Source organism: Gossypium raimondii, chromosome 7 (genome assembly GCF_025698545.1).
Source record: "Gossypium raimondii isolate GPD5lz chromosome 7, ASM2569854v1, whole genome shotgun sequence".
In the NCBI taxonomy this organism is placed as follows: Eukaryota; Viridiplantae; Streptophyta; class Magnoliopsida; order Malvales; family Malvaceae; genus Gossypium; species Gossypium raimondii.
The window spans coordinates 42,192,997-42,335,397 of NC_068571.1; the positions used below are offsets into that span (position 1 = coordinate 42,192,997).

At 32.8% G+C, this 142,401-nt stretch overlaps 16 protein-coding genes, 3 long non-coding RNA genes and 2 pseudogenes across 25 annotated transcripts; 11 read left to right on the plus strand and 10 right to left on the minus strand.

The window, feature by feature from the left end:
- The first annotated feature begins 1,330 nt into the window (after positions 1-1,330).
- On the plus strand, positions 1,331-1,996 carry LOC128042349 (uncharacterized). The gene is made up of 2 exons (XR_008197622.1): positions 1,331-1,479; positions 1,915-1,996. It is a non-coding gene; the product is annotated as an uncharacterized LOC128042349 (long non-coding RNA).
- Positions 1,997-6,592: 4,596 nt separating this feature from the next.
- LOC128042557 (uncharacterized) lies at positions 6,593-7,890 on the minus strand. The gene is made up of 4 exons (XM_052633945.1): positions 7,332-7,890; positions 7,112-7,231; positions 6,862-7,019; positions 6,593-6,793 (listed from the first exon to the last, which is right to left on the minus strand). The coding sequence occupies exons 1-4, from the start codon at positions 7,888-7,890 to the stop codon at positions 6,593-6,595; spliced, it is 1,038 nt and encodes a 345-aa protein (XP_052489905.1).
- Positions 7,891-28,066: 20,176 nt separating this feature from the next.
- On the minus strand, positions 28,067-29,399 carry LOC128042463 (uncharacterized). The gene is made up of 2 exons (XR_008197996.1): positions 29,122-29,399; positions 28,067-28,850 (listed from the first exon to the last, which is right to left on the minus strand). It is a non-coding gene; the product is annotated as an uncharacterized LOC128042463 (long non-coding RNA).
- A 3,804-nt stretch (positions 29,400-33,203) lies between these two features.
- Positions 33,204-34,064, plus strand: LOC105761666 (uncharacterized). Its single transcript, XM_012579543.1, has one exon. The coding sequence runs from the start codon at positions 33,204-33,206 to the stop codon at positions 34,062-34,064; it is 861 nt and encodes a 286-aa protein (XP_012434997.1).
- A 5,943-nt stretch (positions 34,065-40,007) lies between these two features.
- LOC128042558 (receptor-like protein EIX2) lies at positions 40,008-40,751 on the plus strand. Its single transcript, XM_052633946.1, has 2 exons — positions 40,008-40,120; positions 40,208-40,751. Exons 1-2 carry the CDS (start codon positions 40,008-40,010, stop codon positions 40,749-40,751), a joined length of 657 nt encoding a protein of 218 aa, XP_052489906.1.
- A 243-nt stretch (positions 40,752-40,994) lies between these two features.
- LOC128042600 (uncharacterized) lies at positions 40,995-42,758 on the plus strand. The gene is made up of 3 exons (XR_008198073.1): positions 40,995-41,275; positions 41,672-41,719; positions 41,812-42,758. It is a non-coding gene; the product is annotated as an uncharacterized LOC128042600 (long non-coding RNA).
- A 1,405-nt stretch (positions 42,759-44,163) lies between these two features.
- Positions 44,164-46,376, minus strand: LOC105790374 (uncharacterized). The gene is made up of 3 exons (XM_012617958.2): positions 46,168-46,376; positions 45,980-46,060; positions 44,164-44,477 (listed from the first exon to the last, which is right to left on the minus strand). The coding sequence occupies exons 1-3, from the start codon at positions 46,279-46,281 to the stop codon at positions 44,466-44,468; spliced, it is 207 nt and encodes a 68-aa protein (XP_012473412.1). The 5' UTR covers positions 46,282-46,376; the 3' UTR covers positions 44,164-44,465.
- Positions 46,377-52,496: 6,120 nt separating this feature from the next.
- On the minus strand, positions 52,497-55,439 carry LOC105790362 (glyoxylate/succinic semialdehyde reductase 1). Its single transcript, XM_012617932.2, has 8 exons — positions 55,170-55,439; positions 54,863-54,973; positions 54,668-54,769; positions 54,382-54,483; positions 53,899-54,014; positions 53,590-53,668; positions 53,349-53,519; positions 52,497-52,748 (listed from the first exon to the last, which is right to left on the minus strand). Exons 1-8 carry the CDS (start codon positions 55,272-55,274, stop codon positions 52,659-52,661), a joined length of 876 nt encoding a protein of 291 aa, XP_012473386.1. The 5' UTR covers positions 55,275-55,439; the 3' UTR covers positions 52,497-52,658.
- Positions 55,440-57,161: 1,722 nt separating this feature from the next.
- LOC105790315 (adenine DNA glycosylase) lies at positions 57,162-59,808 on the plus strand. Its single transcript, XM_012617896.2, has 6 exons — positions 57,162-57,589; positions 57,708-57,767; positions 58,216-58,433; positions 58,534-59,075; positions 59,162-59,268; positions 59,574-59,808. Exons 1-6 carry the CDS (start codon positions 57,245-57,247, stop codon positions 59,655-59,657), a joined length of 1,356 nt encoding a protein of 451 aa, XP_012473350.2. The 5' UTR covers positions 57,162-57,244; the 3' UTR covers positions 59,658-59,808.
- Positions 59,809-59,958: 150 nt separating this feature from the next.
- On the plus strand, positions 59,959-62,485 carry LOC128031874 (transmembrane 9 superfamily member 12-like). The gene is made up of 2 exons (XM_052633499.1): positions 59,959-60,114; positions 60,334-62,485. Exon 2 carries the CDS (start codon positions 60,404-60,406, stop codon positions 62,369-62,371), a length of 1,968 nt encoding a protein of 655 aa, XP_052489459.1. The 5' UTR covers positions 59,959-60,114; positions 60,334-60,403; the 3' UTR covers positions 62,372-62,485.
- Positions 62,486-62,842: 357 nt separating this feature from the next.
- Positions 62,843-66,596, plus strand: LOC128031873 (uncharacterized). 5 transcript variants are annotated; one of them, XM_052633500.1, is made up of 4 exons: positions 62,843-63,176; positions 63,972-65,236; positions 65,384-65,456; positions 65,961-66,108. In XM_052633500.1, exons 1-4 carry the CDS (start codon positions 63,078-63,080, stop codon positions 65,973-65,975), a joined length of 1,452 nt encoding a protein of 483 aa, XP_052489460.1. In that variant the 5' UTR covers positions 62,843-63,077; the 3' UTR covers positions 65,976-66,108. The 5 variants fall into 5 exon arrangements, with proteins under 5 accessions (XP_052489460.1, XP_012473339.1, XP_012473376.1 ...); XM_012617885.2 differs by having other exon boundaries at positions 62,846-63,176; positions 65,991-66,596; XM_012617922.2 differs by having other exon boundaries at positions 62,849-63,176; positions 63,979-65,236; positions 65,991-66,596.
- Positions 66,597-85,032: 18,436 nt separating this feature from the next.
- On the minus strand, positions 85,033-86,359 carry LOC128042559 (ATP-dependent Clp protease proteolytic subunit-like; annotated as a pseudogene).
- A 1,150-nt stretch (positions 86,360-87,509) lies between these two features.
- LOC128042560 (photosystem II CP47 reaction center protein-like) lies at positions 87,510-88,341 on the plus strand (annotated as a pseudogene).
- A 798-nt stretch (positions 88,342-89,139) lies between these two features.
- On the plus strand, positions 89,140-93,331 carry LOC105790308 (zinc finger protein CONSTANS-LIKE 9). Its single transcript, XM_012617841.2, has 5 exons — positions 89,140-89,308; positions 90,274-90,973; positions 91,933-92,157; positions 92,283-92,563; positions 92,645-93,331. Exons 2-5 carry the CDS (start codon positions 90,410-90,412, stop codon positions 92,772-92,774), a joined length of 1,200 nt encoding a protein of 399 aa, XP_012473295.1. The 5' UTR covers positions 89,140-89,308; positions 90,274-90,409; the 3' UTR covers positions 92,775-93,331.
- A 2,190-nt stretch (positions 93,332-95,521) lies between these two features.
- Positions 95,522-97,111, plus strand: LOC105790297 (probable E3 ubiquitin-protein ligase XERICO). Of its 2 annotated transcripts, none has more exons than XM_012617828.2 (3): positions 95,522-95,685; positions 96,146-96,214; positions 96,367-97,111. In XM_012617828.2, the coding sequence occupies exon 3, from the start codon at positions 96,408-96,410 to the stop codon at positions 96,858-96,860; it is 453 nt and encodes a 150-aa protein (XP_012473282.1). In that variant the 5' UTR covers positions 95,522-95,685; positions 96,146-96,214; positions 96,367-96,407; the 3' UTR covers positions 96,861-97,111. The 2 variants fall into 2 exon arrangements, with proteins under 2 accessions (XP_012473282.1, XP_012473273.1); XM_012617819.2 differs by having other exon boundaries at positions 95,533-95,685; positions 96,157-96,214.
- Positions 97,112-99,165: 2,054 nt separating this feature from the next.
- LOC105790279 (uncharacterized) lies at positions 99,166-101,353 on the minus strand. Its single transcript, XM_012617793.2, has 2 exons — positions 101,172-101,353; positions 99,166-101,020 (listed from the first exon to the last, which is right to left on the minus strand). Exon 2 carries the CDS (start codon positions 100,998-101,000, stop codon positions 99,312-99,314), a length of 1,689 nt encoding a protein of 562 aa, XP_012473247.1. The 5' UTR covers positions 101,001-101,020; positions 101,172-101,353; the 3' UTR covers positions 99,166-99,311.
- A 540-nt stretch (positions 101,354-101,893) lies between these two features.
- LOC105790265 (OBERON-like protein) lies at positions 101,894-104,896 on the minus strand. The gene is made up of 3 exons (XM_012617773.2): positions 104,728-104,896; positions 102,904-104,066; positions 101,894-102,748 (listed from the first exon to the last, which is right to left on the minus strand). The coding sequence occupies exons 2-3, from the start codon at positions 104,045-104,047 to the stop codon at positions 102,126-102,128; spliced, it is 1,767 nt and encodes a 588-aa protein (XP_012473227.1). The 5' UTR covers positions 104,048-104,066; positions 104,728-104,896; the 3' UTR covers positions 101,894-102,125.
- Positions 104,897-107,704: 2,808 nt separating this feature from the next.
- LOC105790252 (probable glutamate carboxypeptidase AMP1) lies at positions 107,705-115,572 on the plus strand. Its single transcript, XM_012617753.2, has 11 exons — positions 107,705-107,904; positions 109,498-110,778; positions 111,831-112,073; positions 112,564-112,716; positions 112,805-112,873; positions 113,379-113,466; positions 113,591-113,674; positions 113,800-113,888; positions 114,249-114,362; positions 114,475-114,609; positions 115,191-115,572. The coding sequence occupies exons 2-11, from the start codon at positions 109,828-109,830 to the stop codon at positions 115,371-115,373; spliced, it is 2,109 nt and encodes a 702-aa protein (XP_012473207.1). The 5' UTR covers positions 107,705-107,904; positions 109,498-109,827; the 3' UTR covers positions 115,374-115,572.
- Positions 115,573-121,064: 5,492 nt separating this feature from the next.
- Positions 121,065-124,488, minus strand: LOC105790236 (hypothetical protein). Of its 2 annotated transcripts, none has more exons than XM_012617735.2 (4): positions 124,352-124,488; positions 123,992-124,073; positions 121,736-121,928; positions 121,065-121,395 (listed from the first exon to the last, which is right to left on the minus strand). In XM_012617735.2, exons 2-4 carry the CDS (start codon positions 124,043-124,045, stop codon positions 121,265-121,267), a joined length of 378 nt encoding a protein of 125 aa, XP_012473189.1. In that variant the 5' UTR covers positions 124,046-124,073; positions 124,352-124,488; the 3' UTR covers positions 121,065-121,264. The 2 variants fall into 2 exon arrangements, with proteins under 2 accessions (XP_012473189.1, XP_012473196.1); XM_012617742.2 differs by lacking the exon at positions 124,352-124,488 and adding an exon at positions 124,240-124,261.
- Positions 124,489-128,176: 3,688 nt separating this feature from the next.
- On the minus strand, positions 128,177-131,348 carry LOC105790225 (hypothetical protein). Its single transcript, XM_012617713.2, has 2 exons — positions 131,020-131,348; positions 128,177-130,503 (listed from the first exon to the last, which is right to left on the minus strand). Exon 2 carries the CDS (start codon positions 130,375-130,377, stop codon positions 128,326-128,328), a length of 2,052 nt encoding a protein of 683 aa, XP_012473167.1. The 5' UTR covers positions 130,378-130,503; positions 131,020-131,348; the 3' UTR covers positions 128,177-128,325.
- A 1,893-nt stretch (positions 131,349-133,241) lies between these two features.
- On the minus strand, positions 133,242-133,744 carry LOC105770644 (F-box protein SNE). Its single transcript, XM_012591931.2, is given in 2 exon segments — positions 133,242-133,304; positions 133,307-133,744. Coding segments are annotated over 2 exon segments (501 nt in total).
- Between the last annotated feature and the right edge of the window lie 8,657 nt (positions 133,745-142,401).

Sequence of the window (142,401 nt, forward strand, 5' to 3'; positions counted from 1 at the left end):
TCTCCTCTTGTATTATTTGAATTCAACATAATGAATTTTGATTTTTTTCCGAAAATATTTCTATGTAAAATTTGTATGTATTTATTTTCTTCCTCTTTTTATGATTCATTGTCATTATTGACATTCTATTTTTCACATCTTGGATGTAATGTTTACCAAATTGCGACCAGTATGCTTGTAATCCCAATATACCATAATTTTGAATTACGTACATCTACATGTGGTAGGGGTCGACTGGATACATATTATGCTTATAATCTCCACATGGTTAATTGTTGTATATTGTTGGTGCACTAACAGAAATAACAGACTCGGCAAGTGTCTTGTGCAACAAGGCTCGATGCTTGCTGAGCAAACAAATGAATTCGAGCAAAAGAAAAAAAAAGAAAAAGCTAGAAAAATGGAGAGTATTTGATGAAAAAAACTTGATTCATTCATAGAATTAACAGTGGCAAAATGCCAATACATAAATCAAGCTCTAAGCTTGTCAAAAACAGTAAACATTCACCTAATGGTTACCTAACACCACTAAACATTGAAACTTGAAGTAATTAACTTGTGCATACAAGCAAAGCTGAAGTAACAGCTCATATGATAGCAAATTACATCAATCATCTACCTAACATAGTTCTAAATGAACTAAATTACATTTCATTGACTAGAAATTACAAAATGAGCAAAATAAGCTTGCATCAGTAGCTCCTGCATGGCTTGGTCTTCATGGCCTGCCTGCTGTCGAGTGTTTGCTTCATACTGACCAACTTCATCACTCCTCCTTGGTTAGTATGGTGCAAACACCTAATTTTCCTCTCAAATGCTCGAACCTTATGACATTAAGACCTTTAGTTAGAATGTCAGTGTAACAGCCCAATTTTCAGTAGTGTCAGAACAATGATTTGAGATCACTAAATTCGATGAAAAAGTTAGAAATATTTTTGAATCAGTGAATTTTGTGATTTAAAAGAAATTATTAGGTAAATTGGGTCAAAAACGAGGTATCGAGACCTCGATATCATAAACTGAGCCGTAAATATTTTTATAAATATTTACAGAGTGTCAATAGGATAATATTAAAGTTTCGTTAAGAAATTTTAACGTTTCGATAGTTAATTATGAAAAAGGATTAAATTGCAATAGGGATAAAAGTTTAATTATAGATTAAAGAAAAGTTAAAAGGACCAAATAGGCAATTATGCCTTTTTCCAAAGTTGAGGCGGCATAAGTATAAAAATCTGAGATTTTTATGTGTTAAAAAATATTATTATATTATAGTAATGATTATGTTTTTATATTATATTATATTATATATATACATAAAACAAAAGAAAGAATAGAAAAAGAAAGAAAAGAAACAGAATAGAAAAGACGAAACAGAGAAAGAAACAGAGAGCAAAACGGGCAGAGAAGGAAGGAAAGAAAGAAAGAAAGAAAGAAAAAGAAAAAGGGAAATTTAAGGTTTTAAGGTTCCAAGCTCAATTGGTAAGTCAAATTAAGTCTTTTTCTTATAATTTTTGAGTTTTTGGAATCCTAGAGATAAATACTACTTGATTTATGTTGATATTTTGAAAGTTAGTAGATTGTTAGACATGAGTTATGTTGAATTAATTGATGAACTAGAGGTTAAAATGATTGAATTTTAAGTTAGAAGTTAGTAAAAGATTGATTTGTAAAATAAAATATAAGTTTTGAACTGATAGGGATTAAATTGAAAGATCCCGAAATTAGGGATTTATGGGGAAATTGAAGAATTAAACTGAGTTTATAGTAAGAATTAAGAGAGAATATAGAGTTAGAATGGAAAAATAAAATTAGTATTGATAAGGGATTAAATTAGAATTTGGGTAAAGTTTAGGTATACGGGAAATGTTTTAATGAAATTGTGTATTAATGATTTTTAATTGTTTAATTACGTAGCTAATGTCGTGCACGAGTCATTGTCCGAGAAAGGAAAGGGGAAAGTGGACAAGAAGTGACTCGAGAGAAATTCCGGTTAGTATTACCATAATTCGAATTTAATTATTAATCGTTAAAATTTAAATTAATATACATGATAAGAAAATTGAGGTGAGTATCATGATTGAATCGAATGAAATATATATATATATATATATATATACGTATTGATATTGAATTTATTGATAGTAATTGTTGAATTTTGAATAATATGTTTAGTAAATAAAAATAAGGAGAATATCGATATTTAATTGAATGAATTAAAAATATGAATTGAATAAAAGTGAATTAAATTATGAATAAGTGTGAATACGTGAATTGAGTATTGACTGAAAAGTGGTTTGATTCGAATCGAAGTATGATTTGTGAAATATGTATTGGTACTGAACTGTACATTGATTTGAAAGTGGGAAGTGAATTTGAAATAGAAAAATGTATTGAATCAAATGGTGATTAAATTGGAATGATTTGAATTGAAAGTATGAGAAAGTGATTGAATTGAAATGTGATTCGAAACCCTATTAACTAGTCGAAATTTGAGTCGGATATAGTTGGCATGCCATAGGATTGGAAGTGTTCAGGGATACTTCGACCTTGAGTCGATGAGACACTGGGTGTCATACTGTTACTTCGGATAGATTCGATGAGGTACTGGGTACCAACTTACTTCGGCTTTGCCGATGAGACACTGGGTGTCAACTATTGCTTCGAACTATCCGATGAGGCACTGGGTGCCATTCTGGTGTGTTTGGTTGGATCCGTGTATCCGCCAAGGTCCGAGTCTTGTTAATAGGGGTAAATAATTGAAATGAGAAAATTTGAATAAGTGTGACTGATTGGGATATGGAAAGAAATGAGAAAGTGAAATTGTGAATTGATATGTGAATTGGAAATCGAGATATGAGATTTAAATATATGAACCCAAAGTTCATAATATGATAAAGAGTAAATTTTGTTATATGATATTAGTGAGTAAAAATTGCAATAAAATTGATATTGAATATAAATTAAATGAAATGAATTGTATATGAATTGAAATGAACTATAAGAAAAATCCACGGAATTGAGATAGTGAAATAAGGTATGAATACAATTAAATATAAGATTTGAATTATTGCTTATTGTTATTAATTATCAAGTTGATTTAATGTATGAGATAATTAATGAATAATTGTAGACATAAATAAAATATTTATAATTTATCGATTAATGTTATTAATTTGAATTATGGTAATACCACTGAGTATACACATACTCATGACGGTTGTTTCCGTATGCAGTTAGTAAAAAACTAGTGTTCGATCCAAGATCCAAAGTAATCCCGACCTCAGAGACATTTTAGTGATGTACCTTTCTGTTGATAATGTGGCATGTACCTAGGTAATGTATAAACCTAAGTGATGTATAGGGATTAGTCATTTTGAATGTTGTATCTATGAGATTGCTAAAGAAAGATGTGTGATTATGTGATAATGTTTGGCTTTTAAAATGGTTAAGTATGAAAATCAAGAAAGGGTAAACTTTGCAAAGAAACAGAATTCAGGCAGCAACAGTGGCGTAACTTTGAAAAATCACCTAGGATAGTATAAAATGAATTAGAGGGTGAATGATATATTAAATTAAATCTTGTTAAGTCTATTTTCATATAAAAATAACGGTTTAGCAAAAAGAATTTTATATTTTAAGATATGTGAATTTTAGTGAGACAGGGTCAGAACTGTTTTTGGAGTCCCCTGTTCTAAGTTTAGAAAATCACTAAAAATGGTACAAAAATAATTATGAGTTGTAGTTTATATGTATAGAATCCTTATTGAGTATATTTTCTGTAGAAATAAGTAATAACTTCATATGACAATCCTACAATGAGAAATTTTATTTTTAGTGACAAGAGGTCAGGGCAGTCAATTGGTGAAACAGGGCTTACTTTAACTAATAAACTGTACTAATTGGCTGGACCAAAAATTATGAAATTTTTATGGTAGGAAGATATACGAGTCTAGTTTCAAGGAAAATTTATGGAATTAAATTTTGAGTTCCGTAGCTAAAATTATAAGTAATTTAGTAACTGCTGCGCGATTGGGCAGATTTGTTGTAAACTGTTTGATACTTTCGGTAATGCCTCGTAACCCTATTCCGATGACGGTTCGGGGTTAAGGGGTGTTACAGTCAGTAAGTTGATCCTCTAAATTACAATGAATTAGCTTCATCTCTTGTGCTTGCTCCATTTCTCGAACAACATGCAATTTAATGCTGAAATGCTTTGTTCTTCCATGGAACACTAGATTTTTAGCAATTGCAACAGTAGATTGGTTGTCACAAAAGATCTCTGTTGCTTCTCTTTGATGTACATTCAAATCGGCCAAGATTTTCCTTAGCCAAATGGCTTGGTTGACAGCACTTGCTGCTGCCACATACTCTGCTTCAGCAGTAGATTGAGCCACCAGGCTTTGCTTCTTCGAGCTCCAGCAGAACATGGCTGAACCAAGGTTAAAAGTATACCCTGAGGTGCTTTTCATATCATCTATCGAGCCAGCCTAGTCACTATCAGTATAGCCAACCAGCTTCAGATTTTCTTCCTTGCTATACTTCAAACCATAGCTTAAAGTGCCTTTGATATATCTGAGCACTCTTTTTGCAGCCTGAAAATGCTTCTCATTGCAGCAATGCAAGAATCTTGAGAGCAATCCTACAACATACATTATGTCTGGCCTAGTGGCAGTTAAGTATAGCAAACAACCAACTAGACTTCTGTAGGTAGTTTCACAAACTCTCTCAAATTCACCTTGGCTCGATAGTTTCTCTCTAACAGCAATAGGAGTTTTAGTTGCCTTGCTGTTCTGCATGGAGAACTTGGTCAGAATCTTTGTGGCAAAGCTTTTCTGACTTAGGAATATCCCATTTTGTGTTTGTGACACCTCCATTCCAAGAAAATAGGACATCTCCCCTAGATCAGACATTTCAAACACCTCCTGCATCTTGGTCTTGAAATTGACCAGCATTGTTTGATCTCCTCCTGTCACCAGCAGGTCATCAACATATAGGGACACAATGAGCTGTGTTTGTGCCCCTTCCTTCTTGACATACAGTGTTGGTTCACTCTTGCTTCGAAAAATCCCAAATTAGTCAAGTAGCCATCGATTCTGGAATACCAGGCCCTTGGAGCCTGTTTTAAGCCATATAGGGCCTTCTTCAGTTTATAGACCATGTGCTCTTTGCCAACTATCTCAAACCCTTGTGGTTGATCAACATAAATGTCTTCATCTAAGAAGCCATTCAGAAAAGCTAACTTCACATCTAGTTGATGGATCTTCCATTCGAGCTGTGCTGCTAAGGTAATCAGCAGTCTGATGGTGTCAAGCCTGGCCACTGGTGCAAAGGTCTCCAGATAGTCCAGGCCATATTTTTGACTGAACCCCTTGACAACTAGCCTTGCTTTTAGTTTGTTCAAGGTTCCATCAGCATTTTGCTTGGCTTTGTACACCCATTTCACCCCAATTACCTTCTTTTTGACTGGCCTTTCAACCAATTTCTAGGTCTGGTTCTTCTCAATCATGCTGATCTCCTCAGCCATTACCTGCTTCCACCCTTGCTGAGCTTCAGCCTCTTCAAAGTTGCTTGGTTCAGCTATGGCTACATGAGCCCTTTCATAAATCTCAGTCAATGGTCTTGTTCCCCTGACTGTTTTATCATCAATGTCCATTTCAGGACCATTTTGGTCTGGCTCAGCTTGATCTGCTGCAAGTTCTTCTGAAACTTCCTCAGGTTCATGTCTTTCCCAGTTCCAACATGACCTTTCATCAAATACCACATCCCTGCTGACTGACAATTTGTTTGTTGAAGGATCCAAGATCCTAAAACCCTTCTTGACAGTGCTGTAGCCCATCAGAATACCAGGTCGAGCCCTTTCAGACAATTTGTCCCTTTTAACAGCAGGTACATGTGCATAACAGATGCATCCAAAGACCTTCAAATGAGCCAGTGATGGTTTGAATCCAAACCAGGCCTCGAATGGAGTCTTCTGGTCCAAAGCCTTGGTTGGAAGCCTGTTTTGAATGTATGTTGTAGTGTTAACTGCTTCTGCCCATAGAGCTTTAGGCAGATTCTTCTGAATCACCAGGCACCTAGCCATATCCATCAAACTCCTATTCTTCCTTTCACTCACACCATTTGACTGAGGTGTATAAGTGTTGGTAAGTTGATGTTTGATGCCTGCCTTATCATAAAAGGCTTGGAACTGAGCTGAGGTATACTCAGTCCCATTATCAGACCTTATGGTCTTTAGCTTGCAACCTGTTTCAGTTTCAGCAGCAGTTTTGAACTTCCAAAACACAGAGGCCACCTCTGATTTCTGTTTCAAGAAGTAAAGCCAACAATATCTCGAGAAATCATCAATGAACAATATGAAATACCTGTTTCCACTTAATGAATCAGTCTTCATGGGGCCATACACATCAGTGTGCACCAATTGCAATCTTTCAGAGGCTCTCCAGGCTTGATTTGAGGGAAATGGAAGTTTAGCCTGCTTGCCTAGCTGACATACTTCACACACATCATCATGCTTCACTATGTTGGTGAAGTTTTCAGCTAATCCTTCTCTGACCATTTGAGCCATTGATCTGAAATTGGCATGTCCAAGCCTTTAATGCCAAAGCTTGGATTCAACTGTTGTAGCTGCGTAGGCAGTGTCTGACTCTATTGTCCAGTCAACTACAAAGCTCTTATCAGTCATAGGGACTGCCATCAGCTTGGATCCACTTGGATCACTGATTTGGCATTGGTTATCTTTGAACATCACAGAATAACCTCTCTCTCCAGCAGTTGAGCTATACTGAGCAGGTTTCTGTCAATTTCAGGCACCAGGAGCACATTTGAAATCACTTTGGCACCTGTGAGAGTGCATATCAGCACATCACCCTTGCCTTCAGCTTGAATAAAGTGGCCATTACCTATTTTGATTTTGGTTCTGCAGCTTCTGTCTAAAGATTTGAAGATTGCAGCATCAGGTGTCATGTGATTGGTGCATCCACTGTCTAGAAGCCAACCAGATGAGAGCCTCTCCTGTACAGCTGAGCATGACACAATAAAAACTTACTCCTCTTGGTCACTGTCCTCCTTAGCTACTCGAGCCTCAGCTTTCATCTGTTGAAACTGATTCTGCCTTGATTTGGCCTTGCTTTTGCAGACTCTTTCAGCATGACCCTTCTTTTTGCAATGCTGGCATACAGCATCTGGATTGAACCAACATTTTTCTTCTGGATGACTAGGCCTCTTGCAATGCCTGCAAGGTTGGTCATTGCCCCTTGCAGCATCAGGCTTAGGCCTATTTTTCCAGGTCTTCTTGCCTTTATAGGCAGTATTGGTTTTTGCCTAAAAGGCACCTTCCTGGTGCTCCTCCAGTCTGCTAGCTCTTCTCTGCTCTTGTGCATAAAAAGCATTGATAAGCTCTGTCAAGGGAATGCTGGTCAAGTCCCTTAAGTCTTCGAGAGATGAGATTTTTACCTCATACCTCTCTGGTAATGTTGAAATCACCTTCTCCACTATCCCAGCTTCACTGAACTGCTCACCAAGGAGCCTTATGCTGTTTACCATAGCCATAATCCTGTCAGAATATTGCTTGACACTTTCTTCTTCCTTCATCTTCAAGTTCTCGAATTCTCTCATTAAATTTAACAACTGTTGCTGCCTTGTCCTCTCTGTCCCTTGAAACTCCTCTTTCAACTTATCCCAGGCCTGCTTTGGTGTTTCACAGGCCATAATCCTTGTGAAAATCACATCTGACACTGAGTTCTGTATGCAGGACATAGCCTTGTGCCTCTTGGTCCTCTCATCAGCATGCTGCCTTATCTGAGCCACTGTTGGATTGGCTCTAAGTGGCTCTGGTTCAACATCAAAGTTGACCACCTCCCACAGATCGAAAGCCTGCAGGTAGGTCTTCATTTTGACCACCCATATGTGATAGCCTTCCCCATTGAAAACTTATGGTGTAGCTGGTGAAAAGTTTGATGAAGCCATTCATTGAATACCAGGTCCCTTAAGAAATAGGCTCTAGATACCAATTGTTGGTGCACTAACAGAAATAATAGACTCGGCAAGTGTCTTGTGCAACAAGCCTCGATGCTTGCTGAGCAAACAAATAAATTCGAGCAAAAGAAAAAAAAGAAAAAGCTAGAAAAATGGAGAGTATTTGATGAACAAAACTTGATTCATTCATAGAATTAACAGTGGCAAAATGCCAATACATAAATCAAGCTCTAAGCTTGTCAAAAACAGTAAACATTCACCTAATGGTTACCTAACACCACTAAACATTGAAACTTGAAGTAATTAACTTGTGCATACAAGCAAAGTTGAATTAACAGCTCATATGATAGAAAATTACATCAATCATCTACCTAACATAGTTCTAAATGAACTAAATTACATTTCATTGACTAGAAATTACAAAATGAGCAAAATAAGCTTGCATCAGCAGCTCCTACATAGCTTGGTCTTCATGGCCTGCCTGCTGTCGAGTGTTTGCTTCATACTGACCAACTTCATCATATATAATGAGGTTTGAAATTCTGACTACAGCTACAGCGACATTAAATCATTAGTATTTCAAATGATAATTTATTGGGAATAATAGCAAGCTCAATGGATTTGATAGAGCAGGGTCCATCAGTGAGTTTGAGGAGCAATAAATTTTTTCAAATGATGTACCTTCATCCCTCATAAATGTAAAAACTTGGCAACAAATGTTTTGTGGGTTTTTATTACAGGTTTTTTACTGGAATGACAGTTGGATTTCTTGTTGGATTTTGGGGTGTTTTCGGTTCGTTAATTATTAGCAGGTCTTGGAGACATAAATACTTTCGGCTAGTGAATAAACTAGAAGATTGGATCAGATTGACAATGGCATTGGAGACAGTCAAATTGCAGCAAAGACTTCGACTGAAAGACTAAGGTATAAAATGCTCTCCATTTTCTCTCCCTACACGTTGGGGTCTGCTTCCTAGTCATATGCTAGTTTTAATATATTGTGTGCTTTATCATAGTTGTGTAATCTTGAATATATATTTAATTTCCCGTGAATATATATACGGACTACTTTTTTTGTGTGTGTTATTATTTTGGTATATCAAAACATTTGTAAAATAAGGTTTAATTTCAAGTGATACTCACTGTTGCTGTATCGATATATAATATCTAAAGTCCACAAAAAAATCTAGCCATCAGCCTGCCAGAAAGAATACAGGATGAGATAAGTAGCTTAGAGACATCAATGAATCAAAAAGTGAATTCAAGGAAACAAAATTCCCAAATGAACCAACAAAGTTCATTCTCTATCATAGCGAAACGAAGTAAATTAAGAAACAGATGTTTCTTAATGAAACAAGCAATAAATGAAGGTGTATTAGAGTGTATAAATACACTCTTACTGAAACTTTCCCACATAGACAGATCAAATTCCATTTCCTTGCAACGTTTTCAGGTCAAAATTGTTCACAGTTTTTCATGAGCTACATGTAGATTCTTTCTGTTGAAAAATGGCCAACCATGCTGCTGTTATGTTTTTGTTAAAGTACATAATACTATGATGATTTTGTTGAGTGCATGCAGCTTGTATGCATGCTGCAGCAATTGTGCACGTTATAGCAACAATATCTGTTTTAGTTGCAATGTAATTTAGTTTGGTTGAAAATGAACTTTGATGTTGATGTTTTGATGGGATGATTGAGCTGATAAATCTGCTTATCCATGTGTACAAGCAATGTTTTAATAGTCCTAATGCTGATTAGTGGGGTTAGTTGAATATTTGGTGATGTATTTTGACTATAAATGTATTGTTTTCATATTGAATGAGCAAGCATATCAGTTGTGTAAAGCAGATTGCTTCCTTGCTGCACGTTTGTGAGTACGTAAATTGTTCTTTGTTTCTTCCTCCTTTGTTCTCTGTATTGTTCTCTTATTTTGCTGCTATAAAAAACCCAACACTTTCCCAGAATATGACCATTTCCTGCAACTCTAACTATTAAAAGCCATTCTCGGCCAAAAATTAGTTTCGAACATGCTATTTTCTGACACTCTTTAGTATAAGTACACTCGTCCCACATAAACAGATCGAATTCCATTTCCTGGCAACGTTTTCAGGTCAAAGTTGCTCCCAATTTTTCATGGTTTACATATAGATTCTTTCCCAGAATATGACTACTGGCTGCAACTTCTTACTGAAAGAGTTTCTTCCATCTATAAATCTCCAATTCCAACATTTCAGACGTCATCCCCGATTGGTTTTGGAATTTGCCTTCAAGACTCCTGTTTTTAAACCTATCCTTCAACCAAATCAGTGAGAGAGTTCCAAATCTGCGCTAAAATTTGGTACTTACCCTTCAACGGATTTGAGTTCGAATCTTTTTTATGGCCCCATACCTCAATTCTTGTCTAAATCGACAGTGTTGGATCTGTCCAACAACATGTTCAATAGATCGTTGTCTTTCTTATGCACAGAGAAGAATAGTTATGTCTTATCTTGATCTCTCTAACAATTTGTTATCGGGACAGATTCCAGATTGTTGGACTACATACCAGCAATTATCTACTATCAATTTAGAGAACAATAATTTGTTAGGGGCAGTCCCCAATTCTCTGAGAACAATTGAGCAGTTGGGATCATTGCGTTTAAGGAACACTAGTTTGTATGGTGAAATACCTGAATCCTTAAAAAATTGTTCCAGATTGAAACTCTTGGATTTGGGGGAGAACAAAATAATTGGAATCATTCCACCGTGGATAGGGGCGAGACTAGAGAGTCTGATTGTTCTTTGTTTGCGATCAAATAAGTTTCATGGTGACATACTTTCAACTTTACGTCATCTACAATTTCTTCAAGTATTGGATCTTTCTCTCAACAATATATCAGGAAGCATTCCATCATGCCTCAACAATTTTACCACAATGGCTAACCATGGGAGCTCTAGATACCAATTGTTAGTGGTTTTGTGAAAGAAGAATAGAGAACAAAGAAACACAAACGTGCAGCATAGAAAGTATGAAACTATCAGCTTATCAATTCAACAAGAAAACAATCCACTTAAGTGATAAAAATCTACCAAATACACAACTACTCCCACTAATAACTTGGAAACTAGTAAAACTTAACTTGTACTCAAACTGATTATGTCAATCAGCACCTATCATTTTCAACCAAACGACATAACAAAAGAACTAAATTCGAGCAAATTTTGCATGCCCCAAGGGGCAAGGTTGTAACAGTTGCATGGTTGGTCAAATTGTAACAGTTCTGGATTCTTAAATTCCAATAACCTCAAATATATATTAAACTATGGTGACAACATATGAAGTACTGAACTAATTATTTCGGAATCAAATATCTTAATGATTGGCTCAAGTTATTTTTGAACTTAATCAATTTTTCAAATTTAAAAAATAGTATCACAAATAATTTTAATTTCGAACTCGAAGAATGTAGGAGTTAAACTTATTTTTTATTTGATAAACCAGTTTAATTGAATGAGAGCATGTAACTTAATTCTCTCATTTATTAGTTTTCCACAACCCACGCACAATAATCAAATCAAAGAAAAGAACAAGACAATGACATATTATTGTTGCAACAGACAAAAGGATAACAATTTTAGTCGAATCATTCCACCATGGATAGGAGAAAGACTGGAGAATTTGATTTTTCTTTGTCTATGATCGAAGGAGTTTAATGGAGACATACATTCAACTTTATGTTGCCAACAGTTTCTTCAAGTATTGGATCTTTCTCTCAACAATATCTCAGGAACCATTCCTTCATGCCTCTGCAATTTGACTGCTATGGCTCCCCTTGGAAGTTCGGAAGTAACAATCCAGTTGACGTATTATTATGTTGACATCGATGACACGGGGGACAATAATTCCAAAATTTGAGTATATGGTGGCACTGTTGAAGTTGGCTTCCATGCAGAACAAGGAGTAGCACAAGGAGCAGACCATGCAGCCCGAGCCATGCATGTTGCAGCTAGAGCCTATGCTGCTGATTTTGTTACTTCAAGGAAATATTTTGTTACTTATTTAGATTTGAACTAAGTTGATAAAATATTTGATGTAATTAGGTGCTGATGGATTGATAAATCAGCTTCACTATGTGTGCAAGTTATGTTTATCAATTTACTAGGTTACTTAGTGGTGTTAGGTAAATGTTTAGATGACATTTGCTTATTTTGACCAGCTTATTGACTGGTATATGTAATGGCTTTATGCCTTAATTCATTTTGTAATGAAACTTTCAAAAATTCTTCTTCATTCTCTGGTTTTTACTCAAGTTCTTAAGCTGATTTTGAATGTTTTCCTCAGCAAGACATCGAGCCTTCTAGCTCAAGTTTCTGTCAAATTTTTCATTCTGTTTTCTTAGTCCCAACAAGCACCTTCGATGATCATCTATTAGTTATATGAAAAGCTGTGGAACAAGAATATGTGAAAACCCCTGGACTATTGAAGATCATTGACTTGGCGTGCAACAAAAAGTGGGGGAATCCCTCAATAAATAGCAAGTTTGAAAGGGTTGATTGCACTGAATATATCAAGAAACATGAGGAAAGCATAACCAGGGAGATTGGCCAAATGAAGGTGTTGGAATCACTCAATTTGTCCACAAACAACCTTGCTAGTGAAATCCCGAAGAGCATATCTAGTTTTATCTTTTCTCAGTGTTTTGGACTTATCAAACAACAACTTATCTGGAAAAATGATGAATTCTTTGAACCTTTATGCTTTTTTACTAGGATGGCCGTTGGGTTCCTTGTTGGATTTTTGGATAGTTTTTGGTTCCTTATTAATTTGTATGTCTTGGAGACATAAATACTTTCAGTTGGTGAACAAGTTAGAAGATTGGACCAAATTGACAATAGCATTAAAGATGGCAAAGCTTCAATGCAGATTTCAATTGAAAGACTAAGGTATAAAATGCTCTCCATTTTTCCCACCCTACTTGCACGGGTCTGCCTTCTAGTCCTACTCTGTTATAAATATATGGTATTTCTACTTATAAAATTTACCATAGTTGTGTAATTCTGAATATATATTTAATTCCTAGGAATAAGTCTATATATTGATTCCCTTTCAAATTTTTTGTGTGTTACTCTGTTGATATATCAAAAAAAAATTATAAAAAAGGTTTGATTTTAAGTTATATTCACAGTCGTTTTAAATTATAAAACGGAGTCGACTTGGCTTTTGAAAAATGAAAATAAAAATGGGAGTCGCCACTAATCTTTTTTGATGAGGTGTGATCGGGTCACCTCGAAAAATAGTTGTTTTAATAAACAATTTGGTTCCATCAAAACAACTATTTTGGTCCACGAAAATTAAAAAACGGGTTCGGGAGTCGGTTACGTACAAGGAAGGATTAGCACCCTCGCAACGCCCCAAATTGGTACCTAGTTAATTAATTAGTGCCTTAGTGTCGAAGATTGAAAATTTGAAAAAGATTCAAAACATGATCCTTTGTTGCACTACACCAAAACAGGCTTTTAGCGGCGCTTTTTAGCGCCGCAGATACTTTTAGCGACGCTTTGAAAAGCGTCGCAACAGATGCCGCTAAAGAATGCGCCGCTAACTTTAGCGGTGTTTTTAGAAATAAACGCCGCTAAAGGTGTTGGTCTATAGCGGCGCTACTAGCACAAACGCCGCTGAAGAGTAAGACCTTTAGCGGCGCTTTAGTGGAAGCGCCGCTAAAGACCCTGATCTTTAGCGGCGTTTTTGGGAGAAGCGTCGCTAAAGATCAGGGTCTTTAGCAGCGTTTTTATCTAAAAGGCCGCAATAGACCCTGATCTATAGCGGCGTTTATACCACAAACGCCACTAAAGAACCTATTCTTTAGCGGCGCTTTGACCACAAACGCCACTAAAGACCTATTCTTTAGCGGCGTTTTCCCCTAAAACACCGCAATAGACTCTGATCTGTAGCGGCGCTTTCTCACAAACGCCGCTAAAGACCATGATCTTTAGTGGTGCTTTTTCCACAAACGCTGCTAAAGACCTTTATCTTTAGCGACGCTTTAACCAAAAACGCCACTAAAAAGGCCACCAAATTTAGTGGCATTTTTTTAAAAAAAACGCCACTAAATTTGGCAGATTTGTAAAATAAAATTTTTTATATTTTTGCAGCCCTCCTGTAAAAACAAATCAGAAGAAATCATATCTAAACCAGCCAAAAGTAATAAATCTATGTATTAAAGAAATAATATAATAAATATCAATAAATAAAATAAAATTCGTATTATTCTTACAAAAATGTTAAAAGTTAAAATGATAATTAAAAGTCAAAATCAAAGTATATTTACACGATAGTCTAAGACGGCGGCTGTTGCAACTGCTGAAACATCTTCATCATACTCTGAAGCTGCTGCTAGAGTTCATCAAACTTTTGACGCTGCTCTGCTTCCCTCGCTTTAGCCTCTGCTTCCCTCGTTTTAGCCTCTGCTTCCCTCGCTGCAGCCTGTACTTCTCTCGCTGCTGCCTCTGCTTCTCTTGCTGTCGCATCTGCTTTAAGCTGCTGCTGGAGTTCTTCATACTTTTGTTGAACCTCAGCTTCTCTCGCTACTGCATCTGCTTTCAGTTGTAGCTGGAGTTCTTCATATCTTTTTTGAACCTCAGCTTCTCTCGATGTTGCCTCCGCTTTAAGTTGTGTAATTTGCTCAGTTGTTGTCGCTTGCATCTGAGCCATCTAGTCTCTTAACCTCTGAACTTCAGCTTCGGCTCGACTCTCCGAATGCATATATTACTGCGAGCTAGATCCAAAATATTGGGATGGGTTAACAAAAGATCCTTGAAATCGAACCCGACCATACCTTTCAGGACCCAAAACTTCAGTGATAATCCGGTTATCAATGTCGTCAATATGAACAGAACTATCTTTGGAAGTAATCGCCTTCACTCGCCTTTTTATCCTTCAATTTTTCCTAAAAATAAATCAAATAGTTAGGAGCATAATATATATTAAAAACCCAATGCAACATAACTTAACAATATTTGCATTACAATAAATGAAATAAATCATTAGAAAATAAACACTATAAATAATTAAAACAAGTGAAATTGTATTAATTAAGCAAACGTACCATAATTTACTGACTTTGAGTCATAAGGTTTCCATCTTTCTTCCTATGTGTAATGTCAAAAGTTGAAGGCGTCCAACTTTTTGACCGGACGACAGTTCCTACAATACAATAGTAAAAATATTATTGTAAGTAAGTAATAAATATCTGCCAATATTAAAAAATTGAAAATACCTCTGCATGAGCTACACACGCAAAACTTTTCGACCCAGCTATGTGAGTGAATTTTTGTTGCTGCCTACTTTTTTTTCCAACTTCTTCACGATCCTACATTATGAAATTATTAGTACGTTAATTAGGAAATACTATACGCCAAAATAATTACAAAATTTTATAAGTTACACATACCTCTCCTTTCTTCGAAGTCCAAAATCTAACGACCTCTTCCCACTGGTACCTCAGTATTCCCGGCGGGACATTTTGTAATCTCTCGTCGAGTGTTGTTTTTATCTTAAAATAGTTTTTCTTTAAAGTGCTCTTATGGTCTCTCCATCTTTTTCCCAATGCCTTCTTTACATAAGCATCGGAGACCTCTAGAGCAAATCTCGCCTACAAAAAACACAACTTAAGAAAGTAAATGTAAACTAATCTTAAACCCAAGTATTATAAATGACATACACGTTTTTTTACCTTAATGTTATCGAGAGCTTGGTTCTTGTTACTTTCGGGCACTTTATGCCATGACTCGAAGTTAATTGGCAACATATTTGCATTCCCTGCTAGAATGCCCATGTATCCTGCTAAAAGGCGAGCTTCTGATCCAATAGGCTGACCTCTGGATACTTGGACACGCTCGACTGGATCTAGGTCGTATAAATCGCTCGAGATCTGCACGTCCGCGACCTCTCGCGCCCCCACAGTTTCATCTGAAAAATAAAAGTATTGTAATATACGAAATTTAAAAATAAACAAACAAGAAGTCAACACACATGTAAATTAAATGTTAAATTACTTTGAACTTCTATAGGTTCCTCAGGTGTAACCGGAACATTCAAGATCCAATAGTCATCATTGTTCGGTCTTTGTTTGTTTCACGAGTTTGGAGTACCTTGAACAATGCGGTGCGATTGCACTTTTCTTCTAGGCATTTTATCTGCAATACAAATAAATTAGTTGAAAACTTAGTATACAATTACAACAATAATTTCACATATAAAATAGTTGAAATATCATCATTCGTAGATGTAATTAGATAATCGTAAAAAGTTAATACATTATAATTCGTAAATCTCTTCATCCGTATCCTGGCGGACCCATTGAAATTGTGTACTAGTACTAGGGATGTTTTCGTTTAAGTTCTGTTCTGGAAATGGCAAAGTTTCTGTTCTGTCGTCAATGTCATGTCTACTTCCACTGCCCATGTCAAACAAGTCTCTAGGGATGTTACGGAGTACAACGTACCAGCCCTCATCAGTTGGGTCTTTTGAGTAAAAAACTTGTTTGACTTGAGAAGAAAATACATACGGCTCATCAATCAATTGTTGTCCTATGTGAATCAATCGAGCGAAGTTTACCATTGTGAAACCAAATTGATCATGCTTGATTCCACGTGCAGTATTAACATCGGCCCAATCACCTCAAAATAAGACAACTTTCCATTTGCCGTAGTAATTCAACTCAATTATGTCAGTAAGAAGTCCAAAATATTCCACATTTCCCTCCACAGGATTATTGTCCCTAGCACTAGCATAACTTGTAATTGAGGAATTAACCACTATTCCACAATTTTGCGTTCTCCTCAATCTCTCGCGATATTTTGTATGAAATCTGAATCCATTTATGAGGAACGCACTATATCTTTTAACCACCCGATTTGGACCTTGAGAAAGCCATTTAACTTCGTCGATGACGTTCTTCCCACTCCAAACCTATTGAATGGAAAGTAAACATTTGTATTTAAAAATGTTTTGAGTAAATATTATTATTTGTCGGTGAAAGCTCCAATTACATACCGTTTGGCTTAACCATTCATGAAAAGATTCTGTAAACAACTTATTGATATCTCGATGTTGTGTTCTTCGGGAGAGCGAACGAGATCTCAATATTTGTTTGTACTCACTATGTTAAAAATATGTTCAGTTTGTTAGATTATAAACAATTTTTAAATAATGAATATCCAACAAATTTGTAGAACTTACTTGCATAAAGGTTCCACTGATTCGTGGTGAAACAGAACATATCGATGTGCTTGAACCCACGATAAATCATATAATTCTGCAATTTCAACTTTACCGATTGGTTCTCCAAAACTTTGGAACAAATAATTATCGGCCAAGTTATGATCCGTGAGTCCAGCATTTCTATTTGTTCTGTTCAACCTTGTTTCAACATCTTCCAAATATCTTGAACAGAAGGTCATACATTCCTCTGCCAAGTAGCCTTCAGCAATCGATCCTTCTGGATAACGCTTGTTGCAGCAATAAGACTTTAATTTGGATAGGAACCTAAACACAGTATACAACATTATCAAAAGTTGTAACTAAAGGCATATAGGTGAATGAAGGAAAATTTTAAAAATTTCGATTAACACCTTTCTATGGGATACATCCATCGATAGAAAACGGGTCCGCCAAGAATTGCTTCATGCGGGAGATGGATTATCAAGTGAACCATAATAGTGAAGAAGGAAGGTGGGAAGATTTTCTCCATGTTGCATAAAGTTAAAGCGGCTCGATCCTGTACCTTCTGAAGTTCTTGAACATCCAAAACTTTGCCACAAATGGCTTTCATTATATTGGATAGTTCAATTATACAAGACGCGTCACCTTCTTGAAATACAACATCGTAGAAACAACTGGCGATAAATCTTGCATCAAGATGTGATAGTCATGTGATTTTAGCAAATATAGTCTTCGATCTTTAACACTAACACATCGAGATATATTAGATGCATACGCATCAGAACCTTTATATCCTTCAACACCATGCGAACACTTCTTTCTCTGTCTTCGACATTGAGAAAATAGAAAGCGACAACCGATATTTACCATTCGAAGTGGATTCGGATGAAGATCGGTCAATTCCCATCGAACTAAATCAAGTCGACTCGAAGATTGTCTTTTGATTTTCCGTCTACATTCAAAATTGTACAGACAATGTTCTCGCAGACATTTTTCTCAATATGCATAACATCAAGATTGTGTCGTAAAAGGTGGTACTCCCAATAAGGCAACTCAAAAAAAATACTTCTTTTTTTCCACAAGTCTGCCTCATTAGGATCATCCTCTTCATCGGAGTTATCATCAGCTTCATCATTTGATCTTCTATGTCTTTGCGTGTTTGGCGGTTGATTCATCTTCCCATAACTAAAATTCATATCTTCCAACATTAACAAGATTTCAGATCCACTTGTCTGCGAAGGAGCTTCTCTGAACTCTTCAGTACTGTCAAATACCGAACTCTAAGATCTAAATCTATGATTTTCCGGTAACCACCGGTGATACCCCATGTAAGAGAAATTTTTCCCATTGTATAACCATTGCGAACATGTTTGTGCAGCACAACAAGGGCACGCATAACGACCCTTGGTACTCCAACCGGATAAATTGGCATAAGCGGGGAAGTCATTAATGGTCCACATCAAAGCGCACGTAAATTAAAGTTCTCCTTTCTCAAGACATCGTATGTCTCGACACCACCCATAATTGTTTTAACTCTTCAATAAGTGGCTGTAAATAAATGTCGATATCATTCCGGGCCCTTTCTCTCGTGGATAATCATAGATAAGATAAGGGAAGATTGCTTCATGCAAATCCACGAGGCGATTGTAAGGAACAAGCACCATCGGCCAAAATCTTGTATGCGATTACTCATGATCTTGTAAGGATTAAATCCATCGATGCTAGGCCAAGCCTCACACTCCTGGGATCGCTTGCAAAGCTTGGAAATTTATTGTCAAATGATTTCCAAGCTAAAGAATCTGCCGGATGCCTTAATAATCCATCATCGGTTCGTCCTTCATGGTGCCACGTCATTGACTCCGCTGTCTTTGAGGACATGAAAAGCCTTTGAAGCCTTGGTATCAGCGAAAAATGCCGTAAAATCTTGACCGGCTTCTTTCTTGGCTGTGCATCATTTTCATCGTCGTTCCCATCTTCTATGTTTCTATTTATCCAACGGGATTCGCCGCATACATGACAGTACTGTTGGTTTCTCCGATCGCCCCAATACAACATGCAATCATTCGGGCAACTATGGATTTTGTTGTACCCAAGACCTAATTCTTTTATCATTTTCTTCATATCTTTGCATGACTGAGGGATCTTTGCAAACGGAAACATTTCTCTCAAAAACTCTAACAGCATTGTCAATGAGTTCCCGGTCCACCCTCCCAAACATTTTAACTGGAAAAGACGAATGCATAAAGACATTTTTGAAAATTTCGATCCCTCATATAGTTCTTCATTCATCTCATTAAGTAGCGCGTAGAACTTTGCCGCTTCTCCATTCGGCTCTTCATGATGTACACATCTTCCGGGTTCGGCAATCATCAGATGGCACAAAGTCGGGTGGGAACGATTGTAAACCATGACTGTGAATATTAAATGCTTCCCGCAACATCCCTTCCATATCATCCCCTCTAACAGACTGATGGTAAGCAGTACTATCATAAGATACATCCATCCTTGAAGAGGAAGTACTAGGCGGGCATTCTCCATGAAAAAACCATTGTTTATAACCACGAACAAACCCATCAACAATTAGATGCTCGTATACAACTTCACGATAATGTCAGTTTATGTTGACACACTTCTTACACGGGCAAAGAATCATGTTCTCTTGGCTTGCATATTGAAATGCAAAATCTAGAAAAGTTTGTACTCCATTTCGATAATCGTCGCTTACCCTTGACAAATTCATCCAAGACCGGTCCATTTCTTATTTCTTGAAGCCTAATCTTGACAATAATGTGCACATGTTTAGGATTTAGGAATAAGTATAATTAAGCTACGTAAGTTATGTTTATGTAAGTTATTTATTATGAAAATTATGTAAGTTATGTAATTTACGAATAATTAAAAATATGTAAGTTATGTAAGTTGTAAGTTATGTATAATATTAAATAACTAAGTTATGTAATTTATGTATAATATTAATGTAAGTTATGTATAATATTAAATAACTAAGTTATGTAATTTATGTATAATATTAATGTAAGTTATGTATAATATATTAAATAACTAAGTTATGTAATTTCGTATAATATTAATGTATGTTATGTAATTTATGTATAATATTAATGTAAGTTATGTATAATATTAATTAACTAAGTTATGTAATTTATGTATAATATTAATGTAAGTTATGTATAATATTAAATAACTAAGTTATGTATAATATTAAATAACTAAGTTATGTAATTTCATATAATATTAATGTATGTTATGTAATTTATGTATAATTAACTAATTAAGTTATGTAATTTATGTATAATAACTAATTAAGTTATGTAATTTATGTATATTAACTAATTAAGTTATGTAATTTATGTATATTAACTAATTATGTTATGTAATTTATGTATATTAACTAATTATGTTATGTAATTTATGTATATTAACTAATTAAGTTATGTAATTTATGTATAATATTAATGTAAGTTATGTATAATATTAAATAACTAAGTTATGTAATTTATGTATAATATTAATGTATGTTATGTAATTTATGTATATTAACTAATTAAGTTATGTAATTTATGTATAATATTAATGTAAGTTATGTATAATATTAATTAACTAAGTTATGTAATTTATGTATAATATTAATGTAAGTTATGTATAATATTAAATAACTAAGTTATGTAATTATGTATAATATTAATGTAAGTTATGTATAATATTAATTAACTAAGTTATGTAATTTATGTATATTAACTAATGTAAGTTATGTAATATCTTATATTTATATTTATATTTATATTTTAATTTTTACTATTCGTAAATTTGAGATTTTATATTTATATTTTAATTTTTACATAATTTGGTATCTCAATGTTTATAACGCTATTAGTTAAATGAAATATCTTATTTTAAGTAAAATGCTTATGAGAATTTTACAATTTTATTAATTTCATTAAAATTCTTAGCGAAGAAAGAAATTAATTATGAATTCTGTAATGCGAGACTTGAATGCACTAGGAATGTGATGAACTGAGGTCTATTATTCAAAAATTATAGGAAAAACAGGAGCAGATGTTGAATTATATTCATGGCTGCTAAGAACTCATTGTATGAGTATTTGGTGTTCAAATTAATTATGATTATTTACCTATTTGCAGCTGGCTTTGTTATGAAATTAATTTGCATAAAATAAAGCCTTATTCAAATCTTGATCGATGCTTATTTCATTTGCCTTTGACCTCTAATCTTTCATTCAATTCTGTGGTAATCATGCTTATTTCATTTACCTTTAAAACTTGTTCTTTGCAGTACATGAATGATAATCTTGCTATCCAAGAAAATGAATGTTTTGAAACACAAAAATAGACAAATTCTTCAAATTCATAGAAGCGTAGGCCACACTTCATAGAAGAAATTACAAAATCTCAGGTTCATGATTTTGTCCTGCATAACCATCTGGAAATATCCAAAATTCCACATGTTTGATGCTTCCTTTTATACAACTAAATATAGTGACATGATTCAGAGGCCACAACTGCCTATGTCCAAACTCGTGAAGTGCACATTTCACTGTCTCAAGACACATGTTATATGCAGTTAAATTTTTTAATGAATCATTATTACAATCTAGCATCATACATGGATATAAGCATTCAGGGCAATCATATAAGAAACTAAGAATGTATGATGAGGAAAATAGATCTCTACAATGTAGACATTTGCTTTCAAATGGAAACGTAAGTCAAGAAACTTACAGCAAATCTCAAAAGAAGACAAGATTTTCCAACACCAGAATCTCCAATAAACAGAAGCTTGAACTGGTAGTCACTGCAAAAGATTGCAACCAGATAATATCAGTATCTGTTCCAATGATGCATAAAAATAACATCTACAACTGTAACATAAAATTTTATTTTCACCAAAAGAGGCCTAATCCCCAAACCCAGTCTCTCATAAAACAAATGAAGTTTAACTTGTCAGCGTTAAAATGCCAATTAACCAAATTAAGTGCCCAAAGATTAACCTTAGAATGCCAAGCAATTATCGGTTGACTCCTAATTTTACTGGTGCATCAAGAAAGCGCAATACAAAATGAATTTCGATTTCAAACAAATTACAGCAAGTCACCATCATTCACTCATATATACATACATAATGAGCACATTTTTTAAGACAGATTTGCTTCTTCAATACACATAATCGATTTAGCAACATGTTAACAAAATATAACAAATTATTTGCAAAAGAATAATATACCACAATTTATTATGGCATCTTACAAAATTAGAAGCCTATGTCCCTCCTGAATCCATTAATTGACCACATAACACATTAACAATAAAAAAGACCTAAAAGCTCGCGCTTTTAAAAAAATATATTTTCAATTCCACAAAGAAATCCAAGTAACAAATAAGATAATAATAACAGAAAAAACAGAAGGGAACATCTGAATTTCATCAACAGATCTGAAATCAGAAGGAATTAAAGTAAGGACATTTTGATTAACTAATTAAGTTCAGGAAACTTACCTAAATACGAGCTGATCAATAAGGCAGTAACAAATCGTTAACAAACAATTTTGAGTTCTCCTTTCTTTAACAGTTGGGCAAATGCAGTGTGAGTACCTTAAACAAAAGTTGAACATAAGAACAACTGTTAATGTTAACTCTTCAACCATGAGAAGAACAAACTAGAAAGCAAACCCAGGATCGGCACTTCTTCCTAAACCCTAGACACGCAAAAATTCCCAAATTCCCCGAATTCCCAAACAAACAGGCCAAAGCTTGGTGATTGAATTTATTATTTAAACCCCAATTTCCCAAATTACACTTAACCCAAACCCTAAATCAAGATACATCATTTTAAAAGAAAAAAAGCTTACCTTTTAACCACAAATTCCGCAACTTTGATACTATCCTGTCAAGATTGGCTCAACTGTTGCTTCGTTTCACCTGATTTGTGAGTTCCCCTCTCCCTTTTTTCCTTTGTATTTTCTCTTTCGTTTCAATCGCTTTCGTTTTGTCCTCTGATTCTGTTTCTATTTATTGTGTTCTGCCTATAGAGAAAATGGCAAAGTTAAAACACGATGAACAGAAACGGCGTCGTTTTGCCAAAATTTTAAGACACCATTCCGGCGTTTGTTAGGAAAACGCCACTATTTCTTGTATATTTGCGGCGTTTCCAAAAAACGCCACTAAAAACTTAAGTTATAGTCTGAAACGGCGCCATTTAATAAAGCTTTAATGCATATTTCAAACTATTTTTTAACTTATTAAACTTAATTCTATTTAAAATAATATTTAAATGACAAAAACATTATACCAATTGATATCAATTGGTACTTTAAATTGATTTTTTAAAACATTATTTAAAGAAATTAATCTAAACTAACCTAATACCCTTATCCGACCCCTGAAACCCTAAACCCTAAATTCTAAACCACTAACCCTTAGCCCGTAACTCTTAACCCCTAAACCCCTAACCCTTATATCCCAAACCTTAAATCCATATATACCCCCTAATCCTTAAAATAGCACGGCCATCCAAAATAATCCCTAAATCTTTAATGATCATAAAATAGTTATAATTGATTAAACAATAATTAATAGTAGACAACTTTTATTTTTTTGTATAAAGTTTGAAATTTATAATATTTAATTTTATTGATAAATAAATAAATTTAAACTATATACTCATAATTTCAATATATTAAATTTATTATTATATATTTTAGAAATATATAAGAACATATTTGATATAAAAATTAATAAAACTAATTAATCTAATAACTTAAACTCTAACATAACCGTTGAAACCTTAAACCCCAAATCCATAACCCCCTAACCCATTACCCTTAAATCCCCTAACCCCTAAAGCATAACCCTTAAACCCTAAATCCCCCCAACCCCTAAAATCAAATTTTCAATTACACAAACAAACGGTGACATTTTCACAAAATTGTACACATATTTGCGGCGTTTTCCCGAAAAACGCCAGTAATAGAGTACATCATTCAACTGAAACGACGCCGTTCTGATAGAGTATCAAGAATATTAGCGGCGCTTACCTATAAAACGCCACAATAGAAACTGATTCCCTAACACGTAACGACGTCGTATATTGCAATATTTGTGGCGTTTTTGACTAAAACGCCGGTAAAGGCTACCTTTTGCGGCGTTTTTCTATAGAAACGCCGCTAAATTTCTCTTTTTTTTGTGATCTTACATTTAAATAATTAATTACCTAACAAATACATAATTACCTACTTATTTATTTGTTTATTTATTTATACCAAGATTATTTTGGTCCTATATATACAAATTAAATAATTAATAACTATATATATATATCCATATATATCAAAAATTTCAAATGGCCGTTAAATATTTGGGTTAAATGTTTTAAATATACAACTATTATTAGTTAATTGTATCATTTAACAATCTTCAAATTATAAATTAACATGCATCCATAAAATGATCATCTAACTACCACGCACCTATTATATATATATATATATATATATATATATATATCTATTAATTAATAATTATAATATAAACTATACTAAACTTCGTTAATATATATTAATTAAATTAATCGATCATCCGGATTTATTTTACAAATATATATTTACCGTAAAAATTAATCAATCTAATATTAACCTCTTAAGAAACCCTATCATGACCGTCTAAACCCCGACCAAACCCAAAAATTCCTAAATTAATACTCTTTAATAATCACAAAATATAGTGAAAATCTATTAAACATGCAAGTTAATTAATTATATATATATATATATATATTATATATAGTAGTTAAAAATGTTGTACAAATTAGTTGAAATATATGCTAGCAATATCTTTATGACAAAAATTTTGTATATATGGATCTAAATATAAGTTTTTATCATTTTGAACTTAAGTATCGATATTTTTGCATCGGTATATTGCTACTAATTAACCATATATATATAGCCATATATATATATCAAAAAATCAATTAATGGTTATTAGGGCGGTTAAATGTTTTTAAATATACAAGATAATTATACAAGTCTCAAATTATAAATTATCAATCGACATGCATAAAGTGATCATGATCTACCTATTATAATATTCAATATATATATATTAAATTTATTCTGGAATATCTATTTTACAAATATATAAGAACGTATATATTCACCATAAAAAATAATCAAAAACAAATCTAATTAATTAAACCCTGTACATGACCGTTCAAATTAACCCTAAATCTCAAACCCCTAAACCTCTAACCCCTAAATTAACCTTAAATCCCAATTACCTTAAATCTATACCCCGTACTCATTAAAATACCGTCCATAAAAAAAATTCCCTAAATGTTTAATATATATAATTAATCATAAAATATAGTCAATAATTAATGGTTAAAATATATATATTTAATTTGTATAAATTAGTCGAACAATATATACTACCAAAATTTATTACTCTTGTAAAAAGTTAATTCTATTTTTAATTTATTCTTTACATTAATACAACAATTTAAGTTTTATTATATTTTATTTTATTCATAATTTAATATATTTTCTCTCGTAAAGTAGTTTAAATAATCAATGTTATAAATAGTTAGTTATTATATATATACGACTTCTCTTTAATAAAAACTTTTTATATTAATCAATATTATTTGTTAATTATAATTTAAATGTAAATTGTCCCACTATATAATAAATAGAACAAAATATTAATTATTTCAACTTATAAGATTTTTGTTACTATTAGCGGCGCTTCGGCAAAAACGCCGCTAAAGGTAAATACTTTAGCGGCGCTTAAATACAAATGCCGCTGAAGACAAGCGAATTAGTGGCGCTCAGTTAGAAATGCCGCTAAAGATCCGAGAATTAGCAGCGCTTGTATAAAAACGCCGCTAAAGACCCGAGCATTAGCGGCGCATAGACAAAAACGTCGCTAAAGACCCGAGCATTAGCGGCGCATAGACAAAAACGCTGCTAAAGATCTGAGAATTAGCAACGCATAGACAAAAACACAGCTAAAGATCCGAGCATTAGCGGCGCTTTCACAAAAACGCCGCGAAAGATCGGAGCATTAGCGACGCTTACACAAAAACGCCGCTAAAGGTTTAAAAAATCGCAAAAACGACGCCATTGGTCTTAGGTTTTTTGTGGCGCTTTATATAAAACGCCGCTAATTCCTATTTTTAGCGGCGCTTCCGGATAATCGCCGCTAATGCTCTACCTTTAGCAGCGCTTTGGCTAAATCACCGCTAATGCTCGATTTTTTGTGGCGCATTTGTTCCAAACGCCGCAAAAAGTGCCGCTAAAAGCCTATTCTGGTGTAGTGTTGAAATGCTAAAAATTTCGAGAAAATGGGCATATTTTACGTTAATCGAGAAAGAAAATTATATTCCGTAAGTTAGGATACAATGTCTTCAATTCTCGATACGTGAATAAATGCCTCAAAAAAATAAATTATTTATTTTGAAAGATATTTGGTTATCTCGGGTTTAGAAAAGAAATCATGTCCCATAAGTTAGAACATAATTTTTTAATAATTTCCGAGATTGTTTAAAAAACTTAAGTTTGAAAGGATTCGTATGTTTGAATTTGTCGAGAAAGTCGAAACTCCGTAAGTTAAGGCACGATCTTTTCGAATCTCAGAATACGAAATTTTACTTATTTTAAAGCCATGATTTACATTAAATAAAATTAATTTAACATAAAATGGTATGAATAAACACAATATTAATATGTGTAACAAAAATGATAATGAACGTGATAATACATGCCTAACTAATATGAGCAACAATTAAAAAATAAAATACATAAAAAAACAAATCAAGTATTTATGAAATAACAAGTAAATAAAAAGGAACTAAAGCATTTCCTAAAAATAATGACGAACACATAAATAAATGAATAAAGAAATATCCAATAGAACGACAATAACAATACGAATAATAAAAGATAAAATATTTATGTATGTATATACATTATAAAATATAAACGTATATATGTATGTAAATATTAAATATGTATGTATGTGTGTATATATATAGAAGCAATTATGTAATAATAATAATAATATAACAAGATACATATATTTAAAATTTACATAGTAAGTATAAACATAACTATGATGATAATAACAATAATATTAATACTACTACTACTACTACTACTACTACTACTACTACTACTACTACTACTACTAATAATAATAATAATTTATTAGTTTTAATGATAAAATAATCAAAATAACAAAAAAAGGCTAAATTGGATTTTAAAACAAAATTCGGGGCCAAATCTATAAATAAATAAAAGAAGAGGACTATTATGAACGCGCGAATAACATAGAGGGACTGAAAGGGTAATTTTCCCTTTCCCTCCAAAATGGCATCGTTCAAATGAGGACCAAACCGAAATCACAAGAAAAATAACGAGGTAAACTTGGTGCTAAATGCCCCTGACTGAAACGGTGTCGTTTTATATCTCTATTTAAGCAAATTTTTTTCTCAAAATTCATTTCTGATGCCCTTCACCAAAAAAAATTAAAATCCCTCTCTTTCAACAGCCCCACATCTGGCCATGGAACTCCCTCAACCTCTGACACGCCACCGCCGTGGCTGGCGACGACGCTAAAGAATGGGCTTTTCAGCCCTTGTCGCATGGTGTCCTTGAGGGCCACGCTCTCTCAACCAGTGAAGACCGAAAATGGAGATTCTCAACCCCTTTGGGCTTGATTCCAGTGACGGGGAAAAACCTTCCTACAGTGTGGTCACGGCGTCCAGTGAGCCTCCATTTTCCCTCTTTATTTTATTATGCTCTGTAAAATATAAAAAGAAATAATAATAAAAAAGCAAAAAAGTAAAAAAAATCACCTTCTCAAACTTGTTTTTGTTTTTTTCTTTATTAATGTTCATAAAAGAAGAAGAAGTTCTTCTTTACAGCCTATTCAGCTTTAACCGAAAGAAAAGAAGAAAAATAAAAGAGAAAAAAAACCCTATTTCCTTTACAATATTCGGCTTTATAGCTGAAAGCAAAGAAAAAGAAAAAATCCCATCTTTGCTACTGTTGCTGTTGTCTTTCTTTATTGTTTGCAGGTGATTGACGCGGCAAGTGGGCATGGCGGTGGCTCGTGGCTGCTGGTGATGCGACAGACGTGCGACGGCCAGGAGCTAGGGTTTCAGCTTTTCTGAAACCCTAATTTGACTTTAGTTTCTGGGTTTGGGTCTTGTTGGGCCAAGTGGGTTATTGGGCTGAGGTTTGGGTCATGGGTGTTGGGTTAGTGTTTAGGTGGGTTGGCTCTGCTGGGCTAAGTTTGTAATTGGGCTGAGGTTTGGGTGTATTGTGTACAAGCCCAATTTTAACCCTTCCCAAACCCATTACAAAACAACCCAAACAATACACCCCAAAACCCAATACACCCAATTAGCCTCTAACCCATCAAAGCCCAATTTTACCCAAAGCCCAAACCCGAGGCCCAATACCCTAGCCATTTTTCCCAAAAATCTGCCTAGGGTTTCAGTTCTGAAACCCTAGCACCGCAGCCTTCTGCCCCTAGCCCTAGCGCCGCACATGCTGACTCTTGGCCTTCTGCCACCGCCGCCAACGTCACGCCGTCACTGCCAACATCACGTCGGCCTCCCCCCACTTGCGGCGTCACCTGCAAAAGAAACAAAACGGAGAAAATAAGGCAATAGAAACAGTGGCATTCGGCTATAAAAGCCAAGAAAAATGTATTTTGAAGCTCTTGGCTTCCTTTTTTGTAATCAAAGAAACATATTAGCAAACAAAAAAGAAATAAAAATTAGAATCTTAAGAGGTGATTTTCTTTCATTCTCTGTTCAAATCTTTTTAACTCTATTTTTGGTTTGTTTTTTTTCTTTACGCATATTTTTACATAAAAAAAATAAAAGAATAAGGAAAGGAAGTACCTTCCTTCCAACGTCGCGCCGGAGGAGGGGAGGCCGAACGGTTTTGCTTCCGGTTTTTGCGCTTTTCGTTCGTCTTTCGCAAGATTCGGCCTTAGATACATGGCCTAGAAGCTACCGGCTTTGAAAAGGAGCCGAAAAGGCCCTATTTTGCGCCTATGACCACCGCCCACGAAGGCGCTACATTGGTGACGCGCCGGAGCTTTTGGCCGGAATCCATGGTCGGATGTAGAAAGGGAGGGAGGGAAAAGGAGAGTTTTTGTTTTTTTTTTTTATTTCATTTTGACAGAAATGAAGGTTTTTTGTGAAAAAAATTTGATTTTATAATATAATGCAACGGCGCCGTTTAAGCCATCTTCAACCCGCGCGGTGACCCGACCCGGGGAGGATCCGCGTGTTCTCTTTAAAGGGTATAATTGCGCATATGGTCCCTCGACCCTGCAACGTGCCTCAATTCGGACCCTTTTCACCAATTTCATTTTTTTAAAAATTTAGCCCCGTAGTTTTATTTCTGTTTCATTTTAGTCCCCTGAAACGCCGCGTTTTCAGATTTTGGTTTATTCACTATTTTGGTCCTCCTCTTTTTGCGGGTGTCGCAATTTAATCCTTTTTTGTTTTTTTTATTTTGAATTGGCCCTGTGTCTTTATTTTATTGCGATTCAGTCCATTTTTAGTTTCCTTTATTATTTAGCTAATTATTTTTAACATTATTATTATTATTATTATTATTATTATTATTATTATTATTATTATTATTATTATTATTATTATTATTATTATCTTCACTATTGTTTGGTATATTTATTAATATTATTGTTATTATTGTTATGTTTTTATTTATATTTACTTATGAAAATTTTAGATATACGTGTTTTATTATATTATAATTATTATATTTGTTTATATATACGTATATATATATGTTTTAATTTATTTAATACAAATACTTTTTTTGTTTTTTATATGTATATCTATATTTCATAATCTATGTATATATACATACGTATATTTTATATTTTATAACTCTAACATATATGCATATATATATATATATATATATATATTATAATTTTATTCATTACTATTGTTTCATTTGGTGTTAATTTATTTATTTATTTACATGCTCATTATTATTGTTTGTTTAAGTGCTTTAATTTTTATTTATTTATTTACTTTTATTTGTTGATTTCTTTTTATCATATATTTGCTATCTTATTTATTTATCTTTTCTTATTTTGCTTGTATTACTTTGTTTACATTGCATCATTATTGTTATTTTATACCTACTTCTACTTGAATTTGTCAAAAACGAAAAATTTCAAAATAAAAGTAACAATCGGTATTTGAGATCCTCGAAAGAATCGAGCCCTAACGTATTGGGTTTCGATTTCCTTCGTTGAATCTAGATAATCGAGGTTATTCTTTTTTTATAAAAATGACATAAATAAAACTCGTTATCGAGAATTCAATACATTGTGTCCTAATGCATTGAATATGATACGTTGATTCCTCAAGGCGAGAATTTTTCAAAATAAATTCAATATTCAATGTTTAACCCTATAAAAATTGTACCCTAACGTATTGGGCCACAATTTTTTAACAATCAAACACTCTTTTAAACTTTTTTACGCGAGTTTAGACTTGCTCATTTCTGAAGAGGTAAGATTAGGGGTGAGCAAAACTCGATTCGATTCAAAAAAATCGAAAAAAAAATTCGAATTTCGAGTTAAACGAAGCGAGTTATTCGAGTTAATCGAGTTATTCGAATCAACTCGAATTTTTTTTTCGAATTTCGAGTTCGAATCGAGTTGAGTTTTCGAATTCGAATAACTCGAATAATTCGAATATCAAACTATAATATTTTACAATTTTACCCTAAACTCCCAAACTTTTTTACTTTTCCCTCAAAACTTTTACTCCTTCCCACTTCCCCCCAAAACTTTTCCTCCCCTCCCCTCCCAACCCCCCAATCTACCCAAAATACATTTCCCACCAAAATTTTACTCTCCCATTTATTTTTTCTCAAAATTTTACTCCCCAAAACCCTCAAAACCTTTTATTTTCCCCCAAAATTTTTACTCCCTCCCACTTTTCCCCTAAAACTTTTATTCCCTTCCCATCTCACCTCCCATCTATCCCAAACCCTCCCCCCTCCAATTTTTTTTTAAATATTTTTCCTCCAAAATTTTACTCCCCCCTATTTACTTTCCCTCAAACTTTTATTCCCCAAAACTTTTTATTTTTCCCGTAAACTTTTACGTCTCACCCTTTACTCTAAAATAAAAAATCAAAATTATCCAAAAAAAATCACTAAACATAAATAGTAATAATTTTATTTATATCTACTATTTATATTATTAAATTAATTTTCACATTTTATATTATTTATATTATTGAATTATTTAGTCATATTGAATATTTATATTAAAATTGAATTATTAATTATGCCATAAAATATTCATGTTAAAATTTTATATTGGTATCAATTTCACATTTTATTTTTAAAATAACTTTTATTAAAAAATCATATTTTTACATTTAATATATTTTTAATTCTAAAATACATAGTGACAAGAATCAAGATAACTGAAACAACTAAGCAAGCAAAGAAGCTAACCAATATATAAAAATTAATAAATAAATTATGAAGTGATGAAAGTTAATAAAAAATTTGATTAAGGTGGACAAGTTTTATTACGATGGGTGATAATGGTTACAAGGACCCAAAATTATTTTTTAAAATTTAACTCGAACAAATATATTCGATTCGATTCGATTCGAATTCCATCTCACTCGACTCGATTCGAGAAAACTTCAAATAAAGTTAGGATGATAAAATGAGATTCGAAAACTCGATTAACTCGAAAATTTTTTATTCGATTCGATTCGATCGAATGCTCACCTCTAGGTAAGATATCGCACCCTAACGTATTGAGCGTGATATTTTCTCTTTATGAAATAAAAGGTCTAAACGAGCAGCTCGATTTTTATAAATTTTCTTTCAAAATAAGGATCGTTTTTTAAAAAATTCTCCAAAGTTCTCAATTTTCGACATTAAGACAGTAAGTAATCAACTAGGTACCAATTTTGGGCGTATCGAGTGTGCTAATCCTTCCTCGTGCGTAACTGACTCCCGAACCCGCTTTTTCTGAATTTCGTGGACCAAACTTGTTGTTTTAATAAAATCAAACCGTTTATTAAAAACAACCACTTTTCGAGGTGATCCAATCACACCTCATAAAAAAGGATTGGTGGCGACTCCCGTTCCATTTTTCAAAACCCAAGTTGACCCGTTTTCAATCAAAAAATGGTGTCAACATATTGGGTTGGTAATTTTTGTTTGGTTTTTGTTTGCCTGGGCCCGGGCGAAATTGGGCTTGTACAATATCTATTATGGCAATACGATTAATTTTTTAAGGTACCTTTATAGGTAAATAAACATAGCAGTAAGTGTTTGGTGGATGTTTATTACTTAGTCGTTGTTGAAATCAGCCTCCATGCAGCAGCCAAGGTGGCCATGCAGGGAACGTGCAGCAAGCAGCAAGCTGGAACTGTTCTTGTTTCATTTGGTTACTCCAACGAACTTTTTGTATTTTAATTGGTTTTAAACTTAGTTGGTAGCTGCATTTTGATGTAATTAGGTGTTGATTGACTGATAAATCAGTAAAGCAACACATACAAGCTAGCTTATCAAGTTACTAGGCAAATTAGTGGTGTTAGGTATGTTATTAGGTGAAAACTTGTTTATTTTGTAAAATTTATTTCATATATGTAATGGCATTATGCCTCATCAATTAATTAATGAAAAATTCAGCTTGAATCTCATTCAATCTCTCTCTTTCTTTTCTATTTTTCCATTTTGCAAAGCATTTTCTGTTTTTGTTTCTTCCCCAAGCCATGAGGCTTGCTGCACAAGCAAGGCCAAACCAGCTTGCTACTGCCTTTAACACCAACAATTGGTATCAGAGCCTTTGTCTTAGAGGACCTGTTGTAGCAAAATCCTAGCTCGAATAGCTTCTTCAAGATTTTCACCAGCAGCCCCACTAGTCTTCAATGGAGAAGGTTTCAACATATGGCTGGTCAAGATGAAGACTTACCTGCAGGCCTTTAATCTGTGGGAAGTTGTTAACACAGATACTGAGCCAGCACCACTGAGGGCCAATCCCACAGTAGCTCAAATCAGACAACATGCTGATGAGAGGACCAAGAGGCACAAAGCCATGTCCTGCATTCAGAATTGTGTGTCAGATGTCATCTTCACCAAAATTATGGCCTGTAAAACTCTAAAACAGGCTTGGGACAAGCTCAAGGAGGAGTTTCAAGGCACAGAGAGGACAAAGAAACAGCAGCTGTTGAATTTAAGAAGATATTTCGAGAATTTAAAGATGAGGAAAGAAGAAACTGTGAAGCAGTATGCGGATAGAATCATGGCAGTGGTCAACAGTATAAGGCTCCTTGGTGAGCACTTTGATGAGGCAAGAATAGTGGAGAAAGTTCTCTCTACTTTGCCTGAGAGATATGAAGCAAAGATATCCTCCTCAGAAGGCTCAAGAGATCTAGCTAGTATCTCTTTGACTGAGCTGATTAACACATTCTATGCTCAGGAACAAAGAAGAGCTAGCAGGGCTGAAGACCATCAGGAAAGTGCTTTTCAAGTTAAAGCAAAAGAAGCCTCGAGCACCAATGCTCATAAAGGTAAAAAGTTCTGGAAAAATAGGCCTAAGCCTGATGCTGCAAGAAGCAGTGAACTCTGCAGACATTGCAACAGGCTTGGTCATCCAGAAGAAAGATGCTGGTTCAGACCAGATGCAATATGCCAACACTGCAAGAAGAAAGGCCATGTTGAAAGGGTTTGCAAAAATAAAAGTAGGCCTAAGCAGGTTCATTCTCAGCAGAAAAATGAAGTGGTTCGAGTGGCTGAAGACAACAGTGACCATGAAAAATAGGTCTTTGTTGTGTCCTGCTTAGCTGCTGAGAAGAAGTGTTCAAAAGGTTGGTTATTAAACAGTGGCTATACTAACCACATGTCATCAGATGCATCCTTGTTCAAAACCTTGGATAGAAGCTACAAAACTAAAGTTAAGGTTGGAAACGGTCAATTCATAAAGGCTGAAGGAAAGGGGGATGTGCTAATATGCACTCCTACAGGTGACAAAGTTATCTTGAATGTGCTGTTGGTGCCTGAGATTGACAGAAACCTTCTCAGCATAGCTCAACTGCTCGAGAAAGGCTATTCAGTTATGTTTAAGGGCAATGAGTGCTAGATTACTAATCCAAGTAGATCAAGTCTCATGACAGTCACCATGACTGACAAATGCTTTGAGGTTCACGGGCCAAGTGACTCAAAGTCAGCTTGCACAGCCTCTACTGATGACTCCAAGCTTTGGCATCAAAGGCTTGGACATGCCAACTTCAGATCAATAGCTCAAATGTTCAGTGAAGGTTTGGCTGAAAACTTCACCAACTCAGTGGAGAATGATGAAGTTTGTGAAGTATGCCAGCTAAGAAAATAAGTAAGATTGCCATTTCCTACAAACACAGCATGGAGAGCCACAGAAAAGTTACAGCTGGTGCACACTGATGTGTGTGGTCCGATGAGGACTGAATCACTCAACAAAAATAGGTACTTCATCCTTTTCATTGATGATTATACTAGATATTACTGGATTTACTTCATGAAACACAAGTCTGAGGTAGCTCAAGTGTTTATAAAGTTTAAAGCTGCAATTGAAACAGAGACAGAATGCAAATTAAAGTCTGTTAGATCAGACAATGGAACTGAGTACACCTCAGCTTAGTTTCATGCCATTTGCAATGATGCTGGCATCAAACACCAGCTAACAAATGTGTACACACCTCAGCAGAATGGGGTCAGTGAAAGGAAAAACAAAAGCCTGGTGAACATAGGTGTCTGTTGTTTGAGAAGAAACTGCTCAAAACCATGTGGGCTGAGGCAGTAAATACTGTTGTTTACCTTCAAAAAAAACTTCCAACCAAGGCACTTGCTCACACGACACCTTTTGAAGCTTGGTTTGGATTCAAGCCATCATTGGCTCATCTGAAAGTCTTTGGTTGCTTGTGCGATACACAAATACCAGCAGTAAAAAGAGATAAGTTGTCAAAGAGGGCTCAACCAGGTATCCTAGTAAGCTATAGTTCAGTCAAGAAAGGTTATAAGATCCTAGATCCTTTAACAAACAAGATTCAAGTGAGCAGAGATATGATCTTTGATGAAAATGCATGCTGAAATTGGGAGAAAAATGAACCAGAAGCTATTACAGAAGAATTGGTGTCTGATCAGACTGAACCCGAGCAATTTGGTCCTCAAATAGACATTGATGATGTGTCTATCAAGGGCACAAGGCTCTTAGATGAAATTTATGAGAGGGCACAAGTTGCCACTGTTGAACCTACCAGTTTTGAAGAAGCTGAAGTAGATGAAGGATGGAAGCAAGCTATGGTTGATGAGATCAACATGATTCAAAAGAACCAGACATGGGAGTTGGTTGAAAAGCTTGTAAACAGGAAGACCATTGGTGTAAAATGGGTCTATCGAGTCAAGCACAATACAGATGGGAGTTTAAACAAGCTGAAATCCAGGCTAGTTGTGAAGGGCTTTAGTCAAAGATATGGTTTGGACTACATGGAAACATTTGCTCCAGTAGCCAAACTTGATACAATCAGATTGTTGGTTGCTTTAACTACTCAAAACCAGTGGACAATTTACCAGATGGATGTGAAGTCTGCATTTCTCAATGGCTTTCTGGAAGAGGAGATATACATTGAACAGCCTCAAGGTTTTATAATGTCTGGTAGAGAACACATGGTGTACAGGCTTAAAAAGGCCTTGTATGGCCTGAAGTAAGCTCCTAGAGCCTGGTATGCTTAAATTGACTCCTACTTGCTCAGTCTGGGATTCGAGAGAAGTGCTAGTGAACCAACACTTTATATTAAGAAAAATTGTGCTAAAACACAACTTATTGTCTCTTTATGTCGATGATCTCCTGGTGACAGGAGGAGATAAGATCAGATTAGCTGACATCAAAACAAAAATGAAGAAGATGTTCGAGATGTCTGACCTGGGTCTGATGACATATTTTCTAGGAATAGAGGTGTGCCAAGTAGAAGGAGGAATCTTTTTGGGACAAAAAAACATTTGCTTTGAAGGTTCTATCCAAGTTTTCAATGCAGAACTGTAAGCTAACAAGCACACCTATGGCTGTTGGTATGAAGCTGTCGAGCCAAGAAGATCATGAGCCTATCTGTGAATCTATTTATAGGAGCCTTGTTGGTTGTTTGTTGTATTTAACAGCAACAAGACATGATATTTTGTTTGCTGTAAGCATACTATCAAGGTTTATGCATTGTTGTAACAAGCAGCATTACCAAGCAGGGAAGAAAGTGCTCAAGTACATCAAAGGTACCTTGATGGAATACATTTCAGCAGAGCTGAAGATTTGAAGCTGATAGGTTATACTGACAGTGACTGGGCTGGTTCAAAGGATGATATGAAAAGCACTTCTGGTTATGCTTTTACTCTTGGTTCAACTATGTTTTGTTGAAGTTCAAGAAAGCAATCAATGGTGGCTTAATCAACAGCAGAAGCAGAGTATGTTGCAGCTGCTAATGCAGTTAATCAAGCTATTTAACTGAGAAAAATTCTCACTGATTTGAATCTACAACAAAATGGAGCAACTGAGATTTATTGTGACAACAAGTCAGCTGTTGCTATTGCTAAAAATCCTGTCTTCCAGGGTAGAACAAAACACTTCAATATTAAGCTGCATGTGATAAGAGAAATGGAATAAGCTCGAGAGATTGAGTTGGTTCACTGCAATTCTGAAGAACAGATTGCTGATATCTTCACAAAAGCTCTTGAAGTATCGAGATTCATGAGCTTAAAAAAGCAATTGGGAGTCAGCAGCATGGAAGCTGAGGAGGAGTGTTGAAGTCAGCCTCCATGCAGCAGCCAAGGTGGTCATGCAGGGAACGTGCAGCAAGCAGCAAGCTGAAACTATTCTTGTTTCATTTGGTTACTCCAATGAACTTTTTGTATTTTAGTTGGTTTTAAACTTAGTTGGTAGCTGCATTTTGATGTAATTAGGTGTTGATTGACTGATAATTCAGCAAAGCAACACATACAAGCTAGCTTATTAAGTTACTAGGCAAATTAGTGGTGTTAGGTATGTTATTAGGTGAAAACTTGTTTATTTTGTAAAAGTTATTTCATATATGTAATGGCATTATGCCTCATCAATTAATGAATAAAAAATTTAGCTTGAATCTCATTCAATCTCTCTCTTTCTTTTCTGTTTTTCCATTTTGCAAAGCATTTTCTGCTTTTGTTTCTTCCCCAAGCCACGAGGCTTGCTGCACAAGCAAGGCCAAACCAGCTTGCTACTGCCTTTAACACCAATAGTCGTTTCCAGGAAACAACAAGGAAAGCAGTACAGTGAGTGAAGTAGCCAATTTTCCACTGCAAAATAATATAAGTAAATAAAGGTTGATGGGTGTTTACCGGTGGTCAAAGTGGAAATGATATGGACATTTCCCATTTCTAAAATGTAGACACTAAGGCAAATTACTGGAGGTGACTTTTCCTCTGTTGTTGAATATAAGTCAGAAACTTTGTTGAACTCGAACTCCCTTATAATCAATCACCGAGGCCATCTCTTGAACGCATTAATTTAAATGGAAATAATTTCAAAGGTGGAATACCAAAGTCCTTGGGTCTTAAAATTTTTAATACATCCTTGCCTAGTTTGGTACCATTTCAAAGCTCAGTGTTTTGTATTTGGATGAAAATCAAATCACTGGGCCATTACTTTATCTTTCAAGATTATCATCTTTGAGAGAATTATGTCTTCGAGGAAGCATCAGCCAAAAGGGCTAGCAATTCGAATCAACAAAGTTAGAAGAAAATAAACAATAACTAATGTTAGCAGTGCATGGTAATCAATAGAGGATAGACAGATGTCGGCATGTGGTTAACTAATTTGTCTCCATATCATTTTCCTAGCAATAGTGACAATCACATAAGATGAACAAAAATCTCCGGACACTAAACTACAAACAGTATTGGACAATATGGTCAAAGGATTACTTATTAGTTACACGCTCTCTTTGGAACTACCGTTTCAGAGTGCATTGTTGCCATTAATTTTGTGTCTTCGTTGAAGGAAGACGAGCTCATTTCCATTTTCACCTATGCCTTGCACTGCTGTTTGCACTATTTGCAAAAGCTACAAACTGGCTCTAAGTTATTCAATCTCATCCTTCCCTCTTAGTTTTACACTTTGAAAAATGTGACTTTGCGGAGGTTGATCCATCATCTCTTGTCCATTTTAATTCCTCAAACTCTTTATCTGTTCTTCACCTGATTCGGCTTTCTACTTTTCATCCTTCGGCTTTTCCTCTGTTACTGAATATAAGTCAAAACTTGGTTGAACTCGATCTTTCTTATAGTTATTTTCCAAGTTTGATCCCAGATACTTTTGACAACATGCCATCTCTTGAACGCATTAGTTTCGAGGGAATTAATCTCGAAGGTGGAATACCAAAAACCTTGGGCAATCTCTGCACTTTAAAAGAATTAAACTTACAGGAAAACAGTCTCAGTGGACCTCTCACCTTTGTTGTGAAGAACTTGAGTGGATGTGCCAAGGATTCTCTGGAGGTTTTGAAGTTGGATTTTAACCATTTCAATGGATCCTTGCCCAGCTTCGTACCATTTTCATCTTTGAGAGAATTAGATGTTGGATATAACCAATTGAGCGGCCATTTCGAAGACAACTTTGGAGAATTTTCAAAGCTCAATGTTTTGAATTTAGATGAAAATCGATTCACTGGGCCATTGTCTGATCTTTCAAGATTGTCATCTTTGAGAGAATTATCTCTTAGAGGGAACCGATTCGAAGGGCCTCTTCTGTTGAGCATCGGGAAAATGTCTAAACTTGAGCTTTTGGATGTCTCCAACAACTCTTTGCATGGTGTCATTTCTGAAGCTCATCTTTCAAATCTTACCAAATTGCAATTTCTGTCCATATCTTTTAGTGCTTTGTCATTCCATCCCAGCTCTGATTGGATCCCTACGTTTCAACTTTATTTTATTGGATTGAGTCCTGCGAGCTTAGCCCCCAATTTCCCAGTTGCTTAAGAAGCAAGTTAATTTCTTGCATCTAGATATCTCCAACTCCAACATTTCAGATGTCATCCCCGATTCGTTCTGGAATTTGCCTTCAAAACTCTTGTTTTTGAACCTTTCCTTCAACCAAATTAGTGGGAGAGTTCCAAATCTGCCACTAAAATTTGATACGTTCCCTTTAATGGATTTGAGTTCTAATCTTTTTTGTGGTCACATGCCTCAATTTTTGTCTAATTTATCGATGTTGGATCTATCCAACAATATGTTCAATGGATCATTGTCTTTCTTATGCATAGAGAAGGATAGTTATTTGTCTTATCTTGATCTCTCTAACAATTTGTTATCGGGTCAGATTCCAGATTGTTGGACTACATACCAGCAATTATCTATTATCAATTTAGAGAACAGTAATTTGTCAGGGGTAATCCCTAATTCATTGGGATCAATTAACTAGTTGGGATCATTGCATCTAAGGAACACTAGTTTATATGGTGAAATACCTCAATCCCTAGAATATTGTACCCACTTAAAACTCTTGGATTTGGGGGAAAACAGATTAACTGGAACCATTCCATCGTGGATAGGGGAGAGACTAGAGAGTCTGATTGTTCTTCGTCTACGATCAAATAAGTTTCATGGTGGCATACCTTCAACTTTATGTCATCTACAATTTCTTCAAGTATTGGATCTTTCTCTCAACAACATATCACGAAGCATTCCATCATGCCTCAACAATTTGACCACAATGGCTAACCTTGAGAGCTCGATAGCAACCATCATGTTGGGGTATGTCTATCCTGATATTTATGGTATTAATTCCAATATTGTGAAATATGGTGGCTTTTTCGATGATCATCTGTTAGTTATATGAAAAGGTGTGGAACAAGAATATCAGAGAACTCTTGGATTACTTAAGAGCATTGACTTGTCATCCAACATATTCAGTGGGGAAATCCCTCAAGAAATAGCAAGTCTGCAAGGATTGATTTCTCTGAATCTATCAAGAAACACGTTGAGTGGATGCATAATTAGGGAGATTGGCCAATTGAAGGCAATGGAATCACTCGATTTGTCAACAAACAACTTGTCTGGCGAAATCTCGAAGAGCATGTTCGATTTATACTTTCTCTGTGTTTTGGACTTGTCAAACAACAATTTGTTCAGAAGAATTCCCTTAAGCACTCAACTGCAGAGTTTCGATGCTACTTCATATTCAGGAAATCCAAGACTGTGCAGAACCCCGTTGAAGAAATGTCCTGGAAATGAGCTACCAAAGTCGCCTAAAAATAGCAATATTGAAAATAGGAGTGAAAGTGACAAAGGATTGTTTGAGCCTGTGGTTTTTACTGGGATGGCCACTGGATTCTTTGTTGGATTTTGGGGAGCTTTTGTTTCGTTACTGATTAACAAGTCTTTGAGACATGGATATTTTCAATTGGTGAAGAAGTTAGGAGATTGGATCAGATTGAGTTTGCAACGCAGAGTTTGATTTTGAAAGACAAAAGTGCACAATGCTTTCCATTTGATTTCGAAAGACAGAAGTACACAATGCTTTCCATTTTTCTCAACATGCTTGTTGGGGTTTGCCTTCTAATATGAATATATTGTGTTTCTACTTACAATTTTACCCTAGATGTGTAGCCTTGAGAATATATTTATTATCCAGACTCTTTTTTAGCTTTTTTTGTTATTCTATTGAAATACAAGTCTCAAACATAGAACGAACTTAGGCTGTGTTTGATAGGGGGAAAACCAATTCCGGAATTGGTTTTACACGTTTTCCAGTGTTTGATAGCAGGAAAATATTTTCCTTTTGTAAAACCAGTTCCGCAACACGGGAAAACCTATTACAAATTGGGGGAAAATGTCTTACGCTTTTGAACTCGGTAAGACATTTTCCGGAATGATGCCTTCTTCTCCCCTTTCCCCTTTCCCTTCCCCTCCCATTTTCCCTTCCCCTTGGGCTGCAAATCAGTTTGGTCAAGGACCTCTTCCGGTTCCTCCTTAATCCAGGTAAGGCTCCTTCTTCTTCTTCCGTTCTTCATTCCTTTTTCTCCTTCTATTCTTCATCTTCTCTTCTCAGCATATTCTGTTTTGTTTCCCCTCTTCCTCTCTCGTTCTTTGATTTCTAACATTTTTATTTTAATGAATTATGCTGATTGTCATCAAATTGAGAGAAAGTATAGTAGCCGGTGAAGATTACAGATTATCTATTGGGCTATTCACCTCCTATTTGGGCGACTTTTCTTCTTTGGATGATATTTTGGTTATATTTTGGTTATATCTGAGATGGTTGATTATGTCATTTAAGCATATATTCTTCATAAATCTCCCCTTGAAAAAAAAAAGAAAAAAGAACTTTCTTCAGTTCAATGGTGTTATTCAATGACTACCTTTTTTACTATGCAGGGTGTTGTATACGCCATAGATATGATTATGGAGCCATCATCCTACTAGGTAATCATTTTGGATTTGGTTTTAGCTATTACACAAGCTTCTGAATATAAAATGCTAACATAACACAACTTACTATCAAATGAATATACAAGGGAACATCTTTGTGGCCAATGTCTAATCCCTTGCTCAAATTACCAGTGATGCCATGGACTTGTGATAGTTCACTATTTGTCTGCTAGGTGAGCAGATATGGAAGAGAGCAAAGCTCTTCCCCAAAACGTAGATGGATAGGATAAGAAGTGGACTAGGGTAATCTTTTATATGAAACAGAGTATTCATTGATGGTTTATTGCATTGCCTCTAGTGAGATTCATAGGCATCTTCACTAAATGTATATCATATGATAACCAGTTGGGTTTGGGTTAAGTCTAAAACTGTTTTCTACTTTTTCTTTGTGCATTTTTTGGCTAGGATGAGTTGTACAGGGCAAGTAAAACAAATCCTTAGCTTCTGAGAATTTCCTATTTCTTTTTCTGAAGAATTTAGTCAGCTCTACTTGATTGTATCAAAGCATCAAACTTGTATAAATATGTGAAGCAATGCCCCTAGAAATGTGCAGATGTTACTATTAGCTAGTAGCTGCACTTCCTTAGAGTCTTCTATTAGATGTTTTCGTACCAAAGTTCAGCAGTATAATAGTCTGACGCCATATATTTATTTAACTAAAATATGGCTTGTGATATTTTGCTGCATTTGAGGTAATGTTCTTAATAACATTAAGAAAATGATAGTAATTATCCCCTTTCGTTTTAATGCATATTTAAATGGAAATGGTTTTTTGTGATCAAGATGAAAAGAATAGAGCACATATTTCAAAGTGGCTAAGGTTATCCATTAGAATGTATGGAAGTTTTGAGAAGTCATTGGACGAGCTGAGATCTTTTTTCAGAGAAGTCAAGGTCCGTTTTGAGTTCCTTTATTAATATTTCCTTTCTTTTTAGACTGTTTGGTTTTCTTGTGCATGGACTATGGTCTAATGGTGTTACATAAGGTCTTTTCTCTGGCTTCACTTGTTTGCAGGACTTGGTTTTCAAGAACAAGGTTTGTAATATGAACCTCATATTCTTTTAGGGAAATATAGTCATTTTTCTCATGTTGTACTAACTGAATCTGTATTGTTCTTTTATATATGTCTTTGCTATAGTTTCTAGGGTTGTTAGACATTATCTTAACTCACACGACTTGTACGATGCAAATGTCTATATATACATGACAAACACATTCTAAACATGAAAATATGAGTTGCATTTACTAATATCTCTTCTTGTTGGTGCACGATGTGATGTCCATATATCCAAACATGAAAATGTTGGTTCCAATTTACATATCATGAAGATGGTAGTTATATAATTTTACATTCATGTGTTTTGGTGTGATTGCAGATCAAAGATGGTTTTGCTGAGGGGAAAGACCTTGTTGTATCTGTTATGTCTGCAATGGGGGAAGAGCAGATCTGTGCTCTCAAAGACATTGGTCCTAAGTAGTTTCAAATTCATTTATTGCAAATCTTAGATGGAACCATAAAAGACTTTGGCAGTACTAAATGCGATTTTGATGTTTTGTTTTGAGTTTGGATAGAAAAAAGAGAACAACAATATAACTAGTTTCTTATTGTGCTATGGATTCTTGTTTTGCTTTTCTTTTCAATAATTTTATTATCTCGTCTTTATTTTTGTGTTGGTAACATTTAAATTCTAGCTTTTAATTGCATATTACACTTGCATTAGTTACCCAACATATATTAATGTAGCAATTTAAGTTTGACATATCATTTAGTACGAGTTAATACAATATACTAGTTTTTAAAAAATAAAATTTTCTAATAATTACAGTATTTTTATTTTAATTTAAATCCCATGTTAAATATATGTATCACAAGAATCGATTGGATAAAAGTAGAATCAAATTAATATAAAATTTAAATACAAATAAATGTTTTAATAATGAAGAAGTAAAATCAAATCGATATAATCTACAAATAGATGAACATTTCAATTTAATTAGATAAAACTTTTATTAATAAAAATTTATTTATAAATAAATCATTGCAATATGTGAAAAATAATTTAAAATATAAAATTTATTAATATGTATATAAATTTATTAATATATGTAAAACAACTTTTCCGAAAAATATTTTCAGAAATCATCAAACAATGAGAAAATATTTTACAGATTCAATCAAACACCAGAAAATATTTTCCAGTAAATCATTTTACAGAAAAGTAAAACATTTTCCAGAAATCATTTTACAGAAAAGTAAAACATTTTCCAGAAATCATTTTACGGAAAACATTTCACTGCCAATCAAACAGACCCTTAATCAAATATATTTTTACTCTGTACACAAGCATAATCGAACATGATCAAGAAATTAGACTGTTAATCCGGATAAAACTCAAGCTTTAAAAATGAAAAACCAAAAATGATTAATACCCTGAAAATAACAGGAAGTTGTATGCTATTAAGAAATTTTGATGGTTTGGAGATACTACATCACATTAGTCCAAAAAGGCAACGATCATTCTACAACAACATTCTTCAAAATGTCATAATAAAAGTAACTTAAATCATCTTTTTTCCTTTTTGTTTCGAAATCAAATACATTCGCCAACAACCGGGTGATCCGGTCTGTTGATAGAGTTTTGAACTCTTAGTTCAAAAAACCTCAAATATATAATAAAAAGGAAACAAAAAATTCAAATATATTCAAAGCACAAAAGTTATGTGAACCCCAAATAAACATCTAGCCATCAACCTGCCAGAAAGAAGAATGCAGGATGAGATTAAGTAGCTTAGAGACATCAATGAATCAAAAAGTGAATTCAAGGGAAAAAAATACCCAAATGAACCAAGAAAGCTCAATCTCTATCATGCCGAACTAGTGAAATGATGTAAATTAAATTGAGAAACAGGTAGTTTCTTATTGAAAGAAGCAATGTATGAAGGTGTATCGGAGTGTACTCATCCCACATAGCCAACTCAAATTCCATTTCCTTGCAGTTGTTTGCAACTTTATATGGCTTAGATATAAATTCTTTACCGGTTCATAAAGAAAAAGTTCTTTCCCAGAATATGCCTATTGGCTGCAGGCAACCCTAATTTCTAAAAGCCTTTCATGGCTAAAAACTTGTTTCGTGCCAGCCAGAAGACCAGAAATAAAAGAAGAACAAAAGAGACCAGAGAAAAGAAAAAAGGTAGAGTGAGCATGCATCTCAAATCTAAACACAGATGAGACTCTCAAGCCTTCAAATTCCCATCTTAGAGCAAAATGCAAGATAAATCACACTTGCCATGTCAGTGACGCTAAATCATGAAAAATTTCAACTAAATGAGTAGATACAGCAGAAATACTACTGCTACCAATTCAGAAAATCCATGAAAGCCTTTTCGTTTTTTAGTATATAAGGAAGCTCATTGAATTTTAAGCTACTCCGGTGTTGTCAAGGTGCACGCCTGCACCTTAGTGTTATAAAACAAAAATGCCTCAAACCCTTTCAAATGAGGCATTTTTGAGCATTCAACAACCAACATCGACTATAAGGAAATTATGCATATTGACCAATAAAAAAAATGCATGTTTTGTAGATAAACTGGACCGTACTTTAGAATTTATTATATATCTTACGCTTTATATGTATAGATATGTAGATATACACACATACAAACAGCCTTACAAATACTCACACATAAATATATTGCGCCTTACCTCACTCAGGCTAGCACTTTTTTTGTGCCTGGGGCATTATAAGGGTTCTAGTACCTAGAGTGCCCCTTGTACCCTTAACAACACTGAGCTACACACGGAAGTATATTATTTATATAATTGCCATATACCATAAAAATTTTGAAATGATAGAGTTCAATACAACATGAGGAAGTAAATTAAGCATATAATCACCATATATCATAAAAAATTTGAAGTATCAACACGATGATACTTCAAAGACCAAAGAAATGGAAGTACATTATGTATATAATACCCAAAGACCAAAAAAAAGTATTAACACTGTTAGTTATGCAAGTCATTAGTATTTCAAATCCAAATAAATAAATAAATAAAAGATGAAATTCTACAGCAATTATGCCAAATTTTCTCTTGTTTATATTTCAAATTCATTCCACAGAAATGTAACATTTAAAAACTTATTTTTGCAAATAAACCTGAGCTGGATTGTTAAGCTGAACATCGAATTTAACTAGTTAACCAATTATAAAACAGAATTAAAAGTTCTTAATTAAAAAGAAAAATATAAGTACCTGAGCTGGATTTGGATTCTCCGTAGGGAGGGTTTCCAGATTCGAAACCCTAGCTTCTAAAGCATCGAATTTCTCCTTCATCTGCAAAAATATTCAAAGAAACAAATAAATTATAATCAAATTGTACTAATAAAATTACCAAAAACCTCTCCAAATTCCAGAAACCAAAAAACAACAGATGTTAGTACATCAGATTTAAGGGCGTAACGATCAGTCCAAAGGTCTCTATATATGAATTGAGAGATTGAAGCCGCTGTCACCGAAAACCCTAAGGTGAACCATAGCAACCGACTTCGCATCATTTTTCCTTCTCTTTTTTTTTTCCTTTACCCAAAACAAAAAGACTGAATCGTGAAATCGAGACGAAGAAGATGAAGGTTTTGTTTTCTGAAACTATTTTTAGGCTCGATTTTAGCCCAAAATCCTTCTGTAATTTGGGCCTAAATTCCCATTTACCCAAAAAAACAACCCTCATTATGTGGGCTCTTTTATTACAATGTTGTATTTTTCTTATTTCTCCGTATTTTTTGGATTTTTCAAAATATATGTCTTTAATTTAGATTTCGAGACTCGTAGCCGTACGTGTTAAGGTTACCGTAAAATTTTTGGACTTGGTGTAAAGATTTAAATACGATAATTCTCAATGGATGAGCGCGGAGGTTTTAGGACTCCTTTATCATTATTTTTTAGAAATGTTTTTAAAAAGTGTGCTGGAAAAATAATATTGAGAATTAATTTTAAAAATTTAGTTTAAGATTTAAGTGTTTAATGTTGTTGTCAAAAAGTACTTTTGAGAAATAAAATGTCTATTTTAGATATGGCATTACAAAGTAATAAATATATATATTTAAATAATGTTCAAATTAGTTAACATTATGATATATTAGTAAGAATATAAAATAATTTATTATAATTTATTGTTAATATTTTAATATATAAAATATAAATTTTAAATATTTTTTTAAAATTAATATTAATTATTCATATAATTTAATTGAATATATAAACTATATTTTAAATAATAAAATATAATCGATAAAAATTTAAAAATATTATATTATATATAAAATAAATTTTAATAGGAAAATAATTACATACAAGATATAAATATTATATAAAATATATTATAAGGGTTAAAACTGTCATTTGGTCCAAAAGCATTTTTGTCAATAGCAAAAGCTAAAACAAATTACTTTTGCTTTTAGGTTCAAAAGCACTTCCGACTCCACAAGTTGTTTGTTTAGCATCGCTTCTTGTTTGAAAAGCACTTTTGACCCGAAAAATATTTTTGAAAAGCAATGCTAAAAAAGCCTAAATACGATTCGACACCAACGTGATTCATTTTTATGAGTAGGATACAACTTTCAATTATAACTTTTGACTATAAACTCTATCATGATGTTTCTTTAATGAAAGAAATTCTTAAGAACTTAAAGAAAATTGGTGAGAACTAGAGGTGCTCATGGGCCGGGCGGCCCGGCCCGGTCCGACGGCCCGAAATATGGGCTTGGGCAAAAAAATGAGGCCCAATTTAAAAATGGGCCGGGCCTCAGGCACTACTTTTTTGACCCGGGCCTGGCCCGGCCCGGCCCGAATATAATAAATATTTTATTTTTTATTTTTTTAATTTTAAAATAATTTTTCAAAATTTTTTTAATTTTAAAATACTTTTTCAAAATTTTTTTAATTTTAAAATATTTTTAAAATACTTTTTTTAAATTTTTTTAAATTTTTAAAATAATTTTTTTGTATTTATTTAGAAAACGGGCTGGGCCCGGGCTTATGAATTTTTATCGGGCCGGGCTTGGGCAAAAATTTAGGCCCATATTTCGGGCCTAGGACCCGGACCGAAATTTTTTATGGGCCCAGCCCGGCCCGGCCCATGAGCACCTCTAGTGAGAATTTACCACTATTTATAGTAAAAGAAAAAGTTATGAGCCTAAAATATTATATAGGATTGTTAAAAAATTCCAATTTTTCATCAATCTAAAATACGATAAGTACAAATGTGTTCAAAATTTGATAAACGTGTTTTAAGTATGTTCCATGTCATATTTAAGTTGGCCTTTAATTCTCAAATTAACGTTAGATGATGAAATGACCTATTGAATATGATACTAGAGGTATTAACACACCTTGTACTTGCTCAGTCTAAAATACGGATATAAAATTTTTGTTCAAACCCGCCTATATGCTAAAATGGGCTTATTTCTTTTTACTCAAGCTCATTCTTCGAGCTTAATATTTTTATTTAAACCCTTCAAATTTCTAGTTGACCTTTGAGTTTTGGGCGAGTAGCCCAACCCTTGAACATATCTATATAATACTAATAATCGAAGACTCGATCAGAATATTTTAAAGTTTGAGGACTAATTTATAATCAAAACCATAATTTAAGATGTCTAATAAAATTAACCCTTGTTATTTTAACATAAACAACGTATTCTTTCTCAAAAAGAAAAAGAAAAGGAAAAGGAAAATGAAATAGACCCGTATGTTGACCTGATGGTCAGGGTATTCATTGTCCTAGATGTGGCTTAGGTTCGAGTTGTGCTAGTAACATTATGGTTAGGGCTTTACCCTTCTTGTAATTAATCAAAAAGAAAATTGAAATGAAAAAAAAATAAAAGCATAACGAGGAGTGATATATAAATATAACAGTTTAAGAAACATCAATTAAACACATTATATTTTTCCTAACAAATTTTGAACCCCCAACAAAAAAAAGCTCGAAAATATATTTTTCCCTTACAGATTACATTACCGAAAGGGATTACACACAGAAATGGAACTCTGAATCTGATATGAAATTTAAATATCAACACTTGGAGGAACCATGGTGAGTGTGACCAGAACCAAATTCAATCTTGCAAGAGAAACACCAAAGTTTGCCTTTCCTTGCGAAATAATAAACCACTAGCAGCACCAAAATAGCTATTAATACTCCGGCTGCAATCCAAACAGCGGTCGTGGAAGAGCTGCCGCCACCATAGTCGCTGTTATGAGTGGACCACCCGTTCGGGTAGCCGTTGTCGGGATATTGACTCGACATAAGTAATTCAGAGAGAAGGAGGAGGAAAAAGAAGAGTGTATTTCATAGCAGATTAAGGCAGTCAATGGTTTTTGTTTTTATAAAGGGACTCAACCCGCCAGCCACGAACATGTTAGTTGGATTATTCCAGCAAAAGAATCTTCTAAATATATATTTTTTATAATAAGTGTTTGTATTAAAAGGACTAATTCAGATTTGTTTATAATTTCGGTGGTTGAGAGACGTATTAATATTGGCCTGTTTTCCACATTTTGAGATTTCAAAAATAATTAAACTACCCAATCTTCTTAAATTAATCCTTAAATGTTCAAATAATCTAATCATTCATCGCAGTATGTATAGCTTAGACCTAATGTGTAATAAAATAGGTATAATTTAACTTTTAACCCATCGACTTTTAAATTTTAGTGAAATTGTTCTTTTAATAGGAAAACTAATTGAGCTGTTGAAATTTTAATAACATTAATACAATAGGTTATTTCTTAAATTTTTATAAAGTATCGTGAATTGCTACATAAGTTATCATGCAAAATTTTAATAGTTTAATTAATTTTTTCATCCAAAGAACAGTAATTTAACTAAGCTTTGAAGGTTCAAAGTTAAAGTAATTCAAAAAATACCGATAAAAGTAAATATTAAAATTTCATCATATTAATATTATTAAATTTTTATGAGATTTTTTATTTCTTTTACATTCAAATTATTCATGCAATAAATATATTAAAATTTTAATAATTATAATATTAATATTTTAATATTTCAATACCAATGTTTTAAAAGTTTGAGGCAAAATTTAAAAACAGGGGAGTGAAGCCATAAAAATAATAAATTGATTAATGAATTTGGAAGGAAGAAAGAATCTTTTGGAGTTGAAGGAAAGGGTGCTAATTGCTTACATCATAGTGAAAATGATATTAGAATATTAAGTATTTTTAAATTAATTTAATTTCAGTTTCCGATAAAGTGTTTGATTAATAGTCACGTAAATGAAACCCCTTTTTTTCCCCTTTGATCTACCAGGTTATTTGATAGTTGATTATTAAAAGGGTAAACTACACCATTAGTCATTAAATTATAAGTAATTTTCGTATTGATCACTTAATTTTAAAAAGTTATAATTTGGTCACTAAATTATTTGAAAGTTTGCATTTAAGTCACTGAACTGTTCAAAAGTTTTATTTAAGTCACTAAGCTATTAGTTTTCTTTTTAAGTTCCGTCAGTGAGCTCCAAGTAACAATTCAACAATCGGTACAGTAGATCTATATCCATCGATGAGTAGAAAAACATACCTAAATCCAAGTCGATCTGACAGTTAATATCGGAGATTAGAGAAAAAGGTTATTTGAATTTTGGTTCGTAGATTCGTATTGTCAAAAGTTGTTTCATAAAAAAAACTAAACTACAGAAAAGAAAGGGAAAGAGATCATTTGATTGGTGCAGACAGTGCGAACAGAGAGCCATATAGAGTCAATTTTAATTGTCCAATGACTTAAATGAAAACTTTTGAATAGTTCAATGACTAAATTGTAATTTGTTTTAGTTAAGTGACCATAATGAAAATTTACCCATAATTTAGTAACTAAATGGTGTAGTTTACCCTTATTAAAAACTAGGGACGCAAATATCAAATTTCAACATGTGAAGGATTAAAAAAATATATATATTTTATGATGGCTCAGATTTGTAGATGGATTTCGTAGGAATATGAAAAGAGAGAGTTTGAATGATTTTAGGTAAATTGCAAGATAAAGGTGAGACATGAAGGGTATCAGAATTTATAGTTCTATAAAAATTTTGTAACTGAGAAAAGCAAGAAAAATGAGATTGCATGAAATGAAAAAGAGATACCAAGACAAGGACGAATCCAAAAATTTTTTAAAGATAGGGATTGAATAATAAATTTTTGATCTCTCAAAATATAATTTTATAATGTATTAATTTATGATTTCATCATATTTAAAGGGATTAAATATATTTTCTTCATTTTGAGGATCAAGATGCAATTTTACCATAAATTAAATTGTAATCTAATCATTTAATAGAGACTTATATGGAAATTTTTTCATTTGATGGGGGCTAAGTCCGTTATCTACCCCTCAAATTCGGAACGAGGTTTCCTGCAACCAGGGGCAAGAGGGAGTAATCAGTGACTTTGACCTCCCCTTACGTAAGTGGTATAATATTAACTTTTATCCCTTTCAATTATAAAATATTCAATTTAAACATTTTAAAATAAATATTTACCTTTGATCCCAATTTTTTAAAATTGTAGTTTGATCCTCAACATTGAACTCCTGGCTTCGCCTCTCCCTCCTCCATTGTTGGTTTGTAAAGTGAATTAACATCTTATTGAGTCAAACTATTAAAAGCTATTTTAATGCTTAATAACTGACTTGTTGATTGAGTCTTAATTAGATTAACATGAATACTCTTATCAATGTAAGAAGACGTAGGTTCGAGTGTATTGAAACACATTATTCTCTTACTTATAGGTTTGGGAAGGGTTATGCCTAGTTTTAAACATTTTTGCTTTAAAAAAAACAGATATAATCAAATTATAACGAGACTATTTAAAAAAATTAATTAATTATTTTTTATAAAAAATGTATTTATATTTATTTAATTTAAAACCGGTCCTAACAAAAACATCTATAACTAATGTATTAATTCTTAATATTAAGGTTGGAAATTTGGTAAAATAAAGACAAACAAAAAAATAGGGTTGGTAGTAGTCGTAAAAATTTGAAAACACCGCACCAAGAGAGAGACAAAGTGTAGAAGGTAGGAGAAAAAGACTCTTTGGTCTTGGTTTTCGTATTAAACAATTGCCCATTGATGATTAAACAACTGTGAACTAATTTTGATTTTTCTTTTGCTAGTTATGTTCTAATATTTTATTTTTACATAAATTAATAAATTTGTACTTTTATTGAAATTTGAATAGTTATATTTTTATATTGTATTTATATTATTTTTTAGGTAAGCTCAATGAGCATTTTCTTTAAGCTATTTTACAGGGTTGAAGTCGAAATTTTATCTTGAAGGGGTCAGATATAAATTATAAATGTTTGGTGGATTAATTTATATATTTACAATTTTTAAAGGGACTTTAAAACAATTCTACCGGCCACTACCAAGTTCAACCTCCTCCGGCTTCGTCACTGCTCTCTTGCCTTCTCTTTCTGTGAAAAGAGGAACCTATTATGAGCTTTCCTTCCTCTTGACTTTTGTTTCACTTTTTAATGTTTTGCTTTTTATCTCAATATGGTCTTTCCTCTAAAGCTTTTATCTTTCTATTTTTTAATCTTTGCAGATTCGCTAGCATTTGAAGACTAAAATGATAAATATATAATACGTGGTAAAGAAGGTATAAATGATAAAACGTGAACACTCCGTCATGAAAAAAATCTCAAGACTTCCAAAACTTCAATGATTGATTAGTTATGCATCTCAATAACTTATCATACCATATTAATTTCTCATATAATTATATTTATTTATTGTAGCACTAAAATTCCAGCTCCATACTGAATGGTTGTTCAAAAGTAAGAATCAAAACCCTAAATCAGTATATAGTCCCCTACCTTGTTCGTGTTTTCATGACATTTATAAATCCATGCGATATATTAAGATGAATGTTTAAGAACCTTCAAGGTCTCAAACACTGCTGAAAAATCCATGTCTCCCAATCCCATGCTTCTAGCCTTCTTAAAAGCCTGCAAACCCAAAAAATAAAAAAAGTAATAACAAATCAAGTTTTTTATTTCTGATACTCGTGTTTGAGGCGGTAAAAGTACTGTAAAGGCCCCTATAAGAGAAGTTGAATTGCATTTTGTCTCCTATACTCACAAAATGGGCAAATTGGTCCATATACGTTAGAACAAAAAGGAAACTGATACTTGTATTAAAAAATTCATCAATTTTTACTATTAAAAACTGGTCGTTGTATTCATAATGAGATACATGTGGCATGTCATATGTCATTATTTGATTATTCCGTCAGTCTCATCAGCTTTTATCAGTACAAAGGGATGAAAATTTTAAAATAAATGATCAATTTACTCTTTGGTCTAACATCCAAGAATTAATTTGCCCATTTTTTGAGTAGAGGGGCCAAAATGCAATGTGACTTCTAATATAGGGGCTTCCATAATACTTTTACCTAGTTGAGGCATATTTCAAGTATGGGGTATAGAGATATGATTCTTCAAGACCCTTCAAAGAAACAAAATTAAACATTCCAGTTGTGGACAGGTATCCTTATCCAATAGAGGTCGAGTAAAAACAGCAAGCAAAGATTGAAAGAACAGAAAAACCTCATTGGAAGCAGCAGCTACTGGCATCGGTACTGAATTTTCATCCCCCAGGGCAAGAGCCAACCTCATGTCTTTCTGTTGATGTTTTAAAGGAAATGCAGGGGAATAGTTGTTTTGGAGCATCGCTGGTCCTTTCCCTTTGAACATCGGATTAGCAATGGCACCCAAGTCCTGTAACAAAGTAGGCCGTCATACCGATTTGCCACAACTTGACAGAATATTCGATCAGTTGTGATCTTACCAGCACATCAAGAAGGTCATGTGGGTTCAGTCCACTTCGATCAGCTAGTGTGAGTCCCTCTGAAAATGCATTCATCATACTGCAAAGGGAAAATGAACTATGATCCTTGATTTCGAGTTCATGTAGTTCTTAATTCGTAGTAAGAGAATTGAAAACTGATTATTCCAACTTATTCATTGAACCGAAACTATGTTACTTGATTCAGGTGTAAGTTTTTTCATGCATTTAGAGTCTTTGAAAGGTCATATCCTCATACTCGTGTTCCGAAAAGTAAAAAGGAAATGAAAAAGCGAAATGAGCCACCATTACCTGCCCATAATCATGTTGACAACAAGTTTCATTTTAGCTCCATTTCCGACTTGTCCCAAGAAGAAAGACTTCTTCCCCAAGATATCGAAAGCCGGAATTGCTGCTTCATACAATGCCTACATTTACAAACAGTTAATAACTCAAACATTTAAGCTTAGAATGTGATTTGATAGAAGCTCCAGTACGATATCTTACGGAAAAGGATGAGTTTCATCACACTATGAATATAAACTTATAACATATCAAACACGAGTATTTCAAAGAAAATGATCAAACCATACTATGATCTTTTGGTTATCCTAAAAAAACCCAGAAATCTGCGTAGTTCACATAAGCTTTTGATAAAATGGCACATTTAGTTTGTTCTAATTGGCCTTAACATATAATTCTTCTATCTAGAAATACATGACTAACAAAATAGAGCAAGTTTTCCGAGTCATATCTCGATACTCATGTCCAAACACGTGTCAATCACGAACTTACCTTGTCTCCAGCAGCAAGAATCACCAGTTGACCGGTTTCTGCAGGCTGTTTACTACCGGAAACAGGGGCCTCAAGGAATCGTCCACCTTTCGATGTAATCGCCTACATGAGTAGATTCATTCATTCAACCCACTCTTTTTTAAGTATAAACACAATATGTATGCTCAATCGTGCAACAATATGCATCAAATAGGAGTGTTAAACACGAAAAAAAAATGATCCAACCAACATGCCATTATTTACTTTGAAACATTAAAGAAACACCATCAAACAAGTATCTAATAACCTCATTGATCTTGCAAGAAGTTTCGGGATCGACGGTCGACATGTCGATGTAACCTTTACCGCCGCAAATTTGTTCAAGAACACCGTCTTTGTCGAGAACAACCTAAGCAATCATCAAAACACAAATTTTCCTTGTTATGACAGTTCATTGAGATTCAATTTGTATGCACATACACAAAAAAGAATCAGTGTTTACCGAAAGAGCAGCAGCAGGATCAGATAGCATAGCAATGGTGATCGTACACTTGTTAATCACTTCAGCTGGGGTTTTTCCAATTGATGCACCATGAGCCACTAATTCATTACACTGCAAATTTACACAATAAAACACAATCAAAGTTTTGATTTTTTTTTAAACCCAATACATAAAACTAAAAACAAAAGCAAACCCATCAATCAGATCTCAAAATGGGAACAGTTTGCAACAGATTGACGATAATAATCCAAAGAAAAAGTAAGAAAAAAAAATCACTTTTTTTTAGGTTGAGAGTCATGGAAACTACCTTAGAAAGGGTTCTATTCCAAACAGTGACTTTAAATCCATTCTTCAGCAAATTCATTGACATGGCTTTGCCCATTATTCCCAATCCTAAAAACCCAACCTCCATTATCTTCTTCTTCTTCTTCTCCTTCTTCGTTTGCTCTCTCTCTCTCTCTCTCTCTCTCTCTTTTCTTCTTTATAAGTTCATCTACCAAAAAGGGAAAAATGTGTATATAAAAAATCACTTTTCCATAGTAATTTAATAGCTTACTGAAATCTGGTACTCCATTACTAAGGTGTTATAATGTTTTTAGAAGTAAACTAATCATGTAAATTTGTGATTATCTTGATTGTGGGTTAATGGATGGATGGATGGATGAGTTCCACGTAAGCATCTGAAAGCTAGGGTGATCGTGCTCCACTATTCTCGGAATCCTCAGAGGATATGTTAGTCTGTGGTATATGATGGAGATAAACTGGAGTCTCGAACCAATCAGTATTTGCCACGTAGTTTGTTGAGTCTTCAGTGTCATACAAAGACAGTCAAAATGGGTAAATGCACCATAGTGGCCACTATACTTAGAGGCATATTACATTTTACTCTCTCTACTTAAAAAATAAGTAAATTAGTCTCTATACATTAGATCAAAGAGCAAACTTTTTCCTATGTTAAAAATTTCATCCATTTCTACCATTAAAAATTATTTTTTGTACGTCAATATGAAGTACACATGATATATGACATGTCATTGTCCACACTAGTTTTTAATAGTACAAATAGATAAATTTTTTAATAAAATAACCAATTTACCTTTTGATCTAACGCACAAAGACTAATTTGCTCATTTTTTTAGTAGAGGGGCAAAATGCAATTGGCTCCTAATATAAGGGCCTCCATGATACTTTTAACGTCAAAATAAAATCTTGTTACTATAAGGTTAGTTTCATCATATGTCCTCAAACTATCATTCAATTTTCAAATTGGTCTTAAAGTTTAAAATGTTGTAATTGAGTTTTTGAAGTTTTAAATTGTATCGATTAAATCTTTTTATCAATCTAATAATTGGTTTAAATGTTTAACTTACTCATTGGATTTGATGCAAAGCGTATTTAAAGCACGTGAATCAAATTGACATGTCATATTCAATATATTAATGCGATATGTACATATTTGTTTACAAATTGATATACAATTTTAAATAAGTCTAATGTCATATATGAGTTGACATTTAACACTAACACTAATGAATATGCTTAATGAAATGATAATGATGCTTTGAGGACTCAATGAAAACATTTTAGAATTTGGGACTAATTTAGAATTTGAATCGTAGTTAGAAGAGGTTGGGCAATTAGCCTCATATTACATTTATAACTTGAGTGTAATTATATTGATGTATTAGTAAACTAACCTCTATATTATACCCAAATTGTCAAATTGGTCCTCAAGAGTTCCTAAACTATTAATTTCATCCCTATTTACCTATTAATCAATGAGAATGTGGCACATGGCACATTCTTATTGAATGTGGTACACATTTTGGTAAAATAAGATAAAATTAATAGTTTAGGACAACTTTTAACATGAAAAAAAAACCCATTTAAAAAAAAATCAGCGTCAAACGCCCAAATTAAATTTAGGAACACAATTTAAAAAAATCAAATTAAACCCACGTTGTTCACAAGGTGAGTCCATATAATAAGTATACATATATTTATAATTTAATTTACTTGTTTTAAATATATTCTATGTCATATTTAAGTTAATATTTATTATCTACGTTAATGGCTAGACTGAAAAATTTATAATAATGATATTTTGATATCTCGATTAAAATGTTTTTAAAGTTTAGGATTAATTTAAAATCTAAGTTATAATTTAAGGACGTATAATGCAATATAACTTTCGTTTCGTTGAGTTCGTTGAGTTGGAGCGGTGAGTCGGGTTTGGTTCGGTTCGGTTTGGGATTTGGTATGGTTGCCTTTCCCTTTTACTTGCCCTTCCCCACGCGCGGGATCGAATTTCAAACGGCACTCATCAACAGCAGCTGGTCTTACTTCAAAAAAATCAACCCCAATTTGCTATCTCATCTATCAATGGCGAAGACCAACAAAACGAAGAGACCACAGTTGATCAAGCAAGAAGAACAGATAGGTGACATAGAAGATTTGTTTAGCGAAGAAGATACCCACAAAATAAGGGCATCGTTGTTAGAATGGTACGACAAGAACCAAAGAGACCTCCCATGGAGAACATCAACAAAAAAATCAGAAAATGGCGAAAATGTTCAAGAAGAAGAAGAAGAAGAAAAGAGAGCATATGGAGTATGGGTTTCGGAAGTGATGCTGCAACAAACAAGGGTTCAAACTGTAATTGATTATTATAATCGTTGGATGTTAAAATGGCCTACTCTTCAACACCTTTCCCAAGCTTCTCTTGAGGTCTCTATAATGCTTTTGATCTGATTTGATTTTATCTTTGTTCTATTTGTTTGTTTACGGTGGTTGGGGGTTTAAATTGAAGTTTAATTCTTTTGTTTTTTATGGTATTTTTTTGCAGGAAGTGAATGAGATGTGGGCTGGGTTAGGGTATTACAGAAGAGCTCGTTTTCTTCTAGAGGTAAGCTCTAGTTTTCCTTTTTGGCCATTGATGTTAGCTGCTATGTTACTCGAATTCTAAAAGTATGATGGAGGTCCGGTATTCATATTGTATTTTGCTCATTTATTCAAAAAGTAAGTAAATTGGTCTCTATGCATTAAAGAGCAACATATCATCATCTGGTTATTCTGTCAGTCAAGTCCTTTTTTAATTACAAATGGATGAAACTTTCAAGAGAAATGGCTAATATGCTCTTTGAACTAATATAGAGATTAATTCGTCTATTTATTGAGTAAAAGGAACAAAATACAATCTGACTTGTAATACAGTAGCCTTCATGGTACTTTTACCTTTCCCAGTTTGGTACTTTCATGTATGGCTATGTCCATGATGATTGTATTGCATTTGATTACAATTTGTGGATAAAAACTGGCCAAAATGTTTATTGATGCATAAATATTCATGTTAGGGAGCCAAGATGATTGTTGCTGAGGGAAGTGAGTTCCCGAATACTGTTTTTGCCTTGAGGAAGGTTCCCGGAATAGGAGATTATACGGCCGGAGCAATCGCTTCAATAGCATTCAAACAGGTAGTGCCTGTTGTTGATGGAAATGTAGTTAGGGTGCTTGCAAGACTAAAGGCAATTTCCGCTAATCCAAAAGACAAAACTACTGTCAAGAACTTCTGGTGAGCTTTATTAGTGTCTGCAACACCTCTGGTTTCAATTCTTTTACAATTATTCTCTGTCCGGGATTAGGAATTGTGAAATGATTCTGTCTTCATACAGGAAGCTAGCAGCTCAACTCGTCGATCCTTCACGACCTGGGGATTTTAACCAGTCACTAATGGAACTTGGTGCAACTTTATGCACCCCATTGAACCCAAACTGCACTTCGTGTCCTGTTTCGAGCCAATGTCGTGCGTTACATAATTCCAGAAATGATGAGTCAGTTATGGTGATGGATTATCCTATGAAAGTGGTAAAAACCAAACAAAGAAATGATTTTTCCACCGTCAGTGTTGTGGAGATATCCAGAAGCCAAGATAGATTGCAACAAACCAAATCCAACAGCAGAGTCCTTCTCGTCAAACGGCCGGACGAAGGTTTACTTGCCGGTCTTTGGGAGTTCCCGTGTGTTACATTGGATGAAGAAGCTGACTTATCCATGAGGAGAAAACTAATTGATCAACTATTGAAGAAATCATTTAAACTTAACCCTCCAAAGAACTGTAACGTAATTTCTAGGGAACTTGTCGGGGAATTTGTCCATGTTTTCAGTCACATTCGCCGTAAGATCTATGTCGAGTTGTTGGTGTTACATCTTAAAGGTTCTGAGCTTTCTCTCGAACATGTATATATTCGTACATATTGCTCCTCATTAAGTATCCTTTGTTTTCACTCTGTTGGTATGTAGGTGGAAAGCATGTCTTGTTCGAAGAGGATGACATAAACGCCACGGATTGGAAGCTTTTGGACTGCGAAGCCGTTTCGAGGATGGGATTGACATCGTCTGTAAGGAAGGTATTTCATGATTGATATTCCAAGTAGCTTCTAGATTTCAACATCTTTATAAGCTCCGGTTAGAATGATATAACAGAAGAAAGTTCGAAAAAGCTTTAGAATCTTTAATCCAACATTGATACGTACAGGTTTTTATAGTTTTCTATGTATTTAGAGAGTCCTTCAATCTATTTTGAATATACGTGGAACACGGGATCCGAATAGAGTTATGTCAAGAAAAATGAAGAACCAGAGCAACACAGCTTAAAAACTTTCCGCTTATTGCTATCAATCCTACTTCAATCTTTATCGTTTCCTCAATGCAGGTATACTCCATGGTTCAAAAATTCAAACAAGACGGAACATCCAACAATTCCGTCCCATTGAGGAAAAGGCCAAAGTGTTCATGAACCAAGTCGAACACGTTAGGTGGCAAAACAAGTGGGAAATATATGACATATTTAATCTTTAACGATTGAGGGATCATTTTGTACGTTAGTACAGTTTTGTAAGATTTGAAAGTTGAATGACCAAAATGTAATTTTAAACAAAATTTAGATACCATTGATGTAATTTACCCTAACAATTTTGAATTATGCTAATAATATCACGCATAAACTGGATCCAAACCCGACAATAAGCATCTAACCGGAACAGACATCTCTGTCACTGTGACTCTAGCTCAAATTTCCATTTCTTTTTATTCGGTTTGTTCATATATGTTCTTACATTCCTCACCTACATTATATATATATAACCCCAATCTCTCTGTTCAATGATCTTCAGATTATTTGCAAAATTCCTAATAGCTTAAACTATTAAGAAGCAAAAAGGCAAGGAGACTCTGATCTGCTAGATCTTTCTCAGGTTCTTCCTCCAATCTTCTTTTTTTATTGTTTTTTCAGCATTTTACTAATATGGGTTTTTGTTTTTAGATCTTATTCTTCCAATTCTCAATCTATTGTTATGAATTTGGATCTAATATGCAAATTCTCAATCTGGGTTTTCTTCGTTTTGGATTTTTTTTTAGTTTAATCAATGTTTGAAACTAAATGTTGAAAAACCTGTTGTTTGTGAATTGTGTAGATTCCATTTTCATATTGAATGCTTCAATTTAGGGTATAGCTCTGTAATTTTTCAAGATCTGCAGCTATCAATGGGAAACATGCCTGGAATCTGTTGGGGTTTTCAATTATTGATTCTATTTGTTCATCATTGTTATGGATTTTACTTGCCTGGGAGTTACATGCATACGTATTCGACTAAAGATGCTATATATGCTAAAATTAATTCCTTGACTTCAATCGAAACCGAGCTTCCGTTTAGTTATTACAGTCTTCCTTACTGTAAACCGATGGGTGGGATTAAGAAAAGTGCCGAGAATCTCGGTGAGCTTCTAATGGGAGATCAGATCGATAACTCACCTTATCGGTTTCGAATGAATGTGAATGAGTCTCTTTACCTATGCACTACCAGTCCTTTGAACGAGCGCGAGGTTAAGCTTTTGAAACAAAGGACTCGAGATTTGTATCAAGTGAATATGATTCTCGATAATTTGCCTGTTATGAGGATTACGAAACAAAATGGGGTTAACATTCAATGGACGGGATTCCCGATTGGGTATACTCCGCCAAATAGTAATGATGATTACATTATCAATCACCTTAAGTTTAAAGTTTTGGTTCATGAGTATGAAGGGAGTGGTGTGCAGATAATCGGGACCGGGGAAGAAGGGATGGGTGTGATTTCCGAAGCTGATAAGACGAAAGCTTCGGGTTTTGAGATTGTTGGTTTCGAGGTTATTCCGTGTAGTGTTAAATATGATCCAGAAGTCATGACTAAACTTCACATGTATGACAATATCTCCTCTGTGAACTGCCCATTGGAGCTAGACAAATCGCAGATAATACGGGAACAAGAGAGGATCTCTTTTACTTATGAGGTTGAATTCGTGAAAAGTGATATCAGATGGCCGTCTCGTTGGGATGCTTATTTGAAGATGGAAGGTTCACGCGTCCACTGGTTCTCGATTCTAAATTCTCTAATGGTGATCACTTTCTTAGCCGGTATTGTGTTTGTTATTTTATTGAGAACCGTAAGGAGGGATTTGACAAGGTACGAGGAACTTGACAAAGAAGCTCAAGCACAAATGAATGAGGAGCTTTCCGGATGGAAGCTTGTCGTGGGTGATGTTTTCAGAGAACCTAATCACTCGAAGCTTCTCTGCGTGATGATTGGTGATGGAGTTCAGATTATGGGAATGGCTTTAGTCACTATAGTTTTTGCAGCTTTGGGTTTCATGTCACCGGCTTCACGAGGAATGCTACTCACCGGGATGATCATTCTCTATCTTTTCTTAGGTATAGCTGCCGGATATGTCGCTGTTTGTCTTTGGAGAACTCTCAAAGGAACTGCAGAAGGATGGAGGTCTCTTTCCTGGTCAGTTGCATGCTTCTTCCCAGGAATCGTCTTTGTTATCCTTACAGCATTGAATTTCATTCTATGGGGCAGCAAAAGTACCGGTGCAATCCCGATTTCTCTCTACTTCATACTCTTATCTCTCTGGTTCTGCATTTCGGTTCCGCTCACTCTCTTAGGAGGATACTTCGGTACCCGAGCTGAACCTATCCAATACCCTGTACGAACCAACCAAATCCCACGAGAAATCCCTGCACGCAAATATCCATCATGGCTACTTGTTCTCGGTGCTGGTACCCTTCCATTTGGAACCCTCTTCATCGAACTCTTCTTCATCCTTTCAAGCATTTGGCTCGGCAGGTTTTACTATGTCTTCGGTTTCTTGCTTATCGTCCTTCTACTCCTCATCATCGTTTGTGCTGAAGTATCTGTTGTCCTCACTTACATGCATCTTTGTGTCGAGGATTGGCGATGGTGGTGGAACGCATTCTTCGCATCCGGTTCCGTCTCGCTCTATGTCTTCCTCTACTCCATCAACTACCTTGTCTTCGACTTACAGAGCTTGAGTGGCCCGGTTTCAGCTGTTCTTTACCTCGGTTACTCAATGATCATGGCGGTTGCGATCATGTTGGCTACTGGTACCATTGGTTTCATCACATCATTCTATTTTGTTCATTATCTTTTCTCGTCCGTTAAGATTGATTAATTGATTTAAAAAATTTCCCTTTGTTTGATCTTTTTCAAAGACTTTTGGCAATGTATGGGAGGATGATACATTGATTCATTGTTTTGATTTTTTGTTGAAGTTTTAACTTCGTTATTTTTCTCTCTTTTTCTTATATCAGATAGACAAGGTTATTTTCTTTAATAACCCTTTGATATTTTTATTTTTCTCAATTCACTACTCTTTAATTATGGTTCAAATTTTAAATTTGTCTCTAAATAATTGAATCCTTAATGTTGAGTATATTTAAAACACATTAATCCTTTTATAAACAGGTGTACCTATGGGCATTTTAGATCTTGCATGTAAAAAGATTGAAAATTTGTCAAGTTCCACAATTAGTGTGGACCAGAAAAAGCATGGATTAAGTTGAAAAAATTTGCCAAGTTCAGGGACTAAATGACTAAATATTAAGTTATTGGCCCGAATGAATGTGGCTACTACCGGCTAGGCTTGGTTAAAGCCGAATCCACCAAATCCCAATGCCCGATTTACCCGTAGGCCTACACAGGCTTTCATCTTCCTCCTCAAAACACGAACCACCGTGAGGATTGCAAATCAATAGCCAAGCCCCGTTACCAAAATGCTTCCTACAGCAGCGATTCCTCCGATAACGACTTAAAACATCGGGAGAAAAGAAAATTACCAAATAAAATTCGAAGGAAAATCTCAAAAAAATCTCTAAGAAATGAAAATGGGAAGAAAAGTTGGAGTTGTTAAGTCTGGAGTTAGAAATTCAATACCCTCTTCAAACCCCTCGACTGTCTCCCTTCCTCTCCGTTGTCAGGTACCTTTCTCTTTTCCCCCTTTTTTTTTTCTTGCTCTCTGTTTGTTTCTCGGGAAATCATTCTTTTTTATTTCTTCTACATTTTGTTCTTTCTCGAGAACCCGCAACTTAAAGGTGAAATCATTCGTAGACTTAATAATATAAAACTTTTTTTTATTTTTTATTTCAAAATAAAAATATAAAATAATAAGTTAATGTAACAAAAAATATACCAATACCAAATTTTATATAAAATCATAAAAAAAAAGTACTTTTAAAATTTGCTTTTACAAAAGAAAAAAAAACCCAGTACCCACTCTCGTCTCTCTTCTCAAACACGCCTCGTCTTTCTCTGCTTTGTATTCGATCCCTCTATCTTCTTCCAATGCGTGATACAAGTGCTCTCTTGCCTTCGAGTTCCCGACATACCATGAAATCAAATAAGGTAAAATTTTGAAACCCTAAAAATTAACTTGGATGCTTTCTATTTGAGTCGAGATTTTTTTTGTTAACACACTTACACTGCTCTTTGTGGCATTGATGTGAAATTTGTTAACATTTGCTATTGAGGTCTTTAGTTGTGGCGGATGGTGCTGTCACTGCTATTTCAAACCGTCAAATAATCATAAAATAGTGGAATAGAACTTTCGGTTGTTTATAGAGAAAGTTGAAAATTTATGGAAATTGCTTTGAGACTTTCTTAAGAGATTGAAGCCTTTTATATGTTTTGTCATACTGTAAGAAGTGAAACTAATGTTTTAGTCAAGCTAATATGACTTGTTTTTGATGATTCGTTATAATAAACTTTTGGCATAGCATGAAGGTGATGAGGATCGCCATGTAGATGGTAAGAATCATGGAGCATATGAGGATACTGGTTCTGGTCAAGATAAGGATAATAATAGCAGTGGTGATGCTAATGCTGATGCTGATGGAATGGGTAATTGCAATGTAAATGGTGATGCCCTTGTTAATGTTGATGACAAGGTGAATGATCGTGATGAAGAGAAGGGGGATGATGATGTAGCTAGATGTGTTAGAGGAAAGCATGCAGACTGCATTGTTGTTGATTGGTTAAATGGAGAGTATTGTTTTGAATGCAACAGCGGAAGCGGCCAGGTTTTGGTCTGCAGTGAAAATGGTTGCCCAGTTGCTTTACACGAGGCATGCATGACTTGGAGACCCATATTTGATGATATGGGTAAATTCTATTGCCCTTATTGTTTGTACAAGAAAGAAGTGGCCAGGTTCAAAGACTTGACGACAGAAGCTATGTTGGCAAGGAAGGAATTGTCCAACTTTATATGTTTGAGAAGGGATAGTAGGAACAAAGAGCGGGAAGGGGAAACAGTAAGCATGAAGGGAGCAAGTGTTTCAACAATGGCAAGGGAAGTGGGTTGTGGTGATTGTAGAAATGGGCTGAATGATGATGGTAAAGAGACTAGACATCGTAGTCAGGATGAAACACGGGGTGTTGATGTCATAAGGAAAGAACAATCCAATGAGCAAAACATCTCTAGAGCTCATGGGTTTGAAAATGTTGGGAACGGAGAAATGATGGAGGAAGTTGAAGAAGATTCTTCTGATAGTGGAGGTGATGACATTGGTGAGGGCCGACAGCAAAAGCAACCGTCCAGTTCAAGTGGTGTAGGAACTGTAGAAGAAACACAGGGTGTTGATGTCATAAGGAAAGAACAATCCAATGAGCAAAACATCTCTAGAGGTCATGGGTTTGAAAATGTTGGGAACAGAGAAATGATGGAGGAAGATATAGAAATTTCTTCTGATAGTGGAAATGCTGAAATTGGTGACGACCGACGGGAATTACGACCATCTAGTTCAAAAGTGCCTGTAATTGAAAGCTTTGAATTTGTATCACGCAATTTAGATGCCGAGACACTCGTCACACATCAAAAGCGTGACAAACAAAGAGCAAACAAGGCACAACCTCTGAAAGTTGTTTCACCAGAAAAGTCATCACTTCAACCAAGTACCAGTGCAAAGAATATGAATGTGAACCAAGAGAGAAAAACTGTAGCAGTAAAAATATCTGAGGAACGCGCAAAATCAACTAAGCGGTCGTAAGTTGCTCTGGTTTTATATTTCATTCAAGGAAAGAAACATTCTAAAAGATTCATATTGCACGTGGCTAGTATCATACTTTGGATTTCGGTTTTCGTTAACTTCTTTTGCTCTGAAATTACCTTACTTTTTCATCTAAATTGCAGCTTGCTCCCAGTACTGGGTACTGAGAAACGTAGGAGACTACACTGGACAGCTGAAGAGGAAGATATGTTGAAGGTATGAATTTAGGGACACTTCATTTCTACCTTTCCCAAATTCTGTATTTGCTAACATGTATTAACTTCAATTGGTTAGCATGCATTCATGTTTCCTTTCTATAGATGTGTAAGTTATTTTCTAAAAGTTTTCCTGCATCCTTTGCCAACTTATTAAAAGGATGCCTTTCCTCAGTTCCTGATCTGACAAAGATCCCCTTAAGTTAAGAATATTTAAGTTCTCAGCTTCAGACATACACATGCACACCTGTATATTTTCCTCAGTAGTGGTTTTATGCTAACAAAAAGATTTTTACTTGCTCTCTCCTATTCTTTATTTGAGCAATTGAAACAGACTTGGTGCAATATATCTTGAAGAGGTGAGGCATGCCTTTCTTGTGCCTTTTGCCTTTACCGGCACATGCCCGGGAAAAGGTGCCTTGCCTCCTGAAGTGGCCCGATTCATAGTTACTTATGCTAGATTGCAGGCCTCACACTAGTGTTTAGGCATGCGTGTTTCTTACAGGATTTCAAGAATTGATTTTCTTGACTTCAGGAGTTGGTCCATAAGTTCTCATCGCAAGTAAACAAAAACATCCCCTGGAGGAAAATTTTGGAACATGGTCGTCCTGTTTTCCACTCAACCCGTATTCCAGTTGACCTTAAGGACAAATGGAAGAATATCGTGGCCAAAGAGATCTCGAAAGGGTAATAGGGGTACTAATTACAACGGAACAAGCAAGGTGATGTCTTTTTGTTGTGAATATGTCTGTCTTTGCCGTGATTATCTTTTACAGAGCAGATAGGTGGCTCAATGTCTGATATGTGTAACAAGTAGAAGTTAAAGGTTTTGTGACACATTTAGATGTGCTTAAGTAGTTCTACGAGGTTATGCAGCATCGTTGACATGCAGGTAAATCTCCGGATTCCCCAACAGGAAATTGAAAGTATAAACAGTATTTTGGAATAGGTTAGCAGTTAGGATCTGTTCCATGTTATCAGCTATTGTAATACAGAACCATCTAAAATTATCATGCCCTTTGCCTTGTAAGAGTTTTGTTCATGTTCAGGGTCAGTTTTATGAAGTGTTTCATGTTAGCATCTTGTATATGGATTTGGTAACTTTACAGAAGGAAAATCAAAGTCCGCGATAGTTCAACTACTTTAGGATCCCATAAACAATTATCGAGAAACCGGTTCTCGGTTCCCAGTTTTTATCCGGTTCTTGCCAATTCTTCAGATTTCTAGCTTTATATGGTATATACCATGTTGAACTGTTAGACCAATTGGTTCCTGGTTGAACTGGTTTCAAGCGGTCTGGTTGAACCATTAGACCAATCGGTTCCTGGTTGAACCGGCTAGTCTGGTCTGGTTTCAACAACATGGTTCAGTTTCAACTGGTTTGGTCCGGTTTTATGTACCCCATTGAACCATGAGACCAACCAGTTCCCTGTTGAATCAGCTGGGCCAGTTCGGTTCAGATATCAGTTATTTGAGAATTTTAGCCTTGCAGGGTTTGAAGTATTTGTATGAGGCTGTATTATGCTGATGAGCTAAGCTCACGATGACGTAAACATGTCTAAAATGGTGCAAGTTTTGCCGTTGTCACAACCTTCACACCAAAGCAACCAAAAACAGAAAGTCAGCAAACCTGACTGACTAATTCAAGTCGAGTTTCTAATAAAAGATCGAAGACCAGACGTTAATTACATGAAATGCATGTATAGGTCTTAATTTGGTTTAATTGGCACAAACTTTTAATGTTTATCATATTTTGTAAACCTTTGTGCACCATGTTTTGGTTTAAATGTGTGGTCTTATTTAGAGTTATTTTGGTATAAGTAAGTAGTGTTAGATTGTTAGGTAATGATTAATTTTGTTGGTACCGTTTCAGATATAATATATTCGTCATTGTTCTTGCACCCATAGTTTCATATTAGTAAGTTAGTGGGAAATTTAAAATAAAAATAAAAACCATTTTAGATCATCTTAATTTGAAATTAAGTAAATTAGTCTCTTTTTTTTTATTTTAAGTAATAATAACAAAATTAGTTCTTGATATTTATATATTTTGTTAATTTGATCTTGATTCTAAAAATTTAACAATTTTAACTTCAACATTATTATGTTTATAAAAATATTACATGTTAAATTTGTTAAATCATGATCAAATTAATAGAATGTGTAAATATGATAACTAAATTTGTTATTATACTAATCAAATTTATGTAAAATTGTTGAAAAACAATGACGGTATAATCAATTATCTTTAATTGCTCGCTTTCAAAATTGATAATCCTTTTACCTAAAAGAGAAATTGTACTGTATTCAGAATAGAAGTTACAGGGAAAATTAAAAGAAGGAAAACCGAGTTTTGTATTAATGGATGAAGTTGTTTTACCATTTGAAGTTGACATCAAACACAGAGGGAAAAAGTAAAATGATATTGCTTATCTATAAATGGTATCTTTTTTAAGTTAGAAATGAAAAAGAGGAAATTAAGGGAAAGAGGAGTGGCTGCTGCATATATGCTTTCTGATTACTTATTTTAATGTCTTGGTGCTTTTATCTATCAGTTCCATATGAAGAAATCCCTCCGTTTTCAGCTTTCCAAGGTTCAATTCTTTTCCCTTTCTAATAATTTTGGTTTTTCTTTTTTTTCTCCATCTAAATTTTAAATTTATCTATAAATATTAAGATTGAATTTTGAAAGTCTCACTATCGTATTAAATGTCAATTTAAATATGACAGGGTATATTTAAAATAAATGGATCAAACCGTAAATGTATAAACAAGGGTGAACTAGAAATTCAATTTTGAGGGCTAAAATAAAATTTTAAAAATTTAAAGGTTGAAAGTAAAAGTAAAAATTTTATACACATAAGGTTTAAATTGAATATTTTATAATTGGAAGGGACTAAAGTTGTGTTGTCCATTTAAAAAGGTGGCCAAGGCCCTATCCCTTAGCTACGGCCATGCGCCAATACTTGCTATGTAGATAATATGAATTAAAGGTGTTTATCAATGCTTTTCTTAAATCAGATCGGTCGTCGAATCGATGAGGTCATCGGTTCGTTAGTGGTAGGTTAGCCCATTGAATTGAGTGGAGTCATGGTCTTGGTTCGTCACTATCGTTATTGGATTCTCTCTTTTTAAAGAGAATTCAAATGTTGATGATGTTACCATTGAAATATTAATGTTGCAAATAAATCAAAAAAAAATTAGACTAATTGTAAAGAGATCCTAACTTTAGTTAAAAGTAAAAAAATGTCACGTGTTAACCACACAATAGGCAAATGTGTCATGTCAACAATTTATTAGTGGATTAATAGAATTTTCAATGACAATTACTGATTGGAATAATTTTCATAATTAGAGCAATTGTATTGACAAAAGAAATTAAAATTACTATTTTAGGATAATTTATTTCACGTTTTGGTGCTTTTATCTACCGACTTTTAGCTTTTCAAGGTTGAAATCTTTTTAACTTTCTTTTTAATTTTAGGATTAATTGTATGATTGTATTCAACTTTCTTTGAGATTCTAAATTATTCTCAACTTGAACTGATGAATTCAAATCTTGGCAAGTTCGAGTTTGATTCAAAATTTAGAGCTCGAAATTTAGTTTAAACTGGATTGAATATTTATTTTTAAGCTTGAATTTAGCTTAATATATAATTAATCTTGGGAAACTCAATTAAGTTTTTACGTATTCAAGTTTGAGATTAACTCGATAATTAAGCTTAAGGTTAATAATATATATTAATGACAATAACATAATTTAATAATATAAAATTTTTCAATATTGAAGATGAAAAGCTTAATAAGGTTTGGGAGCAATTCAAACCAAGTATTACTAAGCTCAAATTTGATTCGAGTAGCTCAAACTCAGCTTCATATTTCCCAAGTCTAATTTGAGCTTTTTCAATTTGAACAGTTGAACTCAAGTAACTTGCGAGCATTTATATCTCATTTACACCCCTAATTTGTATTGTATCAATCGAGCTTTTTTTCTTCTTTGTTAAATATAAATATTAATAATCTAGAGATTAAATGTCAATTTGGATTTAACATAAATGTTTAAAACTCAGGATCAATTTATAATCAAATGCATACTTACCACAAGAGCATTTTAAATTCGACATATTAGAAAAAAAAAATACAGTGATATTAAAATTTATGAGGGTCTTTTTATAATATAAACATATTCCAAACTGTCGGTTTAGTAAATACACGTATATTAATAATTTGATCCATATGTTTTAATTATATTTTTTAAAATAATATTAAAATTTAAATAAGAATTTAAAATCCGGACTTTTGTCTGAAAATGTTTGATGTAATTAACTCAAATTCAAATTTGCATATAATACTAATTTGATTTCAAACGCCACTTTACGACAGATAATTTGGTTGCTCAAAGCTCGGTCTGTCGTAGCCTGCAGCAGAAGAAGGATCCGGTACCTGGTACACCGCCACCACAACAAAATACACCAGTGCATATGAGGCTTCGGTCCCCTCCAAAACCAACCTAAACCACCGTAGCCGGCAGAAATATAACTTGAAATTTGAAAAAAAAAAAAAAAAAGATTATGAGGAGCTACTTACTTTATGCATCAAAATAAAAACTCCCCATTACAAGCATTTTTCATTGTTATTTCTTCCCTCTGTTTGTCATTAATTATCAGTTTTATATGTTTAATGGAGTAGTAAGACCAAATATTTACCATCTGTCTTTTTTAATAATTACTTAAGTTTAACTATTATATTTTTAATTACAATAATTAACGTAAAATATTATTTTTATTTTAATTATTTAATATAATTAAAATATATCAATTTGTCAATTTAAATACTATAATAGAAAATTTTCAAATAATAATTAAAATTTAATATATTTAACATACAATATAATTTTACTTTCAGTAATTAATGTGCAATAATATTTAGAAATCGGTTCTCGGTTGTGAATGAAGCTTTGGCACAATCGACAAAAGTTGAGCTTCCAAATTTTTAATATTTGGGTTTGAGTTTATTTTGCGTAAATCATGCGTGGGTTTTGTCTATAGTTATTAAGTAGGTAATGTCTGATTTATGTTTTGAAATGATTTAGTTCGTATACTTAATTTGATTATTTTTATAATTTATTGTCCTTTTCAAATGTTAAAATTTCAGTATTCATTAAGCAATAATTGTAAAATCTATTAAGTTGTGTTATTTCTAAAATTTGATATAGCAAGCACATTATCATATGAGTAATATTGTATCAACTTATTATTTCCATATATTACTCACTAAAAATCAATATCAATTATGCGTTGAGATTGAAATTTTAAATTTGAAAAGTATAAACACTTAAAATGATCCAATTGAATAATATAGACTAAATCTATAATTGTATGTAGGCCTTATAAGCAAGTAAAACCTAAAATCGATCCGAACTAAGGTGTTTGAACGGTTTATGGAATGCAAGTTTAAAAATTGAAGTTACCTGAAACTGAACCAAATTTTATTTTTTATTTAATATATTATTATTTTAAAATTTTTATTATATAGAAATAAAGATTTTATATTTAAAATATTGAAAGTAATTTATAAGTTCTTGAAAAGAATTTTAGAAATATTTTATGAAAAAGTTTTGAAATTTAGTCAAATAATATTTAAAAGCATAAAACAAAGCACATTTGATCAAAATAAGTCTAAATAATATTGAAAAATTGAGAATTGAACCAGCGGAATTGAGAATCATGATGAATAATTCATAAAATCTAAAAACCCAACTAAACCGAATTGATATCTCCCCTAATTGTATGCATAATGCATGCCGTATAACTAGTAATTGAATTTACCCAAATGAATTTAACTATTATCATTTGGGTCAAGATCAAAATTAATCATTTTGAAAAGTATAGGGACTAAGATTGATCAAATTAAAGTATAGTGGTTGAATTCAAGACTTTCACAAAACACAAGAACTAAAAGCAAAATTTAACCTAATCAAAATAGAAGTCCCTGGGAAATAAAGCCTTGCAAGTTGAAGTTCTAGGCTAAGACTTTTCGATATTCATAAAAAAAGAAAGAAAAGCTGAAAATTCGAATGGCTTACTATTTCAAGTTCACATTAAGAGAGGAAAAGTAAATTGTTTTTGTCGCTATAAAATGGTTTTTAGATTTGTTAATGAAAAAAGAAAGCCAAAGAAAAACTGATGAGAAAAAGGAGCAATTGCACCATTTTTGCTTTCTTATTTCTTTATTTATCATTTTGGTGCCTTTATCTCTCAGTGGTAGCTGCAACAATCCCTCTCTTTTCAGCTTTCCAAGGTTTTCTTTTTCGAATTAATTGCATCCATCGCGTCTTTTCATCGGTTTAGCCATTAGTTTGGGTGTTAAATGTTGGTATAAATTTGATATACAGCTATTTAAAATACATGGATCAAAATTGTAAATACGTGTGTACTTACTATACCGGCAATTTGAATAAAAAAAAAGCATAATGACTTATTTGGCCCTCAGACTTTGCAAAAAAGTCATTTTAGCTCTCTATTTATTCACATCTTTTTGCCCTTAAACTTGCATTGTTTATCAAATCACCCTAAAATAGATAGAAAAGTTAACGTCGGTTAATTTTGTTGATGTGGCATACATGTGGATTGCTACATCAGCAATTAATTAATTTTTAAATGTTAAAAAATTCAAAATTTATTAAATTTATTAAATTATTTAAACTTAATTAAAAAAATTAATTTTAAAAAAAAATTAATTGCTAACATGGATACATATGAATGTTACATCAACAAAGTTAACAAACATTAACTTTTCCATCCATTTTGAGGTGATTTGACAAACAATATAAGTTTAAAAGCTAAAATAGGCGAAAAATCGATAAAGTTGGAGAGTTAAATAAGTCATTATGTCATAAAATTTATTATTCTTCTATCACATCAAATATATTTAAATTGCATGGGCATTTTGAATATAACGTGTTAAAAATCATCATTATTTTTTATTTCATCAAATATATTTATGCAATTTGTAAGCGTCTATTTACTATTTGATCTATATGGTTTATATCATATTTAAATTAACATTTAACTCCTAAATTAATAGTTAGGCCAATAGAATGATTTAATTAATATAATATTCTATTTTGAATTTAAATTTTCAATGATAGTTTGGTGTGGTAATTTGATTTAATAAATACTCCACACCCACGGCAGAAAATCCGGTTCATCAAAGTTCGGTCCTTCGGAGTTTGCTGCAGAAGAAAGATCCGCAGCCCATTAAGTCGCCGCTACCAAATAAGCCACCGCAGCAAAGGTATCCATCCCCTCCGAAGCCAAACTAAACCACCGCAGATGAGAGCTACTTTCTGCATCAAAAGAAAATCTGAGTTTACAAGCATTTTTCATTATTATTTCTTCCCTCTGTCTGTCATTAATTATTAATTTATTAATTTGCCATTGGTCTTTTTTGAAAAAATAATAAAATTCTTGAGTGGCATGTAATTTATTTTAGTATTATCATTAAAATATAGGATAATATAATTTTTTCTATCTATACTTTTTTTTTTTTTGCTTACTTTGGTGTTTGAACTTGACAACTAGATTCATTGGTTCCTAAAATTAGATTGTTTCAAAAGTTGATGATGTGAACAGAGTTTTTGAAACATTACTGGATTGGTTGGTTGAACTGATTGGATCGAGAATTAATCGGTATGCTAATCCAAATAAAAGGGTTAAATTGAAGAAATTATTCAAAACCGGTGAAAATCAAAAATTGGTATAAAAAATAGTAGTTGGACCGGTTTAATTTTTTTTAATTATGAGTTTTTAATCATTTATATAATTTTCGTTGCTTTAGCAATAGAATCGATCAAACCAATTGAATTGAGAATCAATAGTCTGATCGGTTCAACCACCGATCCAATTATTAGAACACTATACGTGACACTCTAAGATTGTATCAAGTCATCACCTAAAAATTTATATATATTTTTTTATTTTTCAAATGATGATGTGGGACACGGTCTTCACATCGTCAAACTTTTATATTTTTCATGTTCAGTGATTAAAATGAATCTAGTTGTCAAGTTTAGGTACCAAATTGAATAAAAAATAAAGGTACTAAAGTGAACGTAATTGCTAAGTTTAAGGATAAAAAATTATATTATACCTTAAAATAAATATACAAGTATATTATAATGAGAGGTTAACTTGAACCATAAATGATTTATGTTATTTGGAACTTTTTAATAGTTTTTTTTTATAACATTAATATCATTATAAATTGTTATTATATGATCTGCTCTTTTTGATACAATGCCTAAAACTATACATAACCTCTCCCAACAACCCTTAAATAGGAGGATAATACGTTTCAACGCACTCAAACCCACGTCCTCCTGTATTGACAACAATGCCAATATTAGAGGTGCTCATGGGCCAGGCGGCCCGCCCGAAATATGGAAGGGTTTGGGTAAAAATATAGGCCCGAAATATGGGCTTGGGCAAAAAAATGAGGCCCGATTAAAAAATGGGCCGGGCCTCGGGCACCACTTTTTTGGCACGGGCCCGGCCCGGCCCGAAATAATAAATATTTTTATTTTTTATTTTTTTATTTTAAAATACTTTTAAAATACTTTTTTTAATTTTTTTAAAATACTTTTTTAATTTTTTTAAATTTTAAAATATTTTTAAAATACTTGTTTTAATTTTTAAAATAAATTTTTGGTATTTATTTAAAAAACGGGCCGGGCTTATGAATTTTTTCCTGGGCCGAGCCTAGGTAAAATTCTAGGCCCATATTTCGGGCCGGGCCAAAATTTTTTCCGGCCCAGCCCATGAGCACCTCTAGCCAATATCAATCAAACTAAAACTTAATGGACACCTTTTTAATAGTTTAAATCATGTATTTGTGTTGAAAATAATCTAAGTACAAAAGCATGATTTATACTCACATGTTTTAAAATTAAACCTTTAACAAAAATTATAAACGTGTATTCCTCAAGTAAAGGAAGACCGTCATCCTGATCAAAAGTTTCGAGATTAATTTCGCCATCGAAAATGTCCAGCAGATTCTGATGGATTCAAGGGTGCAGAGGAAGGTGTCTTTGAGAAAGATTCTTAAATAACCCCAATAATTTCTTGGCGGTCTGTTTTAATAACTACTCCCATCGTACTTTGATAATGTTGATTGTATTTCAAGTTCACGTTAGAAACAATGCAAAATAATTATTGAAAGGTAAAATATGATTGCTTTTCTATAAATGGGGTTTGAAGTTTCAAATGGAAAAGAGGAGCATTATTTGCTTTGTTTTTGGTGCCTTTATGTACCAGTCGTAGATGCAACTTGCAAGAATCCTCCAGTTTTCAGCTTTTCAAGGTTCAATTCTTTAACATTTTTTTTCTTTAGCATTAATTGGACTGAGTTTTCTTCAATTACGATCGGGATTTTAAATTACTCTTTCAATTTTATTAAGGGTGTAATTGAGCTAAAAATAATTTAAATATTGGTAAATTTGAGTTTAAGTTTGATTCAAAATTCGGAGCTCGAGACTCAGTTTAAGTTCAATCGAATGTATATTTTTAAGTTTTAGCTCGAGCTCGATTAAGTTCATACCTTTTTAAGTTCGATAGCTAAACTTAGGTTAATAATATATATTAAAAGTAATAACATAATTTAATAATAGAAAATTATTTAAAATATATATTAAAATGAAAAGTTCAATGAAACTCACAAGTTGTTTAAGTCAAGTATATTATCAAGCTCAAATTTGACTCAAGTAAACGACTTCAAATCGATTTGAAAATTTGTATATTATTTCTTGGAACTTTAGTACATTGAAAACATATTTCCCACGAAAAATATCACAATTCAAAATAAATAAATAATAAAATAATAATACATAATAAATACAATATTAAACTGACCCTAAGACTCTAAGAAGCCAAAGAAAAACTCCAAAAGAAGTGGAAATGAGAGACAACTCTTTTGTACCTATTAACACAAGAAATAAAAATGTGTTAGAATGCATAATAGAATAACAAAACTAAAAGTAAAAGAAAATCTAATGTTAGAATCAAAGAAAATAAACTACCTAGTTAAAAAAACCTTGAAAAATAGAAAATAACTTTAATTTTTGTTTAAGGTGTTCCTAATGTGTTAAAATCATGGTAAATAAAATTTTATTTAGAAATTTTCAACACAAAATTTCACCCACAAATTATTTTTCAAATTTTCACTTGCTCAAATTTTATGATACAGGAGGGGTAGAAGAAGATGATCGCATTCAAGTTGTTTGACTCAAGAAAAAAATATTTGGATCTAACCCGAAAAGAAAAAACCAAACAAATTTAGGAAAACAAGAAAAACAAAGAAAATAAAAAATTTAAGAATAAATAATAAATATTCAAAATAATAACTAAATAAAGAAAAGATAAAATAAAGAGTGGAGATGGATCGAATAAACCAATTGATATGATAGATAGATAAATGTCCAATTAAACCTTTTGAGGTATAATCCCAACAAACTCAATTAATGCTAATCAACTCTCCAAGAAATAATCCTTAACAAATAGAAGGATAAAGTATGAATTCTTACGACTCCTTGAAGAAATTCAAGAATAAAATTGCTTCTAAAAATCACAAGAAAATAATTTTGCACAAAAGAAACTAACTCTCGAAGTTGAAAATTTCATTAATGAAAAACAATTGTGTCTCTAAACAGTGAAGATGCCTCTATATAAGCTAACTAGGTACATTCAAATTAAACTTTCAAGTATATTTAAACTCTAATTAATCTAAATAAGAAGTAATTTTAAACTAAAAATATCTAAAATTCGGAATAAATAAATGATAAAAAAACATAATAAATACGATATTTGATCATATATAGTAAAAATTAAGCCTAAAAATTGAACTCAATATGATTTAAACTCGAATTAAAAGCCTGGAACTCGTAATTTTCATAATAATCCAATCCAGAAATTTTGCTTGCGCAATCTTCACTAAAATAGTTATAACTTGAGCTCCCGAACTCGAAATTAAGTGATTCAAAGTGTGTTTTGAAGTTAAAAGATAGATCTTTGAATGCTATGGATACATCTCAATATATAAATACCCGGATACCATCCAAAAAGTCATCGCAAGTCAATTGATTTTTCAAACTTGAAAATTGGCAGTTTCGGTAAATGAAATTGAATAAATTTCACCGCATCTGTGCATGTATCAACTCAAGTTGCTTGAGCTCGGCTCAGTTCGATAGTTACATAATTGACTTCAACTTTTTTTGAGTCAAACTCAATTAATTTGCAAATACCGGTGTCTCATTTACACTCCTAGTGTAATTGAGCCGAGCCTAAATACTGGTAAGCTCAAGCTCGAAACAAATTTTGGAGCTTTATATTCAACTCAAACTCAATTAAACATCTAATTTTAAGCTCATATGTATTCAAGCTTAAACTTAACTTGATAACTAAGCTTAGGGTTAATAATATATATTAAGAGCAATAACATGATTTAATTGTCATCACTGAATTTTGCCCGGTTACGGTTTTGGGCCGGGTTGGTCTCGTATGGGCCCTATGATTGGGCCCATTAGGATTTAATTTTGGACTTGTTTTAGCCTATTTTTAATTTTTGTTTTAAATATTAATAAAATAGTAATAATAAAATTTTGAAAAAAAACAAAAATATAAATTACATTTTAGCCCCTAAACTTTTCAAAAATTACATTTTGACCCCTATTTTTTCTAAATTTACATATTAACCCATAATAATTTGTAAATTACATTTGGGCCCTAAACTTTCTAGAAATTACATTTTGGCCCTATATTTTCCTAAAATTGCACTTTTACCCTAGAAATTTCGCATCTTCTGCAGTTTGGTCCTTCTCGACTTGTCAAATCGCCGCAATCAGCAGCCGAGCGTGCTCCTCCTACCTCCAGCTACTCCAGCAGCCTCCCTAGGCCATGATTGCTCCACTGCCACCTGAAAACAAAGAAGAAGAAGACAAAATTGAAGGATTTAAAAGAAGAAAATGAGAGGCCCAATAACAACAGCCCAACAGCCAAAAAAAGAAATAATAATAAAAGAAAGGCCCAAACAGCCCATAACTTTAGGTTTTGGTAAATTCTTGAACTTTTAATTTTGTCTAAATATTTAAATGTTGTCTCGTTTTTAATAATATTGCATATTTTTAAGTATTTTTTATTTTGTATTTATGTTTTTTAATTTTATTTTATTTTATTCGTTAAATTCGAACAATTTTGATGCATGAGGCCACGAACCGATTTAGCATTAAGTCATTGATTTCATCGCTATGTTGGGTGAATATCGATGGCTCGTATTAAATACGGGACGCCCTTTTAAAAAAAAACGAAGATATTCAAAAATTCTCGTGTTTTAAAAGAATCATGATAAAATATTAAGTTGAATCGATTTAACACTAATTCGATGATTTCATCGCCATGTAGGGGTGAATATCATTGATTCGTGTCAAATACGGTACCTTTAAAAAAAAAACTAATCGTGTTTCAAAAATTTTCATGTTTTCAAAATTTCTCGTGTTTCAAAAATAATAATAAAATTTCCCGTGTTTTATATTCATTTTTTAAAAAAAATATCGTGTTTCGTAATTTATCAAAATTTTTGTGTTTTTAAAACAAAATTTTGTGTTTCAAAAATTTTCGTATTTTCAAAAAAATTTCCCATGTTTTCAAAAATTCCCGTATTTCAAAAATTTTCTTGTTTTCAGAAAAAAAAATCCGTGTTTTCAAAAATTCCGGTATTTCAAAAAATTTCGTGTTTTCAAAAAAATTTCATGTTTCAAAAATCCTCGTTTTTTCAAAAATTCCGGTATTTCAAAAATTTTCATGTTTTCAAAATTTCTGGTGATAAAAAAATTCGTGTTTTCAAAGAAAATTTTGTGTTTCAAAAATCCTCTTGTTTTCAAAAATTCCGGTGTTTTAAAAATTTTCGTGTTTTCAAAAAAATTTTGTATTTAAAAAATTTTCATGTTTTCAAAAAATTCTCGTGTTTTAAAAATTTCCGTGTTTTCAAAAATTTTCATGTTTTTAAGAATTATCGTGTCTCTAAAATTCTCGTGTTTTAAAAATTTTTCGTGTTTTCAAAGAAAATAATTGTTTCAAAAATCTTCGTGGTTTAAAACAAAATTCTCGTATTTTGATCGGATCACGATTAACTATTAAATTGAACTTGTATGTTTGAAAATTAAGACAACGCGCGTTTAACGAGATACCAATTTTGGGCGTCGCGAGGGTGCTAATACCTTCCTCGCGCGTAACCGACTCCCGAACTCTAATTTTCTCTGGATTTTCACGTAGACCTAAAATTACTTTTTTTTTTAGAAAAAAATTTAAAAAATAAAATTTTCTTCTAAAAAGAGAATTTATTAGGTGTCCGATCACACCTAGAAAAAGGATCGGTGACGACTCCTTTTTCAAATAAAATCGAGACACTGTTTTTAAATTTTCAATAATTACTTCGACCAGCGCCCGTGCTAAAATTTTTAGGTCGCTACATTAATAATATAAAAATACGTAAAATATATATTAAAAATAAAAAGCTTGATAAGGCTTGGGAGCCTTTTGAGTCAAGTATTATTAAGCTTGAATTTGATTTGATCAATAGCTCGAGATACTTGAGCCCAGTTCAATAATTACCAAATTGAATTCAATTTTTTTCGAGTCAAATTCAAGTAATTTACGAGCTTCAATTGCTTATTTACACCCCTAATTTGTATGATATAAATTAGGGTTTTTTTGTAACATAACATAAAAAATGTTTAAAACATGTGGATAAAATTACAATCAAATTTGTATTAAATTGGACATGTTAGGAAAAAAAAACCTTGTCAATAAAAATTATGAGAGTTTTTTTTAATATAAGAATATTCAGATTATTCGATTAGTAAATACACATATTAGCATGTTTTTTAGTTTTGCTTATGCATGTAATTTAGTTTTACAAGTGATTTTTGGGATGATTTTGTTATTGTCCTCTTTAGTTTGGTGAATGCTCGATTCTTTTGTCGATTTTTGCTCACTGCTTTGGACCATTCGGGGTTGATTTTCTTATTGTATTAAGTGCTTGCAATCACTCTAGGAATGCCGTGTTTGAGTTGTGATAAAGCCAATTGTCAATGTGTCATAATATTCTATTGATGCTGAGGTTAAAGCTTTTGCTATATTAATGGAGTTTGTCCTTCATCGTCTATGATGGATATTTGTTATTTTTTTCATGAATTGTATGATTCCATTCATTGAATGAATTAATGAATTTATCTTTACAAAAACAAAATACAGTAAAATTTAAATTTTAATATCTGCAACTTTTATTTCACCCTCAAATTATGATTTCCATTATTAAAAGAAATTGGCCCCTAACAATGTGGTCAAGGGTTTGATCTCAATTAATGAGAATAGAATGTATTTTCGTGACTAGCCATTTATCTTTTCGAAAAACTCTTACGACGAAGAGATTAATCACTATTACGAATGGTATAAAAAAGATTCTTGGGTTACTTAATATTTTTACGGGAACACCTTGGTATAATGGATTGAAGTGAAATTCACACCGTACATTAATTTAAAAACTCTCTCATTTAATTCACGTCCCACGTTGAAAAAATTGAAAATTAAGTTTAATCGAAGTATTTAATTCGATTTATACATTATTTATTTAATTTGTTTTGATTTTCGATTTTCGATTTTCGATTTTACAAACTAAAATTGACAATTATATTGACTGTCATAAAATAATTTATATTTGGTTGTTGAAGTGTCTAAATCATTATTGTATGTAAGTTTTAAAACACCAAGGACCACCTCATTCATATTTATTGAGCCCTTGGCATGTGTATTTTCAGGAAACTGAAAATGTTTTGGATTAGAGTATCATTCATGGGGTTATTATTTCTATTTTTTTTATGTTTGTTTATGAAGATTAATTATTTTAATATTTGTGATCGATCATTTTTAATTATCGTCTTCAAAGTTTAAATTTGAGTTATTATTTTAAAATATAACAGTTTTCAATGCTTGTTACAAGAATTCTTTTAAGAGTAGAGATTATTTATATAGTGAAATTTAAACTTAAAATTTATTGATAATTATAAATCAAAGTATATAATTTTAATGGTATGTTTTGAATAATTATTATAACGAGCAAAATAATTTTGTAAAAGTCAAAACTTTTATTTGACAACTAAGGGGAGGAGAAAAATCTTGGTTTTATCGTTGTTGTGCTACCAAGAAACATGTTATTATGACTTTTGATCATTAATACGATTTCGTGTAAATACAAGATTGGATTGGATATCATGAATGTTTCTTTTAAACTACAAACCCGAAACACCTATGATAATTATTTCTATCATTTTGTTGTGTTAAAATAAACAAAATCGATTAAATTAATCCAATCGATTTAGTTAATTTTGGTTTGAACGGTTTTTTAATTATGATTTTAGTTTTGTTGATTATTTCAATTAATGATCAATTTTGAATTTTCAAATTCACTCGATTGAAATAGAAAGAATTAGTTTAATGTTTTAATTTTTAAAAGATGAACTTATATTTTTCAAGCTCAATTAACTAAAGTCTGTTAACCAACCGATTTAGAATTGGTTTAGTTATGTCGATTTTTGAGCTTTAATTCAATTAGGTCAATTTTTATATATTATGGTTAGTTAAGTCGACTTGATTAAAGAAAAAATAAATACTTGAAAAGCCGAATGCTCTCCCCTACTATCACAAACTATATTACCATTTCTAAAAATAAACTAAAATAAAAATTAGAACAGTTAGATGGTGTCCATCATGATTGCCGATGATCCCCAAGGATGGCCCAAGTTTCAACTCAAGAATGTCAAGACATAACTTGTTGTCGGATTCCAAAATAATCCGTTGTCATTGATTATCGTATAATAACTTTAAAGCAAGCCGTAAAGCATAGGCTTCAGTCGCCAATGCCAAAGAGGAAGCGCATTGGTTCCAACAATTACTCGCAATTAATCTTTAGTATGCCTTCGGAAGGAAAGACCCAAACCGAGTCTCGAGAGGATCCAACCGGAGTCAAAGGTTAGATTTACCTAGAAAAATGATGAATAATTTGACTAAAAGGGAAGAAATAAAGGTTTCTTTTGAACTTTTATTTTCATGTTTCAGCTTTTTGGTTGTTGGCTGTTGGTTAGGTGTAAAACCAGCAATTTAATCAACATTTCACTATTTAGTACTTACCCATAAAAAGTGCAAGACTTATTATTAATTAATTATGTGGGAATATTAATAGGTTAAATTGTGGTTTAGTCCTTCTACTATGTTCAAAATTTAAATTTAGTCTTTATCTTTTAATTTTACCCAATTTGATCATCCAATTTTATAATTTCATTATCTAATTGAAATAGTTAACACTGCCGAATTATTCCCGTTAAAATACTAAGATGGATTTTTTCTTTCTTTAAAATACTCCTTCCAACTCATCCTGTCGGGTTTCTTTTTTGGGAAGAAAAAATCATATTGATATTTGGTTTTTACTAGGGGCGGCAGCGGTAGACAGGTTTGGACCCAAAAATGGATAATTCTTACTTTAGCCTCTTTAAAAATTACAAAATTTTAAATTAATCTAATGGTAAAACAACATTTTAGCCTATCCTAAAATTTAAAGTTTAATTCTTGTCCCTTCAAAAATAGAAGTGTATAGTTCAATCCCGCGAGAAATTGTGAAACTTTACATTAATACAATGGGAAAATTATGGCTTTTTATAAAAATGACTCAAAACTTTTGATTATTTATAAAAATGACTCACTTTGAAAATTATGTACATAAATGACCCCTTTAAAAAAATAATTTTTTTGTGCCGCCGTTACCATTGGAGGTACTAGACTGAAGTATAATTATATAAAACGTTTAGAGACCTGATGAAGCAATTATCTTTTTTAGATTAGATGAAAAAGCGACGACACCATTCCACCTAGCCACACCAATTTATGCTAGTAAACTTTTGGTCTATTTACATGTTAGAATTGACCCCTTTTGAAATTAAATTTAAATAGCCCTTAAAAAATATAAGAATAACAAAAATAAACCATTTTCAAAATATTATTATTATTTTAAAAACAATAAACTTAAAAAACTATATAAATTATTATTCAAATTACCCAAATATATCCCAAAAATTTTCCTCAAGTGTTAAATAAGAATTTTTGACTTGAAAAAAAATTCTCGAGGGATATATTTAGGTAATTTAAATAAGAATTATATATATATATATTTAAGTTTATTGTTTTTAAAATAATAATAATAATTGAAAATGGTTTATTTTTATATTTTTAAAGGTTATTTAAATTTAATTTTAGAAGGGACAGACCTAATATGCAAATAGACCAGGAGTATAAAAGCATTTAATTGGTGTGACCAAGGAGATGACGCCACCCCTTTTCATCCGATTTAAAAGGGTAATTGCTTCATTAGGTCCCTGAATATTTTATATAATTATACTTCAGTCTGATGCTGCCAATAGCAATAAGACACCCGAGCAATTATTGTTTTAAAAAAATTGGAGGTGGTGACGCCATTTACTATTCAAAATAGGTTATTTTCATACATAATTATTAAAATGAGTTGTTTTTATAAATAATCAAAATTTTTAGATCATTTTATAAAAAAAAGCCGAAAATTACAATTAAAGTCTCTCCAGAATTTTATAATTCAAATCCAGGAGGAAAAAATGTATGGTTTGTGGCTGTATCACATATATTTACTTAAATTTTAGTTACAGTGAAGGTGGTTCAAAGTTAAAAGAATTTGTTGAATTAAAGGTTTGATTTAAGTATTAAAATTATTTAAATGTTAGGTAAAATATGTACAATCTCATCCACCCCTTGCTATATTTTAAAGCCAAAACCTTTCTCCACCTCAACTCAAAGTAGCATAAGAATAGTATATTAATAATTATTATTATTATTATTAACATATCTTTGCCTTCACCTTTTAGTTTCCTTTATCAAAATTAGATATGGGGTAGTTGCATGAAGTTTTTTTTTTTTGTTTAAGGTTTAGATTTTTATACAAATTAAGCAAATAAAATTAAATAAAATTACAAACATCATTTTCACACCCGCAACACATACAACGAGGGACCAACAAAAAGAATGGACCTATTTTATTTGTTTCCCATTTTGCCCTTCTTGTTTGTATTTATTTATTGTGTATTTTAATTTGCTTTCTTTTTTTTAAAGTTTATAAGGAATTATCTTTCAATACGATTATATTTGTAATTTCTTTTAGTACTTTCCAAATTTATTTTAATGTTTATGTTTGGAGTTTGTGGTTGTCACTTTTAATAATGTCATTTTCAAAGTTAGAATCTCATTTTTTTCAGAGTGTAATTCTTTGTTGAGTAATAGTTTGAGTAAGTCTTGAATGAGCCCCTCGAAAGCTTGATGCAAATGAACTAATTTTTTTCGACGTCTACGAGCTATAGATTCTCGTTTAATTCTGGTCATTGAATAAAAGAAATTTTAATGAATAACTAATTCTTTCTTTTAGTTATTCTTTTCTAGTCTATTAATAACAAAATGAATTCTTCCAATGTATAAAATAAAAATTCCAATGGCTTTTGCTACTCTAACCGTTCCGACCACGATTTTTCTTTTTTCTAGGCATTTCATTTCGCCTTGAAATAAGAACTTGTATTGATACTAGGTATCAAAAAAAGCATATTAACTAAAATAAATGAGTAAATAGAAATGGATAAATAAATAGTGGGTTCCATCATTTCTATGGTTACCTCTTAAATAGTGAGGTCCTTTCTAGACACCGAAGCTCATTCCTTCATTTAATTGGTAACTTGTACAGTTCACACTCTTCGACTCTACTCATAAATTTTCCAGTAATAGATCTTTCACAACAAGATCTATCTTATACAGTAACAGTATGTAAGGATGAGGATTAATTGGGCAGCTAACCCTGTTAGTCCATTCTTTGCAAGAGTCGAAGCATAATCTTTTTGCTTTTTAAATAGGATTTTCCCCGCTTAATGGATAAGCATTTGCTACCAATGGGAAATTTTTTTCTCATCTTAAATTCCAAGATTGGATTTGCGCCAATGGGAACCATAAATTTCATACACAATAGAAGGATATGGTAGATCTATTTTTTTTAGATAGTGAACGGAAGAACCCCATTCTATTCACTGGTACGGATTGTTGATACTGAAAAAGTTGTTTCTTTTTTCTCAACCCATGATCTGAACAAGTCGCACATACACCCTAGTACATGTTCCTCGGTGATAAGAACATCCCTCAAGAGTAGGGGATTTCGTGACATTTCTAATTGGCTGTCTTACATTTCTAATAAGTTGTTTAATAGTTGGCATACTGAATCATATACATAATAGACTGGTTTAGATCGATCCTAACCAGATGATTCTGAATTACTTCTTTTTTTATTTAATAGATTAATAAAATATTAACCCCTTAGGCTTAAGTTAAGAAAGAAAGGAAGAAGATGGATTAAATCAATCTTAATTAAATTGTGGATTGGTGTTAAATCATTGCTATTGCTATTTGTTTTTTAACTTATTTAACCGCTACAAGATCCACAATTCCATGAGCTTGGGCTTCTGTTGCTAACATAAAAACATCTCTTTCCATGTCTTCAGATACAACCCATAAGGGCTTGCCCGTTCTTTGTACATAAACCCTTGTGAGGCTTTTGCGAAGTTTCAATAGTTCTTCCACTTCCAGGATAAGTTCTCTTGTTTGTGCCTCATAAAAAGAACTAGCAGGTTGACGGATCATTACCCTGATGATATAACATAATAAAAGGTTCTTCTAACTCACACAATAAGGCGAGAAGAATAGCTAAAAATAGCTAAAGAATAATAAGAAAAAAAAAGATAGAATTGAACAACTGTACAGACATTTTTTGTGCATTGCATACGGCTTTACAATGGAATTCTCTTTTTTCTTTCATCGAAAAAAGAAAAAGAGAAAATATAGAGAGCGTCTATTAGACCCAGATTACTAAATAATCCAATTACCACCCTTATTTTTTTATTCCTTTTTTTCAAAAAAGTTCAAAAATACTATGATGGCTCTGTTGCTTTATATATTTATTTCGTTTGTAATTCAGCAATCTCAAAGTTTTTTTTTCAAAAAAAAAAAGAAAAGAAAAAAATAGTCTTTTTTTCATACTATTTTATTTTATAACATAAATATCGTTATAAATATTGTTAATAGCCTCAGGTGTGAAAAGAAAAAAGTTTGTGACGCTGAGATGGGCCCACGAAAGCTAATATAAAATTGGAAATGCCCTTTCTCTCATAGTACTACACTTTCGATTTCTCTCATACTACACTTTCGATACATAATCTAATGTTTTAAAAAAAAGAAATAAAAAAAATTCATATCTTCGAAGTGCCATGCTATTATTACTTACTAATTCCTATTTCATATGGCGAAGGCATAGTCTTCTTTTTTCTTTCCATCAAATAAAAAAACTCATTGGCGTCGAGCGTGAGGGAATGCTAGACGTTTGGGAATTTCTCCTCCGGCCAGGAGAAAAGATCCCATTGAAGCAGCCAATCCTATGCATATTGTATGCACATCTGGTTGCGCGATTTGCATAGTATTATAAATAGCTACTCCGGATATTACCCATCTGCCAGGAGAGTTTATAAACAAATACAGATCTTTGGTATCATTCTCTATATTGAGATACCATGAGACCAATAAGTTGATTCGAGATCTCACTATCAACCTCTTAGCCTAAAAAGAGTAATCTTTCTCTATAAAGTCGGTTGATTAGGATAAAATTGTATCCCTTAGTAGTCGTACATGCACCTTTTGATGCATACGGTTCAACAAAAATTGCAAAAAAAATCAATGTGTAGATTCCAGCCATCATTCGTTTTTTTTCTAGTGTGCCTTTTCTAACTTCTAATTTCTAACGAAAAGATTCTTTCTTACATTTTTTAAATAAAATGAAATTCAAAATGAAATTAAAGAAAGATAAGTTTTGTCCCGTTTTCCTATAATCTATAATATAGAAAAAAATCGCTAAACTTGTCGCACAAACTTTTTATTGATCTATATTTTTTTCATTGGGATTCAATCCAAATCACGATGTCATTTTCTTGTTCCTGAATGGGTTTCATCAATTTTTTATTCAATTTTTTTAGGTTTATGCTCTACTCCAAGTAAAGATCCTCCCAATTTTGATTTGCGCATATAGGACAAATGCCCTAATACCACATCTTTTTGCTATGATTTCATTTCCTTTTTTAATTTAATTTAATTCTATTTTCTTTCATGTTTTCCACCAAATATTCAACGTATTTTTCATATTATTCGATTGATTAATAGCTTGAAATCATTCTTATTTCTATTTCAAATTTGTAAATAAAAAATATTTATGATTATGATATAGGTGGCAATCATAAATGTATTACCAATTGAGTTTTTTTCTAAACGGAGCCTGGATGCTTCATTTTTTAGGTCCAACCAAGCCAACCATAAATCATTCTAAGTGAAAATATTAATATGGATACCCCCCCCAAAATGAAATGGATCCCTAATTGCACTTCATTACACTTCATGCTACAAATTTTTGATAATTCAATCAGTCTTTTTTGGGAGAAACAGGGGATATCTCGATCTGACGAGAGAACGAGGGAATTTCATATGACCCAATATATTTGACAAGTCGCACTATACGGCCTCATATTTTATACATAGATAAAATAAGGACATAAAATAAAGAAAGACAAAATGAATGAATGAGAATTCTTACCAATAGGTTCTTTGAATGATGAACAAATAGGGATGTGTTCATTCATAAAAAATAGGACCAACCCCCATTGTGTATTGATACTTATCGAGTTAGAACAGATCTGCTTCTTTTTTTTTTCTTTTGAGACGAATTCTTCCCTTAATTACTATTAGAATAGAACAAATATTAATCATTTATCCGAAAGAATCCACTGAAAAGGGGAGGTATTCCAATGCAATAAAGTTACATAATGTCTTTTTTTTGTTCATAAAGGGGTATTTCCATGGGTTTGCCCTGGTATCGTGTTCATACTGTCGTATTGAATGATCCCAGTCGCTTGCTTTCTGTTCATATAATGCATACGGCTCTGGTTACTGGTTGGGCCGATTCAATGGCTTTATATGAATTAGCCTTTTTTTATCCCTCCGATCCCGTTCTTGATCCAATATGGAGACAAGGTATGTTCGTTATACCCTTCATGACTCGTTTAGGAATAACCAATTCATGGGATGGTTGGAGTATTACAGGAGGCTATAACAAATCCGGGTATTTAGAGTTATGAAGGTGTGGCTGGAGCACATACTGTGTTTTTCGGCTTGTGCTTCTTAGCAGCCATCTGGCATTGGGTATATTGGGATCTAGAATTTTTTTGTGATGAGCGCACAGAAAAACCTTCTTTGGATTTGCCCAAGATTTTTGGAATTCATTTATTTCTCTCAAGAATGGCTTGCTTTGGCTTTGGCGCATTTCATGTAACAAGATTGCATGGTCTTGGAATATGGGTGTCGGACCCTTATGGACTAACTGGCAAGGTCCAACCTGTAAATCCGGCATGGGGCATGAAAGGTTTTGATCCTTTTGTTCCAGGAGGAATAGCCTATCATCATATTGTAACAAGGACATTGGGCATATTAGCGGGCTTATTCCATCTTAGTCTCCGCCTGCCCCAACGTTTATACAAAGGATTACGTAAGGGAAATATTGAAACCGTCATTTCCAGTAGTATAGCTGGTGTCTTTTTTGCAGCTTTTGTTGTTGTCAGAACTATGTGGTATGGTTCAGCAACTACCCCCATCGAATTGTTTGGTCCTACTCGTTATCAATGGGATCAATGATACTTCCAACAAGAAATATATTGAAAGGTTAGTGCTGGGTTAGCTGAAAATCAAAGTTTATCAGAAGCTTGGTCTAAATTTCTTGAAAAATTAGCTTGTGTCTTACCACTACTACACCTAGCTGTTGTTAGATCACATTCTTTATCAAATCTATTGTTTATAGATATTAATTACTTGAGCTTTAATAAAAATGGTTAGGCATTAGACTAAAATTAATTAATAATATATTAATATTGGCAATTTCGTACTATATTGTTTTTACCAAGGGTAAAAAGTTGGATAATTTTTAGTATTAGAGTATAAGACATTTGGACCAAAAAAAAGAAAAGAATAGCTTTCCCTATTAGAGATCTAATTTGGGAATTACAAATTTAGATATTTGTAAATATTTGATTTATTTTTATGGTATATTTTAATTTTAAATTTCATTTATGTTTATTTAAAAAGGAATATTTGAATCTATTGGTTACAAAATGCATATAATTTAGATATATTAAAATTTTAGTGGAATTGAATTTAGATTCTTTTTATGAATTGTGGTATCTAAAAGCAATTAAAATTTTAAAATTAAGCTCGGATATTAGATAAATAATAATATTTAATTTAAATTCGAGTAATAAATACTTAAATAAATGGGGAGTTCAGATATTTAGGTAAATATAGAATATTGGAAGGTAATAGTTAGATATTTAAATATTAGACAAACCTATCCAATAAGCCCAAGTAATACTAATATCATTGCACTTTTTTAATATTTTATTATTTAATTTTCTCTCTCTTTGCACTTTTTTATCAGCTTATGTCATCGCATTTCCTTTGTACACCCACCGATTTCTATCTCTTCACTTGCATAAACTCTGAGGAAAAAGAAGAAAAATAGAGCAAGAGGAAGATTTTTTTTTCAAGAAATTTTCTATTTCAATATTAAAGCTTTCCAACGATCTTGCCGTCTTTTTATTTTATTACGGTAAATTTCTTATTCTTCTGTTATTTTAATTCTTAATTTGATTTCCCTTTCTGGGTTTTTCTTTCTTCTTCTTTGACTTAATTTTATTTTGGGTTTTGGTTTTACTTTCGTTTTAGTATTTCTGGGTTTAGGGTTTGTTTACTGATCCTCTGTTTTTTTATTTGGCTTTCTGATTTTGTTTGATTAAAAAGTTTAATTCTTTGGATTAAAGTTTGATTTATGGTAAAATTTTGTACTTTTTTTGTATTTGATTCATTTATTTTATCTGTTCTTAAATGGAATTGATTTTGCTTATAATTCTATTCATGGAATGCTTAAATCCATGCCTTTTGCTTTCTATTAAAAGAAAAAAGAACGTTTTTTCTTCTTCCAATTTTTTCCTTTATTTTATTTTGACTGTTTTAGTCTTTACCCTAAAGTTATATGAGCTATTTTTTGAGAGTACGCGTGCTTTTGCAGATTTACTTTACATTAATTTCATGTTTTTTGTGTTGCTAAAAACTTTTTACCTTGTGGCTGTTTATATTAAGAAATTGAAACTTTACCCTTTAAAAGTGCTAATCATATGAATTCTTTCATCATTGTTGAATTTGACTCTGTGCTTATCATTGTCGTATGATCAAGTTTGAAGTAAATTAAATTTCCCCATATTGTCAATTTAGTCCAATTTTCTTAATGATTAGCTTGGTAAAAGTACCATACAGGCCCCTAGTTGGATTGGATTTTGCCTCTCTACTAAAAAAAAAGGGTAAATTAGTCCCTGTAGGTTAGATCAAAGAGCAAATAGATGGAGTTTTTAACAGAAAGAATCGGTTTGCTCTTTGATTCAACCTACAATGACTAATTTGTTAATTTTTTGAGTAGAGGGGGCACAATGCAATCTAACTCCTAGTGTAAAAGCTTCCATGGTGCTTTTACCACATCAAAGATGAACTTAATCCCTTTTTGTCCTCTCTGTGTAACAGCTGTCAAAGTAGTGGAGTGGGGGGATCATCGAAGAAGCTACTTGTTTCAGTTTGTATATAGTTTGCTTATAAGATTGTAACCTTGGAGAAAAGCTTTAGCCTTTAGGATTTGGTTAGTAGTAGTGTGATTGAAAACATGGGTTATAATTGTGATTTCTGCGGAGATCAAAGGCCGGTAGTATATTGCCGGTCTGATGCTGCCTGTTTATGTTTATCATGCGATAGAAATGTCCATTCTGCTAATGCACTATCGAAACGCCATTCGAGAACATTGTTATGTGAAAGATGCAATTCGCAACCTGCTTTTGTTAGATGTGTTGAGGAAAGGGTTTCCCTCTGTCAGAACTGTGATTGGATGGGACATGGTACTTCTACCTCGAACTCAAGACATAAGAGGCAAGCGATCAATTGTTACTCCGGTTGTCCATCATCCGCGGAACTTTCTTCCATATGGCCATTTTTTCAACAACCTCCTTCAGCTGGTGAATCTAGCTGTGAGCGGGAATTAGGTCTAATGAGCATCAACGAGAACATTGCGAGTACTTCATGGGGCCCTATGGAGAACAACATTAGCCAAGATAATACTGGTATAGCTATAACTAATGATACTTGCAATTCGGATAAGGAAAGTAGCATGGGCAAGTCTTCTGCACGACTTTTGGATCAGCCATCTGGATCAAAAGACACATCATTGCCCAAGGTAAATGAAGAATTTGGAATATTTATCTCTAAATAATTTGGATAAACTGTTCTTGAGGGGTGAATGTACATAAGAGGTCCCTCTATGATAGGGATCTGATCAAATTAGTCCCCTTACTATTAAAAAGAATCAAATAAGGCCAAACTGGATTAGAATTAACATTTACTGTTTAAAAACTATCATTTACGGTTTAACAAAGTTAATATCTTGAAAGCTTTTAGGGTTTTGTTAATAAAATCTTCTGTTTGGAGTTGAACTGCAATTCAGAAAAATAATTTTCAAGACATTTTTTAATAGTAAATGTTAATTCTAGTACAATTTGGACTTATTTGATTCTTTTTAATAGTATAGGGGCTAAATTGATCCATTTAATAATAGGACTAATTTGATCTGGTGCCTATAATACAGAGACCTCCCAAGTACTTCAACCATTCTTGAGGTACTTTCAGGCCCGTGTTAACCTGAGACAGTGGATATGTATTTGCAAATATACTCTGCAATATTCCCTTAATGCTTGATGCTTCAAAGCATATCAACCTCAAGTGTTCAGTGATACTGCTCTTTCTGGCTGGAAAACCAACTTATAGTTAAAGTAACAACATTCTTTTTGGTTTAGTTCCTTCTGCAGAATAACAACTATATACCAATTTATGCCCCTTATTTTTCTTTATTACATTTTACGATAGTTTTCTGTTCCGAAACATCTTTTTACTTGAACTTTATTTGGTTTTTGCTTAAAAGTAGAAGTTGGTTGAGATTATTGATGAAAGATAGCGATATTTTACTTTAATTATAAGAATAATGATTAAAATAACCTTCTGTTATCAGTAGCTTTAGCTTTGGGTGGTTTTAACTAAGTTCACTTATTGAAATTTCTTCATGTTTCCATAAATTATTAGCGGAGGTAATATGTTCCTTTTTTGTGAACCTTCGCTAATTTTTACTTTATTAATGTGCAGTTATGTTGCCCTCAAACAAAGTATCCTGGACTTTCTGAGGATGATCTCTACGATGACTTCAACATGGATGAAGTTGATTTGAATCTCGAAAAGTATGAAGAACTCTTTGGGATGACACTCAATCATTCGGAAGAACTTCTTGAGAATGGTGGAATTGCTAGCTTATTTGGGACAAAAGACATGCCTGCTGCTGATTCAGACTGTCAAGTAGCAGCAGCTGCTGAGGTTCGGTTTTTCGTTTTTGTTGCACTTCAATAGTGTTCATAACCTTAATTTGCATGTGCCGGGTCTTCATTTTGTATGTTGACTTGCAAATTTTCTTACGGTTGAATCTAAATATTGTCGTACAGGGCTCATCTGTTGGACTGGTCAATGCAATCCAGCCAGCATGCAGCAATGCGGCATCTGCCGATTCCATGATGAGCAATAAAACCGATTCAATCCTATATTTTACTGCCAGGCAGCCCCATCCCGGAGAGAGTAGTGCAGGAGATTACCAAGATTGCGGGGCATCGTCAATGCTTCTCATGGGAGAACCTCCTTGGTGTCCTCCATGTACCGAGACCTCCTTCACGTCAGCAACTAGAACTGATGCTGTCATGCGATACAAGGAAAAGAAGAAGACACGAATGTAAGTATATCCATTAATTCGCAATCTTAGTGTTTCTTGCGATACAAGGAAAATATATGTATTCATACAAGGAATTTGTAGGTTTGAGAAGCGAGTGAGATACGCTTCTCGCAAAGCAAGGGCTGATGTGAGGAAGCGCGTGAAAGGACGGTTTGTCAAAGCCGGTGATGCCTATGATTATGATCCATTGAGTCCAACCAGAAGCTTTTGAGAGTACAAATCTTTTTAAACCTTGGTTATTATTACCTAAAAACCAAGGCCTGGTTTACGATAAAACATTGATGGAGCCCCGACATTAGCTGGCAAGATCTGGCTGAACCACGTTGGCTGCCATGTTACCTTTTGAGCAAGTTCCCCCTGCTTAAATTCTTATTGTACTATGAAAAGGAGAATGCCTATGGATCCTCCAAAAAGCCATATTTATGCTCAATGTTCGTTATGTCTACACTTATATGCTCTTCTATAGAAGCTGCTACTGTCATAACATGCTAGAAAGCTCGACTTATGATGTCGATAAGTCGAGCCGCATGCAAAAGCATGCAGCTCTAATTTTGTTCTTCCTTTTCTGTCCATTGACATACATACACATATATATAGCATAGTTGTCTGTATGTGCAGTTTTAGAGGATTTTAATGGCTACCCTTTAAGTAAACAGTTGGCTAGTTCAGACAAGAAACATGCAGTTGTAATATTCTTATCTTATGGTGTACGTGTATAGCACAGGGTTATATTCATATATATGCATGTGGGATGAAATTTATGTGTAATTTAATACAACTTACACACACAAAAATACACATTATCTGCTATTCTTTTATCCCATGTTTATCTCTTTGAGGTGTTGCAGTTGAAAAGATAAGTTTCACGTGTCAAATTTGTGGTGTTGCAGTTGAAAAGATAAGTTTCACGTGTCGAAATTTGTGGTTTGGGACAATATTACAAAATAAGGACATTGCAAATAAATAATTATGTATTTTAGGGTCCTCTCCTTTCACTTTTTGTATTAATTTTCGGTAAAAGTATTATGGAGGTGTTGTATTAGAATTGTATTTTATCATTTTTACTTAAAAATAGATAAATTATTTTCTGTATGTTAGTTTAAAAACATATTAGTCTTTTGTTAAAGGTTTTATCTATTTGTATTATTAAAAGAGGTTCTTTTAATATGTTTTAAATGTAAAAATAAATGAAATTTTTAATAAAAATATTAATTTATTTTTTGTTTTAACATATAATAATTATTTACCTATCTTTTAATAGGAAAAAGAAAACGCAATTTAATTTAAGTGAAAATTATCTTAGTGAAAATTCATGAAATTAGTAGAAACTGAGACATATTAGGCAGTGTTCTAGAAAAAGACGATGAAAAAACAAAGACAAGTCACTGTTTTGTCTTGAAACGGAGAGGATTTTAATCGGAGAATGAACGCCACTTCTCAATGGTGTGTGCAGGTAAGATATGATGAAGGGCCAAAACTGGAGCTCCATTAAATTAAAAGCTTTCAAATGTCCATGGGTTAAAATTGGTCTCACTAATGGTGTTTTTCTCGAAACAAGACAATTTTGGACAAGTTAGGGTTAAAAGCCTCCAACTTGCCAATTTGTTTAGGGTTTTAAAGATGGGGTAACCATGGAAGAAAAACTGGTACAAATATGACATAAAAATATGGAGCGATGTAATACGAAAAAATAGGTTAAGGGTATAATAAAAAATGGAAAAGAATTGATTGAGTCTTTAAAAAATGTACTTATTAAGTTGTTGATGTCATATTTTTTTGTTAACGAAAATCGTTAATTGATTAATTTGACCGTTAATAGAATTAACGTGGTCAATAACAATCGAGAAGATGACACATGTAAATATGTTGATATGGTTGTCTATATTAGTAAAATTAAAAGAAAATATTTCTTTATAGCATGTCACATGTCATCTCTTGATAATTATTATTAATCACATTATTGCAATTAATGATCAAGACGGTTCATTAAACGCATGTTAATCAAAGGCCTAATTAATTGTTTTGTTTTAGTCATTAAAAGCCGATTTTTGAGCCTTAATATATATAAGTTAATATTTGATACACGACAATGTATTTTTTTATTTTACAAACAATTTTAAAATATTTATCATGTGTTTTTATTTTAATATTTAATATTTTACTATACCCTTATAAGTCACTTATCATCTTATTGATCTTGCTTATAGAGTCTAAAACTTCTACTAATATGTATTAAATATTTTCCCCATATATATATATATATATACATGAGTAAAACACGATTATATGTAGTAAAACATAACAATATAATATCGAAATATTGATGTGAACTTATTGATTTTGCTTTTCTCTTTTAAGCAATGTATTTAATTATATTTATTTTTTCATTTTGGTATTTAAATTTTTTATTTAACTTTTATACTTTAACTATTATTTTAGTTCCAGTTTACCCCAAAATTTTAAAAATCCAATAAAAACATAATTGATGACACATATTTAAATAAAACAAGATAAATTTGCTAGTTTATGTATTAAAATGAAACCCAAAAAGTTAAGTATGAAAATGAAAAAATTATAATTGAAGGACCAGTGACTTAAGATTTTTTTTTTTTTTTTTTGTTATCAATAAACTCTACTGTCATCTACGGTCACTGGGTTGTACAAAGCAATTGGGATTCTGACAATTAATGTGAAATTTAAATCCTTTCACTCCACTTGCCTCATCCTAAACATAAGGTACTAAAAAATATGTATTTGTATCATAAAAAAAAATCAAAATTGGAAACATTTATAGGTCTGCAACTGCAACAGCTGAAAGAAAGAGGATCTAATGTAAAAAAAATTAAAGCTTTTTTATTAAGCTTAAAGACATAAAAAGGACTAAACTGAAGTAAAAGACAAATTTGCTGATATAAAGTAACCCATGATAAAGAGCCGCAAAACCTGGAACACTTAACCACAGTTTGATTTTTAGAGTTAGGGTTGCTATATAAATAGTGAAAGGATCTTGTGGCAACTATTGCCAGACCTTGAAAAAGCTTACAATTTTTTTTATATAATTTCTGTTAGAAAAAAACCCAGTTCCCTTTTCAGTTCTTGGTACCTTGGCTGACCATTTTTGTGTAAGTTTATTAGTTTCTTTCCATAAACAAAGCTCAAATCTTTCTGCTGTTTTGGAGGGTCTTTAAAGGGGGGAAAGATGGTCTTTTTTTTTTCCCTTTTTTCCAATAATGAAAGTTATTAACTTTATGGGGTTTATTTTTTTATGTTATGGATGATGAATATGTTTAGATCTCATTCACCATGTTCTAGATCTTGGTTGTTTAGCATTTTGATTAGACAGTTTTGAATGTTGTTCAATTTCATCCCTATTGGGGTTCTTTTTTGCTTGCTTTTGTAAATGTTTCATCTTTCTAGTCCTTTTGAGCTTTTTTTACTTTATGGAATATAAGTGGTGTATAACTCTTTTTCTTTTTTTAAGAAGCCTATCTTATTTCTTGGCCATAAACTATTAACAAGATGCCATTTAAAAAAGAAAAAAAACCATCTTTATCAATGTTCCACTGATATCACATCCACCAGTTGAATTGCAGGTTACCAGGGTTTAGCCATTGTTTTTCATTTGAAGCTCTCCTCCCCATTGTTTTTAAGGTAATATTATATTATTTGTGTCTTGTTCTATGATTTGTTGTTCTCTGAGGTTATTTTCAAGTATGTTCTGGAATTAAAGATTTGATTATAGCTTTTGCATTGATTTATTTATGTTTGTATGGTGTTCTAATGTATGTTTTATGTTTCTTCAGGTCATATATTTATTATATATTATCAGCACAAAAAGAAAAAAATGGGTCTCTCAAGTCTTCCATCTCCATCAGAAGGAGTGTTATGTATACTCTTGGTAAACACAGCTTTATCTATATCTATAGTTAAAGGCATAATCCGATCGATCCTTCACGTTGTCGGTGTCCATCTCCCACCACCATCATCGGATTACACTGAAAATCTCTCGGAATCATTCGATTTCCACCTTAATACTCCTGAAAGTTACATCGAGGAATTCCGGAGTAGGACCCCAACAATTCATTTCGGTGCTGTTTTATGTAGCTGCAAACGGCCTCAGCACGACTGTCAGGTTTGTCTGACTCAGTTTGAGCCAAAATCCGAGATTAACCACTTGTCGTGTGGCCATCTCTTTCACAAGGTGTGTTTGGAAAAATGGTTGGATTATTGGAATATTACATGCCCTCTTTGCAGGACTCCCTTGTTGCCTGAAGAAGAAGCTTCTTGCTTTTGGTAAGAAGATTATTACCAAGTATATTATTATGCAGAGTTGAGGAATTCCCGTGTACAGCGCGGTATATAAAAATATACTGTTATCTTTATCGAGTGTTGTCGTTACCCGCAAGTTTGTACCTTGCTGTGGTGATTTGTGTTATTTGAATCAATGCACATATTGTTGTCTGGGTTAATGATATGTTATTATATGCAGTCTCACACTTGTTTCCTGATCATCCATATATATATATAGTTCATGGAGATTTTGTTTAATTTTTTGCCTTTTTATGCAATGTGAAAGAGTGAAAATTGAGTTAGTAAGTTGCCGGGACTAAAATATGTTTGACAGGATCTGCCTTGTGATGAACTTAGCTGTTCTATATATTAGGTTTTTTGATGTTTTTAAGGTATATTTGTCTGGCCTTTCATCTTAGAGCATGTTTTAAGTTTGTATTATGTACTCTATGACTGTACAGATATATATATTCTTTTTGTACAAAGAAGTATAGGGGTAAAGGTTTCAGATGATGAGACTTGAATCTCAATGTCATTGTTAAAAGTGATCATATGAACGAACTGTGTTCAACCTTGGTTCGATACTAAAATCAAGGGTTCATATAACTTTTAGTCCTTGAATTTGATAATCAAGTCCATTTTGGTATTTGTACTCTTTATCCATTTTGATGCTTGATCTTGACAATTAGATCCATTTTGGTCTTTATACCTGCTGGAATTTATCAAGATTTGATGATGCGGCACAATCTTGGAGTGTCACGTCATCAAACTTTTACTTTTCTTTTCAAGTTCAGGATTAAAATGAATCTAATTGTCAAGTTTGAGTACCAAAGTAAAAATACAAATACAAGTGTCAATGCCAAGTTCATTGACCAAAATGGATCTAGTTGCCAAATTCGGGTACTAAAGTGAAAAAAAGTACTGATACCAAAATGAATGCAGGGACTAAAATAGATTTAGTTGCCAAGTTCAGGTACCAAAATAAAAAAAAGGGTACAGGTACAAAAATAGAATTAATTGCCAGCTACTGAAAGTAAATATTAACCCTAAAAGTAACCAGATTGAAAAGGTTACCCAAGATAATATATACAACAGTAACAGCCATACAAATACAACATACCAACTCTCTGCTTTTATTACAGAACATGAACCTGTGATTTTGTCCCTATATTCATTCAACAAATGGCTTTATGAAACGTCTGTTTCTAACTTAAATGGGCACCACCTGCAGTTTTGGCATTAACTCATGTTTTAATTTTAATGGAAAAAAACATTTAAGACTGGTTCAAACTTCAAATCATGTTAACATCAAAGTGGTGTCTAGACATTGGACTCATGACAGAAAAGCAAATCTCCATTGGATCTAGCTCTGACCATTGCACCTGAGTTTTTATTGCATGCACCCATAATAAACTAAACCAAGAGGTTGAAGAAGAAGAATACAATATTGATTGGTTAACTTGAAAGACACCATTAAAATGAATGCTTTTCTTTATGTGGTCCCTGTTCTGTGATCATCATTCATGCATTTTCCTTGCGGGATTAAAAATAGTCAATGGAATCTCAACAAGATTTTTTTTTTTATTTTTGTTGAGATAATTGCGGGATTGACTAAGATTCTGATTCATCATCAAGTTTAATTAATGGACAAGTTACATTTATGCATAAATACATTGTATCTTAGTTAGAATTATGAGAAGGTTTAAATCATTTTTAGGCCTATACTTGACAGCTTTTTTCACATTGGGGCTTGAATTTTTTTTTTGTCTAAGTAAATTGTTGAAAACCATCAAGTTCGCCTCAATATGAGAACAATTATCAAGTTCAAGAACTAACTTGGACTAAAAAGAAGTTCAAGCCCCAATTCGAACCTTAATGTGAGAATAATTGTCAAGTTCAGGGTCTAATTTAAATAAAAAAATGTTTAGGCTCTAATATGAGAAACTTTGCTAAGTTTAGACCCCAAATAGTGATTTAACCTTTATGAAAAAGATAAAACTTGTCTCACAAACGTTAACCCTTGTGTTGCATATGTTGGAAACTAGTATGCTGATTACGTAGGACCATAAAATTGGTAAGGCGCGTCATAGGGGAAACTCGGGCTTAAATCTTATAGATAATATTGTTGAGAGGCGCAATCACAAATCTTAAAATAATGAATTTTTATGAACCACAAAACGGACATGAAAAATACCTTAGTTTCACCAAAAAGAAACTTCGGTCTTTGGTTAATTGCATCACAAGGCAAGACAATAATACAAGACAACATATCAAAACAGTTGATAAGTTAGTGTTAGAGCCTCAAAATGATGTTAATCAAACATTGATGGTCATTATTCTAATACCAGTCCAGAGTTGAAAAAATGCCATTCAATGACAAAAACCACCAGGCAAGACTATGGCTAAAAGATAAGCGTAGATGGACATACCTAAATGTCGGACATCGTATATTGGGGGATTAACTGGTTGCAGTATTGCAGGTGTTAACACCTTCTTTACAATCATCAGTTAGATCATTGAAAGTTTCAATCTGTTTCTTCCCTCTAAAGAAAACTTCTGTATCAACAGAGGCCCTCATGTAACCATCGAAATCAACTGGAATTCCGTAATTAAGTTCTTTTGTCAGTGAATACCACTCACTATTTTCGTCCCAAAGATCCTTATAGTCTTCGAGGAAATGAGTGGAATATTTGTCTTTCAAAGGATCAAAGAAAGACATGTTGGGTTCATTTGTTGCAACGTACACGTTTCTCCCGTCTTCGATCTTGCCCTGCAAGGTTGAGATAAGGGTATTTGGTGAGGTATCTTGTGCAAGATTAGGCCATAAGTCCGAGTTCCTTGCCTTATCCCCTCTCACGATGTGAACAGAGTCATAATCCCAGTTCAACCTTGATGCAATCGCTGACACTATATCCATTAACCTTCTTGATTTCCATACCAGATGCCACGACCTTCGAATGACAGATTCTGTTTCTCCTTCGCAAACACGGTACCAGTAATTATCTGGCTCCACGGAACCGAACTTTCTCATAATCAAAGAGTCCTTCACCTCGGAAAGTTGCATTGGTGTCACCCTAGAATCCTCGACAAGATACAGAGTCAAGCCGTCTTGTCTTTGCCATTCGTTCCAATCTTCCCAAAACTGTTGTTGATCCAACACTGATGCTGTCTCCTTTAGATGCTCAAAATCGAAGTAAAACCTAAAGTCCTTGCCTTCCTCGTCCTCATTTGACAAAGTGTAAATCGAAGACAAACAAAGCGTCAAATCCATAACCAAAGTGCGATTCAAATACTGCGCTTCACCCAACGCACACAAGTAACTCCACAAATAATGGTTCATGTTCTTGCACCTATCTCCACCACCCGCATAAATCAAGTACTTCCCACGGCTAAATGCAATTTCAGACTCTACCACCGGAAGTGAATCATTTATTGGTTCCCCAACAACAGGCAACGGCACACCACCTTGCTCAAACCCGGGCTTTTGATTCTTACGCTTCTTCTTCCTTGCATTCACGCCTGAATGATAATCCCCGATGCTCACCACTCTAAGTTCACATTTCTTTGATCTTTTAATAACAAAGCGTCTATAGTCCTTAAAAAAAGCAACTGTCTTCCCTTCCTTAGGCCTAAACCGCCACGCCATATCACAAGTATTCTCCTTAGGGCCAGGAGCCGGTTTCCCAAACTGATAAAAGTGTATATCCTCGAAACGCTCAATTACCACCTTCATCATCAAATGGAACACTTCCGGATCCTTACAATCAATCGGTTCTTTCCAATCACCCTCACATCGTGACAAGCTAATTTCATCTGTACTCCCCTCCTTGGTTTCTACTACATCTTTCGCATTGATAAAAGTGGCAAATGCAGTCTGGTTGGAAACCATAAAATCCTCTCCGGTTCTAACAACAGTGTTATCCGATCGAAAAGTGGCATTCGACGAGGAAGTGAGGAAAGTTTCGATCTTTGTTGAAGGGTGAAAAATAGGGTTCTTTGGCTCATAAGTAGCAGTAATAATAGTGAAAACTAGTACACCTATTACGAATAGAGTGAAACAAAGATGGCCAATCATATGTAAAGCATTTTGCCCTAAATTCTCTGGCCTAAAGCTTCCAGTCCTAGATAACCCAGAACGACCCAACATCCTTCTATGAATTAAAAGCCCTTGCAATGAATCAAATCAACTAAGTAAGATCAAAACAGAAATACCCAGATCGTTAAAGTGCAAGAATTCAGTTAAAAGCTAACGCTTTACAAATCTGGGTTCATAGTTTTCATCAAACTTAAAATGCAGCAATTTGTGAACTTTACTTACCTTAGAGAAAAAACAGTGAAGAAATTGAAAACCAAAAAGAGTATGAGCTGTGGGGTTTGTTGAGATTCTTTATCATCAATTTCAGTGATCATAACGGTGTGTCATAGTATGAAAGTGGTGGGAAATGTCCATGTTGATTTTGATGAGTACACGTGGATTTATAGGGTTACGTGACGAGTAAGATTTGTGGGCAGGTTATGTGGTTTGTTAGTTTGTATTCTTTCTTTGCAATTTTATTTTAAAAATTATTATTTCAAAATTAAACATTGGAATACAAAATGTTTTTAACTAATTATACAAATTGCTTGAGTTTTAAAGAATTAAAAAAGAAAAACTAATTAACTATTGGGTTTCTGTTGATTCATGTAAAACACATTGCCATGCGTATTATGTAATATTTACAAATTTTAATTTTAATTTTACCATTTAAATTTCAAATTTCAAATTTGATAGAGTTTGATATTTTAAATTAAAAATATTCGATAACAATGTAACTAAAAAATTAGTATTGTAATGAACCTATATTTAACAAAATAATTTTTATAGTGTTATTAGATAAACCAAAATTTTAAAATCTAAAAAGTAGTGAAATAAAATTCCTAAAAATAAAAATATAAAGATTAAATTCTAAATTTACAAAGAATGCAGGGACTTATTGCATTTTTTTACCTTTAAGTTTAACATGAAATTGGAGCATTCTCATTGCATACAACAAAGCCACGTAAAAAAGCTCATCCATAAGAAATGAATGTTACCATATACTCAGTTAAATAGCTAAAATAGTAGGGGCGGGGGGGTGTTAAAAATCAGATTTACAACTATTAATTACTTTTACAGGATAATAAGTTAACTGACATTAATTAAAGGTTCATGGCTATAATGAAGTAGCAAATCATACACTAAACCAACAATGCAACAGGTTTTCAATAAATAACTTACCATCCAGAACTCTTTTTAAGGATTTGTTCTAAATTTGTGGCGCTCATTTGGGTGAGAATCTGTCTTAGAGGGGATATTGTATCCATGGAGAAGATCACGGATTTTGGCATATGTCAGAATCTGCGAAGGGTCGCCACCGTTACTGCTCTGTGAAGTGTGTGAACTCTCTTGCAGCTTTATCTTTTCAAACAAATACTTCTTCTCAGCCTCGGCTTCACTCAAGCGGAGTTTGAGATAACTGCTAGTATACTCTTCCTCTGATTTGTCGGATTTGGCGTGAGCAATTCTTTGAAGCCTCTCGGCTTCTTGTTTTGCTTCGTTGGCTTTGAGTTGGAACATATCCGCTTCTGCATGTTTAAGCCTAACTATTTTCTCTAGTTCTTCTATCTGTAGCTTCTTTTTCTGTCTCTCCAGCTTCAGTTCTGCTACTTCTTTGGCCTTGTCTTCGAGCTCTCGTTCACAAGCATCGAGAGCTAAGCGAGCTTTTTTGAACATCCTCATTTTCTCATCGGCCACCATTTCCATCTTCTTTATGGCCTCCTGCACTACATCTGCTATTCTATTGCATGCTTCTTGTGGTGCTATCAACCCACCACCTTCCCCATTTTCCAGGCTTGTTGAAGAATCTGTATCAAGCTCTATAGAGAGGAGTAACGATGATTTAAAACGCGCAAAAAAATGATATCATGCAACATAAAGTTACTGGTTAAGAAAACAAAAAAGGTTTAAAAGATCAAATGTCATAAAACTTTCATAGATAATTTGCAAGATAAATAATTACCACATTCTGTACCTTGGAAAAACATTAATATCGATCTGCCAGCCATGGACTCGGCTAGTCCACCCCTCAATTTTTCTAAAAGATCCTCACACTTCAAAAAGAGTTTCTTCCCTCTGGGATCATCACTTCCACGGAAAATCCTACTAACAAAATCAAGTTCTCTCATGAGAGCCTCTCTATCCCAGGCTGGAACACAATGTTGAAAGACATCTTTAACCCAACCCAACAGCTCAGATGTTCGATTGCAAGCTCGGCAGTGGAAAAGCATTTCAGTAGGACCTGTTCCACTTTTAGCAGAAGGACCCATACAAATTTGACCATCACGAATAGCACAATCCGTATGAGTCCAATGGGAACAGAAATCACAACCAATCCAACGGCAGGAATTTACTTCAAAATCGAACTTGTTGCAGATAACACACATACAAAGATTGCAAAATCCATTCCTATTGGCACATATTTCACAGCTGCAATCATCTGCAGGTAGTTGGCTTTGGCATGCAATATTTCTGCATCTTTTGTACACAAAAACCTCGATGAGAGAAGTTTGTGATAGACTGATGTTAGGATGCAGGAAGGCCTGGATTCCCATATTTATTGCAACGAGTATTTCGAGTTGTGCCCGGTGAGCTCTAATCAAAGTCTTTGCTGTTAAATCAGATCTGCTTTGAACAAGCTTCTGAAGAATTAAAAACTCCTCTCGGTTTTGCGAACCACCATTGCCTTCCAGAATAGTCTTGAGTTGATTCTTTAGCTCATCTAGAAACTCATCAGGTAGGTGATGCATCTTTTCAGATATAACATCAACTCTTTCTCTAGCAATGTCTCGAAGAGTTATCTTATCAGCATTAGAGACACGACGAATGACAGACTGCTCAGTGCAATCATTTTCAGTTTTCCCATTTACCATTTTCTTTGCTGTGATAGCATCAGCAGTAGGCCAAGTCTCTCGTGAGCTAGCACTCTCAGTAGGAGACTCATGAATGTTATCCAAGTTAAATCTGGGCTCTTGGGCATTAGGCAACGTGTGAGGATCTAAGGAGATTAAGGACAACGAAGTTTGTAAGCTCCCTGGTTGTTGTTGTTGTTGTTGGCGTGGGGGTAGCATCTTCGACATATGCTGGTGGTTAATATTAGAACCAGATGAAGTCCCCATAAATAAAATCTCGATCACTCTGAAAATAAAAGCAACTCTGGTGTATCATCACTCATCATCTAGCACAACTTAGAATACATTATGATATAAACTCTGGCTTCTTTCTATTCAAGTTCCTCGTTGATTTTTGTTCGATATAAAGACTTCATTAACAATTATTGTTCCACATAAAACTATGGTCATAAATTTCAACACGAAAAAAGCTATCCTAAAACATTCCGTGCTACAGATAATCGATTCTCTAGTCTCAGTCCTAGTGCAACCACCCCCCCCCACCCAAAAAAAAGGACCAATTTTACGAAGGTTTTATCCATATTGACTTCACGATCAGAATTTAATTAACCAAAAATTTGATCCAAAATTCCAAATCCATATCAACATTTCAAAACCAACCCAAAATTCGTTCCTTCCAAAACAAAAATTCTTCAGATCTCGTACAGTCAAGTTACACGAAATAAATGGTCAAAGCCCTAATCTGACGGAGTCAAAACCCAGCTAGAAATCAACAATTCGAAATTCAATCAACTAAGAAAGCCTTAAATAATCAAAAACCCTAAAATTAAAACCGTGACCCATCTCACTTCGCTAATCAAATGAGGCCAAAAAAACAAAAATTAAATTAAACCCGTGAAACAAAACCCTGAAAAATTAAAAGAGTGCAAATGAAGGAAAGAAAATACCTTTAACACAGACCGGTCGAAAGGTCCGATCGGCAAAGAACGGAGACGAGGTAGACCAGGGTCAAAGTGTCGTTCGAGGAAATGGATTTTTTTTTTTTTTTGAATCAAAGGGTTATATGATTGTTTTCATTATTATGTAACGCTGCTCTCGCGTTGTTTCGCGGAAGCCTTATTTCTAATAACAAAATAAAAGAAAGTCAATTTGAAAATAAAATAAAAATGTAGTACAAGACGTGTACATGGCCGGTAGCTCAATTTAATTTAAATAATAACATTATTTTAAATTTATTTAAAAATATAAAAAAAGTATTTTTAATCATTTATCAATTTTTGCACAAGGAAACGATTTTTTGGGCAAACTAGGCCGGCCATAAATAGCCCTAAGCTTGAATTTGTTTTGAAATCGAGACGTGACTCAGTTTCACTCGTGGACAGCTATAAGACAAGGATTGTGGTTTTGAAAATCGACTAATGCTCAAATAATAGACTATTAGACGGTGTGAAAATGAGAGGATATAGATAAAAATATAAGCTTAAAAAATAAATTTAGATAAAAAATTAAGATCCATATAAAAAAAAGGTTAAAGTTCGGGTAAGTTTTTTCGGCCAGCCTGAATGTGAAAAAAAACAGCAGTTTTTTTTTTTTTTTTTAACTTTTTTTTGCTATTTTCTTGTTATTTATTCACTATTTTACTGTTATTGTTTAGATATTGTATAACTCTTATTTTATTATTAGTATTTTAGAAGTATTTGCTTGTTAAGTTGCACATATTTTAATGTTATTTAATTAATGTTAGTTAAGTATACATATATATTTTTAATTTATTTTTAATTTGTTCGAAAATATTTATTTTAATATTTTAATATTTTTGATGTATTATTATTTTTTAAAATTATATAAAATAATATAAAATTTAATATAGACAAACCGGGCTCGAGTTTTAGAAATTTTATCCGGACCAAATTTGAACAAAATATTAGGATCATTTTTCGAGCCGAATCCAAGCCTAGCAAATAAGTCTAAAATTTTAGTTAGGCCCAGACAAGCCCATAGACACCTCCACAAATAAGTTAGGTCACCAATTTTTTATTTAATCAATCTAACCGATTTAATTGTTGATCTAATTTCAATTAAATAATTTTTTATTTCATAAAAATTAAAAATATTAAAAATATAAAACTTGGTCCAATTGAATTTTTATTCTAGTTGATACCGATTTATAGGTTAATCGATTATCTATCTTATTTTAGACTTGTGTACCAACTAATTACCAATTTGATTTCAACAACTATTATGGAGAATGTAGTCGAAATTATATTATTAAGTAAAATACAATTAATTCAATATTAAATTGATAAAAAGTTTATATTTTAATACATTATTATTATTTAATATATTGTCAATGAAACAAATAAAAAAATTACAAGCTGCAATTAGTTGATGATATGCTCTCCTTAAATTAGAGGATAAATTATATTTGATAGTCACCTAAATATTAGTAATATTTTTATCATTCAACTGTAAAAAGTTATAAAATAGTCATTTAAATTATTTGATTTTTTTCAATCACTGCTATTAAATAGTTAAATGAAAAATGATGCGAAAACTTTTAAATATTAGCATAATAACAAATTTAACTCTTAACATTTACACGTTGTGTCAATTTAGTATTAATTTTAAAAAAAATAGTCCTCAATGTTTACACATTACTTAATTTATCCTATTTTGTCTTCTAATTAACCGTGCTCGATGCCCTTCAATTTTGCCCAGTTACCGTCACGAACTTCCCACTACCCCTGGCACGCAAACCTCCTTTTTATTTGAAACTAGTACGGTCTAGTCACACTTTGACTGGGATTGATTATTAAAAAACTGAAAATTAAAATATATTCTAAGTAAGGTTTTCAAAGCTGGGTTAGTGGTCAAACTGGATAGGTCATTGGTTATCACGGTTCGGTTAAATAAATCATTAGAAAAATATAAAAAAATAAAAAATCAGTTCAACTGGCAAGTACTAGTTCACGAGTCAACCGGTTTGATGTATCTTTCTGGATCGATACATTGATCGGTCTAATTCAAACAACCATGAATCTAAGTCTCTACACTTCATACATTTGGAATTTAGTCATACTTTTACTTTTAAGAATTTAATCCTTTTAATTTTTTTATTTAAAAAATCTTCTTTCAAATTATATATAACCACGTAACATTTTAGTTGAAAAATTAACGATATTAACTATTTGAACTAATTAATAACATTATAAAATATAGAGATCAAATTATGTTATTAGAAGGACCAAAATTGAAAAATAATCATTTTTATAAAATGAAAATTTAAATTTAATCATTTTTATGAAATTAGGAAAAGAAAAAAGAAAAAATGTATTATGCCACATGTCAACATGATGACATTCATTTTATACCTAAGTATATAGATTCAAAAAAAATATAACTACGAGGTATAGTGTGATAATTGCTTATTTTATCTTTTAATTATATGATAAGATATTTGATTCTTGATAGAAAAATCATTATTTTGGTCATTTTCAATTTCACAAAGTATTAAAATAATAATTTTATTTTATAAATTTCACATATTTTTATTTTTTAAAAATAATTTTATTTTTAGAATTAGATTTAAATTGATAAATTTTATAGATATTAACAGCTAAATTAATTAAATTTTAAAATTAAAATCAAATGTATAAATATTAAAAATTAAATTTATTATTACACTAAAATAAACAGCCTAGACTTTCGTTAATAATTTGCAACTTAGTCACCCAAAAAAATCCAACTTAGTCACCAAAATTTCAAATATCAAAATGTTAATCGCCAAATAAAAATTTAATATCAAAATGTTAGTGATAAATAAAAACTTTTATATAGTTGAATGCTAACCCAAACTAATGAATGCGATTTTTTTTTTCACCATATTCGATCTAATGGATATTTGAGAAAAAAAAATATTTTATCTTTACCTAGAATTTATAAAACCCTATACAACTCCTTTCCCCTTGTTTGCTTTTCAAAACCACGGGAATGCCTTTGGAGTTAAATTTTACAAAATTTTCAATCTGATTTTCTGCAAATTTAATCTTCAAGTGGTTGTGGTTGGTGGCTTTTGAAGTGAAATTTTGCAATTTCAGTCTTCTTCTTTGTGTGTTATTCGACTGGTATGTTCTCTTTTTCTTTTTACTTGTTCTGCTTCTCTTTTGTTATTTTCCATAGATTCTTTGTTTCACAAAATGGGTTTAGATTGATTTTGTTTCAATCTCTTTGCTGTTTTTTTCCCATAGACTCTTAGTTTCACAATTATTTTATTGTGAATACAGCGAAAAACAGTGTGTTAGAATTCATTTCAGCTAAGATTTTGCTTTCAGTTTTGCATATTCTTACTCCTTGTTTATATAACCGATTATATTAAAACAAAAACTTAATCTGAGGTTCGAATACTTGAGATTTAGTTTCTATCGACCTTTTTTTTTATCAAACATATAAATGATTCTTTGGAGTTATTTTATACGTAATTTTTGTGTTAAAATACATCCATGATGGCAACTATAAGTAAAGGCTCAAAATTACCAATCTCAGAGAAAGAGGAAAGAACTAATTCGTTACTCGGACTCGGCAGTTTCGACGGATTCCGACACGGGATACGGATCAGATCCGGCAAAAAACGGTGGACACGGTGGTGGGTGATAACTGAAGAGAAAAAGAAAAAGAAAAAGAAAACGAGCTTTGATTCGCAGAGATGAAAGAGAAGAGATAGATATGGTCGAAGAAAGATAGAGAGAAAGAAAGCGTTTGAAACAAATGAATAACAAAATAGGATACAATAAATGCCATACACTATATTCTCTTCTCTTTTGAAGGGAGAATAATATATAAAAATAATGTCAGGCACAATTTTCGGGAAAGGTCAGCAGTGTGGGAGAAAAAAAAAAGAAAAAAAAATGTCTCTAAAATTTTCATATATAAATTGATTCTAGATAATTATAAATACAATTAATTATTTTAATTTATAAATAAATTAAAAATATTTTAAATATCATAAAAAAATTCTAATAAAATATTAAACCAAACTGCCGGGTAACGAAGTGTATGATTACTTCTTTCTTCTTTCTCTTTAAGATAGCTTGGAACTACAAGATTGGTAGTTTTTAGCCTTTACTTATAGATTATAATGCCATCATGGTTGCTAATTTGAACAGATGGTGGATGTATTTTAACACAAAAATTACTTATAAAATAACCTGCACTTTACCAGGATAAAAATGGCTAAAGAGCATTTCTGGTCTCAAGAGAATGTTCAAAAGAGTGATTTTTATCCTTTTCCTTTCATTCTTCTGTTGGTCCTCATTTAATTTCATCACTTTTTTACTTACGACTAGATAAAAGCTGGCTCCTAAGATATGAGAAAGTTCCTTTCATTGAATAAGATTAATCATACATGAGAAGCTAAAGCTCATTATATGTACCTCAAGTTCACCCTTTGATGACCCTAGTCCTACCAGTAATCAAAAGAACATATATAGTTGGGGTCTAGAGAAGAAGAGAAAGAAGTATACCTTTCTAGTAATGGATTAAAGTTAGATGATGCACTTGCACTGGAACAAAGTTATTTTCTGGGATCATTCAGACTTTGGTACTTATATTTGCTTTTATTGTCTACTTAGATTTATATATTGCTTACTTATGTCTTTGAATTTATATGGTTATTGAATTTTTTGCAAAGAAAGCTAACAGAGTTAAGCCGTCATGTGCAGAGGTTTATGTTCCAAATCGAACATGTAAAGATGGGAGTGTTGTGAATGAGAAGACGGCTGAAGTTGTGTTATTCGATTTTTTTTCTATCTTTTTCATTTATAAATTTAATCCGTTAAAATGAAACTAGCTTAACAGTTGAAGCAGGCAAAAAACTGCCCTGCCCTGCTCTGTTGTTATCTCTACTATTTATTATAGTAAATAATTTAATTTAGAACCCATAGTATTTTGGTAAATTTTTATTATATTTATATTATCTAACTGAAAAAAAAACCCACAAAACCCTTGAAAAAAGCTGCCTTCCATTTGATATTAACCAAAAGAAAGAAAAAATGCCTCCAAACCTTACTAAACCCAACAGTGGCTTCACTTCAAAGCCATCGCCTCTCTGTACTTTTGTATCCCTCATAATCCTCCTTATTATAGGTTTCTACACTCTCCATTATCCACCTGGAAATCCCAAAAAAGTCCTTCTTTTCCAGCAAATATTCCTCTCTTCTGCCTCCAACTCCACCATCGCCTCCTACCTGCGTTCCCTCACTTCCCACCCTCATCTCGCTGGCACAAAGCCTTCCCTTGAAACCATACACTATGTCAAAACCCACTTTCAAAACCTTGGCTTGGAAACGCATACGGTGCCGTTTCAGACCCTTTTGTCTTACCCCGTTCATGCTTCAGTTTCAATGCATTTCGGCAACAGCACCGTGTTAAACTTGCCTTTAAACGAAATGGGTATTCCTAGTTATCCATCTTCAGGCTTGATACAACCCTACCATGCATTTTCTCCGTCGGGAACGGTGCATGGTAAGGTTGTTTTTGCGAACCACGGGAGGGAAGATGACTATCGCACGCTTGGGCTGATGGGGGTTAATGTTAATGGCTGCATAGTGATAATTAGAAAAGGTGGTAGTTTGAGTAGAGGGGCCGTAGTGAAAATAGCTGAAAAAAAAGGCGCTTTGGGGGTGCTAATGTATGCTGAAGGGGATGTTTCAAAGGGTAGCTTTGGGTCTGGAGTTGAAAGAGGGACAGTTATGGAGGGAGTTGGTGACCCCTTAACTCCTGGATGGGGTGCGGATGAAGATGGGGAGAGGTTGAAGTTGGAGGACAAGAAGGTTTTGGAGAGGTTTCCTGGAATTCCATCTCTGCCCTTACCTTTTGAGTCTGCTCAACTTATTTTAGATTCTCTTGAGGGACCTTTGGCACCTCAGGAATGGAGGGATTCCGGACGATCTAATTTATCTCATGTTGGATCGGGTCTGGTTATGGTGAATTTTACTTACCAGGTTGGTTTGGCTGGCTGGTAGATTGTTGATGCTAATTTTTTTTGCTTTATTTGTTGTTACTGCATACTTTTGTTTGTTTTATTTCTGTACATAACTTTTGTGCTTGATGTTAGTGTTAAAAGTTGGTCATATTGGATTTGCAAAGATTGACAATTGAATTTGGTTTGATTTCAATGTTAAATCTGTCTGTAAAAAGAGTTTCTTTTGCTGGATACTATTATCTTGACCTGCATTTTTTAGTCAAAAAGCTAGTTTGGTAAATTAGAGTGGTTATTGGCGCTTTTTTTTTAAGAAACCGGAATGATCTAACTTTGACAAGTGAATAGCCCTTTATGATCTAATTTTGGGGGTTCCCGCATCTTTTTCTTTCACTTCCCATGTTGGGTTGTAATGATTGACTGGAAAATAAAGTTTTTATGTGTTATATGCAATGAATTTAGATCAATCAGCTCAAATTTGAACCCTTAATCTACTTCATAATGCTCTTCAGCATTAAGGATTTTCATTCATTTCTAGAACGGAAAATGCTTGGGGTGATATCAACTTTACTTTATCAATGCCTGACCTTGGACTTCACACTATTGGAACTGGTTTGATCTATTTTGGCCTAAGAGAACTCCCCTCTCAACTGCAACTGATACATTTTTGCTATGTTTGAATGGAACCCATGGAGGTGACGTAATTAAAAAAAACTTTTTTGTTTTTACCTAGTAGTTTCCTAGTAAATTTGCATGGTATTTGCTATCTTTGTTATATGCTTTTCCTTAGCTATACATCTGAAGATGTTGGGGTTAAGCTTACTTTTCTTTCTGCTCTGTTTTTTTTAGACAGCGGTGTTAATGCATGACTGGACGGAAATTATATTTCATGATAGGATATCCATGCTGATGAAAGCTAGTTTTTACTTATTTCATTTCTTTCTAGAAACGAAGTCTATTTATTATTATTCTTTGTGGAAAGTGGAAAAGCAGTTACCTTTTATATCCTATTCTCTAAAAAGCTCTTTTACATCTATATCTATCCTGGTTCTACCTTTTAGTTTATTTTTCTAGGGGGAGAAAAAGTTGGCTACAATTTATAATGTAGTCGCTGTCATAAGAGGATTGGAGGAGCCAGATCGTTATGTTTTGATGGGGAATCATAGAGATGCTTGGACATATGGTGCTGTTGACCCCAATAGTGGGACTGCAACACTCCTTGATATTGCTCGAAGATATGCCCTTTTGATGCGAAAGGGTTGGAATCCTCGGAGGACAATCATTTTTTGCAGTTGGGATGCTGAAGAATTTGGAATGGTAGGTAATGTTCCATCCTTTGTTTAAAAATGCCATGCATGTGGAGCAAAACACCGAAATCTAGATCAAATGAAATTCATTCTAATCACCAGCATTGAAGTTTTAAACTCCAAAAGCTGGGTTAGAGGGCTGACAATGACATAGTCCCATTACGGTATATTTATGGAAATTCATGAATAAATATTTGTTAAACGAATATATAGCAACAACCATTTAACCTCACTTGTGGAGTTTAAAATTTTCACTGTGCTTGTATAGAATGATAATCCATCTAACAAATTATCTGTTTTATGCTGACATGAGTTAAGGGAAAATCATTTGGTTAAATGTAGATGTAATGAATATAGTGTTCTGGTTTCAAGAGTAGGCATTTTGCAACAGCGATGAACAAGTTTCGAAAATCATCAAGTTGATAAAGCTTATGTTTTATAATAATTTTGCCCCTTTGATTCACCAAAGTTATTTTTATCTGTTGCTATTGTGTTTTTAGATCGGTTCCACGGAGTGGGTTGAGCAGAACCTTGTAAATCTTGGTGCTAAAGCTGTGGCATATCTTAACGTAGATTGTGCGGTGCAAGGGCCTGGGTTTTTTGCTGGCGCAACTCCTCAGCTAGATAATCTTATTTTTGAGGTCACAAAGAAGGTAGACAGAAGAAATATGCAAAAAGACTTAATTACTTGTAAGGACTTGTTTTATGATATCTTTCAACTGATTTTTATAGTAATTTCAGGTCCAGGATCAGGATTCAGAGGTTGTAGCTACAATATATGAAAAATGGAAAACCATGAACGGAAACAATGTATGGCCACACAATCTTTATTTCTCTATGAGTTCATTTATTTAGCTTGTAGGTGCAACATGATATACATCGAATCTGTACATGTAGGTTGTCCTTTACCATTCACACGAGTTTAATTGTTTGATTATGTATTTTCTTGGGATTTCATGTATACTCTGATAAGGTTGCTTGGGCCTTATCATGTGGCAAGCTTCTGTTATTTCATGTTTTTGTTTAGTTCATTTGGGGACGTCAGATACAAATATTAGGCTTGTTGGACATTTATTTCCAGACAAAGCCTGCTAGCCTGTAGTTACGTCTGGCCTATTTAATGGTCCTTAAAATTGTTCCTATATAAATTTAAAATGACATAAAAGAGACCTACTATAAAGGAAAATGCTGCTATTTGTTCCCTTGAAGACCCATCAGTTTTTCAATATGATTGTACTTCGTTTTTTTGTTCTCTGATATAAAATTAAAGGTGTTCCGATAGAGCTTGATTGAGACTGACTTGGTTGTTTTGCAGATTCAAAGACTCAGTGGCGTAGATTCTGATTTTGCACCATTCTTGCAACATGCCGGGGTTCCTTCTGTCGACATATATTATGGAAGAGGTATGTCGTTATCCCTATATTAATAGTCTTTTGTTGAAAGTTTGAACATGATGCATCTGTAGCAGTTCATAAATCTTTAGTGCTACAATTTATGCTATATGAATCTTCTTTTCCTTTTATCCAGATTTCCCTGTATATCATACTGCATTCGATTCTTTCAACTGGATGATAAACAACGCAGATCCATTCTTTTGGCGTCATGTGGCTGGTTAGCTTTCTTTTCCTCTAATATAACCTTGATGAGTTTCGAACTCTCACCCAATAATGAAAGTCTATTTTAAACATTTTAATCAACTTGTCAAGATAACACTGCTTTGTTGTTTGACATGTTAGTGGCTGGAGTTTGGGGTCTTCTAGGCCTTCACCTTGCTGATGATCCAGTTCTACCTCTTGATTACCTCTCCTATGCTAAACAGTTGCAGGTATGGGGTTATTCTCTCCTTGTGTTTGTGGATATTGTCAAGTGTTCCCAACCATTTCCACTATTACTGTTCTTCTACAAGGTTTTGGTGGGCTGTTGATTGTTAACCCTTGGTTACAATAATGTTGTCAAGGCTATCGGGGGTTCTATTGAGTTGAATGTTAGCTTTTGGTCTAGAATAACTCAAAATTGTTAATCCTTCTGCTTTCACTCGAAAATATTCTCTCTATTTTTTCAAGATTAGGTGACTTAATTTCTTTTCCTAGCCGGCCCTTGAACTTTGTCAATATTAATGTTTCTAAGCAGCTAACTATCAAGGTCAAGTTAGATCATGAAACTATTTTCTGACCATCTCATGTAGGAGTATAAAGACGCCTTCAGCAGAGTTTTGGATGGTAACATATCCCTCACCCCCCTAGCCGCATCGATTCAAGAATTTACATCTGCAGCAAAACAAGCTAGCGAAGAAACAAAGGTAAAATGGCAAGAAAGTTAATTGGAATTCTATGAATTTTAAGGGGGAAAGATATTTCAAGTAGTCATTCCTTATAGACTAATGCAGTGACATCTTCCATTGTGGATTGCAGAAACTAATGGAGCAAGAATTTACCAATGATCTTTTAGCTTTGAAGATCCGAGCATTGAATGATAGGTTGATGCTTGCCGAAAGAGGCTTCCTAGATACAGATGGAATTAAAGGAAGGGAGTGGTTCAAGCATCTTGTAAGTGTTTTCTTTTCGAAAATTGCTGTTAGGACAGAGGTTTTACATACCGGTATGGCGATGTGATTTGCTTCTTTGACATCTGGCATGCTTATTTAACTTCTGTTGCAAGTTGGTACTGTGCGGATTCATGCTTATACCAGTATGGTAATGTGATTTGCTTCTTTGACATATGGTGTACTTGTGTAACTCGGGTTGCATGTTGGTATAGTGCTGATTCATATCACTCAAATGTTTCCAACTCATATTTCACCTCGAAACATTATCATCATCAGGGAGTCGCATATTTCAGTTTGCTATTAGTACGGAGGCTTTAGCATATCGGTATGGTAATATGATTTGCTTCCTTGGTGTATGGCGTACTTACATAACTTGTTTTGCAAGTTGATATGGTGCTGATTCATATCACACGAAGTTTCTAACTCATATTTATGACCTTGGAACATCGTCGTCATCATTATCATCATCATGCATCAGAGTTTACTGGAATGGAGTCGTGTATTTCAGTTTTGCTTGTGAATTAATCTCATATTTCATCTCATTCTTCTTTTTTTTTTTTTTTTTTTTGTATTCGTTTTCAGATTTATGGACCTCGCAGCAACTACGAGAGTGGATTGGAGTTCTTCCCTGGAATATCTGATGCCATGGCTGAATCGAAGAACATGACCCAAAAGGACGGGCATGCAGCAATTAAACACGAAATCTGGAGAGTTGCTAGAGCCATCCAAAGAGCCGCAGCTGCACTCAAAGGAGAACTTGTCTGAAAAAAAACTGATAGCTGCAAGAGTGGAAGTTGAAAACTAGACAGAGAGAGAGAGAGAGAGGCATAAACTTGTACATATATATGTTTTCTGTTACATTTATCTATGTCGGTAGCCATTACCGAGCGTTTGCAAATTGTACTCAGTGGCGTTGATCATGAATGTAGAAACTCTTCATTATAATTGATGGTTGTTGAAATCATATAGGAATGGTTGGTTGGACCGGTTGGATCAAAAATTGATGGTTAGACCAGTTTTGAGCAAGGGGAAGAATTAGGGGTGAGCGTTAAAACCAATTTGACTATTTACCTGACCAATTTTGGTTAAGTCGCGTAAAGGATATTATTAATTATTTTAAATATATATTTATATTCTCATTATTTTTAAATATATTTATTTTAAAATCTATATTATAATTTGAGTTTGAGTCAATTAAATAATAATTCAGTTAGGAAAATCATAAAATATCATTTTGGTATTTAAAATAAATTATATTAAATGAGAGTATTTTAGTCTTTTAAATTGGTTATAGTAGAATTTAAACTCACACCTTGTGTATCGTTCAATTAAAGTTCTATTTTAATCTTTTTATATATTTTAATTTTATTATTTTCATGAATTGTATATATTAATAATGTTGTATGTTAAAAAAGAGAATAAATTATATTAGGATGATCTTAAAATATATAATTTTTAGGCACTAATACATCATCCATTTTAAAAATGTAAAAGTCTTATTATACACATCAATATTTAATATCTTCTCTAACTTAATGTAACTTTAATTAAATTACTTAACAAATTTAAAAAATAAATAAATAAACAAACATATTTTCTTCTTTTATAATCTTTAAAACATTTTATTTTTGTAAATTTAATCATCTTTTATTTCTTTGCTCTCAAATCATTTTTATTCTTATGAGCTCCATCCTTTTATTATTATTAATTTCCAAAGGAATTTTTCTTTTCTTTTTAATTTTCTATTTCTGGAGTTTTAATCAAATTTTAGAAATTGATAAAACCACCAATGGTGGTTATAGTTTTCAGATTTCGATTTTTTACTAGTTTTATCTAGATTTTTAATGGTTGATTTTAGTTTTTTTTATAAATTTGTGCTTATAATTTTATCAAATTTTTAATTTTAATTATTGATTTAAGCATTTTAAAATTTTATTTATTATTATAGCACATAGTTTCAAGTTTCTTCTCCTAAAATTTTAATGTGATTAAGTGTAAAATAATATTTATAGATGTTTAAAATTGATAATGTGGTATTATTTTATTAGTAACCATTTGAGCCCGTCTACTTACCCATAGTGCTTGAATTATATTAATCTGTAGGGAATTTTATATTCGAATTCTCAACATGGTATGGATCAAAAATTAAGAAGATGCATTCACTCCCACTCATTATCTGGAGGTACTGATAATGACAAAAGAGGAATCATTTTCAGATGAATTCCTTATGTATTTCAACTGCTTCCATTTCTATTTGGTAGAGTACACTTTCTCTCAACATCATTTGGTCCTCACGTAAGCATCGGTACAAACTTGGAGCAAAGCAAAACCCTAGTTAATTCACGACTCAGATTAGAAACCAGGTTTTATAAATTTTTATATTCAAATTTATATGAATTTAAAATCAAAATGATTAATTCCACCAGCAAAAACATTGGTTTCAGCTACCAACAAAACATGTTTTATTTTCTATACCACCAAACTACCCATCAAGCAGTCACATTATTGGTTCTAATGTAAAACAAAAACAGTAAACAACATAAAAAGGTCTCCGGCCGTCTATGTTTTCATTCATGTTTTTATATCGAATTTGTTAAACTATCGTTTCATAAAAAAATTATTAAAAATTAAAAAAAAAAGATTTAACTCAATCAATTTATATTGATTCTTGATCTAATCGATACTCTGATCGGTTCTCGATTCTTGATCGATCAACTAATCCGATCCGATTCATATATTTTGTATATTGTGATACATAAGAAGCAAGCTTACAAGCAGAGAGACAAAATCTCAAGTGACACCCACAAAAACAATGTCACTGAACTACAATATATAGCACTCTTGCTTGTCTCAAAAGGAACCCACTATGGGTTCTTGTAGAATGAATTATTGGCTTTCATTTTTATCACCAAAAACTATAACGTTGAAGTGAATTAGTGATTTTGATATAATTCTATTAATTTTAGATTCTTAATTACAACCCCCCCCCAAAAAAAAAAAAAAAAGAGAAAATGGAACTTAATTAGTTGATGTAGGAAATAACATCGAATTTGGGTTCGAAAAATGAAACCCAGTATTGACAACCTCTTTTCTTTACCCTACTAGAGATGAAGTGAAGTATCAACATGATCATAAATCTCAAACGTTTTTGATGGTCTTGAAGTGTCATTAGCCCTAGTTGTTGTTGTTGATGATGATGTTGGGATTGCCATGGTTCGCCTACCGTACAAGCTCAATCCAAGAGAAAGCAATGAGGATTCCTGACGGGTTTGTTGTTGCCTATACAACAACCCGTTAGGTTGGTATCGCGTGCTTGCAGATTCGGATTCGGATAACAGTTTCATAAGCTCTTTCTCCTCTCTTTTTTCTCTATCTTTTTGTAGCTGCTTAAACCTTTGTTGCAAAAGAGCAATTGAGGAACTAACCATAATAGAATCACCACCACCTTGCCTACCCATTCTCAAAGAACCCTTTTTTTTTTAAATGGAAATTTGATTGTTATGTTGTATGTATTTATAGGTGATCATCATTTTGCCTATTGAACACATCAATCATGTATATATATTGAAATGATTTTGGGGGTTGATTTGGAAATTATATTAAAAAGAGAATAAGCTGTTGAGCAGCTAAATACAAGAAGAATGAGCTAATAAAGGGTATAGTTTAAATAATAGCTTCTTCAATGGAAGATAAGTGTGAGGGGTAAAGTCCAAAATGCCATTGGGAAGTAGTATTTGGAAGGAAGCTTGGGGGGGAATAAATGGTTAGGTCATGCATTGTTTGATATTTTTTTAAAAAAATTGGGTAAATTACAACTAAGGAGTTTATGTTTTGATTATTCAATTTTAAAAAAATTATAAAATAGTCTTGAACTATTTGAAAGTTTTCATTTAAGTCATTTGGTTGTTAAAATCGCTGCTATATGACATTCTCCGTTCACGCAAACTCTCATTCCCTTCTCTTCTATCGTTTAGTTTCTGTTTATGAAACAACTTTGAAGGTAATAAATCTACGCACCAAAATACAAACAGTTTTCTTCTCTGATCTCTGACATTGATTGCCAGATCGACTTTCTTTTACTTGTCAATAGATACTGATCCACCGTACCTATCGTCGAATCGTTGCTTGGAGCCCACTAGCTAGACTTTTTTTTTAAAAAAAAAACTTAGAAGCCCAGTGACTTAAATAAAAAATATTCGAATAGTTTAGTAGGTTAAATGAAAACTTTTGAATAATTTTGTGACCATTTAGTAACTTTTTTGAAGTTTGGTGATCAAAATGTAAACTTACTAATTAGTTTAGTGACATTGAGAGTAGTTACCTAAGAAAGTTTAATTATAATTATTGGTTAATTATGCTATTAGTTCCTATCTATATGTAAGTTTTGGATTTAGTCCTATACTTTAATTTAGTCAAATTTAGTGACCTTACTTTTTCATTTTGAAATTTTAGTAACGACTCAAACAATAGAAGTTAAATCCATTTGTGGTTAAATTTTGCTATTAGTTTTGTAGATATAGTCTATGTTTTCCAATTTAAATCTATTAAGTGATTTTGTTTTAAAGAATATGTGAAAATTGCAAGTTGGCATGGTATTACACATGCAATAATATGTTTCATGTATAAGACTTGAAAATAATAGAACTTAATGAATTTAACAACTACTGATTTGATTAATATTGAGATTTCAATGATTGAAAAGTGTGGTGACTAAAATAACCAAATTAAAATTTAAGGACCAAATCCATAACTTAAGCATGATATAGGACTAATAACAAAATTTAACCATAATTATATATCTTCCTAGAAGATGCAATCACCGCCACGTTCACTAGCAAGTATACTTGATGGTTCCCTCTACTATTAATTAGATCAATTTAATTCTTATACTATTAAAAAAATCAAATAAGGCCAAATTTCAACAGCGAATGTTAACTATATTCTAAATTGACCTCATTTGATTCTTTTCAATAGCACATGGATTAAATTGATCCGGTTAATAATAAAGGGACTAATTTGATCCAGTCCGTATACAAGAGGGACTTCCTAAGCACATTCACCGATATGCATGTACGTATACTATTTCTTGACCCTGTTTACATGTGAATAGCTTTGATTATTTTATGGCCTTGGCTTTGGGAGTATTGAAAAGGACAAGAGTATCATAAGGAATAATTTCAGAGTTAAATGATGTTTGTGAAGAAAAAAACCCCTTACATATACCCTACCATGCAATGAATTTTTAATAGCTGTGGGCTATAGATGTGATAGCAAATGAACCTTGGGTTTTTATAGTTCAGGTGATAACGATGTATTTGCTACACATTATAAAGTTGAAGCCACAAATGCAGTCAACAAATGATTCAAACGGGCTCAACCATCGCCATCCAAAATTTACCCAATGGTTAAATATATCATATGTTGTTGTATTCTTTACAAATTTAAAATTTAATATTTGTATTTTTATTTTTAAAAATTAGTCCTTATACTTCTCAACTTTTAAATTTTTTATTCAATTGTTAACATTGTTAAATTTGTCGATTTGAGATTCTGAAATAAAAAATAAAAAAAATCGCTTGATAGTAATGTAACTAAAGAAATGACGTTATAATAAACTTGAATTTAACAAAATAATTTTAATGAATTAATAATTGGACTTGAATTTTAAAATTTAAAAAGTAAAAGAACTAAATTTCTTGTAATAAGGACAATTTCAAATTTACGATGAGAGAAACTTATGAGATATTTTAACTTTACTCAAGAGGTGGTAGTGTTTTTTATGGAGTCTTTAATTAATAGATAAACTACACTCAAAGTCATTAAACTATTAAAAATTTTATATTTTGGCCACTGAATTTAAAAAAGTTTCAAAATGGTCATTGAATTATTTGGAAGTTTTATTTGTGCCATTAAACTATTAGAAAGTTTTTATGTAAGTCACTAGATTGTTAATTTTTTCTTTAAATCTAGCTAATGAACTCCAAATGACGATTCAACAATCGATACGATAGATTGACAAGTAGAACATGCCTTAAATTCAAGTTGTTCTGGATCCTTTTAGAATTACCTTATCATTGCTTAAAAGTTAAAATATACAGTAAATCCCTATCCAAAAATTTAATCCTTTTACTTTCCAAATTTCAAAATTTAAGTCAAATGGTTAATATTATGCAATTTGTTGTGACATTTAAAAAAATACTTTTAGTAACAATGTAACTAAAAAGATACATAATGAACCTAAATTTAACAAAATAATTTTAACAATGTTAAAAATTAAACTTAAATTTTAAAATATAAAAAATAAAATGACTAAATTTTAAATTCTGAAGAAAACAAAAACTTATATCATATTTTAACCTTAAAGGTATGGGACCATCTTTAATTAATTTCACTTCAGTGAAACTATTGCTTTCAAACACACACATACATGTATATATACACGTATACATACTCTGCTTCACAAAACGAGAGTGGTGATACAATTATAAAATCAAACATATAACAAATATATATTTAGGGAAAGCTTTGTATGCTTAACAGAGTTCTTGAAGGAAGAACTATCAACAACTTAAAAAAAACAGTTCGGCATTTTTCCCCTGAATTTTTGCTCCCTGAACAATAGGAAAAAAAAAAAGCTACATTATACATACATAGCATCACGGTTCGAGCTTCAAGGAAACAACGCGCGATTGTCTGTTCCGTTTTGCCACCTTGAGAAAGACTAACGAAAGGCATGAAGGTGCCCACCACGGCCTGCGAACTTTTTGCTCTCCCTTTAGACAAGCCACTGAAGAATACAATTCATAAATATGTATATCAATAAAGGACAATAGCTACGAGGTGTCGAAGAATACAGGCAAGAAAAAATGTTTTCTTGATCGGAAAGCAATTGAATATCGTTAAACCAACTGGACATGATATACAAAATATCTAAACCAATCACTCAGTGTATTCCTATTTTATCAATTCATATGCAAAAGGCAAAGCTGCTATGACATAAGTTGGGTACGGGAAGTGATTTACGAGAGTGGGTAAAATATTCACGCTTTATAGGTACATATGATGCACAATGAAATGACCCGAAGCTAGACAACTACTGCGTGCGGCAAGAAAAGCTATATATATACCTTTTATTCGTCTAAGTTCCTTGCATAGAGTGATGAAGTCTCCCCATTTCATATGGCATCGTCTTATAAACCGAAGAATCTGTTCAGTTGTAAACATAGACATGCCTTCTAGGTATTCCCCATTGACACCGTTTTCTTTGAAAATCAGACGATAGCTACCGAGATTTATCTCTTCCAACCACATCCCGACATCCTGCCAGAAGTGAAAGATCACAACACAAGAGCATGTTATTGAATCAAATGTACTTACCGAATGTTTTTCTGTCAAACATCAAAAGAACATGTTACAAAATGTTCCCCAACGGCTTCAAGAACTTTTTGCTTAGACAACATCGTAATTTGGTTACACACTTGCAGCATAATTACGTATATTGGCTGAATTATACAACGACAAAGTGCATTTGTGGCTTAGTTGATTCATCGAAAACATATAGTTGTAGAATTCCTAATCATTTAACAAGCACATAGAAGTCTTCTAAGGAGAATGAATATACATGTATATACATAGCTAATCCACCTCAAAAACAGTTAATTATGGGTAAAAGTACCATAAAGGCCTCTGTACTAGGCCCCTATTAAAAATTGGCACTTGTACCATAAAGGCCCTCGATTAAAAAAATGGGCAAACTGGTCTTCGTACATTTAATCAAAGAGCAAATTAGTTTTTTATGTTAAAATTTTCATCTATTTTTATTGTTAAAAACTTGCGTCTCTAACAGAATAACTAGACAATGGCACGTGACGTGCCATGTGTACGTCATGTTAACATATAAATACCAGTTTTTAACAGTAGAAATGGTTGGAAATTTTAACCTTGGGACCAGTTTGCTCTTTTATCTAACGTATAAGGACTAATTTTCCCATTTTCCTAATCATTTGATGGGCACATACAAGTCTTCCAAGGAGAATGAATATATATTGACATAGCTAGTCCATCTCTAAAACAGTTAATTATGGCATCTCACGCAAGTCAATAGTATGTCTCATAACTTGAAAATAAACAGCTCATCATCAATGATGAATACCCATCTTCTGCACCTGCTGGTATTTACTGTCATCTTCTTGAAAAAGTCTACCTGAATTGGAATTTAGTAAAGAGGCAAATCCAAGATCCCAACCTTACTCAGAAATCCACAGGTGGGAAAAGAACTTTCCTTTTTCTTTCTCTTTTTCATTTCTTCTCTACACTCATTAAATTGACAACTTGTATGAAACCAGGGGGTACTTTATCAGAAATGTTGAAACAACAGATGCTGAGTTAAGGAGAAATTAAGAAATTTGTCATACAATTTCTGCAGATTGCAGGTATCTAAACCATATAGACAGTATGGACTTGTAGTTATGGTTGGACAGCCACAGATCTACGAAATTTCAACTTATCCACTCAACCGGCCTCATCATTACCTACATGAACAACTTTTTAATAATGATGTTCATTGTTGCAAATGCAAGCTTTGTGACACAGACTAAAAACAATTGTAGAGAAGATTCATTACGAGTTACAATAATGTTACAAAACCACAATCTAGTAATCAAGTAACATACCTGCGGGGCAGGTGGAATAACCATGAAAGAGGCAAAAATGACAACCTTGAACAAGCATTGTTAGAAGAAATACGCCTTAGCAATGAACAACAAAAGCACCTCAGAGACTCTTTCGGGCGAGGCATATTTGATTAGGCTGACACCTAGTTTGCCGAGGAACATGTTTTTTTTATTATAACTACAGGTGGTCTAAGACTACTCATGTTCGGGCAGGTTGGCATTCAAATAAAACCCTCTCAATAGTAATGACTCGAGGATTCGAACTTGGTCCAAATGTTTACCAGCACTTGGTTCTGCTTTTCTTGTGCCTTATAGCTGAAGCAATATAAGGATTCTAGCACCTAATGCATGCCTTATGCCCCAAACTAAACAAGAGTGAAGAATCAAAATCAACTAAATCAAGGCAAAAAAAACTCAATCAAGGCCTATTTTTGATTTGATCATAAGGGTCAATTCAGTTCACTTTAACAGTTCCCTACAATCAAAACATGGAAAAGAACAGTACAATTTGAGCTATGTTCAGTGAAGAAATGTCAGAGTCAAAATTCCCAACTGAAAATTTTACTAAGCATAATTAGCAAAAAATCCGCCATTTTACAAAAATATCACATGAAGAAAAAAAAACACTCGAGATCTGAACTTTACAGCAAAAAAAAAAAAATTCCAAATATAATAAGAAGTAAATATAAATACAAAAAGATAAAATATTACCTCAACAGTCCAAATGAAGAAATCGAGTGGCTCAGGCGCTTGTTCTTTGCTCATCTTTTTCTATTAGCTCGACCCAGTTTACCTGTTATATTTATCACCAATTTCCCATCAAAATTTACCGCCAAATTAAATTGAAAATAAAATTAATCCCAGAAAAACAAAAAAAAAATGTCTATTTGATCCCTGGAAATCGGATAAGAAAAAAAAGAAGAAAACTGGAGAACAACAGGTTTTAGGGTCAGACTGACAGTTGTTGAGATCTCAGTTCTCCTTCTCCTTTCTCTTTCCTTTTATTTTCTTTATTATTTTATTTTCTCGGGAAGCAAACAACATAGAAAAAGAAAGAAAAAAAAAACGTACCTTTGCGAGAAAATGAAAGAGTAAGAGAGAGAGAAAAAGAGAACTTTTAGGGTTTGGATTTCTTTTTGCTACATTTGAGAAATATTGAGATTGAAATTATTTGAGAGAGAAAGATGAGAAGAAATGAAAACTAAAATATATATATTTATAATACAATATTAAATAATTGTTATTTGATATAGAGTCCTTTAATTTTATATGTCAATCAACATTTGTCTTTAATTATTATTAATAATTTTTTAAAATAAAATAATTTTAATTCATCTATAAAAAAGTTAGAATTATATAAAAATCTTAAAATCAATCCTTATTTATTATTTCTTGTCTCATGCATTCAATTTTCAATCTAAAATTAAATTATATTTTGTTATCTTTTCTTAAAAAATGAATAAATTAGTTCATATGTACTAGTTCAAAGAACAAACAAAATCTATCTATTAAAAATTCATCTGTATGCCTCACGGGGAACGCCACGTTTAATTATCTGGATATTTTCTCCACCATGTCATTTTTTTATCAGTGAAAATGGATGAAAAGAATCTATTTATAATATATATAAAAAAATAGTTTATAAATGTATATATATTTTTAAAAAATAGTAACCAAAGTGAATCAAAAATGAATGGGACCATCCTATCCATGTCTAGATTATGAAAGTACAAGGAGGAGATTACCATGTAATAAGTGGGGCCCAGTAGAGACCCATGATCTAAAATAAAAAAGTGGATGGTGATGATGCGATAGATTCCAAGAGCTGCGTATTATTTTGAATTTTTATTAAATTATTTAATATCCAATTAAAATTAAAGTAATTCTTAGGACTACCAATTGATTTGGCTCCTTCTTCCTGAGTAAAATCCCACCCTATAAATTTATGTTAATGCATGGAGTGATATTAAAATCGATAAAAAGTAAAATTAATTTGATTAAAAGTATTCATGAATCAGATTAAATTTGAGATAGAGGAGTAATTGGAGGTTGTTTACTGATAATTGGTACACTCCACTAACAACAAACAAACCAAACACCATTTAACCGTTTTTGCATCGTAGGTCCCTAATATTTTATGCACCAAGAGTTTCATTATAACAGTGGTTTTTTTCATGGATTGATATTGGTGCGATTCCTAAAATTAATAAACAATTAGCTCTATTTAGTCTATAGATTGCCCATCAACCATCAAAGGTAATTTTGGTTTATGGAGTAAATAAGGGTCAAAATAAAATTTTAAAGTTTGGAAAATATTTATTTAAAAATGGTTAAATTGAATACTTTGCAATTAGGGGACTATAATTTTTGGGCTATGGCCCAACCTGTCCCAAACTATGCTCATATTTATCAAATCATCCTAAAATGGATGAAAAATAATTAAAGTTTGCTAACTTTATTGACATGACATACATGTGGATTGCCAAGTAAATGTCATGTAAGCAATTAATTAATTTTTAAAAATTAAAAAATTATTTTTTAGAAAAAAATAAAAATTAAAAAAATTAAGTAATTGCTGATGTGGCACACACGTGGATTGCAAAATTAACAAACGTTAACTTTTTCATCCATTTTTTAGTAATTTGACAAAATGTAAATTCGAGGGTTAAAAGAGACGAAAAATTAGATGAAAAGATAAAATGATTCTTTTGTAAGGTTAACGAGTCAAAAAGTCATTATACCTTTTATTTATGTTGAATTCTTGCATTCAAAAAGTCAATTTTATTTTTATTTCATCAACATGACCACATTTGCATTCAGATGTATATTTAATTATTGATTTTAATTTTACTACTAAAGTAACCGATCACATTATTGTCATCATTTTTTATCTTACCAAAATTAATCTATACTATTTTTTAATCTCTTGGTTAAGTTGATGTCGACCTCAACTGAGTCACCAACTCGGTTAGAAACATTATGAATATGCCCTTTCGTAATTAAGATAAGTTATATTATTTAAGGATATTTTAATTTTTTAATTCAAAAACCAATAAAAACATGCATAAAGTGGGGTTTAAAGCTAAACTGATTGTATTAAGTAAAACTTTAATTTACCACTCAACTAATGTTTATTTTGTTAGTTTTACATTTTAATTTTATTATGCACACTTCATTACTTTCATCATTTGTGTATATGTTAATAATATATTTGATTGAGTTGGTATCACAAGTTAACTCGACACAAGCTTAAGATTGATGACAACACAATGATAAACAATTTAATCTGTTTTTTAATTTTAATATCGTTTACATTTCATGTGTTATTATTAATTAATTTTAAATCATACGTTTTATTATTTATTAGATATTATTTTTAAACCCCAAATTATATTCTATATTTATAATTTTCATAGATAAAATTTTTAAAATTATGTATGGAGTCAAAATTTTAAGAAATGGGCACATGGGATAAAATAGGGAAGCAATTTTCATGGTAGTCAATTTGTTATAATTTGACAATGTTCTTAAAGTTGGTTTGATAAAAATAAGTGGACCCTCATATTTGATTTTATTCAAGATTTCAGCACCCACTTTCTCCATCCCATCAACCACTGCTCATATTTTTTAATTAAAACACCTTCATAAATAAATTAAAATGTTTTATAAATAACTACTTTATTATGCTAATTTTTAAATTTCACCACTAACTTTAAAATGTAAATTTATTTATTTGATATAATAAACAAAAGAAGAGTTAAATTTTGGAATAAAGTAACATTAGTCATTGAATATGATTTTTTTACGTTAGTTTGAGAATTTAGTAGTTTTTGGATTTCATCCTTCAACTTAAATTTCATTAAGGTATGATAATATGATAATTTAAGATATGCTTAAAATTCTTTTACAATTTTTAATAACTTTTGGGTTTTTTAAAAAATTATATAATTTTAAAATTTTCAAGTGATGATTTGACATAATATCATAATTCATTATGATATTTTAATGAAATTCAAATTTAATGATCAAATTAAAAAAATTACCAAATTCTAAAACTAATACAAATAAAAACAATCAATGACCAAACTAAAAAAATTATCAAATTTAAGAATTAATGTTACTATATTCTTTAAAATTAAAATTTAAGCTTTAAAATCATGAAGAGAGCATGTTTGAAATTATCAGACTCAGGCACCATGCAACTATAATTCAACTTTACCAACTCAAACTCCAAAATGACTAAAAGCCAAAAAACAATTTAAGCTCCAATAACCTAAAGAATAATTTTATCCAAACTCCAATGTAAAATTTAGGTAAAAGTTTCATGAAAGTCTTTGTATTAAAAGAAAAATTTTGTTTTGCTCTCTTTATGTAAAAAAAAAAAGAGTGCACATGAAAGTCTTTATGTTTTTCATTGATAATTCTATCAATTTTTACTGTTAAAAATCGACTCATGTATGTCAAAATAAGGTGCACGTGACATATTATGTGTTATTACTTGACTATTTTGTCAACAATCTCGCTTTTTAACCTTAAAAATGGATAAAAGTTTTAATAAAAAATTTTAATTTGTCTTTTAACTTAATGTAGAGGAAACAATTTACTTATTTTTTGAATAAAAAGATTAAAATACAATCTAACTGTTAATGTAAGAAGCTTTCATAATACTTTTACCGTTAAATTCAACATGATTGAGCCCAAAAACAGAGTAACAAACCCAACAAACCCCAAACTCGAAATCACCTGAAATTTTAAAATTCAAATTGACCTTGAATCAATAATGGTTAAAAGCTGGAAATAACAGGGGTCATTTTTATTTTTGGAAATTTAGGGTTGTAAAAGGCGTAAAATATTGTTCCTCACCAATATTACATCCTCAAAAAAAAAAAACATAAGTAGTTAAATGTTTTTTGCATTGGGGACTACCATGACATGTGTGAAAATGTTTGTACAGTCAAATCTAAAATGTTGTGTAAGAATTGTAAATCAAATTCCAAACTAACCATGCTTCTTCTTTTTTTTTGCTTCAATGACTATGTTTCTGTTTAAGCTTTTGCTTCTGTTGCAGCATGAAGAAGTTCGTCTGGAGTTGCAGCCGGGTCTAAATCCCAACAACGATCGGGCAAATCACCATTGGATTGTCCTTCGAGTAACCAAGCCGGAACCTGATGTGAAAACCGAAACATCTCCTTCCTTGGGATCCATCTGATGGCATCTTTGTTTGTGTCCTTTTGATACACTGTTTTGAAGCCGGTTAATTTGATTAGGGGAGTAACCCAAACTCCAAGTTCTTCGTTGTAATCCTCGAGCACCTCCACCATCTCGTATTGGTGTCTCACATCGGAAGGAGTTGATCGGTTCCAGTCAGGTGACCAATTCCGATAAACAGCCCAAACATCTCCACCTTTAGGGAAAATTCGAACGCAGCCTCCTCTTCCAGCTTTTTGTCCTCTCAGAAGATGAGAGAAAATGTTTACTTGATCGATAATGTCGGAACTAAATGCCCTGAAGTGTCCACAAGATTTGGTAAACCCCGACTCGATCCAATTCACTGACCCAAATTCGTTATCAGTTTTGGAGCTCAAGTAAGTGATGTGAATCTTAAACGGTTTTACAGAGATAACCTGGCGAATCAAACAATACAAACGAGGCATACCGTCGTCTTCATCATAAAGGGCCCATATTTGCTTTGGTTTGAAGCATTCTTCTGATCTATCTTTGTCAAAATCATGAAAGTCCGAGTCAGGGACTGTGATTGAGACTGGTACACCTTTATCTGATGCCGATTGATTAATGAAAACACCCAAATTTGTCCTCTTGAGAGCCTTTCCAGCTGGTGCTAGTGATTGACCATTTTCAGTGCCTGATTTAACTACCGAAGCTGCAGCAGCTGCCTTTGAAGCCAACTTAATCTCTTCCAGTTTCTTCCGAATTTCTGTCCTCGCCTTGTCGATTAACATTTTTCTAGTATCAAATGCCGGTGTCAACATGCATCGCCTACTTGCGGGTTCACTAGGGTTGGAAAGCTTTGGATCAGGCTCGTTTCCATTCCCATTTGCTAATCCGGCTTCTGAAGATTTTAATCCCTTGTCTTCAAATCCATTTCTATATTCAGAATCGACAATAACCTTCCTTTTCTTTTCGAGGTTACCGGTCTTAGTTTCATTGTAGCCATTGAACAAATTTGTAGTTGATTGAGGGGCAAAGTTTTTCGAGGGTTTCACCTTCGACCCTGCTACTCTAACATCACCATTGCCCTGATAAACGGCATCAGTGGAAATGGTTGATACTCCATTATGACTCACAACCCCAGTAGAAGTTCCAGAGAATGAGCTCCATTGAAACGACATGTTAGAAACATACTCGTACCCTTGCCCAGGATGATAACCTGAGACCCCATTTCCAGGGAAAAAAGTAGGATTTGTCGGGACATACGTGATCCCATTTCCATGACTTCCATATCCATTACTTGGCACGTATGACCAAGGACAATAAGGGAAAGAACCATTCACAGGGGCTGATCCAGTTTCAACAGCAATGAACGTACCACGGCAGTTCTTACATGAAAGTCTCTTGTTTACATATTTCCGAAGATATTCGTACTGAACTTTACAAGAAGTGCAAACAGTCCAAAAAGTGTCAAGTCGTCCTTGCGAGGTTGCATTCGAACGGACCCCAGCAACAGCATATGTTGAAGTTTGAACCATTCCGGAATGCATCTGCTTGTTTCTCTTGAATCTATCAGACAACAAAGTCCACGCCTCGGATACAAGTTTGAATGCCCCATCGGCTCCCACACATTTATTCTTATCAGGATGGAGTGACACAGCCAACTTTTTGTATTGTTTCTTCACTGCCTCTTTATCAGCCGAAGGCTTTAACCCGAGAATCGAATAATAATCAGTCTCACCATTACATTTAGCCTCGGAGGCAACATAAACTTCGAACGTGGACACCATTTGCGATATACCTTCCAATTCGGGGTACAACGATTTAGCCTTCAATGCATAGCTCTTAGCACCTGTAAAGTCTCTTTCACAAAACCGTTTCTCAGCGATCTCTTTCGCTTTAAGAGCTTCCTCTTTGTTCGTTTCCATTTCCGATAAAAAAATTTAAGACGAAATTAAAAACCGAACTCAAAAAACATAAGTTGTCATATGCTTCCCAACATGCTTAACCATTAAAAAAGCCGAATTGTCATATTCAACCATCTAGTCTTTTTTCTGCATATGGTCAACAAAGACAACAGTTACATCTTTCCCAAAATCAAGCTTCGTTTTTTCTAAGTAAAAACACTAATTCATCAAATCATGCAAAATTCAAAAACTCTTAGTAAACCCTAATTACTTAGATTTGGATTTAACTCTTTTAAGCTAAATCAATCAAAATTAACCACATCCAAGCATTATGGAACACTGGGTTGTACCTTATCTAAGCACCCAAAAAGAAATGTAAAACTTGGGAGGTTTAATTTCCCATAATTTCCTTAATTAAAATAAACCCTTTTTTACAAAAAAACGCAGCTAAACTTACAAATCTCGAAAACCCAGATCACAGTAATTTCGAAGCTAAATGACAAACAATCAAACGGATCCAAGTTCGACGGGTCCAAAAATAGTTCAATCAAGTAATTTGACCCAAAATTTCAACTAAGGAATCAAGAATTATTACAAAATTAAAGCGTTAATAAACAAATATTTCCACATAAATTTACTTAAAAATAAGGAAAATGAACTCACGGAGATTTGAGTAAAAATGGAAGCGAAGCAAGCCCGGATCGCCACGTGCTCTTTATAGCTTGAAAGAAGAACAAGATTTTGAGCTAATTTCTGGATCTCAGTACCGATAAAAAGGGAAACAAAATATCATTTTTTCCCTTTTTTTGTGTGTGTGCTGTGGAGAGTACACTGAACTAAGTGAAAAGGAAACAAATTAGGGATTCAAATAAGGAAATTTTTAGGGATTGAAAAAAATCGGCGGCGAGGAATAGGGTTTCCGCCGATCGCCGATCAGCAAAAATGAAGATAGGGTTGAATTAATATTATTATTAATAAAAATGATAATTTTCATGAAAAGTAAACGATGTTAATACTATTTAATGGTGAGTGCTATTTTGCACAGTCTGTATTTATTATTTATTTTATTTATATTTTAATAAAAAAGAAAAAGACATAATTAAGTATTGTAATAATTATAATATTAGTAATAATGCAAAATTTGCAATACTATATATTTTATTTATATTAACATATTAAAATAATCATAATTTTTTGAAAGGAAAAAGACATAATTAAGTATTGTAATAATTATGCTGTTAGTAATAATAGAAAATTACTATTTATTTGAGTTATATTTTCGTTTTAAAAAATTATAATTTTTATTAAAAGGGAAAAATATAAAAATATTTTTATTATGGAAAATGTTTGGTAGCTGGAAAATGTACTATTATCTTTTGTATATTTAAAGTATTAAATAATAATTCCATTGAAAGAAAATAAAATAAAAAGTAAGAAATATTTTCTTTTCTTTTTGGTAATATTTGGTACGTAGAAGAAAAGCAAAATAATATTCCTTTCTCCCATACCTATTTCATTGCTTAATATTCAATTTTCTTTTACAAACACTCCAAAATTTAAAATTAAAATTTTACTTAAAAATATCAAATTTCATATCGCATTCACTCGAATATCCTTTTAATCTTTAAAGTTGATAGAAATTAAGTTGATAATTATTTGTTGGATATTCCTTTCATGGACCGGTTCGAATCAAAAGAAAAATTGGTTTGAGTTCCATCCATTCAAATCACCCATTTTATTGTTTAAATTTTTTAATGAGATGAGCCAAACCCGGTTGATATAGAAAAATATATATTCATATCTAAAATAAAGTAAGTTGGGCCGAGGACTACTATCATTAAATCTGAAATCATTCCTAGTTGAATCTTTAAATGAAACAAACTTTTTTATATACCATGTTTTCTCCATCTACAAAATTAAAACTCAAAACTCACTTAAAAGAGCATTAAACTCTTTATCACCCAACTGTATTGATGAAGTGAGATTTTCTTTTTTTGAGAATAATATAATTTTTGGTCTCTAAACTTTATAACTAAGTCCACTTTGATACTTATATGTTTTTTCGTGTTTACTTTAGTCATTGAACTTGGCAATTAGATCCATTTGGGCCCATGAATTTTGATTCTATCAAGATTTGATGATCTGACTATTGTTAGTGGAATAAAACTAGATCAAACGAACCGAGAACTAATCAATATAACGGTTCGAACAAAGGGATTGAACTAATTGATCCGAAAACCGCTTAAAATTAGTAAAAATAAAAATATCAATAATTGAACTGATTTAGTAATTTTGTTTATATTTTTATAAAATTTCATTATGTATTTAATTATTATTGGTCTGACGATCGAACCGATCAAACTAATTGGATTGAGAATCGATAGTTTGACATGTTCAACCACTAGTCCAATTATTAAAACACTGAATATGATATTCTGAGATAGTACCACATCATCCCCTGAAAATAAAAACAATTTTTTTTTATTTTCAAGTGATGATATGCACAATCTCATAATATCACGTCATCAAACTTTAATATTTTTCAAGGTCAAGGACCAAAACAGACTTAATTGTCAAATTCAAGTGTCAAAGTGGAAAAAAAAATTCATGTATCAAAATGAACTAAATTGCCAAATAGGCAAAAAAATTATATTATCCTAGTTTTAAAAAAAATTGAGAAAGAATATTAATTTTCTCCCTTAAATGACATTTCAACTGAATTTTTATGCAAATTATTGAGTGTGCCCACGAAATATATGACATTAATAAGCCTAACCTATCTTAAACTAGTTTTAACAACAAATAACATTATCTTCACAAATAATTATAACTATTATTTTCATTTTTTTAAATTGAAAAATAAGTAGGAAGGTGACGAATCATATTCAAACGTTGATAGGCTTACAAAGGAACATCAGCGACGCCGCCGACGGCGGTGAGGTTTCACGACGTTATCACCACCATTTGTTCCGTCAACGCCGTCGTTGAGTCTCTCGTAGCAATCAACGCAAAACAAAGACAACGAGAGCTGGAACTCGTCGCTAGTCCAAGGAGCAGCAGCGGCCGCCGTCGTCACTATGGTGCTGGCTCGTCCAAGTCGACTCAGCACAGCCATGTAGAGGCGTCTGTAGCCGCCTAGCGCGATGACGACGGGACGCGAGCCGGAAGGCGGCGGGGAAACGTGGCGGAAACAGAGGTGTTCCCAGAGGGAGTCATTTCGAGCGACGCTGCACCAGAGACGGCAAACGCAGGCAGCAACGCCGAGGGAACGGGCGTCGAGGCGTTTGAGGATTTTGACTACGATGTCTTCGTGGTCGTTGATGAAGAATTTGGTTCTCTTCTTCTCATTGATCTCTAAGGCTCCTTCTTGGTACCGTTCTTCCACCATTGCTCAGCAAAGAAGAGAGAGCTTTAAGGGAAAAAGCAAAAAAAAAAAAACAAGGGTGGCATATATATATGTGTGTGTGTGTGTAGGAGGAGAAGCAACGTACACTTTTAAGGATTTGTCTTTGAAATATCTATCACTACACCAAAACAAGCTTTTAGCGGCACTTTTAGCGGCGTTTGGAGCAAAAACGCTGCTAAAGAGTGAGCATTAGCGGCGTTTAAAGAAAAGCGCCGCTAAAGAGTGAGCATTAGTGGCGTTTAAGGAAAAGCGCTGCTAAAGAGTGAGCATTAGCAGCGTTTATAAAAAACACCAGAAATAATACACCCAGACGGTGCCGTTTTGTGGCCTTTGGGGGGGGAATTAGTGGCGTTTATTGTAAAGCGCCGCTAAAGAGTGAACATTAGCAGCGTTTATAAGAACGCCGGAAATAATACACCCAGACGGTGCCGTTTTGTGGCCTTTGGGGGGGAATTAGTGGCGTTTATTGTAAAGCGCCGCTAAAGAGTGAACATTAGCAGCGTTTATAAAAAACGCCAGAAATAATACACCCAGACGGTGCCGTTTTGTGGCCTTTGGGGGGGAATTAGTGGCGTTTATTGTAAAGCGTCGCTAAAGAGTGAACATTAGCAGCGTTTATAAAAAACGCCAGAAATAATACACCCAGACGGTGCCGTTTTGTGGCCTTTGGGGGGGAATTAGTGGCGTTTATTGTAAAGCGTCGCTAAAGAGTGAACATTAGCAGCGTTTATAAAAAACGCCAAAAATAATACACCCAGACGATGCCGTTTTGTGGCCTTTGGGGGGGAATTAGTGGTGTTTATTGTAAAGCGTCGCTAAAGAGTGAACATTAGCAGCGTTTATAAAAAACGCCGCAACTAATATACCCAGACGGTGCCGTTTTGTGTCCTTTGGGGGGGGAATTAGTGGCGTTTTTTGTAAAGCGCCGCTAATCTAGGTGTTTTAGCGGCGTTTTTGTTTATGCGCCGCAAAAAAAATTATCTTAATTGAACTATTATTTATATTATTTGAATCAAATTAAACATATTTCTAATAGAATATTTAAAATCTTCAATAAAAAATAACAGGTATAAATAATTTGAAATAAAACACATGGAAAAATTAAAATAGTATTATTTAAAATAATTTTAAAGTTTTTGTTGGGTACATTCTTGATTGTTTTTAATTTATATATTAAAATTTGAAATTATTATCGTAATTAAAAGAGATAAAAAGTATTAATTTAAATTTAAAATATTGAATTAAGCGTATCACTATAGTTAATATAGGGTTTTAGGTTTTAGGGTATATATATGATATTATTAATTTAAGATTTTAAGTCGGTTTAGGGGTTACTATTTTAAGGTTATTATTATAATTGAACAGGAGTATATATATATAATATTGGATTTAGGGATATGGTGTAAGGGCTGAGATATAATGTTTAGGGGTTAGGGTTGGGGTTAGCACTTAGGGGTTATTAGGAGTTAATTAAGGATTTAGGGTTTAGCTAGGGTTTAGATTAATTAGTATTGCCAAATTATATTTTAAATATATTCTTATATATATAATTGTAAAAGAGGTAATAATAAATTTGTTTAGGATTTTTCGGTTCGGTATAGGATTTGGTTTCGGTATATTATTAATTTAAATACTAATTTTAATAGTAATGCTCAAATAATTCATGAATAACACTTAAGTATATACTTAAATAATTTTGTGAATTTGAATTGAAAGAATGATGAAATTGAAATTGAATTGAAAAACGAAGCTTAGATTTGAAAATATGACTATTTAGGTTTTAGGGACTAAATTGAATAAAATGGAAAATGTTAGGGAACTTCTCAAAAGTGGAATGAGCTGAGTTATACCTATAACAGGATGATATAAGACAATTGTGTAAAAAAATATTCGGTGTTTACTTCAAATAAATGAGGAAAATAACGATTTGAATGTTTCAAAATTCAATTTTAAACCGAAAAAATCAAAATTGAGGGGCAAAAGAGGATCTTTTTCGATGAAAACTTCGGCAAACCACCTTCGGACAACCGAGCCAAAAGTTATGGCCTTTCAAAGTTTTCCAAGCTAAAAACACAAACTGTTCATGCCACGTCAGCAAACTTTATACAAAAAGTTTTTAGTATTAATTATTGTTTAATCAATTATAACTATTTTATGATATTTATTAAATATTTAGGGATTATTTTGGATGGCCGTGCTATTTTAAGGATTAGGGGGTACAAATTTAGGGTTTGGGATATAAGAGTTAGCTAGGGGTTTAGGGGTTACAAGTTGCGATCTAGGGGTTAAAGATTTAGGGTTTAGGGGTCAAATAAGGATTTTAGGTTAGTTTAGATTAATTTATTTAAATAATATTTTAAAAAATCAATCTAAAGTACCAATTGATATATTTAAATATTATTTTAAATAGAATTCATAAATAAGTTAAAAAATATATTGATATATATTATATGGATGGTTATATATTTAGGTATAATTATTTATTTTGGAAATATATATATATATATAGGACCAAATACATAAGAAATGAATTAAAAAAAACAAAAAAATTCAAAACGGCGCCGTTTTCGAATGAATTAAACTTTTGGTGGCGTTTTTAGGAAAACGCCACAAATAATGCAATTCCAGACCACGAAAACGGTGTCGTTTCTGTTCATAGCTGTAATATTTAGTGGCGTTTTTATAAAAATGCCACAAACAATGCAATTATTCCAGACCACGTAAAACGGTGTCGTTTCTGTTCACAGCTGTAATATTTAGTGGCGTTTTTAGGAAAACGCCATAAATAATGCAATTCCAGACCACGAAAACGGTGTCGTTTCTGTTCACAGCTGTAATATTTTGTGGCGTTTTTTATTAAACGCCACAAAAAATGCAATTTCAGACTAACAAAACAGCGCCGTTTCTGTTAAAAGGTTTAATTTTTTGTGGCGTTTGGTCTATAAACGCCGCAAAGGTGTTTTAATATTTTTTCTCAACGATGCCGTTTCTGCAGATGTTGTTTAACTTACCATTTTTACTCACTCGACAAAGACAGAAAGAAAAGGCAAGTGAAAACGCCGATTGGGAAAGGGAAAAAACCTAAGAAAATATTCTAAGCAAGAAAGGGGAGGAGAAATCAGAAATCATCAAAGAGGAAGCAACGATTGCGCCATTCTTGACAGTAGTTGCAGAATATCTGGTTAAAAGGTATGCGTTTAATCCTTCTGAAGAACATGTTCTTGATTTGGGGTTTTGGGTGCATTGTGTTTTTTGAATTTGGGGCTTAGAAAAAAAAATAGATTTTGGGGTTTGCGGTTTAGGTTAAAACACCATTCTTGTTTGGGAATTTGGGGAACTTGTGAATTATTTATTTAGCAATTTAGGAAAAATTTGTTTAGGAAAAATTTGTTTAGGAAAAATTTGGGAATTATTTGTTTAGGAAAAATTTTGTCTATATAGGGGTTGCCCGAATACAAAACACAGCCAATAATAAAACTAGGAGCATCAATGGCGTGGCCATGAAAATGAAATTGTTAAGATTGAAGACAGGGACAGACCTTCCGATTTTAGGAAAGTCGGATATGATTTGTTGAAGCTATAAAAAAAGTGCTTTCGCCAATGACAAATGCTCCTTTAGTTGGTTTGAGTTATGTTTTGCACAACTCATGTTGAATATATAATTATTTATTGTGATTATTTTGTTTAGATTTTTTTTTGGAAGAAAACTCATAAAATAACTTAAAGTTTAATAGCGTTGTACATGATGGATTGTGGGTGTTCTTCAATAAGCAAAGTTTAAGCTAAGCTTGGCAAGTTGTGGGTCACTTTCTTTCCATCTCCTTTAATAAGGAAGATTTGGCATTCTTCAAAAGTATTCATCTTAGCCTGTTGTTTCTCCATTACAGCGATTTTTGGAGAAGCATAAAAGGGTAATGACAGCCCTTCTGGTCATGGTAGTATTTGGGTAACTAATGGGTAACTAATGCATTATCATCTTTATGGCTGTGGAAAGTTAAGTTTAATCTGGGTTCCTTTTAAACATATGTGGCAACTAGGACAATAAGCAAAACTGTTTTATATGTCAGTATATATGATTGTGGATGGTGCTGGTGAGCTTGAGAATACATTCCCTTTAATAGCTCTGCTAATATTTTGCATATGGACTAGACAAGAGATACTAGTGCATAATACTAGTGCAAAACTGTTTTATATGTCAGTATATATGATTGTGGATGGTGCTGGTGAGCTTGAGATCATGATTCTTTATGGCTGTGGATGGTGCTGATTTTTCAATATTCAAATAAGATTTTTAATTTTGGATTTTGTTATATTTAAGTTTTATACTAATTCTTTCCTGTTTATTTGGAACTAACTTACTTATGTTTTCCTTTTTATTTTTATTTTTTGCAGTAGTTTGCTCCGAAGTCCAGGAAATTGAGGTATTTATTCCTATGTTTCCCACCTCGGTTTTTTTAAAAAAACACCTCCAAATGTTTAAATTTTGGATTTTGTTACTTTAATTATTAGTTTTGAGTTTTAAAAGGGAGTTTTAATTAAGAAATTTTTTTTACGCTGTGGGTATCGGTTTATTTATCATTTTTTAATTATATGTTGCTAGCTCAATTTGCATGTTACTTTGCCAAATTTTTCCATAACTGCAAGGTATAAACTATGATTGTAATTCTTGTACGTATTTTTTACCCAAGCAAAAACAATTACGCAAATGATTAAAATTCTTAAATCAGTTTATATATTTGAGTAAGTGAATAAATTATGGGCAAATAGTGGATTCGTTTTAAAGTGAACAAATTATCGATTTTCAAGGATCTTGTCAATTAATAAATTATCGACGTTAGTTCTCATTTATGCGATTGAATGTTAAATTTATTACTAAAATACATTACTTACTAAAATAAATTACTTACTAAAATTTATGGGCAATTTATTACTAAAATACATTACTTACTAAAATACATTACTTACATAAATTTGTTTAAATTTATTACTAAAATACATTACTTACTAAAATAAATTACTTACTAAAATTTGTTTAAATTTATAACTAAAATACATTACTTACTAAAATTTGTTTAAATTTATTACTAAAATACATTACTTACTAAAATTTGTTTAAATTTATTACTTAAATATGTTACTTAAATTTATTACTTAAATAATTATAAATAAGATGCATAAAAGTGCTATACTTACATCATACATATCTTACATAACCAAAAGATTGCTATAAATAAACCATTTATTAAAGAGTATACCTTATAATTAATTTTTGTTATCATGTTATCATAAAAGATAAAATAAAATATAAAAATATGTGGAATATTAAAATTGACTATTAAAATAAAATGTTATTTTATTAAATATTATTAATAATTATAAAAAAATATGTGGAATATTAAAATTGACTATTAAAATAAAATGTTATTTTATTAAATATTATTAATAATTATATTAGTAATGTTATTAAATTATATATTATTTTATTAAATAATACATAATATCTTACAACTTACATAATACATTTAACTTACATAACTTACATAATACATAATAACTTACAACTTACATAATACATTTAACTTACAACTTACATAATACATTTAACTTACATAACTTACATAATACTTACAACTTACACAATACATTTAACTTACAACTTACATAATACTTACATAATACATTTCACTTACATAATACATTTAACTTACATAACTTACATAACTTACCATTGTAATTTCTGGTGAAAATCAGACTTCAAGATCTAAGAAATGGACCGGTCTTGGATGAATTTGTCAAGGGTAAGCGACGGTTATCGAAATGGAGTACAGACTTTTCTAAATTTTGCATTTCAATATGCAAGCCAAGAGAACATGATTCTTTGCCCGTGTAAGAAGTGTGTCAACATAAACTGGCATTATCGTGAAGTTGTATACGAGCATCTAATTATTGATGGGTTTGTTCGGGGTTATAAACAATGGTTATTTCATGGAGAATGCCCGCCTAGTACTTCCTCTTCAAGGATGGATGTAACTTATCCTGATACTGCTTACCATCAGTCTGATAGAGGGGATGACATGGAAGGTATGTTGCGGGATGCATTTAATATGCACAATCATGGTGTCAAATCATTCTCAGCGGACTTTATGGCCTCTGATGATTGTAATATTGGTGGAAATACTTTTACTGAACCGGGAAGTAGTGTACGTCATGAAGAGCCGAATGGAGAATCGGCGAAGTTCTACGCGCTACTTAATGACATGAACGAAGAACTGTATGAGGGATCAAAATTTTCAAAGATGTCCTTCTGTGTTCGTCTTTTTCAATTAAAGTGTTTCGGAGGGTGGACAGGAAACTCGTTGACAATGCTGTTAGAGTTTTTGAGAGAAATGTTCCCGTCTGCAAAAATCCCTCGGTCATGCAAAGATATGAAGAAGATGATAAAAGATTTAGGCCTTGGGTATAACAAAATCCATAGTTGCCCAAATGACTGCATGTTGTATTGGGGCGATCGGAGAAACCAACATTGCTGTCATGTATGTGACCACTCTCGTTGGACAAGTAGAAACACAGAAGATGGGAACGATGATGAAAATGATGCACAGTCACGGAAGAAGCCAGCCAAGATTTTACGGTATTTTCCGTTGATACCAAGGCTTCAAAGGCTTTTCATGTCGTCGAAGACAGCGGAGTCAATGACATGGCACCATGATGGACGAACCGTTGATGGATTACTAAGGCATCCGACAGATTCTTTAGCTTGGAAATCATTTGACAATAAATTTACAAGCCGCAAGCGATCCTAGGAGTGTGAGGCTTGGGCTAGCATCGATGGATTTAATCCTTTCAAGATCATGAGCACCGCCTCAAGATTTGGCCAAGAGTGCTTGTTCCTTACAATCGCCTCCGTGGATTTGCATGAAGCAATCTTCCCTTATCTTATCTATGATTATCCACGAGAGAAAGGGCCCGGAATGATATCGACATTTATTTGCAGCCACTTATTGAAGAGTTAAAACAATTGTGGGTGGTGTCGAGACATACGATGTCTTGAAAGGAGAACTTTAATTTACGTGCGACTTTAATGTGGACCATTAATGACTTTCCGCTTATGCCAATTTATCCGGTTGGAGTACCAAGGGTCGTTATCGTGTCCTTGTTGTCTGCACAAACATGTTCGCAATGGTTGTACAATGGGAAGAAATTCTCTTACATGGGGCATCGTCGGTGGTTACCGGAAAATCATAGATTTAGATTTGAGTTTCAGATTTGATCATGAAGAGTTCAGAGAAGCTCCTTCGCAGACCAGTGGCTCTGAAATCTTGTTCATGTTGGAAGATATGAATTTCATTTATGGGAAGATGAACCAACCGCCAAACACGCAAAGAAATAGAAGATCCAATAATGAAGCTGATGATGACTCTGATGAAGAGGACGATCCTAATGAGGCGGAGTTGTGGAAAAAAAGAAGTATTTTTTTTGAGTTACCTTATTGGGAGCATCACCTTCTACGACACAATCTTGATGTTATGCACATTGAGAAAAATGTATGCGAGAACATTGTGGGTACAATTTTGAATGTCGACGGAAAATCAAAAGACAATCTTCAGAGTCGACTTGATTTAGTCCAAATGGGAATCCGACCTGATCTTCATCCCAATCCACTTCCGAATGGGAAATATCGGTTCTGTATACTTTTTTCAATGTCGAAGACGGAAAAGAATTGTTACGCACGGTGTTGAAGGATATAAAGGTTCCAGATGCGTATGCATCAAATATATCTCGATGTGTTAGTGTTAAAGATCGAAGATTATATTCGCTAAAATCACATGACTATCACAACTTGATGCAAGATTTACTGCCAGTGGCTCTACGATGTTGTATGTCCAAGAAGGTGACGTCTTGTATAATTGAACTATCCAACATAATGAAAGCCATTTGTGGCAAAGTTTTGGACGTTCAAGAACTTCAGAAGGTACAGGATCGAGCCGCTTTGACTTTATGCAACATGGAGAAAATCTTCCCACCTTCCTTCTTCACCATTATGGTTCACTTGATAATCCATCTCCAGCACGAAGCAATTCTTGGCGGACCCGTTTTCTATCGATGGATGTATCCCATAGAAAGTTGTTAATTAAAATTTTTAAAGTTTTCCTTCATTCACCTCTATGCCTTTAGTTTCAATAATTAAGAAATGTTGTATATTGTGTTTAGGTTTCTATCCAAATTAAAGTCTTACTGCCGCAACAAGCGATATCCAGAAGGATCGATTGCTGAAGGCCTACTTGGCGAAAGAATGTATGACCTTCGCTCAAGATATTTGGAAGATGTTGAAACAAGGTTAAACAGACCAAATAGGAATGCTGGACTCACGGACCATAACTTAGCCGATACTTATTTGTTCCAAAGTTTTGGAGAACCAATCGGAAAAGTTGAAATTACAGAATTAGATCATTTATCGTGGGTACAAGCACATCGATATGTTCTGTTTCACCACGAATTATTGGAACCTTTACGGAAGTAAGTTCTACAAATTTGATAAATATTTATCAAACTAATAACTGTTTATCTTCTAACAAAGATCACATTTTTTTAACACAGTGAGTACAAACAAATATTGAGATCTCGTTATGCTCCCGAAG

Excerpts from the sequence above, each read along its gene's own strand:
- LOC128042557 (XM_052633945.1), bottom strand. The coding sequence starts at position 7,890 with ATGAAGACCTACCTGCAGGCTTTCGATCTGTGGGAGGTGGTCAACTTT. Across the intron at positions 7,232-7,331 it reads ACTGGAGGAGCACCAGGAAG|GCATTGCAAGAGGCCTAGTC; the intron begins GTGCCTTTTAGG and ends CCAACCTTGCAG. Across the intron at positions 6,794-6,861 it reads AAGCTGAAGGCAAGGGTGAT|AAACCTGCTCAGTATAGCTC; the intron begins GTGCTGATATGC and ends TGAAATTGACAG.
- LOC105761666 (XM_012579543.1), top strand. The coding sequence starts at position 33,204 with ATGAAGACTTACCTGCAGGCCTTTAATCTGTGGGAAGTTGTTAACACA.
- LOC128042558 (XM_052633946.1), top strand. The coding sequence starts at position 40,008 with ATGGCTAACCTTGAGAGCTCGATAGCAACCATCATGTTGGGGTATGTC. Across the intron at positions 40,121-40,207 it reads GGCTTTTTCGATGATCATCT|TGGGGAAATCCCTCAAGAAA; the intron begins GTTAGTTATATG and ends CAACATATTCAG.
- LOC105790374 (XM_012617958.2), bottom strand. The coding sequence starts at position 46,281 with ATGATGCGAAGTCGGTTGCTATGGTTCACCTTAGGGTTTTCGGTGACA. Across the intron at positions 46,061-46,167 it reads GTTACGCCCTTAAATCTGAT|ATGAAGGAGAAATTCGATGC; the intron begins GTACTAACATCT and ends ATATTTTTGCAG.
- LOC105790362 (XM_012617932.2), bottom strand. The coding sequence starts at position 55,274 with ATGGAGGTTGGGTTTTTAGGATTGGGAATAATGGGCAAAGCCATGTCA. Across the intron at positions 54,770-54,862 it reads ATCCTGCTGCTGCTCTTTCG|GTTGTTCTCGACAAAGACGG; the intron begins GTAAACACTGAT and ends ATGATTGCTTAG. Across the intron at positions 54,015-54,381 it reads TTCTTGCTGCTGGAGACAAG|GCATTGTATGAAGCAGCAAT; the intron begins GTAAGTTCGTGA and ends TTGTAAATGTAG.
- LOC105790315 (XM_012617896.2), top strand. The coding sequence starts at position 57,245 with ATGGCGAAGACCAACAAAACGAAGAGACCACAGTTGATCAAGCAAGAA. Across the intron at positions 59,076-59,161 it reads GTTGGTGTTACATCTTAAAG|GTGGAAAGCATGTCTTGTTC; the intron begins GTTCTGAGCTTT and ends GTTGGTATGTAG. Across the intron at positions 59,269-59,573 it reads TGACATCGTCTGTAAGGAAG|GTATACTCCATGGTTCAAAA; the intron begins GTATTTCATGAT and ends TCCTCAATGCAG.
- LOC128031874 (XM_052633499.1), top strand. The coding sequence starts at position 60,404 with ATGGGAAACATGCCTGGAATCTGTTGGGGTTTTCAATTATTGATTCTA.
- LOC128031873 (XM_012617885.2), top strand. The coding sequence starts at position 63,078 with ATGAAAATGGGAAGAAAAGTTGGAGTTGTTAAGTCTGGAGTTAGAAAT. Across the intron at positions 65,237-65,383 it reads GCAAAATCAACTAAGCGGTC|CTTGCTCCCAGTACTGGGTA; the intron begins GTAAGTTGCTCT and ends TCTAAATTGCAG. Across the intron at positions 65,457-65,990 it reads AAGAGGAAGATATGTTGAAG|GAGTTGGTCCATAAGTTCTC; the intron begins GTATGAATTTAG and ends TCTTGACTTCAG.
- LOC105790308 (XM_012617841.2), top strand. The coding sequence starts at position 90,410 with ATGGGTTATAATTGTGATTTCTGCGGAGATCAAAGGCCGGTAGTATAT. Across the intron at positions 90,974-91,932 it reads AAGACACATCATTGCCCAAG|TTATGTTGCCCTCAAACAAA; the intron begins GTAAATGAAGAA and ends ATTAATGTGCAG. Across the intron at positions 92,158-92,282 it reads AAGTAGCAGCAGCTGCTGAG|GGCTCATCTGTTGGACTGGT; the intron begins GTTCGGTTTTTC and ends ATTGTCGTACAG.
- LOC105790297 (XM_012617828.2), top strand. The coding sequence starts at position 96,408 with ATGGGTCTCTCAAGTCTTCCATCTCCATCAGAAGGAGTGTTATGTATA.
- LOC105790279 (XM_012617793.2), bottom strand. The coding sequence starts at position 101,000 with ATGTTGGGTCGTTCTGGGTTATCTAGGACTGGAAGCTTTAGGCCAGAG.
- LOC105790265 (XM_012617773.2), bottom strand. The coding sequence starts at position 104,047 with ATGGGGACTTCATCTGGTTCTAATATTAACCACCAGCATATGTCGAAG. Across the intron at positions 102,749-102,903 it reads GATATTAATGTTTTTCCAAG|AGCTTGATACAGATTCTTCA; the intron begins GTACAGAATGTG and ends TCCTCTCTATAG.
- LOC105790252 (XM_012617753.2), top strand. The coding sequence starts at position 109,828 with ATGCCTCCAAACCTTACTAAACCCAACAGTGGCTTCACTTCAAAGCCA. Across the intron at positions 113,467-113,590 it reads CGACATATATTATGGAAGAG|ATTTCCCTGTATATCATACT; the intron begins GTATGTCGTTAT and ends CCTTTTATCCAG. Across the intron at positions 113,889-114,248 it reads CCTATGCTAAACAGTTGCAG|GAGTATAAAGACGCCTTCAG; the intron begins GTATGGGGTTAT and ends CATCTCATGTAG.
- LOC105790236 (XM_012617735.2), bottom strand. The coding sequence starts at position 124,045 with ATGAGCAAAGAACAAGCGCCTGAGCCACTCGATTTCTTCATTTGGACT. Across the intron at positions 121,929-123,991 it reads TCTTCATTTGGACTGTTGAG|GATGTCGGGATGTGGTTGGA; the intron begins GTAATATTTTAT and ends CACTTCTGGCAG. Across the intron at positions 121,396-121,735 it reads GGAACTTAGACGAATAAAAG|TGGCTTGTCTAAAGGGAGAG; the intron begins GTATATATATAG and ends TGTATTCTTCAG.
- LOC105790225 (XM_012617713.2), bottom strand. The coding sequence starts at position 130,377 with ATGGAAACGAACAAAGAGGAAGCTCTTAAAGCGAAAGAGATCGCTGAG.